This window comes from Panicum virgatum, chromosome 9K, assembly GCF_016808335.1.
Source record: "Panicum virgatum strain AP13 chromosome 9K, P.virgatum_v5, whole genome shotgun sequence".
Taxonomy (NCBI): domain Eukaryota; kingdom Viridiplantae; phylum Streptophyta; class Magnoliopsida; order Poales; family Poaceae; genus Panicum; species Panicum virgatum.
In genome coordinates this window covers 57,394,997-57,525,708 of record NC_053144.1, presented here as the reverse complement: position 1 = coordinate 57,525,708, position 130,712 = coordinate 57,394,997, and the positions used below count along the sequence as shown (strand labels likewise).

Here is a 130,712-nt window from a genome sequence, read left to right as displayed (position 1 = left end):
TTGCCTTGCCGCCGGCCCATGAAAGCTACGGGGAGCGCGGGGCACGCGGGCCCAGGCGTCAGCGGCTGGATTTTTTTTCCGTTGTCCTTGTGTAGCGACGTGTGGTAGCAAGCGCAGGCAGGAATCAAACGCCTGATAAAAGCAGAACAAATGGCAGATTCCATTGCCTGGAAATGGGTTTCACGACCATTTCCGAAGCTGGGTTTGGAGGATAATGCTACCGTGATTAGGATGCCAAAAACCAGGTGAATTTGGCAAGCTAGTGTTGCAGGTGTATTCAAATTTTTTTTAAAAAAAATACTCGGCGCCTCGGTTATGAAGGTATTTTTTTTAAAAAAAACTAGACTTGATCAAGTTCTCCTGAATGCGTCTGTTATCACAATCAAAGCTAAATAAACGGAGTACTGAGGATAGCGAAAATATGGTGTTGTGAACATTGTCTGCGTTACAACCATAGAAATGTTGCAAACCAGGACGGTGATCGAAACAGGGCTAAAGTAGTACGGTCACAGTACGGTGCAAATGCCAAGCATTCTTCAGTTCAGTGAACTACACGATCGTTGAATCTTCTTCACTTACTGGCTCCCGTGAATTAATTTTCTCTCGCCCAAAAAACTAAAAGTTTTTTTTTGAAACACCGCCACAAATTAAAAGTTGCAGTGCGCTGCAAGCCTATGGTCATAATGTTGCTTGCTACGAATCATCCTTTTTAGCATAGCATGATGCCTAAAAGCGCACCTGTCGCCATCCATTTTTGCTCTCAATTTCCGGCGTTAGGTGCGAATCATGGGGTCCCATTCCGTCCGAAACTCGGAGCATGTCATACGGCAATTGTACTCACCACGTCCCAAATTGCCGCCACAAAACGAATTAAAGAGTACCACGGCCGAATAATTAAATTTCACGATTTGTACTACAGTATTGCCCATTCAATTTTCGTTTGTTGCGGCCACTCCAAAAAAGATGAAGAGCCTCCGTCAGCTTCAGAAACGACGAAGATAGCTAGGTTTTCTTCTGTTTATACAAAAGAAAAATGGAGAAGGGGGACGGCCTGATCCTGCTCTTCAGATTTTTTTTAAAAAAAATCCTTTTTGTGAACATATTTGGATGGGATTGGAAAATCTGCCTGTCCAAAATTAGGGTAGCACGTAGGCTCCTAATCTCTGCCAATGACGTAGCTTCCACTGTAATGCACTGTTGCAGCATTTCTGAGCAAGCAATATGATGGGCGTTGGTTAGCGCACATACACACGCAAAAACTTGCCTTCATCTGATGAGAGCGATCGATGGCATAGATGGTAAACATTTATACGTGTCCTCTCTGCATGTATGCCTGACGAATGCGACGCCAAACAACTCGACGCATCCCCCCGTATCCACACACACGGCATGGCGATCGAGCCCTTTCGCCTTCTGAATTTCGCCGGTTTGCTTCACCTCGCCATTTCGCCAAAGTGTGGTCCAACGGTCGCCGGGCACTGCGAGGGCACCGTATCGGCGTCGCTCCAGAAAAAGGCGAGTCCGCACGGGGCCGGAGACCGGCGCGGAACCTGGCCGGCCGGGGAGTGCCGTTCCCCGCAACCGCAGAGCTGTTGCCCGCCGCCGCCGCCACGGGCGGCCGACGCGCGGTTGCGTGCGTCGGGGAAAAAGGCTTCGCGTTCGCGCTCGCGCATCCTGTGTCGCCGCGACGACGTCCACGCGGGGACGGTGGTTCAAGTGCTAAGCGTTCGCGCGATCGACCAACCACCACCGTAGTTAAAGCAAAGACAACCCCCATCTTTTCTCCCCTCGGCGACGCGCGGCCGCCCTAATGGCACGGTGGAGACGGGTCGATCGACCGAAGCTTGCCGAGCAAGTGATCCCTATTGGGAAGTTAGCTCGCTGGCCGGCCGGCCGTGGCGCCGGGCCGGAGCGGCGGTCGAGCTCGCTCTGACGCTCTCCGTCGTGGTCGGGGACTTGAGCGGGGCGTTTTGGTTGTTGCGGATTATGCAGCGCAGGCAGCAGAGATGATGATTGTTGCCGATAAGCAACGGTGCTGTCACTGTCGCACACCACCAAACTGAAAGGCGCTCGTAGTCGATAACGGATCGGGAGGTTGGTGGGTCGCGGGCGAAGCGATCGGTGGTAGGCTCGCGCGCCCTCCCTCTCGCCCGCATCGCATCGATCTTGCTTGCCAACAAAAAACAAGCACGCCCGACATGTCCATTGCCTATGTCGTCCTAGGCTGTACTGCCGCATGCGATATATGCAACTGCTTGCCATCGCAACGGCTGCAACATCGCGTCAGAGAAAATATGAAGTCCAACACTGCACATCCAATCCAAGAACATAGTACGTAGTTTCCTTCCGAGTCACTTCATCACCCCCAGGTGCTACAGCCACAGCTTCAGAGCAAAAGAGGTTTCTGACAGGACATGGCTTTACAGTTTGGCTAGAACCTCTAGCCAGGTCACACAGCTCTTCAGAGTTCAGAGGATCTCGGTACGAGAGACAAAGCGGACTCAACCCAGCTGCAACTGCAATCCAGCGTCGAAAGCCTACGCCAAGGCTCGCAGCACGGCTAGCTCTAGCTGCAACTGCAATCCTGCGTCAGGCCGAGGGTACGAATCATGCGGTGGCCGGAGACGCAATCATCGCCGGCGCTACGACCGAGTCGAACCCGACTGAATAATTGCCACGCTTGGTCCGCGCGCAACAGTCCAGAATAGAAATTTCTACTGCTCAGTGGATCCGCTCGCCACTGTTGATTAGTCAGGCTCGCTCTTCCTCCTCCCCTTGTGCGGGCCGGTACGGCCCTGCTCCTTTTTCCCTGCAGGCCAACTTGCAAATTTGATGCTGTGATCTGCCTCGCTAAAGAAAGACGTGGTCCTGCAGATTTGTGGTTGCTCTGCGCCTGCAATGGCGATCGCACTGGCTGACTGGCCTCTGCAGTGCGTTTCCTACTGACAGAACCGGCTGTGCTGTATCCATTCCAAGCTCGTTGCTTCAATTCTTGGGGATTTTCAGCAAGCCGGAGGAAGATGAGGTCTCGTTTTGTGCCCCCAAGTTTGTTGGTGAGGGGGTGATCGTCTGCGCATTGCCTGGTTGGCATCGTAACTAACTCTGAGTCTCTGACACTCGTTTGTCTCGTTGATTTCTCCCCATGTTTTTCATCATCAGAGGGAAAAAGAAACAGAAAAACCATGAAATCGAAAGGGGAAAAATGAGATGGTCCAAAGGTGCCTCCTTTTTGCTGTTAGTGGAGCTGGCTTCGTCTCAGAAGCACATGACGCAGGGCTCAAACAACACTGAAAAGGAACGAATGCCAATATCTTTGATCGCTTTCCCCTCCCCAATCTGACAGACTGACACGATGAGCGGCCGGGGGTCGGCCTCTCTAGCTGCCTTGTGCCCTGACCCATGGAACATTTCTGCCGTGCAATCAAGAGAGCCAGGTAGGCGCTGAGCCTTTGGGGGCACCATGCATGCCTGCCTCGCACCGTAAAGGAGGAGGAGGATGAGACTGTGGCAGCTCGGCATGTGATTATCCAATTGCATCGCAAAGCCGGACAACTCACGCACAGTTCACTGCAAAAGCGGCTCCAAAGACGCAGCAGCGATGTGCTGTCGCCGAGCGAGAATTTTACTAGTAATTCAGGGGGACTCTCTGGTACCACGACTTCAGAAATGGCTGTGGAACCATCAGCATGTTTTCGCCGACACTGCATTCTTGCGTCCGTAGAGGTTTGCCATTGTTTCAGCACCCCAAACCTTCCTCATGCCATCCCAGCCTCTGCGTAATTCATTGAGGAATCAGCCTCTGCGCTTGCCACTGCATGTGTTCTTTGATAAGTTAGAGATTCAAAATCTAGCTGAGTTCATGTATTCGGAAAAAAGGGCAAATGATTGACCGCTAAAGTCGCTCCCTTTTCATTTCTTTATAGATAGAAAAAAAATCTTTTCATTCAAGTATAAACATTTCGGGATAAACTATAATCATGCATGAATGCTGTATTGCCTACTAACTGATGCTAGGAGCATCTTTCCCCAAGACATAGTAACACAATGGAATCATTGCGGGAGCTGCCTGCGTCTCCTTTTCCGGTCTACTGATATGGTATATGCATCCCAAAAGCAGGGGAAACTAAATGAAATATGCAGCGCAAAGTGTTCTCCGATAGATTACTTCACTGATTGCTCCATGCTATGATGAACGGTGTTATCTTGCTAATGCAAAATTAAACATGACCATGCTACCTAATCCTCCATCGAGAGCTTCATTGCTCGATGCAAGAATCAGTGGACGACGCCATCATTGCGCAGGATGGCGGAAATGACGTCCAGCTCACTCTCGAAGCCTGGAAGCCTGAAGGCGAGGCTTTTTTCCGATTCAGCAATGAGTCGCTAGAGAAATACTCCACATGATTTTATTTTACACATGGTTTTTGGCGATATGATGGCCGTCCGATATTTGACTTTCCGAGGCGTGCTGTGCTTCTTGACATGGTAGTGGAGGAGGAGACATGATTGCGGCCGATGGATCAGATGCACGAATACGCTGGTGCTGAAGATTCTGAAAAAAAATCGGCCGTTGGCTTATTTCGCGACCGCCAAGCAAATGGCCGTGTTCGGCAATTTGGGCTGAAAGATGAGGTGGGCTGAAGAATTGTCAGAATCAGGTAAATGAGCCCCCCTTGATCACGGGCGGGCCTAAAGTTTGACCCAAATAATAGACTACCTTTTCTGCACAAACAGCCCATGGCTGTGTTTAGTTGCAAAAATGATGCGAAAAGTGTTTGCGAAAAGTATTGTAGTATTTTTTGTTTGTATGTGGTAAATATTGTCCTACCATATGCTAACTAGGCTTAAAAGATTTGTCTCGTAACGTACATCAAAACTATGCAATTAGTTTTTTTATTTACCTACATTTAGTACTTCATGCATGAGTCATTTGCTATATTTAATGTTTCGATGTGATTTCGATGTGATGGAAAATTTAAAAAATTTGGAGAAGTTGGGAGAACTAAACACAGCTGTTTCTCATTGATGTGCGCTCAGGAAGTGAAAAGTGCAGGCAGGTAGACGAGTAGTCCGGGCCTCCGGGGCACACATAGAGAAGCGTGCACACACGAGTCGTCTCGAAAGCGAAGGAGATCCTGAACTTTCGAGCGCGAGTGTTGCAGTTCGGTGCAATGAAACCACGCTGTCCTCTTGTTCTTCGATATGCCTGCCTCGTGCCCAATGCTTGGAAAAGATTGGAGGCCCTTACTCCATAGAACTCCAGCGAACTTCTGCTTGACGGCTCTGTTCGCTGTGCTGTCGTTGGTGGCCGGTGCTGATTTATTGTGAGAAAAAAATATTGTTGGCTGGCTGGTGGCTGCTAGTTGGTGCTAATTTAGTGTTAGAAAAAAATACTGTTGGCTGGTTGCAGCGAATAAGGTGTGAATGGACTCAGCATGCTCGGCCACGTCCGAGTGCTCCGGATCTATGGATTCTAGCAGCTCTTTGTGCCGCCACCCGCCAATTGACCTGGGAAGTGGGACCCCAAGCTCCGCCCCACGCTTGTGGTATCCCTTCGGTGGGGCGGTTGGGAGCTTGCTCGGGTACACAGCTCATGCCGCCGTCGAGACTCCAGGAGCCCGTTCGGATGAGATAAAAAAAACACTGGCCGGGCAGCCGTTCGGTTTGCCAGGTGGAGGTGGAGCCGAATGGCTGGGGGATAAGACGCTTGTCTTCAATTTTCCTTCCTCACCAGCACGAACAGTGAATATCAGCTGGTACTATTCATAGCAGCCACCAGACAAGCGATTCCCAGCCCAATCAGAGCTTTTCAGCTCATCCGAACAGGGCCCAGGGTCCAGCTCATGTTGTTTTGAAGCAGGTAGTACTTGAGTTCAAAAAAAAACCAAGAAGAAGCAGGTAAGTACTTGGGATACACCGTTCACCAGCTTAAATTGCAGGTGGTCCTAAAACTTTAGTCTCGTTTACTTGCGGGGTGTAAAATTTTTAAAATAAAATCTTTTCACATTTTAAGTACTAAATATAGACTAATTATAAAATTAATTACAGAACTCATTTTTAAACTACGAGACGAATTTAATGAGTTTAATTAATATGTAATTAGCGTATAGTTACTATAGCAATTAAGTGTCTAATTATGATTACGAATTTAATGAGTTTAATTAATATGTAATTAGCGTATAGTTACTATAGCAATTAAGTGTCTAATTATGATTTAATTAGGTTCATTAGATTCGTCTCTTAATTTACCAGCAAACTATACAATTAATTATTTATTTCGTCTAAATTTAATATTTTATGCATGTAAGATTCTCGTTTGATAAGATTCTCTCGTTTTTCTCCTCCTCATCACAGGTTCAAGCTTTTCCGCTGACATGTGGTCCCGCTCCGTCAGTCCAATGATTCGTCGTCGTCCTGCCCCGGTCAATCGATTCGAACCGGGACGAGATCCCCAATCCCCTCCACGACTCCCTCCCGTCCCGCACGCATCAAACACGCAATCCCGCCGCCAACTCTGTTGACGACCCCGCGCCGGCGTCGCCCCGCACCCACGCCACCGCTAACGTCCGGCCGCCGCCATGGCCTCATCCTCATCCTCCGAGTCCGAGTCCAGCAAGCCCGCGCCCGCGCCCGCGCGCCCTCCGTCCCGCGACTTCCTTGCCCACCTCGAGGCCTACCTCGCCCGCCGCGACGGCGTCGACAAGTTCCTCAAGATCTCCCGCTACTCCGCGCGCCTCGCGCTCGCCGCGGGCCCGCCGCTGCCGCCCGCCGCCGCCGCCCGCCTCAAGTCCTTCGAGTCCAGCGTTGGGCTCAGCCGCAAGGCCTTCCGCCTCGGCAAGTTCGTGCAGTCCCTCAACGCCCTCCGCGCCCACCCGTACCCGCCCCCGGCCCTCGCCATCCTCGCCTGCGGCGGCGAGGGCGTCTACTACTTCCTCGAGCAGTTCGTCTGGCTCGCCAAGGCTGGGCTCCTGCCCGCGCACCTCCTCCCGCGCCTCCAGCGCCTCAGCGCCTGGGCCGAGCTGCTGGGCTACGTCGGCTCCATCGCGATTAAGCTGGAAGAGGTGGCGAGGATCGAATCGTCCGTCAAGAAGCGCCTCGCCGACGGCTGCGGGGAGGAGAGCGAGGCCGTGAGGACGATGCGGGGTAAGCTGCTGCTGAAGCGGATGTCGGTGGTGCAGGACGTGGCGGACGCGGTCATGGCGCTCGGAGACGTCACCGACGGGAAGGGTTTGCTCGGGAGCTCCACGCTGATGGCATCCGCAGGCCTGCTCTCGGCGTTGATCAGCACGCACAAGAACTGGAATTCCTGTTGAGTCCTGAAGGTATATGTTATAGATAGCTCATTATATGATGATGAAATAAAGCTCTGATGAGGAGCGACCACTAAGGGCTGCTTTCCAGAATCTGGGTGCTCCCAAAACTGATATTGATGCTCTGTGCTCTGATGAATGAATGAAGTTCATGCCGGTTCATTTGGTTGGACCTCAGAATTTCAGTTTTTAAAGCCCGTGATCATTCAATTTCTGGCTTGTGCTTATTATATGTGTGGCTGCTGCCCATGAGTTATTTCAGATAAGGTGAGCTTTGCTTTTCTCCATCTGCAGATTACTAGCTTACAAGTTAGCTTCATAGTTCCCAAATCAGAAGCATTGAGGTTGAGGTGCAGCCGCGCTGCTGAAACCTTGAGCTGTCTGTCAGGGAAGAGATCTCAATGTCAGATTAACTTGCAGCACAAAGATTTATGTTTGTTCCCAACATATCGAATTAGCCATTGTAGTATGCCTTTCATGCGCAAAAGGGAAAAATGCACATATCAAAGACATGCATAGACTTTCCCTGAACCTTGAACTTATTTCTTTCGGGTTTCATCTTTAGCCTACCCCAACTTGCTTGGGAAAAAAGGCTATGTTGTTGTTGTTGTTGTTGTTGTTGTTGTTGTTGTGTGTGTGTGTGTGTGTGCGCGCGCGCGCGCGTTGTGTTACTAATACCAAAGCCCAAAACAACAGTGGCCAAATTGGATGCCAACACTCTGGAGCTAGTGTGAGAAGGCCTAACACACTGATTCTGAAACAGAATGCTCATGTTCCGAAGCATAAATGAGGTATAAAAGGGATGAAGGAATGTCGAATACTTAACCTATGACAGTACATCGAGATGTCATTCAGTTATTGGCTCTTATTTTGCAGGCAAACACAAATTATATTTCATTTATAATGCTCTACACGTTGGCCTAATTCAATCTACCTGGAAAGAAAGGTGAGTATCTGCATTTCTATATCTCAGAGCCAAATAGAACTTCCTGACTCCTGAGCTGTCTAATTGTAACAACTCAATGTACTGTAGAAAATTTTCATTGCCTCCAAAATGCAACGTGACTTTGTCTTTAATATTGATAAAGACAAAGGTTCAAGTAACAGATGCGCATAGCGTAATATCTCTCTTCTTATTCATTAACCATTGATTCATGTAATGCCATAAGTGCTGCGGTTGCCTCGCTGGCAATAGCATGACATGAGAATCTAATATTGTGCTGCACCATGGAATTCGCTCAATTTTGACTCTTCTGTTAAGATGATCTGCAGATAGGGACTTAAACAATGTTGCTGTGGTAGTGACTAGGGAGCCTTAAGTGCTTCAAGGTTCTGCCATACGGTAACAAGGTTTACCATGTTTAGTTAGGCAATGATGCAGCCACGTTTGATATGAAAAATCTATATCCTTATATGTGCATTCTTTTTGAGTAAGGTCAGCTAAGGATGTTTCCTTTCGAGCAAGCTAAGTTCAACTTAAGGCTATCCTTGGTTATGCTGTTACATTTTGGGTGTGATTTGTATTAACATATTGTTTAAGCCTTAATGCAAACCAAATAATCCTTTTTTACAACATCAAGCCAAATAATTAATAAATGAGACAAATAAAGAGGATTGCAGCAATTAAAAGCTTTAATTAGCAATGAACATATTACTATTTTTGTTGAATTTGATTTGTGTCTACTATTTTCCAAATAAGACAAGGATTTTTTTTGTATATCTGCTTTTATTGATGAGAGTGTAGGGGACTCATTATGGCTTCAATGTTCTGACGATTTAAACATGCCCATTACTACAGCTGCATAAGCTTGGAAACTTAATAATGCTTTGTATTTACTGTTTTGCCATATAACACATGAATTAATTATGTGCTGCTTATATAGATGAGCTATAGGAGGATTAATTTGCCTGTGCTGTTGTACCTATCTAGAGATGTCCAGGTGCATAATGATACATTTGACAAATCATTGCCGCAGTTATATGTCCTGGTCACAAGTTGGATTGCAGTTGGGATTGAGATTATGAGCTGCTGTATCAGTTTTAACTAGAGAAGGAACTCATTTACTCCTCATAGATACCATTTCTAAATGTTAGAGGAACTTATTTGTTCCTCTTATAGCACAGTTACATGCTACAAAAGATATCAGTTAGAGATCTTTTTTTTTTTTGGGGGGGGGGGGGCCGGGGGGGCTGCTGCTTGCCTGCCTGCCATATGGTGTTGACATGTGCTATTCTATGACCAAATATGCCCATTTTGTGGTACTGATAATCAAACGCTTCCATCTTTGTACAATTCCTTTTTCCTTGGACCCTTACCACAATCTTGGATTCTTGGAGCCCCTCAAATTAGTTGTTGACCTTTTAAGCTGAGATATGGGTCCCAACAAGTCGATCGGAGCTTCAAATGCTCTGTTGAACTGTCATAACTACTCATGGAAGACGGATGATATCATAAACATGTCATCTGCAGCTCACATGGCAGTGAAAAGCCTATAATCGTTTTGTTTTTCAGTCCTGGATCTGGTTGAGAGATCGAACGGGAATTATACTGAAACAGAGAGGCTATGCTCTGCTTGCTTGCTATCTGAACTTATCTGTGGCTCGCCCCATCGGAACATCAGTTGCTTTACGTTGGGTTAAAGCAGGGAGAACACAGGAAAGCTGCTCGGGGCCCAGGCCGGTGTGTGGTGTCCATTTCCGGCACGAGCGGCCGACTGGCCGACCCCCTGAAAAGAGCAAAACCCGGGTGCCGTCAAACAGCCTCCGCGGGCCACCGTGAGGAGACGGCAAATTCCCCTTTCCCTTCCCTCCACATCAAACCTCCCTCGAGTCACGGACACGTAAGCCACACCACCATGGCACGCCACTGGGCATCCGGGCCGACTGGTTCCGCCGCGCGGCCGAACTCACCCACCCCACCCAGGCACCCAGCGGCGCGCGCATTGGAATCGCCCAGTGGCCAAAAGCAAAAACAATATGCGAGAAACGGTTGGGAATACCACGGCGAGGCGGGCCGCGAGTCCAACTCCAAACGGTCCAACCCAACGGCCAGCTACCGCCACCGGCCACCCCCACGGCCCCACCGCGGTGACCGCACCGCACCCCCCACCCCCCACGCGAGTACTCCTACGCGCTTCGTCTCGTGAGGGAGGAGGGGAGGGCGAGGCGATAAAACCACCGCGTCCGCACCGCACCCGTACGCGACGCGGCGATGCTTCCCCTCCCCCCCAACCCCTCGTAGCCTCCACCCGGCCCCCATCCGCGGCCTGCCCTCCCTCCCTCCCCCCGTTCCCCCCTTCCGTTTCCCTTCCTCGCTCACTTCCCGATTCAGCTCGCTGCGCCGCTGCCTTCGCTGACCTCGCGCGGGCACGAGCCGATTCAAGCCCGCCGCTACAGAGATTTCGGGAGAATTTTGGGGGCTACCGGGGTGTGAACAGCGAGCGCCTGGTGCCCCCGCGGCTCCGCCTTTTGTCGCCCACTGTTTCGCGTCAATTCTCACGCGAAAAGGCAAGTTCCTGCTGATTTGGGCGAAATTCGGCGAGTCTCGGGTCGGGATCCGTCGATTTGGGTTTGGCTCGGGGGCGATTGAGTTCTGATTTACTGGATTTGGTGTGCAGGCATGGGGACGGGAGAGGGGCCGCCGCCGGCGAGGCGGGAGAACGGCGTTAGTCGGCGGCGCTGGCTGGACGGGGAGGGCGACGACGAGGAGGAGTATGTGTTGGAGGAGGAAGAGGATTACGCGGAAGAGCTCTCCGCCTCAAGCGCCGGGGAGGAGGGGGAGGGTTCTGACGCGGAATACCAGGAGGAGGAAGATGATGATGAGGAAGAGGAGATCGAGACGCCGCGGCCGAAGCGACCGGTGAAGGCCAGCGACCGCGGGCGGAAGGGGAAGGTGGATCCGGCTGCTGGGCGATCTCGGCGCCGGAAGTACGAGGAGGATGAGGACTACGAGGAGGAGATTGAGGAAGAAGAGGAAGTGGAGGAGTACCATGATGAGCTCGATGAGGAGGAAGAGGCGCCTCCGCGGCCAAAGAGCCTTGTAAAATGTGGCGGCCGAAACCGAAACGTGAAGCCGTCTACTGCAGCGAAGCGATCTCATCAGCGGAGGCCCTTGGACGATGAGGATATGGACTTTGACCCTGAGTTGGACGAGGAGGAGGAGGAGTTAGATGAGGACATCGATTTCGATCCTGAAGTGGATGATGACGATGAGGATGAATACCAAGATGAGGATGAAGAGGAACTGGCTGCTATCCGTGCCAGAAAGGTAACTGTTAAGAATCCGGCGGAGCGAAAGTCTGCTTCAAAGCGGCGAACGCTGAAGAAGAAGAAGAAGAAGAAGAAGAAGAAGAAGAAAACTAAGGGATCTAAGGTTTCTGGGGGGAAATCGGCTTCGGCTAAAGCGAAGAAGTCCGCGCCCGTTAGACGGAGGAGAAAGCGTTCAGTAATTGATGAATACGAGGACAATGACGAAGATGATGACGACTTCATTGTAGAGGATGAACACCCCAGGAAGAAGGCCAGGACAAGGAATGGGAGGGAGGCACAAGTGGACCCTGAAGTATCCCCGGTTGAGGAAGAGACATGGCCAAACCTTGAGTCAGACACGTCAGACTTCGAATTTGCAACATCTGATGAGGAGCCTAACATTGTTGAGACACAGGTGGTTGAGCAGATTTCAGTTAGAAAGGGAAGGAAGAAGAGGATATCTGGGTCTGAGTCATCCTCTGATTCTGAATTTGTTGTATCAGATAAGGAATTGGAGGATTTGAAGGAGCCTGAGCTTCCAAAGCCTGTGCCAATGCTCCCTGCTTCAATCAGAAGGATTTGTATTACAAGGCAAGGAGAAGGCAAGGGAAAGGAGAAACAGGAACCAGAGGAGGCTGGGAATCCAATATGCGGGATCTGCCTCTCAGAGGAGCAGAGAGCTACTGTGCAGGGCGTCCTCAATTGTTGTTCGCACTACTTTTGCTTTGCGTGCATCATGGAATGGTCCAGAGTTGAGTCAAGGTGCCCGTTGTGTAAGCAGCGGTTTACTACGATCACCAAGTCATCAAAGGTAGATCTTGGTCTTGGAGTGAGAAAGTCTGTAATCAAGGTTGAAGAGCGTGACCAGGTACGGTTTTGTTTACTTTTACATAATTTCAGATATGATAAGTTTTCTTACTTAATACTCTTACTCTTTTAGATGAATGATCAATTCAAAATAAAATTCATGAATATGTTTACTGCCTTTTGGGTTAGATATTTTTATTTAGAAGACCGTAACCAATTTATACTGCTTATTTCATTGGCAACTTGCATATGCATGTTGTATCTGTTCACCAGTAGTCCAGCACAATGTAAAGGAGATAAGTTTGACAAACAAAAGTCATTATTAAGAGTAGGCAATGTGTTCTACCTTGTATTAATTCCATACAATGCCAATAAAAGGATTTCGCAACTGTTGTGCTTATAATAAAGTATTTTTCAAAAAGAAAAACTCCAATCTAGAAGGAACTAAGGTTGTGAATATACATAAGGGTACATTTTTATAAGTAGTGCTGTAATTTTCTGTATTTCTATTGTAACATCTTGAGTTCTGACTAGTCATCTATTGTCAGTTGGTCCTCTGATTATCAAGTCTCAAACTTTGTATCTTTTTAGGGTTGTTATATGTTTATCTTCTTGCTTGTCACACAGGTTTATCAGCCCACTGAAGAAGAAATAAGGCGCTGGTTGGACCCATATGAGAACGTGGTGTGTATAGAGTGCAATCGAGGTGTCGATGATAGTCTCATGCTACTATGCGATATTTGTGATTCCTCAGCGCATACTTATTGTGTTGGCTTGGGAAGGGAAGTGCCTGAAGGAAATTGGTACTGTGGAGGATGTAGACTTGGTGACGAGGGACCGTCCTATACTGGAATTCAGCGCACAGTGGCTAATGAAAGACAAAATTACAGAACTCAGGTTGATAGTAGTTCTGTAAGTTTTGGACCGGCTGCACCAAGTGGCACATTCGAGAGATCGCCATCAATCAACCCTCGTCGTTCTTTTCAAGGGATTGATCTAAATCTATCCCCAAGAGATTTTCCTGGGGACACCCATCCTGCTGAATCACAAGTTTCAACTGATAGCGTATCAACTCCAACTGGAAGGCGTGCAACCCTTTCAGGAAGGCGTCAAATACATCGTTATATTCGGATTTTGCTAACTAGACCAAGACAGCCTAGCAGACAAGACACATACCATAATGTTGCACAGCACAGTGGTGGGGTACCAAGAACTGAACCAAATCGTCGTAACTTCCCTTCTTCATCAGAAGCAAACACATCACACAGTCTGCCTGATGGCATTCAGAACCATCACAATGGACTTCCATTTGTTCAAGCTCACAGCAATTTTGCTCCATGCATGTCCCTTGATGGGGATGATTTTCAGCAATTGGAAGGTGTCAAAAGCAACCTTAGGAATGTGTAGTAGAATCCCTTGTTAGGTAAAGTATTTTTTCCTTGGAAAATTGTGCTAGTTACACAAGTGGTATCTTTAGTTTAGTCTTCGGAAAAAGTCTTACTGGAACTGATATATACTTTTTTTTTCAGAAGCATTTCCGTCTGAAGCTTACTAAGGGAGCAACATGTGCCATTTTAATGGCTTGTGGAATTGAACATAGCAAGCGCGTACCCTGTTACCTCACATTAACACCCTCCCTGGATTTTCATTCATGCTGTCATTTGTGACAGGCATTTCCTCATTGAAAATGGCTGGTGAATGTGGTTCGGTTCATTTGTGGGAGATGTGGTCAATGACATAACATACATGCTTTTTCTCAAATCCTTTGTTTAAATTTAGGTATTTTTTGTTGTTATTGCCATTCTCATTCATTCGGGCATCAAACAAATCATTGAAAGATCACAGAGAAACAAAGGCATTTCTGAATGTCTGGATAACTTCATATTTATACACTGTAACATTGTGGGGACACAATTTTCATTAGGCTGATCATTCTTTCTCTGAGGAGATGTTCTTTTTGTCCATTAAAAAGGCTGCTAGCTGTGCCTCCCAGCCTTCCATCTTCCGTACTAATCATGTGAGACGTGGTGGTAAGCATTATTCAGAAATCTTTGCCTCTCCCAGGTACTAGCTTTCTGTTCTGTCAATGCTGGTTTATTTTGGCTCATTATTCTATCTGGAGGGCATGGTGGATCAACCGAGAAAAGCCATTAACAATTTTTGTCGGTATACGAGCTCTTGGCTTCTTGGCTTTTCCTTAAGTATCTCGCTGTCAAGCGTCAGTAAAATGTTTTGTGGACTTACGTAGGTGAGTGGTTGTTGTTTCATATTGGCTCAAGTTTGCTTTGCCCCTTCATTTGGCATTCGAGCATCAGCATTGACTCATACTTCACCTTCAGCATCTCCCGTCGGTCGTGTTTCTTTCTTCTATGTTTCTTTTTTTGTTCCTCGTGCACGGCCGCCATTTGTTTTGCTTGCCTAAAAGTAGTATGCCTCCGTATGCATGCTTATATGCTTTGTGGAGTTGTGTCTAGTTTATCTGGATGTGTGAATAGCTTCGTGGTCCAAATATTTTTGAAGCATAAGCAGCGGGAAGAGATCAGATGGAAGAGATCTATAGCCCCAGCTGGCAACTAAACTGTCATCAGTAAGGATGGTGAATTGGCGATTTGCTCATGGTAGAGTGGTAGTAGGTGTTTGAGGGCATGGCTGCCTCGTGGATCTGCAGTGCCCTTCACGGCTACTGCCAAATTAGGTACCTGAAGTTGAAGGCCCGCTTTGAGCATGTCCTGTCGCTCCAGCCTTTTTTGCTCCCGGCTGAAATTTCACCACGTAGACCGAAGCGACTGCCTTTTAATTTGATCTTGCGCCATGTGCTAGGCCAAAGGAGTACTCATTTCCACTCTGTTTGTTGTGCTGTGGCTGGTGGTTGGTGCTGATTTGTTGTGAGAGAAAAATGCTGGTGGCTGCTGGCTGATGCTAGTTTGGTGTGAGCGAAAAATACTGTTGGCTGGATGTAGCGAACAGAGTGGAGAATTGCCAATCGGATCGGCACAGATAATAATGCCCTTAACCTTAAGCAGTTTTGCAGCTTAATGAAACAGAGTTGATAGTAGTTACTAAGCTAGAGAGGTGTTTACTATCTTATGAACACCTTTATAAAAAAAAGATGGGAGGGATTCTTACGACGAACACGTTCAAAATCCGAATGGTGGTAGTCCCGGATGGCCGCGGTTACAACTGTGAGAGTCCGTCGTGACACAATTTGCCGGTGGGATTCGGACCCACATGCTCCTATCATCTCATCTCCATGTTTATCAGTATTCAGAAGTTCGCACGGCGGCCGGCGGGGACGCACATGTAAACACCGAGACAACGTGCGAACTCCGCGAGGACGGAACGGTATTCGGCCAGGTCACACCCTCCACAGCCACAAGGGCCGGGCACAGGGAAGGATCCCACCCTTCCCCTGCCTGATCTAGTACAGTACTGATACCAACCCCTCATTAACTGGTGATCGAGTCTCTCGAGGACCCGAGCCGGTGGATTTGGTGGCGATCGCCGATCTGGCTCTCCTGATGGTCAAAGTGGGGAGACCTGTTCCAACAAACCAGCCACACAGATTCCAGGCCTGACCTGATGTATACCAGTTAATCAGCTCCTTTCCTGTAACATATAGGAGTATTAGCATCACCTTCTTGCATCGTGCTAATGAAGGACATTCTCGGAGCACAGGAACCTCATCGAAGTCAGCTGACCTTTCGCAAAATCCTCCAATGTCAGTCCAGTTCGTGTAGGATTTCATGAAGGAAAATTCTCGTTCGAAGCATGCAGTACTTTTCTTGCGCGCGGCGAAACAGAAGACAATGGGAAAGGCCAGCCAGAAATGCGCATCCGGCGCTTCCGGCGACTGTTCACCATTGTTGACCGCTGAAGTGAATAGGTAGATAGCTGCACCCCTCTGTACTTGGCTCGCCTCGCCTCTAGTGCCAGACGTACGCAAAGCTGCGGAAAGCGGCACGCCGCCAAGGGCCAGGGACAGGTCCCGTCCGCTCTGCCCAGAGGCGAGAAAGGAAAAGAATACGATGCGCGTGCGCTGCTCAGCGAGGACAGAGAGCGCTTTCTCGTTCGCATTAGCGATCCGGCTAATTCCGTCACCGTAATGCACCGTCACCGTGCGACGGAAAGAGGAAGGAGCTGGATTTTGTCCTGGCGAAGCACTGGCGCGTGATTGCCTGCCGATGCTTGATGTTGATGCTGAGGCGGCGATAAATCAATGGCCGCCGCCGATGCTGCTTTCCATCATCCGCCCCCTAACCACGCCGTTGCTGCCTGGACGGGAGCTCGCGGTTAAGCTAGGTGGTAGAGGATTTTAAAAGGGGTCCGGGCTCAAAAGAACCAAGCTCTTATCTTATATAAAATTAAATTTAAAATATATAACGATTATGTTAAATTGTGAAGAGACCTTTATCTTATCACTCCGTTCATTCCGAAAAAAAGTGTTAAATTTAGTTTGGATAATCTAAGAATTGTATTTAAAAAGAACTGAACTTTTATTTGAAAGGTATGTTAGATTGTGAAAAGATCGCTGGAATCATCATCCGTTACCGTTCGAAAAAATGATTTGTTTCTTCAAAAAAAAATGCTTTGGTCTTGTGCTCCCTCGGCGGCGTTAAGTTTCCTGGGGCGATCCGTGGTCGGCAGGAGTAAGCCTCTGCTCCTGCTTTGCTTACAGCTTACCTCTGCTAATGGGTTGGAACCCGCACCATACTCAACCCCACCCAAAATTAACATATTTAGATATTCAACCCCACTCAACCCAATTAGTTAATTTCTCAACTCTAACCAACCCGCCCCATTATAAACAGGTAACCCATAAAAAACCATGGGTTCTACTATGCAGAGGAATTTAGTGGTTCTACACTTAATGTGGGGACCACATATATGTCTAGCTACACTACTTTGCACAGAGTATCTGTGAGTCATATTGACTCATCTCTAAAAATTTCAGTCAATTTCTATAAAATTTTATAGTGTGAACGCGAGATTTTAATTCAGTGTCCGGCTCTTGATGTGGAGCCCACGTGTAATTCTAGCCACGCTACTTTGCACAGAGTAGCTGCCAGTCGTACTGAGTCATCTCCAACAAATTTCAGTCAATTTCGATAAAATTTTATAGTGTGAACGCGAGATTTTAATTACAGGGTCCAGCTCTTCATGTGGGGCCCACAGGTAGTTCTAGCCACACTGCTTTGCACAAAATAGCTGCCAGTCGTACTGAGTCATCTCCAAAAAAATTCAGTCAATTTCGATAAAATTTTCTGATATAAACACGTGGTTTTAATTTCAGAGTCCAGCTCTCACATGGGACCCACATTTATATATAGTTATACTATTTTGTAAAAAGTATCCATTTCAACCCGCATTTATATAGAACCCGTCCCGACCCACCCCATTAACTAATACAATCAATTTTAACTCATCCAAGCACACTCCATTTCAAAACCCACCATATAAAACTCATTTCAACTCAACCCATTAGCAGGCCTAGCTTTGGTGTAGCCTGGTAGGCTTTATAGAGCGGGAGTGCGGGACACTGCTTTTTCCGGGGCTACGCTGGGTGGAGGCCGAGTCGTTAACCTCGGGCTTTCTTTTTCGAGTCACATCTTTGCTCGGTTAGCTGGTGGTCACTGCGCTCGGAAAGAGTCGTCGTCGTCTCGGCTCTTGGGGATACAGGGTCGGTGCACTCGTTCGGCGGAGGTTCGGTTTGGTGCATCCAAAGTAGGTTAAGGGCCCATTCGTTCCGATGAGGACATGATGCCACTTGCCTAGCCGTTGCAAGTCTCGACTCTCGCATGTGTTTGCGGCTTGCAGGCTTGGTGCGTGCGTTTACCTCGTGAGTTGGGCGAAAGACCGAAAGGGCCTCACTTAAGTTGTCTCGAGGAAGCGTTTTTTCACGTGCCTTTGGCTCTGCTTCCATGATCTGCCCTCACCAATTCACGATCTCTACTGGTTGGAATTTTGGTGAAAGGAGCGAACCCACCTTGCAGTGTAAGCTCGTTGCAGGTCTTATGCTAGTATGTCATAAACATGTTTCGACTTTGTTTTCTATAGTAATTATTCTTTGTACCAGCTCCGTTGCCCATAACGTCATAACAAAACTCGGTCCGGCAGAGTTTAAGATTTTCTCTACGATTTTCCTAGAATCCCCCAAAAGTGTTGAGATTAACATTACATCCCTAAAAGTGTCTACCTTGATCAGAACAGCGTTGGCGACTCTCAGCTACTAAAAACAGCATAAGTCGATTAAGTACACTAATATCTTTTGCAGCACAATCTGTAAGGCACAAACAAGGCGACACTCGCAACAAAATGGCTTACAAGGAACTCTTAAATCCTAAAAAAACATTTAGGATGGTTTTTGTAATCCCCCCTACGTCAATCTAATAAAGTTGTTAACTCTAAGATGGGTTAAAATCTTACTCCCTCTATTCACTTTTGATAGCTATATTTCAAAAACTTAAATGTTCAAAAATGATAGCTATATTTACTATTAGCATGGGTATTGGCAATAAATAGCACTAGTTACAAGGAGTTCCTAGTTAAAACATTGGAGGACCAACAAAAAAGTCTGTGACATTTATTAGATTGATAAGCACACTTGTGGTGTCCTTGGTCATTGTGTCATATGGAAATATATCTATCAAAACTGAATGGAGGGAGTACACTTTATCGCAGGCCAGGTTCACCATTACGGCATTACTCACCTGTCAAAACCTAGGACCGACACCATTCATTTAAGAGTGGCATTTGTTTAGCACGACCTCGCCATTACCTCGATCGAAACGTGACAGACGATTCGGAACCCCAGTTCAGACATCATTAGCTCCGACGGGTGTAAAAACACCTCAGCCCATTAATCAATCAAAGCTTAATAAACCCACACACACACACACAAAAATAAATTGGGAACTCGCCAGCCCAGCAGCCACTGCTACATCAGCAGCGCCGATGGAGAAAAAAACAAAACGGAAAACGGGCAGCGCCGTTTCTCTCCCTCCCTCTCTCTCTCCACCCCGCGAGCGTCACGCCGCGACGAGACTCCCACGCGGTCCGCCCCGCGTCGCCTCGCGATGGCCGCCGCCGACTACGACCGCGCGTACCGCCCCGACGCGGCCCCGGCCCCGGCCCCCGCCGCTGCCGGGGAGTTCGACCGCCCCTACCGCAACGAGGTGGTGCCGTACGGCGACCGCCGCCTCGACATCGTCGTCAAGCCGCCCGCCAGGTCGCCGCCGCCGCCGCTGCCGGCGTCCGCCAGGAGCGGCGGCGGGGCGGGGTCGGCGTGGTGCTTCAGCGACCCGGAGATGAAGAGGCGGCGGCGGGTGGCGAGCTACAAGGCCTACTCGGTGGAGGGCAAGGTCAAGGCATCGCTCCGCAGGGGGTTCCGCTGGATCAAGGCCAAGTGCTCCAAGCTCATCCAGGGCTGGTACGGATCGCGCCCTATTCTTCCTTCTCCTTTTCCCCGCTTCTCGGGGTCCTCCCGTCCGCTCTTCTCCTCAGTATTTTCAGACATGAAACGGCATTGCGTTGGTTGGGTCCGAATCACGGGACCTGCCCTTCCGCTGGGCAATGGATTCTGCTCATCGAGTTCAGTTCTTGCAGAAAGTTTTAATCCTCCGTTTTTTTCACTGTCTGTATGGACTGTTGGTACGATTGATTGCCATTGTCCTTGCGCCTCATCATACATCCTTGTTTCCTAAAGTGGTTGAGAGAACTCACTAGTACACAGGACAGATCTCTAGCAAATTTAGAAGCTCACAAGCACAACAAGTCACCCTTTCCCAGGGTCCCCTCTCTTTTAAGCAACCATATAGTACCAGATCATTCATCTGATGAAGTGATGGCCTGTGATGTTCTGTCTTCTTTTTCCAGAGCCCGGGATCTCGGTGGAATTCTATTGGGATGGTGGAAGATGCTGCAAAACGAAGTGCGAAGCATGGGGTGTTGGGGTGTATTTTGCTAATTCGCTCCCAAATGTCGAAGAAGATTTGTTCATGAGATTGTGTAGGGAATTTTTATGCTGCCCCTGGTTATATAGGAAGAAGAGTCCATATGAACTCTCCTGAGATTGCTTGTTACCGCCCTGCTAATTATCCCCTAATCTGTTGAAGAATGTTTGAAGAGGAACTGAATCATGAAAAGGGAAACCCTCTGCATGATACTAGTGCTACTCTCTAATAATTCTCTCCCTCATGCTCATGTGCAATTCGGTCGCCGGTCAGGAAAATACAGATCAGCAGCAAGCTGCAGCTGCTGCTTCCTTTATTCCTGATAGGCTTGTTCGTTCAAAAAAAATTCCTGATAGGCAGATACCATCCCAGGGACCTGCACTAGCAAGCTGCGCAGCCGGCCTTTTCAAGCATTTATCTGGATGAGGAAAGGCCCAGCTTTCTTCAGCACCCTACGATAGAGACATGGCCGCCAGGATCGTTGGAGGAAAAGAAACATTTCGCAAGCCCCCGGGTGGCTTTCTTTTCCGTGTTCTGAATGGAGACGACCCACCTACTGGCTCTGCTGGTGTTTGATTCGAGCCATAGGCTGCTGGATAATCATACGGACTCCAGCACAAGTGGAGTGGGCATGTTGCGGATTCGTCGGTGAACTCGTATGCTAATTTTCTTCTGTGAACTCCAGAGGTGACGCTCGATCATGTTACACCTTTCAAAGTTCTCCAGCTAAATCTCGCTAATCCATGTGTTTAAATTTAACCCGGTGTACCTGCCGAGACAAGAGACAACTATGTGGACGAAGGAACCCCCGCCGCACCTCCATCTGAAGTCAGTTGGGTGAGTACTGAGGACACACGCAAGGAACCCCCGCCGCACCACACCACGGCCTCCCCACATGGTTTCTAGCAGCAGGTGTTCGGGGTCGGTGCATGATGAGCGCGGCGCGAATTCAGCGTCCGGGTAGTCCTGAAACCCGCGTCCGGGCACGTCTCCAGTGAGCTGTCCGCCGGCCATTTTTCCCGGGGTCGTGCCGTGATGCGGGAAACCAGGACCTTTTTTTTTCTTTTTTCTTTTTGGTCTTCGCCGGATGAAGCTCACGAACTGTTGCGCGTTTGTCCATGTAAAGCTCACCATGTAATTCTGAATTTCTGATGCACGTGTGTGTGTCCATCAAATTGGAGCAATTACATAAAGTATCAAGTATGGATACAGTATTATGAAGGTACAATATGTGTTAGACCAGGCAGGCAAAAAGGAATATGGCCCAACATCACATATATTATTTTATTCAAAAGGTTTTGTAGGTATAGTATATAGTAGCATGTACAAAAAATCGAAAAAGAAAACACAACATAACAGGCCTCACAATCTCTCATTCAGCCCAAACAACATACTAGCCCACCTTCCCCTCCTTACCCGATAGCCCACATATGACATAAGGGCCCAATTTTGCCCCTCCAAGCCAGGACGCTCCTCTGCTTCCCCAAGTCGGCCCGGGAATCCTATATCTTTTGAAAGATTTTTCCTCCCCACTTTCCACTTTGAGATTCGTGCGACAGATATTCACCCTCCCCTGCGCCGCCTCCTCTGCCTACCCGCCGCCACCGCCCCTCCCCTGCGCCGCCGCTCCGCCTCCGCCTGCTCCCCTGTGCCGCGCGCCGCCGCCTGCCCCTGCTCCCCTGCGCCGCCGCGCCGCACGCCTCCGCCCTGCTCCCCTGCGCTGCCGCCTCCGCCTCCGCCTCCGCCCTGCTCCATCGCGCCGCACGCGCGCTGCCACCCCCGCGCGCGGGCTCGCTGGCGGCCGCCGGAGCCGGAGGAGGAGCCAAGACGAGGGTAGAGAAAAAAGGTGAGAAAGAAGAAGATAAGGTTTAGATGTGCCTTGATGGGCTGGAAGTTTTAACTCCTATCTATCTTCCGCGTGATAGATAGGAGCCCCCAAGTCGGCCACACTCTCCGACGCCCGGGCCCGACTCCCACTCCCTCTACTTCCTCGTTTCGAAGTCCGAACCCTAGGTGGCCGCCGGCGGCAAGCACGGCGGCGGAGCTTGCGGGGTAGCAGAGGGCGGCCCAGCGGCGCTCCACGGGGACAGCGTGTGCGCCCGCAGCTACGCAGGGCAGGGTTGCCGCGGTCTCCCCAGCGGCCGGCGGCGGCCGAACGCCAGCGCCGGAGGGGCTCCGCCGCCGGCGGGCATTGCGGCCTACGGCATCGACTCCATCCCTCTCCCCTCTGCGCATTCGCCCGTTCTCCCTTCTCTTCTCCGCCATAACCACAGGCGCACTGCGAGTTAGCAACTGAGTTACTGAGGTGAGCAGTTGTCAATGTTTTGTAAATTTGTGATTGCAATTTGCGAATGCTTGTGTATTTGTGACAATGTGGTAGTGACAGTGATGCAAATTAGGATCAATTTATGAATCTATAATTTAGGCTGTCAAAATTATCATTTCAAATTTTGAATACCCGTGCTCCAAATCCTGGGCCCGCCCTGCAGGCGCCCCTGAAGCCGAAACTCCTGCCGGCCCCTTCCCACAGGAGCCCCTGAAGCCTGCGCTCTCCCTTGCCGGCTTCCACAACCTCCGTTCAGCAGCCCTACAACAACTGCCTCCCTTTTCATCGCTGTCGAGGTGAGGTGCCTCACTCCCAGTCGACGCGCAAGGTGAGGAATCTTACCGCATCTCCTTCCTCATCTGTCGATCTGTTGACATGCTTGTGCTCTAATTTTGCAATGGATGTGCTCTGTTGATCTGTTGCCTTGCCTGCATTATGTTCATTTGTTGCCTTGTGGTCTCTAATCATATAATTTGGGTGTGTTTGTTACTATATAAAGTTGCTATAGATTGTCATCGTGTACGTACTTGTTTGTTGAACTTGTTGTGTTGAAGTGTCATGTAGTGCTTTCTTGATTCAGTTGAAAAATATGAATGGGATTTAGTGTCGTGATTGTACTGACAGCCAATGATTATCATGATTTTAAATAGAGAAAGTTTACGTCTTACAGTGAAATTGTTGACGCAGCGTAAGGTAGATTAGCAGAAAGTTCAGTTAGCCACACTTGCTTGCTGGTCAAAGGATAACAAACAAATGTCTTCAGTTCATTTGATTGATTATTATCTTTTTTTTTTGCTGATTATTATCTATTTTACTCATTGGGCTAATTGCTGATAATAATTAGGTTTACCTCATTGTTTGTGAGACAATAGATGGATGATGGTCTGGTCTATAAAGGCAATTGGGATACATTTCATAATAGGATGTTCTACGAGTTTTGCTCGCCTTATTTGGTATATATGTGGCCACCATGTGAACAGTGAAGCTATATTAAGTCAAATTATAAACCATCCAGGCACTATGAGATATGCGTAGTATTCATTTTGAAGTTGAACCAATATGTTTAAGATTACAATAAATACAATTCATTAGAAAAAAAAAGATGAACACGCGACCACGTTTAAATGTTTGACAATTGAAATAAAATTAAATGAGCACTAGAACAGAGGGATACTACAGATATTGCAGTGCAAAAGAACAATCAATCCTCCCACAATCTAGGATTCCAAGCAACCTCAACCTTTGCAAGCTGCTTTTTAAAATTTCAAGCTTAAACAAACATGGCCTTAGCCGCGTCATCCTTCCCCTCCCTCTACTAGCATTTGATTAGTGTGGACAGTGGCGATCCATCCAGACCTGGGATTGCACAATCTCTTTTGTTTGTAAGGAATCCTAGCTTTCTCGGGTAGATTTTCCCTCCATTTTAGAGTTATTCATGGAGACCTCTTACCTGCTGTGGGCAATGAAATCCCAGTTTCTGTCCCTCGGCATTTACTTGCTCATTTATTGATGCATGGTTCTGGTTTGGTCGTGTTGACAAGATCGGCCAATCTCAGGTCATGCCATACGACTTGGGATTAGAGGTGGGGATATAGTTCAATTGAACACCCATACCCAACGCTAAGTGCGTCCCTGCCATATCAATTGAACACCCACGGCTAACACCAGAAATGCTTGCAGCATGTTTCTTGATTTACACAAGTTCTGATTTGTGAGCCAATCACATGATTTCTGGTATAATGCCGCTGTAGCTTCCTACAGCAATTGCAAAATTAGAGTTAAAACAATGTGTGGTTAAAACTCTTTTCCCTTGTAGATTAACGAAATTCTCTTAGCATCATCATGCTCTGTTCGTTTATTGAGCTGTCACTATGCTTTGCTGGGATGGTTACCATTTTTTAAATGGTTAAAATAAAATGGTTCAATCGTCATATTTCAGTATTTAAATAATGAGGTAAACTTCTATGATTCTTTATTATGATTTCATTTAGAGGGTATTGATTATGTTTATTTGTTTATAAGACATAGAACAAAAGATTATATTTTGGCAACATAGATATCAAAGAATAAAAATCAATGCTTCGCTATTGATTATGCATTGGGTTGTATTTAGGATGTTGTGGACTTGCTTGATCCCTTTTCCATTCCAAATTTTTTGACATTTGAAAGGATTATTTTGGCCCCTAGATGACGTGAATATTTAGCTCCTTCTGTCCTTCCCTTAATACAAAAATGGAAATAGCTCATCTCTATTTTATCCTCAATCCTTCACTTGATAACATTTTGTAGTGTTCTTGCAAGAAGATAAATATTATAGAATGTCACAGATGTATAGAATTTCTTTTGCACTTCAGTCCTCAGGTAGGATCAAGACTTTGAAAGGTGTGAGTAGCATGTTTCCAACATGTTAAATGTTTGGCACCTAGAATTTAAAGATGACGGTGGAAGGTTTTCTTGAACATCCCTTGTACAGTTGGGCTCCGCTTTATTAGAAATTGGATATTAGCGTACCACTATTTGCTTTGAGTATTGTGGCCTTTTGTTTTTATATATCTTTTGAGGTGATAGGCACTGCAGTCTTATGCCTTGCTTGTTGCACACCAGGTACTGCAATGAAGGTTAAGATTCTTCAGTGGCATGCGGTAGCTTCTTGGACGTGGGATGCACAAGATGAAACATGTGGCATATGCAGGATGGCATTTGACGGCTGCTGCCCTGACTGTAAGTTCCCTGGTGATGATTGCCCGCTGATCTGGGGCGCCTGCAACCATGCTTATCATCTTCACTGCATACTGAAGTGGGTCAATTCTCAAACATCTACACCCCTTTGCCCCATGTGCCGTAGAGAGTGGCAGTTTAAGGGCTAAGGCACAATGACACATCTGGAGCTGTATTATCACCATGTGGCTTTCGTTTCTCATTGGACATTGCTGTATTGTTTGCTGAAAAAGTAGAAATCCTGATTGTCAGCACCTGCTTAAGTGACACTGTGTATGCTATGCTTCTGACTTTGTATTGAAGCAACTGAACCACAACTAGGCACCTGCTTAAGTGACAGTGTAATAGTATATGATCCCTGACTTTATCGTAAATTTGTCTGTTCTTATTGTTTGACTTCTGAAGGATTCCAAGTGTCAGCCATAGCTATGCAGTTGATTGAATTCTTGTTAGCTGAAAGTAAATGTATGATTTTTCTTTGCAGAATCTGCCCCAGAATTGTTTTCCTTTTCTAGAGTGAGCAAGCTGTCACACAGTTTAAGTTGATAGGGAAAATGCTATTTTAGGAACAATTTCTATCTGTCTATTTTGTCTTGAATATTAGTTCTCCCTTTTCAATATAGCCCAAAGTACTCAATACTTGTGGTATCCGCAAGCCTTGTGTTTGTGTGCCGATGATCTGGGGCATCCAGACTGGATCTTGACCTTTTCAAGGTCCTTCGAACTGAATCTGTTTCGTGTAGCTGCACTGCATCGTGTTGTGCTGTCCCAGTTTGTTTGGTTGGGTAGGGCAACCCCTCTTGCCATTTCGTGGCCGCTACTTCTTTGAATGCTAAGTGGCTGATGCTTTTCGGACTAGGGCTGCCTGTATTATTGCTCCTTTTGCGGACTCCCCCTTGTGACACTGCTCCAAAATTCAGGTCAGTTGCCTTCCAAAAAATATGTTCAGGTTAGTTGAGCGCTTGAGCCTTAGCACAAAAGCAACCTGGTGTTTGTGAATGTGCCAACAAGGTGTGTCTGGGAGGGAGCAGTTTGGTAGTATGTGAATGACAGCAATCTTTGGGTTGTGACTACTGTTTCCGTCTGTCAGCCTGGGGATACCATGTGAGTGCGTGGCCCCAGGGATCAGAGGCGTATATGATATATGTTCCTGCCTGGTGGTCATTGCTTGCATGAAGTTTCTTGGGAAGCTTCCTGCTATGCCTCTTTTTGTCATTATTTGCTAAACATGGTCATGTTGGTGATTTCATGCCACGCCGTCGACCATAATTTATCTTTGTAATTCTTATGCAGTGTCGTCTCCCTCAGTCCATTTCCATACGTCGCAAGATTATGCACCCTATAGCAGAATAAACTTCTTCGTACACTTATGCGCTCATTGGGATGCATTTTTTTTTAAAAAACTCATTGGAGTACATATATTTCACATGTACTGATACGGTTCAAATGAAACTCCAGGTTATTTTTTGCCACTAGATCTTGAGATATTGAATCATTGAAGCGTTGCACAACGCTGTTTCGGTTCTGCTCGGCACACTGGATTACTGGAGACTGCAACTTCTGGCATGCGCTTATTCATAGGTTGCTGCCTGCCGCTGCTCGGCACACGGGATTGCTGGAGACCGCAATGGTGTTGTTCTCGGGACCTCGTGGTCCTGGAACAGCTCTGCCCCCGCGGAAATTACGCTGGTAGTTGACATCGCAGGTCTTCAGACGCGGTTCACGTCTTAATAAAGAAAACCACGGAGGCGCCTAGTACTACTAGTCCCCACCGAAATGAGCAGCTAGCCACCAGCATGGGGGCCGGGGTTGCGAAAAACTAGAGAATTTTGTGAAAGGGGTATTGTAGCCATTTTATTATCCTACAAAATAAGGAATAACATGTCACGTTTGACGAGATCATGTGCGTGATCTCCCGCGCATACTGCAGCTCAAGAAAACCGCGAGATGGATAGACCGTCCGATCACGCAAGTCGTAACGCGCCGGTCGTCGCCTCCGCATCGCAGCTCAGGATCGGCCGTCTGCGAATTTACAGTGAAGCAGGCGCGAAGCAGCCCGGCAGGGGGTAAAATAGGGTAGGACCGTAGGAGCAATGCACTGGGCGTCCGAGCCAGCAGATGAGCAGATGTACGGCGCGGGCGAAACGAGACAAAACCAAGGATGAGATGACGGGCGGTCACAACTCACACCTGATCGGGCGAAAACCGTGTGGGGAAAACGACTGCGAGCTCAGGAAACCCAGGAAGGATGGGCGGCCGGTCAGGAATCCGCTCGCCGGATCCAGCGCGCGGCGGGCCGCCGACCCGCGGCCACGACGGGGACGCGCGCCCCACGTTCGCGGGCACGAGCCGCGCTCCCCTCCCCGTCCGTCGATCGAGCGGCGGCCACTCCGCAATCACGCGCGCCATCTCGTTCCGGCTTTCCGGCCGCCGCATCCCGAAGGTGTGAACCCGCGGGTCCCATGTCCGCCTCTGCCACCCCCGTCCCGGTGCCCGGGCCCCACACGCCACTCCGCGCCCAATCATGCTCGCTGCCTCCTCCAGCTTACGCCAACTGCCAAGCAGGCAGGCAGGCAGCTGCTCAACGCGTTCGCTTCCTGCTCCGTCCTCCCGCGCCCGCGCCTCTGCGGACGCAAGCAAAGCAACGCACCCCGAGCTGGCGAGCTCCCTCCCTCAGTCCCTCCTATTTAAGCTCGCCCCGTCTCTGCCCCACTCATCTCATTCTCCATCTCATCTCAGCGTATCGCCAGTCGCCATCGCTTCAAACCAACCAGAATCAACCTGAGCAAAGGCAACTCCGCAGGCAGCATTTGCCCGGTCGGCCTCTGAGATTTCCGGCAGCGAGCGCGCAATGGCGGCGGGGAAGGCGGCCGCGGTGAAGAAGCCGTCGTTCGGGACGCGGGCGTGGCGGCTGCTGCGCCTGGCGGTGCTCTGGGCCCGCCGGGGCGGCGTGGCGCACAGCCTGCGGCTGCTCCGCACGCTCCGGCGCCACGGGCACGGCCTCGGCGGCGGGGCGCGCGGCGACCGCCTCCGGTACGGCGAGCGCGAGTTCTCCATCGACGAGACGCCGGCGTTCCGGTTCCGCACCCCGTCCGCCCGCGTGCTCCGCCTCATCCCCTGCATCGCGCCCGCGGTGCCGGACACCCCGGGCCTCTACGGCGACGACCACCGCTACTTCTTCCGCGACGCCGCGGCGCGCGCGCTGGAGGAGGACGGCGCCGCGTACGGCTACGGCGCCCCGGAGAGCGAGCGGGGAGACGACGACGGCGAAGAGGAGGAGCTGAGCTGCTACTGCGACGGCGGCGACGAGGAGGAGGAGCTGCTGGAGCGCGCTGTCGCAGAGTCGTGCCGCGCCAGCACGGCCGCGGAGGGCGACGCCGGGGTGGACGTGAAGGCGGACGAGTTCATCGCCAGATTCTACGCGCAGATGAAGCTGCAGCGCCAGATCTCGTGGCTCCAGTACAACGAGATGATGCAGCGGAGCGTCAGCTAGATCGATTCCTCTGCTCATCGTGGATCACTAGCAGCAGCAGCAGCAGCAGCAGAGTTTGAGCATTTGTTCATCGAAAACAAACATATACACATGCACACAGCGCCTGTATACAGAATTCCAGAATTTTTTTACTACATACTATACAGAATACAATTTTTCCCCATTGAATCCGTGTCTGGGTCGGTTTATTTCGTTTGTTTTAGCTTTTTTTTAGGCATTGTGATTTGGCCGCCGCAAGATTGCTTGCTTGCTTGATTGATTCATTCCGTAGGTGATGATGGGACTCTGGTTGTGCTTGTGCAGGTGTTCATGATTTGCATAGCTGATGAATGACGCGTCCTCGGATTGTACTCTCAGTTTTGTCCGTTAGTGTAGGCATACTTAAAACTCTCCAAACGTACTGTAGTACACCTAAACCATGATTAGTTCTAATGACGATGGGGCTGTATTTTATGGCAGTAGGAGTACGTGTTGATGCAACAGCTTCTTTGCGATAAGCCGATAACCAATAAGCCGCGCGCCCGTGGCCCGTGCCTGCTTCCAGTATCTGTATGACTATACTACTGCAGGGATCTGCTTTTGTTATCTGCATTCGTCAAAAAGTTAACGGGGAGAAGCAGAAATAACAGAGACACGGAGCCCTTGCTGTCCGAATACTCATGGTTGCTGCCAGATTCAGTTCAGGTGCTTTTTTTTGAACGAACATTCAGTTCAGGTGCTGGCCCGTGGCTCCCGTGCCTACCGCTGTCCAGGTATCATGTCCGCCGCGTGAGTCGTGACAGAGTGGAATAGTGGATGCTAGCAAGTAGCAGCGCCCCACGCCCGACGTGCTGGCATGGCAGCAGCAGGGCGCAACAAAACGTGCAGGGTTCTCGGTGCGCGGAGTGGTAGATTGTGTTGTGGAAGGAGCGGCAAAAACCTACGCGGGCCTCTTGATCTGCACGGTCGAAGGAACCTGGCTATAATGGTATCGCAGACTGACATGGGCTGCCATTTCGTATCCGCGCAGTGTATCTTGTCCAAATGTTACATAGTTATATTTTTTAAAACTGTATATTCAAATTAAAATCTGACTGCATCACTGTATTTCTTGTGACAAAATTTTTTTAAAAATATCTTTATAATTTTTTCGTAACACTTTTAAGTGCGGAACAATTTTTTAGAGGTGGAACAATTGTTGTAGCAATATAAAAAATAATCCGTCTTATGTGTGTGACTACTTTTAAGACAGCCAGGCTTGTCTTCGGCGTCCTCTGGTGTAAAGTTGCAAAAGTTTTCACTTCTTTCGAACCGATACGGTGGTTGGGCTTTTCATGGGAAATGGGTTAAGCCTCTACCACTTTTCCAGCCTATATTCAGTCCATGGCCTTGTTGCGGTGCGCACGGACCGTGCCTGAGATCCTTGATTCTTCGGCTTCAAAACCCAAGCCCATTGCTAATGCTCATCATCATCATCACGATTCACGCCCGACCGAATCCAAGAAAAGTGCCCATACCCAACAATGCTAAGGGCTTGTGTGGAACAAAGGAATGCAAAACGGAGGAACGAGATAAAATATAGAAAAGGGATAGGAATGTAGTGTCAAAATAGAGGAATGGAAACGACGGAAACTCTGCAAATATGGGTGTTTGGAACGCTGGAATATGAGCATGAAGAATGTTTGGAAGTAAACATTATTTCTATGTGATTAGAACTCTGCAAACAATAGTAGAAGCAACCTGCATGGACGTGGCTGGCAGAGCATCAACGGTAATAATGCCTCAGGCGTACTGGGAACCGTCCGCTGAACAAGCAAATGATCCCTGTTCCGCAACTGCAAGCGGAGGTAGAGGACCTCCGCTATCGCCAGACGTGGCGTGTGCCTGCCTCCTGATGCATGCTCCGCGCCTCCTTGCGCCCGCCCGCGGCCACAAGTAGAGCCGCAGCCACTGCCCGCCATGGCTGCCGCCTGTCCCTGCACGCCACGCCCCCTCCTCCGGCCACCCTCAGCCTGAACCAAGCCCCCAAATCGCACCCTCTCGGCCCCCTGGTGCTCACCAGCCCAACCGCCGCCGCCCAGTTCACCGAACCGCCGCCGGACCTCAGATCGAGCCGAGCAGGAGCCAAGTAGAGCCGCCGTCGTTTGTCGATTCCGGCCTCCTCGGATTGCCCTTCCTCGATTCCTCCCGCAAATTTCTAATTGAACTGTTGACACCTTTTTTACCCCTGAGTATTCATATTTTCATAACAGGGAGTAAGACGGCGTATTCATCTTCTTCTGAAGTAAAGACTAGACCAGGAAATTTCTTGATGAATCCACCATCAGTTGACATTGAGAAATTTGCAAAAATAGGACCGCAAACATTGGCTTTTGCTATTTTGACTCAGATGGTCCCATAATATCATTCATTGGGAGTGTCAAAATCACGAGTGATCAATGTTTGCAGTCCTAGGCAAAGATAAGATTGCAGACTCAGCATCTTCCGCACCAGTAGATGCTTCAGATATCTCAGATGTCACCAAATGTTCAAAGCAATCAAGACACACAGAGCTGGAATATGTTGAAGATGTGCTAAGCAATGTAAACTTGACAACAGATTAACTAGGGTCACTCTGTCGGTACCTCTGAACTAGGGTACGCTCTCTTGCTGTGTCAAAACTCGTGTAGTTATCCGTAACTACGCCCAAAGTAGCTGAGCAGCTGGACCCCTAGGGCCCGACTCCATCTCACCGGACCAGCGGTCCCGGACCCGCATCCCGCTCGGCGACGGGTCCGGTGTCACCACGTGTCCCGGAGAAGGGAGCACTCAGCCAAAACAGCCGGGGGCCCCGGACCTCCCACGGGATCCCGGACCCCATATACTATCCGGACCCCTCAGCGGGGAGGGAACAGACACCCCGCCTGGGGGGTCCGGAGCCGCCACGTGTCCGTAGGCACAGGCACGCGCACGGCCGCGAAGCTTCCTCGGGAAGATTCGCCCACCTACCGCCTTCAATACGGGAGACGTTAAGTGCGCTCTGCCACAGCAGAGTCCGATGTGTCTTTTGCCAGGCTGTACTGTTGATCGCGCGTTACCAAGGCGCACAATGCGGACGCTGGCACCACCCACGACACGCGCGTCAGTCTGCTACGCCAGTTAAACATGGCAGCTCGGCGACGGAGTAACATAACGCATACGCGGTAGACCCAACAGTCTACGCCGCAACCTACACAGCCTCAACGGGCGACTTGTCGATGGGACAGGTGAAGACCCCCCTCGGCCAGAGAGTTTACAGGGTGATGAAGCATATCCGGCAAAAGATTCACAAAGCATTGTAAATGTCTTTCTCCGTAGTATACTACACATCCTCGTTGGGCCCACCTGTCGGGGTCCAACACCTGTGTACGCGCCTCTCTTGTGCTATAAAAGGGAGACGCCCGTTAGAGAAGACTCAAGTCCAAGAAGGGACTGAGAGGCGGAGGATAGACTCACCCAATTCAAGAGCAATACATCTCTCAGTAGACGTAGGGTATTACGCTCCGGCGGCCCGAACCACTCTAAACTCCCGGGTGTTCTTGTGTTCCTGCCCCATGAGTAGATCTGAGGGATAGCTTGCACTTCCCCGAGTAACCACCCTTTGGGATTAGACGGGTGCACTACGCCATCCGACTGTAGCAGTCTTTCTAGAGCTACAACAGGACGGAGCAGTTTTGGACCGTCGAGGCTACCGGCGGCTGTTGTTCGACTGCGTAAATGAGTGCCTGGAGGCAAGACGCAGCACCTTCTTCCGGGCAGGATATGCAGCATGGAGCAAAGGGGTTGCAGCGCTGAGCAGGGGCATCGAGACCGAAGTCTGCAACGATATCACCAGCTGGAAGAGCATGGGGGGATGGGTGGAGGATGAGCTTGTCGACAAGGACATGAGCAGCGGGCTGGGCTTGGGCACGTGGGTCGATTTCCGGGTGGAGGCGTTTGAGGCCGGCGAGGAGGTGGAGGGCGAGATTCTGAGCTCCCTGCTTAACGAGGTGATCGGCGACATGGTGGTGAGACGACGGCAGGAGTGTAAATTTGTAATTTGAGATGAACGCTGTAGCCTTTGCCTTGTAATTTTGTTTCCTTCAGTTGTTACATATCCCCCATTTGTTCTGTCAAATCAGTGGTAAATGTTATTATTTACCCTGTTGCATAGACAGACAGTTCATGGATCACATTCAGCTCGATTACTGAATGTGCTTGCCCTGCTTGGCATGGCTTCTGAAGATTTTACCTCTGTCATCCGCAACTCCGTGACCATTTCTACTGTGCTAGTTCAATGCGAAACTTGCCTGCGTATGCTGCAACCATTGCGGCCTCCCACGGTGTGCCGCATTGCGGTGGACCTGTAGGTGTCAGAATAATGCGGCCTGCATATACTCGGGCGTAGCATTATGGCGCGACGAGATCTTTGATGCGCTCGCCGACAGTTCAGGCTGGACGCGTCCGAGTGAGGCCGGGTCTACGGGGTCTGGAAGCCATCGTGTATCGCCCTGCATTATTTGCTCGTTCTTGACAAGTGATAGTACACTGTTACAGTAATACAGTGCGTGGTCTCTTACCTTGTTTCAAACGTCTCAAACAGTGGACACCTGTGGAGCTGCGTATACGGTCGACGTGTACCGTCCCAGGCAACGAGGACGTGCTTCTTACAGGCACCAGAGTAACTGTTCGCGAGTCAGAGTAGCGCGATGGAAACTGGAAACACGTTGGCTTCTCCGGTGAGCTGGCGTCGTGGTGCGTGTACAAAAGCTGGGTCGGCACCGGCATGATTGTTCAGCGTAACCAGGATCCCGGTTCTACGGGGGCGACACGATTCTGATTGGTCTGGCATACGATCGACACAACTTCTCGGTGCATTGCAGCTCAATGTCTGAATGCCATCAGCCCCGGCCTTCAGCGACACTGTGCTATCCCTGTCCTAATTGGTCTGCGCATGGCAACCCCGTTGCTACTCGTTCCTAGTTACTCGATCCGGCCGAGCATTTGCGCACCCTTCCAAAATTACAGGTTGATTGGTGTTGGGGAGATTTCAGACACCTCTTGAGGCATTTCAGACTCTTCCTACATGGCGAGCACTGACGAGCAAATTTCGTTGTGAAATGTCGCGCTAGTATTTCCGTGGCAACAGTAGCTCTCCTATAGCAAGGCACGCCGCCCAAGCAGACGTAACTCCCCTGCAGATTGCCGTCAACAAACCCAATCCGGCCAAACCGCTCGGCCGAGTCGCTGACCCCCGTGTCCCGTCGCCACGCCCAAAGCCATCGGTGTGCCGTGCGCCGGACAGTTACCGCCGCTGCACCGCCGGGCCCACTCCATTCTGCCCCGCCCTCCATTTATAACCTCTCCTCTCCCCTCCCCTGCCTTTCTCCAGCATTCTCCTTCCTCTTCCCAGTTCCCACCGCACCACCCCTCCAGGCCTCCACCGCCCCGCCACTTCACTGCAAGCAGGTCAACCCGGCGCGAGGAGCACGACGGGCCACGCAGCGTCCGCAGGCGCAGGCGCCATGGACGACGACATCGACAGCTCCTGCTCCACCCCGTTCGCCAGCGCGCCGTCCAGCCCCGGGCGTTCCCCTGCCTTCGTCGGCGGCGGATACTTCTTCAGCGCGCCGGCCAGCCCCATCCACCACCTCCTCTTCTCGACGTCGTCCTCGGCCTCCGCGGCCGCCGGCGCGGGCGGGCGCGGGGGCGCGGGCGACGCGGAGTTCGAGTTCGGCGGGCCCGGCGGGCCCATGATCTCCGCCGACGAGCTCTTCCACAACGGCCAGATCCGGCCGCTCACCCTGCCCCCGCTCCCGGATCTCGACCCCAGCAGCGACGAGGACGACGAGGGCGGCGGCGGGCGCGCCCCGGCGCGGGGCCGCGACCTCACGCCGCGGAGCGCGTCCGTGCACCGCCGCGCGCGGTCCATGTCCCCGCTCCGCGGCGCGTCCCCGCGGTTCAAGCTGATCAATGCGCTCGTCCCCGCGCCGGATCTCGGCCCCGCGCCAGGCGGCGCGGCGCGGGAGGAGGCCGCGCCGCCGGTCACCGCCTCGTCGCGCTCCTCCTCCACGTCCTCCTCCTCGTCGGCCTCGTCGTCGGCGCGCGGGTCCCGGCGGTGGGTGTTCATCAAGGACATGCTCCTCCACCGCAGCAGGAGCGAGCCCGGAAGCAGCAGCAGCAGCGCCCACGCGAACGACGCCCCCGCGGCGGGCGCATCCGCCGGTGCCAGCAAGCCCGAACGAGCGTGGGCGTTCTCTCCCTCCTGGGCGGCCCGGGAAAAGCTCGCCGCCAGGCTCCGCCCCTCGCGCCCGCCGCCCGCGACAGAGGCGGCTGGCGGCGAGGAGGCCCGCCCTCGAGGGCAGGGCAGGGGTCGCAGGCGGCGGTCCACGACGGTGGCGGCGGCGCACGAGCGGCTGTACGCGGCGCCGAACCGGGCACAGGCGGAGGATATGCGGCGGCGCACGTTCCTCCCGTACCGGCAGGGCCTCCTGGGCTGCCTGGGCTTCAGCTCCCGCGGCTACGGCGCGCTCCACGGGCTCACCAAAACCCTCAACCCCGTCTTCTCCCGGTGAAAAAGTTGCCGTGAGAAAGCAAGCCTCCCCGAGAGGCCGAGCAGGCGAAATGAAAAGAAAGGGAAATCTCAAGACCGCGAGAAAAGTTCTTGGCCGACTTGATTTGATCAGCCCCTGTGCTGTTCGTCATGTACGCGAGCAGTTTCATATGCCCTCTTTTTTCTTTGTTTCCTCTGCGTGCGCTCTGTGTATAGGCGGCGGTCTAGCAATGTCAGTGAGTTCACCTCCCTCGTTCGGAGAGGAAGGTAGTTTTGCCCATGGTCACATCGAACAGAGCATCGAGAGAGGGTCAGAGGGAAGGAGAGGGAGGAAGGGATGTATGTGGTCGAGCAATATGGCGCGAAAATAGAGTAGTCCGTGGCGCCTTCTGTGTGCAAGGTAGTGTACCAAAGTATAAAGCGTCTACTGCCGCGGCATCGTGAGAAAAGCAACGCCGCCGAAAATTCGTACTACTCTAAATACGTGTCACTCGGAGTCGAAGTCGCTTTACTGCATGCAGTACGTACGTAGAGTGCATCCAGCTGGAACTGCTGGTGCGATACTTCCGCCGTACAGTACGCGTATTCCTACGGGGCTGTATGCCTGTATCTGTATACATGGTGCTCTGGGTACGCGCTACGCAGGGACCTTTTACTGCTGGGCCCAGAGATTTCATTTGCCTGCAACCGCCTTTGCACTACCTTTACGCCGCCCCCGCTTTTCAGCTGCGGTACGAATCAGAAGAGGAGATCGGCACACGTAGGCGTTGTACGTCCTCCTCCTTTCCTTTCCTCCACAATAATCGCACTCACCACACCACGGCGGCTCGCGCGCCCATCGGCATCCACGGGAAGATCAGGCATGGCCGTCTCCCTCACTCCCGGCGCACGCACCATGTCCTTTCGCATCCATCCATGAAGATCCCGCCATCGCCGGGACGGATTGGACGTCTCGCCTCCCATCCCATGCGCTACGGTTACCGGCGCGGCCCCGCCGCCGGCCGGTGCGGGTGCGGCGAGCGGGGGCGGGGCATGGATGGCCCGTGCGTGAATAAATGCGGAGGCGGCACATGGGCGGGAGGCCGGAGGAGGGGTCTCGCGCGCGCACGTGCCGTGTCGGGGTCCTGGGCCGCCTCGCCCTCCGCCCGCTGCCGCCGCACATCATTGGGGGGCGTTTCGAGATCCGGGACGCGCGTGCGGACAAAACGAGCACGGCCCCACCTGAGTCCTGCGGGGGCTCGGCACCTCGCTGACGTGTGGGCACGCACGCCCCTAGCGTTATCCGGCCTCTCTCTCTCTCCAGTCGCGGCGTGTGTGTGGTGTGGACGTAGTAGTAGCTGTACGGCATCGGAGAGGCACCGATCGAGATCCGAGCGCTGAGCATGATTGCAGGTGTGCGCACTGGAGTAATACCGAATCATTTCCGCCTTTCTTATACAGTATGGAACACCTTTTTAGCATCGTCAGCGTACACTCCGCCTATTGGGCGAAAAATACAGTTTCAGATGACGGCATGCTGTGAATAGCTCGAACTCAGGAGATAGTTTTGTAGGTAACGCATAGAACATGGAATCACTATAAATCTTAAAAGGTTGGCTTCAATTAAACCAAAATTCAATTAAAGATCTCAGAATTTGTGTTTCTGTCCGTCTTCTGACCTTTTACTCTTTTTTCTTTAAGAAGTACACGTGTCCCAACTAACATCCATTCAACAGCCTAGCTCCATGTCAGTCTCTAGCCAACAGTTCGGTTTTTGTCTGCGCAACGGCCGCGTACAATGCACCGGCGAGTAGCAAACACCAAACCAAGCCGAAGCGCTAGTCCCCCTGGAACAGCATCTTGATGAGTTCGCCGCTATCCGCGTTGCGGTCGGTGGCAGCTGACAAATTTTCATCATGACATCCCACAGCCCCGGCCGGTGACCGATCCAATTCGATCGTCCGTCCGCATCATCAGATGGAAGCCCATAATTCCCGCTAAGCACGAACAAACCCCACTTAGCATTTGGCAAGCGACGTGACGACGAGCAGCCGCTGGTACATCGTCACACCGATCAATCATGGCCGTCCACGAAAGCATGCAGGCACCACGCAAACAGCAACCTCTTGGTGACTTGGTGAGACGTCATGGGTTGGGGGGGCGGGGGGGGGGGGGGGGGGGGGGGGTCATGTGGAGGCATGTGATCGTTGGCCGCAAGCTGACAAGCGTGCACTGGCGCTGCGGCAGCAGCGGCGATCGGTCCCGGCTCTCGTACGCTCGCCCAATTATTTGGCCATCTATCGGAGGGGGAAGATGCCATGCAACAGCCAGTACTTTCGTGCATCTTGGCGAGATCGATCGATGGCATAGAATAATTGCCGGAGGGGGTCTTCGGACACATGGACGGCGAGGAAAAGCAGCGGCAGGCAGCGAACCTTAGCCTGAGCGAAGCCGATCGTTTCTCCTTTCCGCACTTCAACTTTTGATCGAGCCGGTTCAGATTCAGACGCAGCTTCTGCTTTCTGAGCTAGGCAAGATCGAGAATGCACTGTTGCAAATGGACTGGTAGACGCTGATGTTGCGTGGAGCATGTTCTAGGGCGACGATGAGGACGCATGATGATGCATCCCTATGCTGAATTGCAGTGCGAGATAGTAAGAGCAACTCCAGCAAGACTATTAAATGGGTTTTCATCTCCATATTTGCTCGATGGATGCAAAAAATTGATCTCCAGCAGGCTTTCAAATTTCTCCCCCACCCCCTCAATTTGGTGGCCATCTATTTAGGCTGCTAACATAGAAGCCCAATTTACACGACCTGCTGGAGTGGAGACCCATATTTGAGTGAGTAAAATTTAGAAATGAGCTTCTAAATTTGGGTGGTCCTACCGGAATTGCTCTAACAACAGCGACAGATTGCCACCAGTTTATGACCTGAATCTGAGGATTGAGGAATCTGACGCTGGGATCGAACACCCTGACCAAGACGTTCCGATCGGGGAACCGTACCCGGAGGCCAGCCAGCCCACACAACAAGCCTCGATCAATCGCGCGATCGGCCTGTGCCCCCGGCCGTGCCGGGCACGCAGCCACTGCTGCCCTGCATGCCGCGGACGCGTTCGCTGCCCCGATGCCACAGCCGCCGCGGACACTGACCGGCCACCGAACGCCGGCTCACAAGCAACCAGCCGGGCTGGGATCGCCGGATCGGCACAGTACGCGGGCACTGGCGGTGTGCAGTGCCGAGCGAGACCTGACGGGACGGGCGAACGTGCTCCGCCGGAGCCGCCATGGTTTCGGGGAGATCCCGTGCCCCTGCTATCTGGGACGCCTGGTGCGCCTTCCCAGCTGCCCTTGTGTGTTCCGTGCTGCTGCTGCTGCTGGTGCAGTGGTGCTTCATCTTCAGGGCAGCGGAGTGGTGTGTCGCTCTGCTGGATCCGTGGTGGCAGTTGACTATTTTATGTGCTTGTTAATGGTCACCCACGTCGAGAACCACGAGCAGCGTTGTCGCCTGTCAGCCTGTGTGTATGACGATGCAGCGGAAGACCTATGCGCAATCTGTCAAGATAAACACAAGGATTTGATGCTGGGGGTGGGGGGGTGGGGGGGGGCAATGCTATGCGAGGAAGAAGATGCCGGCATTACAGGGCTGGAAACAATGCATGTTTCCAACATCCGATCTGACACCGGGATCTGACAGCGCTAAGGTTGTTTCAGAGCAAGTATACTGGTGCCATGCCAGATCGGCGAGCGAAATGTCCAGACACGTCAAACTCTGCTGACGTGGGAGAGAGAAATGAGAAGAGAAAGGGAAGCCGACAGGGGCGGAGGGAGGGGGGGCGGGCAGGGGCCTGGCCCCCCTATGATCCAAAAATTTACACTAGAAATTTAAATTTTGGTTAAATTTTTATATAAATTTGTATGGTTGGCCCCCCCTAACAATGGAAAAAATGACTTTCTGGCTCCGCCCCTGGAAGCCGACGACTCACACAATGCCGACTCAAAGCGGGCGCAAGCCGTTCTCTTGATTCTCATTCGCCCGCGCTGCACTACTTGAATACATAAAGCATTAGGATAGGGATAATAATTCAGCCCACCGGCCGGCTGCATGGTCTGCCATGCGCCAGCTTCGGCCCCGGTAGCAGGCTGCGAGCCGGCGGACGGATGCAGCCTGGCCCACCAACACAGGTCGGGACGCCTTTTTCAGCTGGCGGTTTGTAGCACGTCCATTTTTCTCTCTCTTCTTTTCTTTATCCTCCACATAAGATTTAGCCTATTTGCAGCCCACTATAATACCTGCTCTTAAAGAGCTGGAGTCCACAAGAACTACTTGAGTGACGGCACTTGGCAGCCGGCTGTGCCATTATCCGTGCACTCATTTGAGAGCGGGAGAATCTGACGACGAGGGATAAATCCGCTGAACTGATCCGGTAGCACTACGCGCGCGCACCGTACTAGACATGCTCCTTCGACCATGTGAGATCGATCCGTCCAGGGCCACAGCCACGGATCCGACTGTTCACTGCGGCCTGCACGCAATTAATGCCGCCATTTCTGCATGAAGGCAAAACCAGAGTGGATCACCTCCAATGGGTTACCAGGAAAGCACTGCTCGATCGCCATTTTGTTCTTAGATCGCCATATGGCCCAAGCGAATCCAGCAAAGATAAAAGTTCTCAAATGATTAGTTAACATAGAACCACCAGTGACACTAATGCCCATTAGGTCGCTGAGGTCAGTAGGACACCTTGCCCAACCAAAGGCATCCCTGAGGCAGCACCATGCAAACCTCGAAATCGAACACCCAAAGAAAACATGGTTAGTAGTCTCCACCTTGCCGCACAGGCAACAATAGACGCTTCCTTTCCGGCCTCTCCTTTTGAGCGAGGCAGCAACTTGCAGCTTATTGTGCTTTAGTTGCCACAGGAAGATTTTGATCTTTAGTGGTGCTGACTTAACTCATGCGCTACTGAATTTCTGACGAAGAAAGAGCTCCTATTGCAACTCGACTTTGCGAACCCTAAGATCCGATTCTGAATCGAGGCAACAAATAAAGAGAGAGAGAGAGTGTGTGTAACACCTCAGTGTTAATCGCGATGCTAACCATGTGCTTAACCCGCTAATGATGGACTTAAGTTCATCGTTAGCGTTAATCGAGATCGCGCGATAAGCATTGATTTAGCCGTGTTCGACGATGTTTTTCTCGTTGATCCGAGCTTCGAATCAACTTGCGCCCAAAACAAAAGTTGCAGACTTTTTATTCCTCTACGACTTCTATTTTGGCCAAAATTCGGGTTTCAATATGAAATTTGGAGTTTTGGGCAGTCAAACTTTGATCAAAATTATCTCAAACGAGTTCAACTCGGTACTGTGCCTCCCCGGTTGGTCGTGCCGCCGATCTCGACGTCCGCGTCGCCACGCGTCACGCCGGCGAGCACCTCACCGCTTAAGCGCCCTTGCTGCCGCGTCGATCGCCAAATCCATCTTCGCTTCTCCATTCCCCTTCCTTTTCTCGTGCGGAGCACACAGTGGAGCAGAGCAAGCCGCCGCTCGCCGCCGGCATTAGTGCCGGCCAAGCTCGCCGCCCCCTCTCGATTCCCCGCACCCCAACCCTCCTCGCTTCACCCCGCACCTCCAACGCCCTACCCCGAGCCCGAATTCGCAGTTCCTCGGCCGGAATCGCACCCGCAACGGCCGGCCGCCATTAACCCTAACCTTGGAGCTCCATCCCTCTCGTCGATGTCCACCCTCCGACTTCCCTCCGTCCGATTGAAGCTCATCGTGAGCTTCCCCATGCCTTACTCCTACTCCCCGTCCCTTTCCCCGCGCAAATCCCTCACCGTCGCCGGCGGAACGCCGCCGCGGGCGTCATGGCGCCGCTGCGCCCGCCGCGGGCCGCCTCTGCGCGGTCTCGCGCGGTGCCGCCGCGCGCCCCGGGGTCGCCTGGGCCCCTGGCCGCGGGCGCGCCCTACCCCCGCCGCCGGCTGGCCACGGCCGGGCCGGACCGCCGCTCCGCCGCTTGCGCGCCGCCGCCTATGCTGCTGTGGGCCGCCCCGGTGCGGCTCGCGCAGCGCCGCGCGCCCCCCTGCCTCTGCGCCGCCTCCATGCGCGCGCCCTGCTCCCCGGCTGCCCCTGCCGCGCTCCGACCGGGCCGTGCCGCCGCGAGCCTACCTGGTCGCGCGCCGGCCACGGCCACGGCGGGCCGAGCAGGCAAAACAGGGGAGGCGGGGGGGGGGGGGGGGTGGAACTGGGAGCGGGGCTCCCACTTACAAGTGGGGCCCGGCTGTCAGGCCCCCCTTAATGTTTTCTTTTTGTTTATTTGACTGAAATCTTCCAATATTCATAGAAATTCCTAGAAAAATCCTAAAAAGGCAAAACTAGTTGCATTAGCTTCGTAATTTCATGCTCTATCTGATAGAACCATGAAATGGAGAGTTTTGTTACTTTTGTTTGGTGGTTCTGCTTAGGTTTGTTTAATCGCCGCTGAGGTTTAGAACATTTTTTTTATCTACCTCAGAGTTGAGCTTGAATTGAGCAAGGGCAACTCCAGTCTTCTTTTAGGGAGACTCTTCAGGCTAAAAGAAATTAACAACTGAAACCCCATCTCAGCACTACACCATGCTTTTGGATCGTAGTTTTGAGAGTGTTGTTTATCGGTCATGCCTATGCTTCCAGTTGCGGGTGTTGCATTTCATTGCATCATTTCTTGAGTCTCATGCATGGCATATTCTTATTCGTATAGACGCTGGAACCGAAGTCGCCTGCGAGCTGATTGCTGAGCCGGTCCAGGAGCCTTCCGCAGAAGAATCGCAGCCAGGAGAAGTCGTTGATCAAGCTCCCGAAGAAGTCACTAACCCGGCTGACCTGCAAGGCAAGCCCCGATGCATAACCCTTAATTTCAATATTCAATAATTGTTATATAATTATTGTGCATTTAAGTTTCTAGGAGTTGATTGGAACCTTAGATGCATGATCCCTAGGTTTCCTCAGTCACTCTACTAGTATACATGTCATTAGTACTGCAATGCTTAATTAGGATTCGGTAGAAGACGAGTGATTCCTGTCACTCACGAGATATAGGTCTTGTTACTTATCAAAAGTTACTGGAGAATGAATCTTTGAGAAAAAGAAAGAAAAAATGGAGACCGGTCGGAGATGGATTGGTTATGGATATGGAAGTTATGGAAAGTAAGCCTCCGCCTGTGTCGATTGAGGACCGTACCGTTGTTGGCACTACTGATCGAGGATTGAACAGTACTAACCACATGCCGGAAGTAGGAGGTAGTCGAAACCGGTAAGCTCAGTATCATATGTGCACCGATAGCCGGACTTGATACTGTCTTCACCAGTGGAGCTAGTATACAAACTCATGGCTGACCCTTCGATGGTATCGGTGGGGCTAGCAGTCCCGGGTCGCAGGGCAGTTCGGTTATTCGGTGTGCATATGTGAAGGGTTGCCACGTAGGGTCCGACGGGGCCTATATGTGACGTGTGTGTTAGGTCCACCTTGCAAGGTTAAATCGAATCGATTCGCCGTGACTCGCGGATATGAGAGCCTTGATCTCTCTGTCACATCGTAGTAAAGAAGTGGAATGATTTTGAACTGAAAATGTTTGGCTGTGGTAATCTGAAAAGATAATGTGATCAACCATGCATGCTCTAGATGTTAGGCAAATCTAGTTGGTACCTGATAAACTTAAATTGAGCTAAAATATTGCAAGTAAGGATCCAGTATTAGTAGCTTTTCAGCAAAACAAACTCCAGAGCCAAAAAGCCTTTCATGTCTAGATAATGGGCTAAGTATACCCATGGACGGGTAAGTCTTGCTGATTATTAGAATACTCAGGCTTGTTGTTGCCGTATTTTTTTTTAGCAGGATGTGTTCCGGAGGACTCCGAGGAGATCTGCGCCTCGTGGATCGGTCAACCGCTTCCTCCGGGTTGGTCGGTCGAGTGGGTCCCGTCTTCTCCATGAAGTTCGGGCAGGTGAGCCTCACATCAGTGGGCAAGGTGTGAAGCTCGTCTTTGTCTGCGACGTTGGTTATCGTACTGTATTTTGAAGTTTGTTTTCAACTCTAAATTGCTTTATGCTGCATTTGAACTCTAAGGTTTGAATTGTAAAACTGACTTGTAAACACTTGTTGTAGTTTAAGTTGGTACTTCTGTTAAACTCGGGTTGTAAATGACTTTAAACGCTTTTGTTGCCGGTAATCATCTGTGCTCGTCTTTTGGCGAGAGTTCCTGTGTAATCGATCCTGGTTACAGCAGGCGGTCTGAGTGTACTGGTTGAGTGCAGTAATTCTGGTTTGAGTTTAAGTGTTAATTATTGCACTTGATTGGTATTATTTGGACTGTTCTGTGACAGAGAGAGAGAGAGAGAAATCACCTCAAAAGACGAAGATGGTCCGTCAGGAACATCCAACCGTATATGAGGAGCCGAGACGAGTCCAATGGGCCTTTTGGAAAAGTGGGTGCTTGGGCAAATTCTGGCCCACTAACGGGCATCGGTTCATGAAATTAACCTAACCAGAGGCTCACACCGTAATTCTTCAACCAATGAATAGTTTCCCGTGTACAAACACGAGTGCTCGCGTGGTGCTTGTTTGTCGGCTACCTCTTCTTGCTGAACCCAACGAGGTATGAGGTGATGAGAACATGACAAGTATGCATACAGCCAAATATGGTAAATGGCATGAAGATAAAGGAGACCAACAAAATTTTCCAAGTCGAGAAGAAGGCCCAAAACTTATCCGGTTTGAGTCCCCAAGGTGGAGGCCCAAAACAACTCAAGTTCGAGTCCACCTCGGAGTCCAGGAGCAGCCCGCACAAAAAATGACGCCCAGGTCGCATACGGAGTCCGTTTTGGATGTTCTACATATGGATGGAAAAATAATTTCAAGGAGCTTACAATGGCACCAGTTTCAGGCCCAAATTCATTAGGAGTCAGCAGGAATCATCAAACAATATGATGTCCAGAATCTGCCAGGGCGCTGCGCCGCCGTCTTTTGGGATGTTGTCCCATGTATTGTGTCGGGCCAAGTGGCCCAAGTGGTGGACGCCCCCTTTGGCCACCACCAGCAACCCTAGGACGTCCCTTAGGGTATAAACTCAGTAGTCACCGCCTAGAATGAGAGGGTTTTGTTTAGTCTTGTGTTTTCCTTCGAGAAACAGACATTGCATCATTGTATCTGTGGCGACAAGTCCTTATACATTGATCCAGGGCCCCATTCTTGACCTCCTCCACTGTGTCGATTAGTACTTTGGAATCGAGTTCTTGAACCCCTCTTGTGATTCGCTTCATTCATACTTGCAATTATCAGATTGCGTGTTTACCCTTTCTTGCTTGTGTTCTTCGATTCGCTTGCAGGAAAAGCTTTCTTGGCGAGATCAATCAAGTTGTGCTTGGTTGATAACCAATAGAGCAGTGGTGTAGCGATTGCAGGGTTCGAATCTTGCTGATTTGAAGCCGGATCGTCAACGTCGAGATCTCCACCAATCGAACGTACCCTTACCTCTCGGAAGATCGGGCCTAGTACTCACCAAGTGGTATTAGAGATTCCAGGTTGCCCGTGAGGTATTATCATATTTTTCCCTTTTAGATTCATTCGTGTTCAGCACCTATAGTCCAAAAAAAAAGCTCTAAAAAAATTTGTTTTCGTTGTCCTATAACCCCTTTGTGCCGCTGCAATTTTTCTTTTGGATTGCTTTTCTGAATTTTAGTCCCTCGTGTGTGTCTTTGTGTTGCTGTGTCTAGGTCATTTGATTCTAGTTTGAGTGAAGTCTTGATCCTTGTGTTGCGTCATAGCAGTTTGGTTCTTGTTTTGTGCAAGGAGGAAAACAAAAAAAAGAGAGACCATATTGGTTTTTGGTATGTGCGTATAAAAATATCTAGCACTCCATGTTGCTTGCTGTTTTCACTACGGTAAAGAATTAGTTGAGCGTGCTGATGAACCGTGAGATTTAAATTGCTCACGTGTGCAAATCTTTTGTTCGTAGCACTTGTCATTCATATTATCTTGCTGCAGTTCTGAATTTTAAAAAAAAGACAGAAGAGAAAAGGCAAAGAGGTGCTAAAAGCCGCATCAAAAAAACAAAAAAAAAGGAAAAGAAGAGAAATTTCAGAATTGCATTGCGTCCTTTGAGTCCTTGGTTTAGTCCTGTCATATTTGCTTGCTTGAACTAGGTTTCAAATGAGTTTAGGCCAGCGACATAGACTAGCTTGGGACTATTTTTTAGCCTTGCAATTCTGAATTGAAATATTGATATTTCTTACTACCATATTGTGCCTTCCCAAAACTCCTCATATTACTTCTGTCAGCACAGGTTCACCTTGCAACTATTACACCCAAGCTTGACACTTGATTGTGCCGCCTGTTGGCTTTGGTAAGAACACTTGCAAGACGGTGGTAAGCCGCTTGAGATATTGCATTCTACTTTCACCACCACTCACTAGTTGCTAGTTGATAGAGATAATATTTTTGTGTTGTCTTTTGCTTTCTTCTAACAATGACAGGTTGTTCATATCCACCGACCTATGATGGTATAGGTGCGGACGAGTACATGGAGTGGGAGCTTGCCATAGATAACATATTTACTACTCGCTTTATGTGTCCAAGGAGGAAGGTAAAAAAATGCATCCAGTGTTTTGAGACATTTTGCTTTATCTTGGTGGGAGAGTTTAAGTCCATTAGATAAACCTCAAACTTCGGATGACATGAAAATTCTTATGAGAGAAAATTTTGTTAATGCACATCTTTCTTTGAATTCATATGATGAGGTGACTCATTTAGAGGAAGAATCTATTATTATTTCTCTTGCTATGCCTAACCTTTTGTAGAATAATGTACATAAGCAAGAGGATGACATGGAAGATCATGAGGAGCTCACAACCTTGTGTGCAAATTCAGAATATTACAATGCACCTATTACTCCTGCTGAAAATAATGACATAGGTAATACCCATGATGCTACACTCACGAAAGGTGAGAGTTCTCTAGATGTGCTGAAATTTTCTACCAATCATGCTATGATAGAGCAACTATTAGTGGAACCATCGCTTGATTTATCTTTGTCACAAGATGATTTGCTTGATATTCTTTTTGATAGAGATGACTTACATGATCATGAACATGAGAGCACAGAACCACACACTTGTGCTGAATTGAAACATGTTAATCATATTGATAGTAGTATGAATGAGCTAAAACTATTATCTTCTTTAAAAATTTTGGGTTACATTGAATTTGATGTTTTGTGTAATCTTAGTGATTTAAAGAAGCAACTTTTTGAACATGCTAAATTGTCATGGTGCTCTAGACATACATATCATGCTATTGGAAAATATGACAACAATAGAAAATATTTGATACATCGGGTTTGCATTTGTGAAAATCTGAATTTTTCTTTTGTTGTGCAAGATTGTAATAAACTAAATGGATCCAATACTACTGATATTCATATGCCATCTATTCCTATGCTAGATTTTGTTAGTACTAATCTTTTGCAGGATAGAGTTGAAAAGGATTTTCTTGTCCAAGGTCATGTGCATTCCGATCAAGGAGCCTGCAGGACCAGCTTCGAGTCTAATTGGCGCCGAGGACGACTTTTCTTTCAAGAAGGGGAAGATGATGAGGACATGACAAGTATGCATACAGCCAAAACATGGTGAATGGTATGAAGATAAAGGAGACCAACAAGGTTTTCCAAGTCGAAAAGAAGGCCCAAAGCTTATCTGGTTCGATTCCCCAAGGTGGAGGCCCAAAACAACTCAAGTTCGAGTCCACCTTGGAGTCCAGGAGCAGCTCGCACAAAAAATGACGCCCAGATCGCATACGGAGTCCGTTTTGGACGTTCTATTTATGGATGGAAAGATAATTTCAAGGAGCTTCTAATGGCACCAGTTTCAGGCCCAAATTCGTTAGGAGTCAGCAGGAATCGTCAAAACAATATGACGTCCAGAATCTGCCGGGGCGCTGCGCCGCCGTCTTTTGGGCTGTTGTCCCATGTATCGTGTCGGGCCAAGTGGCCCAAGTGGTGGACGCCCCCTTGGCCACCACCAGCAACCCTAGGACGTCCTTTAGGGTATAAACTCAGTAGCCGCCGCCTAGAATGAGAGGGTTTTGTTTAGTCTTGTGTTTTTCTTTGAGAAACAGACATTGCATTGTTGTATCTGTGGCGACAAGTCCTTATACATTGATCCAGGGCCCCATTCTTGACCTCCTCCACTATGTCGATTAGTCCTTTGGAATCGAGTTCTTGAACCCCTCTTGTGATTCGCTTCATTCATACTTGCAATTATCAGATTACGTGTTTACGCTTTCTTGCTTGTTTTCTTTGATTCGCTTGTAGGAAAAGTCTTCTTGGGGAGATCAATCAAGTTGTGCTTGGTTGATGACCAACGGAGCAGTGGTGTAGCGGTTGCAGGGTTCGAATTTTGCTGATTTGAAATCGGATCATCAACGTCGAGATCTCCACCAATCGAACGTACCCTTACCTCTCGGAAAATCGAGCTTATTCCTCATCATGAGGTCACGGACTGCTTGTTGAAGTACGTACACTATAGAAGTTTAGAGCAGTGGGAGTTGCGTTCGTTCCGCAGCTGATTCGGCTTGAAACAGTTCAGAGATGGAAGATGCATATTCACTTTGTGAAAGAGTCTCTGTCACAGGTACTGCTTTCACATCAGAAGGATTGTTTTGCTCCCTGTTCACAAAGGCACAGGACTACATCCACCCGACTACTGCTTGGCTGAAGGTACCCTTAACACACCATGCATGTCGACATGCAAATATGCAATGCGATGCAAAACCCTCTAGCTAGGCTACAGTCTACAGGTTGACCTGAAGCAAGTCCATTCCATGCACGAAACAGCACCTAGCTACAACTACAAGCTAAACTTCACACGAGCAGTACCTAGCTGCCTGCCTGCCCTGGTCACATGAACTGATGAGCACCTGCTTGACCTGATGAGTTTGATGGTGGAACGAGCTCTCAGAACGAGTCCGACAGGAGCCAGGTCGCGAACGACTCCAGCTCGTGCTCCTGGTGGTTGTTGCAGCCCGCAGCAGCGGCCTGCGGCTCGTCGGGCTGGAGCAGCGTGCTCTGGTTGTCGCTCTGCTGCTGGTCGGCAGGCTGGCCCCAGAGATGGGCCGCAAAGCCGTCCCAGTCCATGTCGAGGAGGTCGTCCACCTGGGCCTCGCCCACCGCGTCGAACCCCATAAGCGGATCGTGGATATCGCTGCCGCTCGACAGCAGGGCCTCCATCTCGCTCTCGGCCTCCCAGAGGGTGCCCCCAAACTCCATCGCCGGGTCCAGCACCAGCGGCCCGGTGGCGTCCTCGCTCCAGGGCCCCTCGGGCGTGTTGGTGCCTCCGCCGCCGACGCTGCTGCCGGGCTGGTTCTGGTCCGGGTCCACCACGGCGCTCCGCGCCCCGTCGCTGTGCCGCGGGCTCGACGCCGCCGAGGCCGACGCCGCGGCGGCGGCCACCGGGCCGGAGGCGCCTTTCGCCTCGGCGGACCCCGCCGGTTCAGGCTGCTTGTCATCGGGGCCTGGCAGCTGCTGCTTGCTCCGAGCCTTGTTACCGCCGCCGGTGGCGGCGCTCTTTGGCGAGCGGCCCAGGGTCCGGCCCCCGCGGCGCTTCTCAGCGCTGTGCAGCTTGCTGATGTCGATGGCGATGGCGGCGTCCGGGCCGGCGGTGTAGGTCCGGCGGTACGTGTGGATCTGCCGGCTGAGGTGCGAGTTCCAGTAGTTCTTGATCTCGTTGTCTGTTCGCCCGGGCAGGTGGCTGGCGATCAGGGACCACCTGCGGGGACACGGAGCAAAAACCAAATCATGTTCCGGACAAATTTTTTTTTATTTACACGCCACGGCCAGGGCCTGAACAAGATAAAAAAAAAGAGGGGCGCCCAACAAAACCATCGCAACGCACGGGAACGGAACGCGACGTCTCACTGGCCCGCCCAAAGCAGCGTGACGCGCCGTAACAGTCATGCTCAATTGCTCATGCATGTGTCATGGGGGAACCGGTTCCTCTGCAGTACTGCAGAGGGACTCGGTGCCACTGACCTGCGGGCCCCATGATTCAGGGGGCCACAGGTCAGTGGGGGAGTCTCCCTGCAGTACTGCGGAGGAGACTCATCCGTGTCATGGGTGCGTCGTCTGGCACTCTGGCTACGGAGCTGGCCGATGCACATCGCTTGGACGCTTCACGTAGAAAGAAAGAGAGCGAGCGGGCAGTGCAGCAGGGGCCTATGGCCCGCTGCCTGGAACTGGAAGCGATCGAAAGCTCCGCCGTGCGTCCCCTCGCCAGTGCCGTCAACGTAAAGGCCGCAAATCATTAACGGCCTGGCCCGGGCCCGCTGCGTCATTAATCCCACGGGGGGCCCACGGACAGCGACTGGTACGGACGGACAGATGAAGGTAACGGCCAGCGGCCGAAGTGCGCTTTGCGCAGCACCCCTGACCCGGCCGCGCGGCGATGGAGACGGCGGCCGGAAAGGCCAAGTGGGCAGGCAGGCAGGGCAGCGCGCGCGTCCGCCCTCGAGAAGACCGTGACGGGTCGGCACGGCAGGTGTTGGCTCAGGGCATGGACCCGCGAGCGATCGCGCTGTTAGGACCTGACTTGGGGAGTTAAGAGGAGTGCCCGATCTGAATCGTCGTATCCAGTGGAGGAGGTAGGATGGGGGACAAGGAGGGCTGAATCAATGGAATTATTAATTTATATGCAGATTTAATATTTTTGTTACAGTATTTAAAATGTGATTAGTTGCTTTAGGGGGCTGCACAGCTCCCCTGTGCATCCGCGCTTTAGGGGGGCTGCAGCCCCCCAGCTCCCCTGTGCATCCGCCGCTGGTCGTATCTCGTGGTGGTCCTCCCGCTCGCCACCCGCCGCTAATCAAGCCTTCATTTCGCTAATCCAGGTGCTGGCTTGGCTCGTCGTCAGGGAAATGGCGTCGAAGCGTGTGCGTGGCGGCACGCGTCTCTTGCACCGAGTCCATCTGTTGGGTGGGGGGGGGGGGGGTGGGGGGGCTCCACGGCGTCGGCGATCGGTGCGCCGTTACAGTGCCATGACAGCAGCTCTCGCACAGCTCCGTACGCGTTCGGGGACGCCCGATCGACCGACGAATTCAATATTCGTGTACTTGAATCTACCGCGCACTTGCGAGGCAATCATGCGCAGAATCGTTCGTACATCCGAGCGGGGATTAATTATTCCGTTTCCTGTAGCGTGATAGTTTTTTTTCCGATCAACTGTAGCGTGATTGTTAATTAGCCGGGCGCGATTTTGATAGAGCTCGGTCGATATCGTACTTTCCACAGCGTTTTTTAGTTTTAATAAATACAGTTTTTCCGTCCTTTTGCGCGTCAGATCTTGTGCGCATGTATACAGTTAAAACTGCAAGTGCTTATATTTAATTTGACGCCGCCCTTCCCAAAAGAAACGCTGACCGGCCGGACCCGGTTGTGGTGGCGGGGTGACGTGCTTTGTCAATCTAGAGATCTGCTGGTCTAATCCCTCGTAGGTGCTTATATGCGTGAGCGTGTAGTTTGTGATTCTAATGTGCTTATAATTAACAAATGATGCTATCAAATCAAATACTATGACTTATTTGCCTTCTAATCTCCTTTAGCCTTTATTTGGACACGAGAAAGATCTATCATCCCGTTCCTTTTCAAAAGAAAAAAAAAGAAAAGAAAGATCACCCCGTAGATCGTGCTTTCCTCGTGCTGCTGCTTTTCTTTCCATATAGATTGATAGCTATGCGTGCAAGAACAAGATAGCCGCCGGTCGATCATACAAGTTAAAAGTTTGTGCGTGTTGGCGTGCAAGAACAAGATAGCCGCCGGTCGATCATACAAGTTAAAAGTTTGTGCGTGTTGGCCCTTGTTAAAACATCGCTACGAACGAACGAGCTCTCTGCTCTCTGGCGCGCGGCCGGGGCACTACTACGCCATGCATGCACGCATACGTGGCCTCGGGAATTCACATGCATCTGTCTGGCAAGGTAAACCGCACACGCAGCACGCCCTCCTGCCACACGTACTCTGTACACATGCCGTGACAAACCGACAAGGACCGAACCCAGACAAGCCGGAACTAAATGCACTGGCTCGGTAGACCGAGCGTGCGTAGAGCCCGCGTACACGCGACATGAACAGTGTTGTAAAACAAATGAACAGAGGGATGGTTGGTCGATCGTGATGTTTTCGGCCACGCAGTCTGTCCCAGCCTGCTGCTATAGTATAGTAGTACTCCAGCAGCGTGGGTGTGTCTGCTGTGTTGCCTGCTGCTACTAGCTACTGGTGTGTACATGTAGACGTGCAGTGTGTGACATGCAGTGTAGTGTCTCAACTTTGAACCGATCGGAGCAGTATGTCATCAAATGAACATTTTAAAGCACGTACGAACAATACGTTCGGTCTCCTAGACTCATAGTAGTTGCTACCTATATAGAGCACTCCATATAGGAGTAATATAGCTAATTATTAAGGCACTGTGAAGAGATTTCATTGGAGTAGCCTGTGTCGTTGACCCTTGTGCCTGCCAGGGACTTCTTTTTAGACAATAAAATTTGCCGGGGACTTTTTAACATATAATACCGTGCATTTTTTTTTTGGGTCGACTGGCTACGCTACGCTGTACTGGTGAACTTTATAGTCGGGTCGGGTGTACACTCACTCTCAGCGGGTCGTAGTAGTTTTGATTAGGGCGTTACCTGTTCCCAAGGGTGGCGTGGAGCTTGATGATGACGTCCTCTTCCTCCTTGGAGATGTTCCCCCTCTTCACGTCCGCCCGGAGGTAGTTGATCCACCGCAGCCGGCAGCTCTTGCCGCACCGGAGCAGCCCTGCAGCAGAGACATACACAAGAATACGAGACGAAATGAACAAGATGCTGGTTTGCTTTGTTATTAGTGGACATGATCTTGCCAGTAGATCATTATATACAGATTCAAAAGCTACATATCTATATATGAGGCATGCATATATATGTACGCAGACGGCAGAAGATCGAGAACATGTGAGGGAAGAAGAGTTAAAAAAGCATCTTATACGCCTAATCTTGCTCGGTTACCTGCATTCTTGGGCAGCGACCTCCAGGATCCCTCTCCGTGCTTGGCAATGTAGCTGGCGAGTATCTCGTCCTCCTCCGCCGTCCACCTCCCCCGTTTCAGCCCCACCTTCTCGCAGCACGGCGCCCTCCCCATCGCCGCTCGGTCTCGCCGTCGCCGGCTGGCTACCAAGCCGCTAGCTGCCGGCGGCCGACCGGCTCCGGACCAGAGCAGCGGCGCCCCGCGGTGCGTCGTCTCCCTCACACTGCGCTAGCTCAGTCTCCGCTCGCGTGCGTCCTAGGGAGTTGGTGCGCGTGCGGCCGGGTCGTCACTGGCCGCGGGGCTCTCGATCGATCAGCTCGCTCTCGTCTCTTGTGCGCCCGCAGCGAGGCCACGCCAGACAGCAGCGCGGGGGCGGCGCCATAATATAGCAGCGGCGCCCGGGGTGCAGGTACACCACTTACGCTGGCGACCGGCCGGCCCGTTACGTGGGGAACGGTAAGTGGGGGGCGGCTCTTGCGGGCCGTGTGGCTGGTGGCGCGGGCACGTGGGCGTGCGGGCGCCGTGGCGCCAGGCCGCACCACCGTCCCCTCGCGCGGCCGCGCGGGCGACCACGTTGTCGGCGGCGCCCGCCGCCGTCGTAGTATTTTCTAGCTACGGGGGGCCCGGCCGGGGAACGAACGTACGCGCGCGGTAAGTATGCTACTGTTCTACTATGCAGCAGCGACGTGTACTCGATCGCTGGTCGCTATTATGTACTGTACATGTGTAGCTAAAATCCCGATCGGTCGGTCGTTGATCCTCAATCGACCCGGGCGGGGCCCTGCCGGCCACAGTGGCTCGATCGATCACTAGCCTCAGCCAGTCTACGCGCAGCAGCTAGGAATTAGGATCATGCCGTGCCCCCCGATGACACTGGAATAATACTGATGTCTGAAAAACAGGCGAAGATGCACCAAGGTGGAGGTGGTGGTGCCGCTGTGATCGACAGCTACGACACTAAAAAATCAGAGAAATTCCGCTGGCGCGCCGCGCTCGTGACCCGGCCGAGAGGGGATGATTACGTTCAGCTTAAGATCGCTGTTGCACCGAGTAAACGATCCGCCCCCGCTACGTACGGCAGCCTGCAGGACGGCTGCTCTGACCTTTAGTAACTGGCACGTTTTTTTTTTACCACGTCCTGGCTTTGTGCTGCGTACGGCTCCGATCAGGTACACAGGGCAGGGCATGCTTGACCAGCTCCTCTCCCTTCCGCCGGCGCAGTTACGGCCGGCGGCCGATCGAGCTCCCGTACGTAGCGCTCGACCCAAACGGGCAGATGCACCCGTCGCCGTCCGATCGAGTAGGCAAGTACACTGTACAAGTCTACACGACGTACGACGACGGCAGTCACGTCGTCCGCCCCGTCTACAGGTGCTGTTCGCGCGCGTGTACCGCGCGCGCACAGTGTGATCGATCTCGACCAGTCACGTTGCTGCTAACCACCACGAATGCGGGTGCGTGATCGTAGCTCGCGCGCGCGGTACCACGCACGACGGCGCCTATCCGCCCGCCAACCGTCCAGCAGTGGATGGACCTTGCATTGCTTTATGTTAAGAGTAGGATTGAGGGAACGAACGATTGATTCTCATTGATGGATTATGGATTGATTACATATATATATATACAAGCCCAAAGGGCATGGTGTTCCTTGGAATTAGCCTCATCGAGTTGGCCCTTCCGTGAGTTGGCCCTTTCGAGAGATGGCCCTTTCGTGATGGCCCTTTTGTGAAAAGTAATCACCTAATTAATCTAATTAACTATTACAGAAATCAATCACGCACTAAACGCTAAATTTTTGTGGAGAATTTGCCTATGCCGTTAATTGTGAACCATATATTTACTCACTGGTTAAATGGGCTGAGAAAACAACGCAATCATCAGGCCTTAGTGAGAGCATGTGCCATCTTATGGGCGATTTGGCTAACTCGAAACGACATTACTTTTAACTGTGCGCGAGTTTCTTCGTCTCTACAGGTGCTGTTCAGAGGAACATATTGGATCCGGTTTTGGACACTGCTACAAAAAGAAGAGGAAAGACCAATGGTGTTAGAGGGGTGTCGCGCACTTGAGTGCCTTGCCATGAAAGTCTTTGCGTCAAATGGATGGCCATTTAGTAATCAGATTGCCTGTGTTTAAGCACGTTTTAGTCTCTCTTTTTTTGCTACTCGGTTTCGTTTCTTTCGGATGCGTTGTACGGTGTGGTTGTGTTTTCGAATAATTATATGTATCAATCGATACAGAGGCTGGAATATGATTAATATATTCCCTTATCTAAAAAAATCACGCACTAATTTTAATTGTTTCATAAAACTTTATTCCTGTTGTCTCCCCCCCCGTAACAGCGGGAGGGCACAAGCGCACATGCCAAATCGAGCGTTTGTCCATGAAGCACACGTACGGACTCAAATTTTAAGTTCCCAAAGCCATTTTTTTAGTATGCCAGGTCTAAAATTGCCCCTCCTTACATGCAAATTAAATATATGGCACTTAGATCTGCACGCAAGCTAAATAGTAAAGCCTTAATTATTTATCTTAACTATTGCATGGAGTAATTCAGTAAAGAAGGGTATTATAGACTTTTTACTTTTACTCTCCATCCTTAATCTATGAAAAACTCTTGCAGTATGTAGCTATATTATGGACAAAGGGGTCTTTCAAAAAAAATATTATGAAAAAAATATTTTTGGGTTAACGATGATTAATTAATGAATGGGTTGTGAAAAGCACTACTGCAGAATACATCATCGCAAACGCCCCATCACCGCCGGTTTGTTTCGAACCGGCGGTGATAGTCTATCACCGCCGGTTCGTAATACGACCCGGCGGTGATGCTCTCGAGAGCATCACCGCCGGGTCGTATTACGAACCGGTGGTGATATGTTAGCATCACCGCCGGGTTGTAATATGATCCGGCGGTGATGTGTTCTCCACCTATTTTTTTCATTCTCCCCTCCCCCTCTGGTGCACGGCTGCCTCCGCTGGCGTCGCCGGGGAGCCGGCCTTCCTCACCGGTGTGCGGTCGCCGGCAGCCAGTCACGTTCTGGTGCTCCGTCGGCCTTCCTTACCGGCAGTGCCCCGTCGGCTTCCTGGCTGCTCCCCTCCCCCTCTGGTGCACGGCTGCCTCCGCCCCATTTTAGTGGCGGCCTTGCTGGCCTCTTGGCCGGCCATGCTGCCACCGCCGGAGGGGGAAGCCGTTGCTCGAGCGCGGCCAGGCGAGCGGGCGGCCAGTCGCGGCGCCCAGCGCGGGGAACAGGCGCGCACGCTGCGTGCTCGCGGTTGAGCATGCAGCGCCGCAGCAGGCCAGGGCCAGCAACGGCACTCAGCCCAAGGCGGCCAGCAGCTTGGGGGTGCTGCGGCCAGGCCGGCGGTGCCGCAGTGCGAGCAGGAGCAAGTCGACAGCAGCAGCTGGGCCAATTCGGTTTGAATCCTCTCTTTGCACTTGCCATTTAATTCCTGCTCATTTATTTAAGCTAATTGACGGCCACAAGCTGCAAGGTCTGCGCAATTTGTGGTTTGGAAAGTTACAGGACATAGATGGGAGAGGGCTTATGAAGGTATGCATACATGTCTTTCTCACGCGCAGGACATGATGCAAGAGTATAGAATTGGTGCAAGAGTATTGAAATGATGCAGGACATGATCTCTAATCTTGTCGTTCTTTATGCTTAATGCTCACTTTTTAACGGGACATGATGCAAGAGTATAGAAATAGATCATGGGATGAAACCTGCAAATTAACGGCATATAACACATACTATCTGACATTGTTGACATCTTATCATATAACACATACTGCATCAAGGTATCAAGAGAGGGAAATGTGTGTCGGCACATGTTTGGTAGCATATTGACACGAGAAGGTACGCTCTGGTTGACAACTATCCTATCTGGTAAAACATTAGAAGTTGCTAGCTGAAATGCTCTTGCTGCGTTCAGGGCTACTTGAAAAATATTAGTGCTGATATTAGGGCAGTTTTGTGCAAAGAAATGCACAGGCTTTGTAATGCTTGGTCCCAGCCTTTTGGACGTGTGGAATTCAATGGGGTAGGCGTAAGTGTCTTCCATTCTTTTTTCATGCTACTCTTTTGCCCTCATGTTTCGGTTTGCAGACTAAATGACTCAACATCTTGAACAGGATGTCTGCGAATATGGATGCCTGCATTGCCGTAGAGAGCATATCAATTCTTGAGAAGCTCCATTCTAAAGGGTGAGCTGAAATTATCTATACTCAACCGAACATCCTTAATAGATATATTCTACTCCATGCCGTAGAGAGCATAGTGATTTCTGTTGAACATTTTCAGCGACATTTTCTGTTCAATTGCAATATGATCAGTTCATACGTTACGGTTTCTTAGATGGCCACTATGTCATGCGTGCTTGCTGATGGCTAAAAGGCTAATCCAATGTTTAATTTCAACCAGCTAATTGTAGTTCTCATGTAAGCTTCTCCGACTGAAGTTGCTCATTTTTTGTTAATCAGCGCAAAAGCACACATGATTAAGTTAAATTTAGGGGGTAGATGTTTGTTTTAGTTAAATTTAGGGGGTAGATGGCCACTATGATTGAGAATGGAGACCTTTTCATATGCGGCGCTTGGGTTCTTTTGAAACTTAATTGAAGTAGTTCTCTTGTGTTATACTGATAGGGCTTGAAGCTTATGATTTATCAAGGTCATGTAGCTTGTAGCATATGTGCGCCGTCTTAATTGCATGGAGATGCTGTGCTCATCCACTCACGTACCATATAAATTGTATCACCTCAAATGCACGGCAGCTGCAAATGCAATATTTGAATGATGGGGTGTGTGATTGTGTGTTGTATGGTTCCCCTTCTACTAATGAGCTATCACGTGTGGGATTGAGGGAGTCTATTTGTTTATCAGTATCTCTCTTAATTGTTTTCCTTGTGAACATCTGTGCTTGCAGTGAGGATGGAAGTTTCAATTGTGGGTATTCAAGCATTAGAGGTAGAAGAAGACCAGGCAGGGAAGACTTCTATGACATCGACTTCTATGACATCAAATCAAATCATCAACATTTTATGATAAACAAATAAACTTGTTTACATTTGAAATTTACCCGTTTGAAATTGTTTACATTTTAAATTTACCCTTGGCGTTAGCACGGGCATACTTACTAGTGAACTTAGTAGTCACATAGATTTGATTGTCATTTAAAAACATCCATTTGTAGCCTGTAAAATAGATTTGTGCTTTGTAGCCTGTAAAATAGATTTGTGCTTTGAACGGCCATTTGCTTCTTTTGTATTGCACATCAACATCATACAAATAATATGTTAGATACTTAGATATGATGTGCCTCATGCTGCAGTGAGCGATCCTTTTGCTTCATGCTACAAGACCCAATGCATATGTATGAATAGCTCTATTAATGGAGTAACTTTCTGTGTCACTTAAATATAATTATTTCTACTTAGGTTGAGAGAAGGCTAAGAGGTGATTGTATGGACTCTTTTGTTTAATCTCGATGTATGAGCTCATATGGTTGAATTCTGCTGCTATAATTATATATTATATATGTTGTACAAATGATGCAATATTATTATATGGAAATATTTTTTTTGATGGGAAAAAGGTCTTCACCGCCAGTTCGTGTCTTGAACCGGCGGTGTTGATGTCTCCATCACCAACGGTTCCAGATACGAACCGGCGGTGATGGGTGCATATCACCAACGGTTCTGGAACCGGCAGTGATGGCCCCGCTATCACCAACGACTTAAATCCAACGGTACCCAAAACCGTTGGTGATGTACTTTTAGAACCGGCGGTGATAGGGGTGGTTGTAGTAGTGAAGGTATGCATGCTTTCTCTCTATATATTTATATATGCAAAAGATCTATTTTTAGTACTTTCTTTTAGATTATTTTTTAATACACATATATAATGGGAACCTAGCACTTCACTTCATATCTCACTTTAGGAGTGCGTAGCATGGGCAACTTATCATATTTGTTAAGAAAAGGAGGGATTGAACTTTAGTACCCGTCATAGAACTTCCTTTTACTTTTTAGAAAATGAATGTTTACAAGTTAAAAATATTGGACTTAGGACAAATCTAAAATTCATTATATTCTAGGGTCAGAGCAAGTACTTGGTGGGATATGTTGTCTTCCGTCAAAAGTTAAAACAGTTAATAAAATCTATCAACCGCCGGCATAATAAAGAGCGTGTTCCATGATTAATTGTCCGTTTGTTTGTAAATAACGGATTATGATGCTTTAGGTGTCTCTATTTATGTATCTAGCTTATTAACCAGAACAACACATGATGTGTGCAATTCTATTAGGTATTCTAGTTTAGTAGTTATAGCCCACAAATATGATCTGTTTTGTTTAAAAACCATGGGGGTTAGATGGAGCCCCATAGTTCTGGCATGCATGCATTGTGATTATATTTCTATATGCATAATGCTGGTCTATGAATGTAATAACGCAAAATAGATTTCTTAGTTTAATCTCACATTTCATACGCAGAAAGACAATAAAAATAGGATGAAAGTGATACATAGCGCGTGTTCCATGATTAATTGTCCGTTTGTTTGTAAATAACAGATTATGATGCTTTAGGTGTCTCTATTTATGTATCTAGCTTATTAACCAGAACAACACATGATGTGTGCAATTCTATTAGGTATTCTAGTTTAGTAGTTATAGCCCACAAATATGGTATGTTTTGTTTAAAAATACTACTACAAATCGGGCCATTTGTCCCGGTTCCAAAGGGCCATTTGTCCCGGTTTTGGAACCGGGATTCGGCTGCCGGGACAAAAGCTCTGGAGGCTTTTGTCCCGGGTGGTAGAATCGGGACAAAATGTCCCTCACGCTAAATTTTTTTTGCGCCCTGCGGGATTCGAACCCAAGACATATTGCCTAGCGCATGGCTTCCTTGCCAACTCACTTAAGTAGTACATGTGACTCAGTAAAGAATAACTTCCTTTTGAACTATCACGTGGAGGGGCCTTTTGCCCGGGTTGGTAACACCAACCGGGACAAAAGGGTCCTTTAGTCCGGGTTGGTGCCACCAACCGGGACAAAAATATCACCCTTTAGTCCGGGTTGGTGTTACCAACCGGGACAAAAGGGTTGGGCCTTTTGTCCCGGTTGGTGCCTCCAACCGAGACAAAAGACCTATGTCCCCCCCGCTGGCCCGACTAGCCGTTGGACCCGGGACAAAAGCCACCTTTTGTCCCGGACCCAAAGGCAGCCGGGACAAATGGTTTGGAACAAAGGCATGTTCTGTAGTAGTGAAACCATGGGGGTTAGATGGAGCCCCATAGTTCTGGCATGCATGCATTGTGATTATATTTCTATATGCATAATGCTGGTCTATGAATGTAATAACGCAAAATAAATTTCTTAGTTTAATCTCACATTTCATACGCAAAAAGACAATAAAAATAGGAAGAAAAAATTTCCTAGCTTTTGGGAAACATGCTAGCTAGTACGTCTAGAATTTTTCATAGGTAAACTTACTTATTAATTACAGCCAGACTATATATGCAGCAACAAATCTACTGTTTATTTTTCCTCTCTATAGAGCCAGGTATATGATAATAAAGTCAGAAAGATAGAGAGATGTTTGGATGAAAGTTCTCCTAGTGTGGTGGTAATATAAGCCATGACTTTAAATTAAAAGCTATGTCAGCACATCCTCGCTGCACCATTTGAATTAAGTAATCTATGACCAGGGAAAATAAGATCCCGATATTTTTTTTTGAAACGAAAAAAAATATTGGGATCCTATAATAAATTCGGAGCCAAAATACAAATGGATATTATGTGCATTATATGAAATTAATCCCACCGAAGTTGGACTTTCCAAGCCTCGTAGGGCCTTATATGTCCAAGCAGCTAGCAGAAAACATTTTTTATCCAATTGCAACTCCAAATTTAACCAGCAAAATTCTTCTCAATTTTGCGTGCCTGATTGGGCTAGTAACGGCCGTGTCATTGTGCGTGTGCGTGTGAGAGAGAAAGAATAAGTGATCCATGCGCAATGGAAAAGTCATCTCTGAATAATGTGTGGACCCAATGAGTATATCCCGCCATATGCTTTTTCTGTAAACGGCATATTTCCCGTTCTCGCTGGCTCTCAATTGAACGCGGGACAGAGAGAGGCCTGCTGCAAATGCGACGTATTATATATATGGTCCAATGGTTTCTCATTATTATGATCTTTGGACAAGCAACGCAATTAAAACCGAGCACAACAACTTGCCACGAGACTTTAATATTTCCACAAGCATATATAGTCGGATGCGTGTGTGTGTCTATATATATATATATATATATATATATATATATTGCAGAAATACTCAGGCGTGGGATCGAAGAACGGGACTGCACTTCTCGCGTGTAGGTGGCTTCGCATGCAACAAGTAATCAAGTAGTAGATGTGTTAAATCTTGAACCGTGGGTTCTTCACCTAGCTATAGCTGGTGCTGTAGAATATTTTATACTCTCTCCGTTCCAAATTATAGGTCGTTTGATTTTTTTGACACAAAGTTTGACCACTCGTCTTATTCAAAAAATTTATGCAAACATAGTCAAATTTAAATAATTCTTCGAGAATTTGTATCAATAAAGCAAGCCACAACAAAAGAAGTGATGTTTTGCACAAATTTTTAAATAAGACGAGTGGTCAAACTTGAGGTTGAAAAAGTCAAACGACTTATAATTTAGAACGGAGGGAGTATTATTTATGTGTAATGACGAATAGTCTTTGGCAAACTGCCGGAGCTAGCGCGCTTTAATTCATTGCGCCCACCCTGTCGCTGGAGTCTCGACGGGGACGGCAACGGGGAATTCTCTAGCTTCGCATCGAGATGTCTCTCTAGGAAATTTATATTGTCTCACCACCTCGCCGGCGGCGAGATTACACGACGCCGAGGCGACCACGTAGGCGCCGCCGCTTGCCAGCAGCTTTATTTTTATACAAAGTTCCAGGGCTTTTCGTCGCGGAACTGGCCGGCCGGCGAGATCAACGCCCGCGACCTCGCCGCGACTGGCCAGAGGCATTGAAAAGGGCGGCGAGAGCTAGCTACTTTATTTTTCCGGAGATCTCCGGCCGTGATACGATCGACGACGACGGCGCTAGCTGAGGCGCGCGCGATGGGCCACCGTACCCGACCCTATCATTTAGTTCCGCCGCGCACACGTAAACTAACCAAGTGATCGGCCGCCGCGCGCGCACGCACCCTGCTTCGCCGCCATGGTTTTTTTTTTTTGAAAGTTGCCACGAGCACTGGCCCATCATATAAGACTCGTATAGGCATCTGTGCTGACCGCACGCTCACACACAGATGAGACTGTCCGAGAAGTCTCGGAACGTGTCTACCGCGGCACACACACGCACTCACGCAACCCCACACACACACTCTACCTACAGTGCCCGGTCCTCTCAGGGGAATTAATCCCCGGTGCGACACCGCACGTCGTCCCAGCCGGGGATCGAACGCGGGTGGGCAGGCTGGCCACTGCCAGCGCTACCACCGAGCTACACGCTCGTTCGCGCCGCCATGGTTTACATGGTTGGTGTTTTCACCACATGGGCCACCTCCGCGGCTACGTGTACCTCGGACGCGGGAATGATATGATTGGGTACGGTCCAGGCCTCCAGGGGAGGTGGTGATCCAAGTCAAGCGCCATTGTTCTCGAGCGAGCGTCAGCTGTGTCGTCGATCGCCGTAGTAGTCTAGTAGGTATGCGTCGCTGCCGTTGTTCTCGAGCGAGCGGGCGATGACTAGGGTTACCCATATCAGCGAACGGCTGCAACTTGCCTAGCTAGTGGTCTGCGACTGATGATGATGATGATGATGGAAAGTTGGAAACTGCATGCGCTCGAGACGGGAGCGGCCTGAATAATTTGGGGGGAGCGCACAGTTTTCTAGTACGTACATATGAACGACGGAACGAGGTAAATGGACTAACGGAACGGAGCCAGGGCACGAGCATGACAAAACGAGGAAGGACTCGGCCGCGTGCTGACACGGCGAAGACAGGGGCGTGGCGTGGACAGGTCACGGTCCCGGCGCGGCGGGAGGCAAGAAGATCCAGGGGGGACGGCGCAAGAAACAAAACAAGAACCAGCGCCCAGCCGAACCATCGTCAAACAAGAACCAGCGCTGAGAGACCTGCGATCAGACCCGCATGTCAACGAGAGCGAGTCCAGTTACCATTTCCGACTACTGGAAGAAGCTCGCTCTGGCTACCCTGACGCCGCGCGGTCTCTGGAATTCCCGTGCTCCAACCACTTGATCATCGCCTGACTGTCAACCGCGTGGCGTTTCGAGCAAATTTGTCTGCACCTGGAAAAGGACCTAACGTATGGGGGCATTAAAAAGTAATTAGATTAGATCACCAACTGTAGCCATGTAGCACATTCACTCTGACTAATCCCGATCGCCAGGTAGGCAGGCAGGGTGCCCCTCGCGCGTACGTGTTCCTACGGCGCCTGCAGAACCACCTGTGGGCGCAGGGGTGGCCAGGTGAATAGGTGATGGGCCCCGCCCCCGTCTCCGGCGATGTGGTGCCATGGAGCTCCCCATCTTCCCCGGGCGCCGACGAGTGGACCTCGCTTGTTGGTGAAGGGAAGAAGAGGCTGACTCACGGGCCAGGCCGGTCGCCGTCGCCGGAAAGCGCTCCGCGCGCGCCCTTTCTGAGACGGCACGATGTCCCACTGATCGCGAGGGGCCTTCATGCTAGCCGCCACAGTGGCTCGTCAGCGATTAAGGCGTGATGCTGCCGGTGGCCGGCCGCGCGCCGGCCGATGACACCTCGCAATTTGCCGGATACTTTGGCAGGTAGCTGGCGACCGCGTTAATATCCCTCCGCTGGGGCGATCCGTCCTCGGAGTCGGCACGGAACCTGCAGATCCCGTTTGCTTCCTTCCCTGTTGCCGTTTTTGCTTTCTCATCATGGTTTGGTGAGTACATCAGCCTTCAACTTTACGACGTTGTACGTTTTTAATTGGGATCGAAGTGGAATTTTCGGATTGGAGGAGTATTAGTAGCCGTCCACCAATCGCCACGTCCCGTCATATTTACGACCTTACGTGTCTCCCTCTCGCGCACATGCTTGGCCAGCATTGGCATCGGAGTACTTGCTACACCAAGTATTTTAGACCGTGATTCTCACAATACTTCAGCAGTTCAGATAGAGGGTTATGGGCCTATTTGGGTGGGCTAAAATGGACCTTGCAGAGTTTAGCACACTCCATTAGCAGTCCCATTTTTGGATGGCCTAGTGCTAAAATTTAGTATTTTCTCTATTACCACTTGGATCCAAATAGGGTATAAATCTAACAAAATTATTGGCATCAAAGTGTGATATCACTTCCTTGCAAACCAAAAAAAAATGAGGGAGTGCGAGACTGCATACGGTTTATATGGCATGCATTTTGGACAAAAGGCACTATAATAAGAAACTCCCTACGATCAAAAAAATGTGAAACTTTAACTAGTCTCTATAAATCAGAGAAAGAATATATGATTATATACAGGGTTTCACTATAATCCACAAAGAGTGGACCTCCAACATTTCAAGTCTCAGAGATCTGGTAACCTCCGATATTTTTGACAACACGGTTCGTCCTACAAATAATGCTTTTGTCGCATTTGGACAAGCCAGGCGAGACCTATGCAATCTAATCCAACAGTTTGCGTGGGAAATTTGAAGGATTAATTGGATGATAGTTCCTTAAAAAATGAAGATTAATCAACTGATTATTTTCTTTCCAACTTCATGAGTATATTTAGTGGACAAAGGAAACTCAAAAGACAAATGCCTGGAAAGCAATCCAAATAAATTACCTAGGGCACCCTATCCATTTCTTAAGACTACCGATCTTTCTGAGAATTCTTAGGATTGCATTATTTTACGGGATAGTGGTTTCATTTCTTTCTCTAGATGATTTCAATGTACACAAATTTATTGACGATCGAAGTTTGAATGTTCGATGCAAAATGCCACTCTTTTATGACTACATAGAGTGGAAAGTTCAAAATTCTACATCTAAAGTGAATAGTAATGAGTAGAGGTAATGATGAGAGATTTGTGACAAACATGATGCACCACAAATTGTCATGATGTCGACACTACGCACACAGTTTGAGCATAACGTCGACATCAAGATGAGTTATGGCGCAGAAAGAAGAGGCAAGATATCAACATGTGTTGCAATCGTGGTGAGCTGGTGACTACTATTTGAGGTTCGTCAAGAAAGTACCTCCCCCATGCTTTAGTTTGTACTTAGAGGACAACCATAATATGCCTAAAGTTAAATTCTATAAAATCTCATCGTTATTGCATACAGAACATATTAATTCTTATAAAATTATCCCAGACTGTTCCCTCAGATTCAAATATTATTGCTTTAGCCTTCTTTATAGGACCTTTAAAATACTTGTTGTTCGACAACTTCTTGACTACGTTGGTTACATTTTTTAGTCTCACCCATCTTTGATTGTTGTGTTAACTAGCTTGTTTACTCATGCTTGCACACTTTGTATAATATTAATTGAGGGCAAGATGTTTATTTTATCTACCACTTTAATTCTTATGCTCAATTGAAAAAATAAAATATTATGAATAGGCGGTAGCATATGGTCATCATATTAATTCGATATTATTCCATACTACCTACCATGACAATTATGTCATGTCACAAAGAAGAATGGTATGCTAGTGACTGCTTGTTTCGTCTGTTTTATTTACACGAGGCATAATCCATTAATTCATTAGACAAAAAAAGGTTACTCTATAAGTATTCTGTTTGTGATGAAATGTATACTTACAGAAAAATGTATATTTCAGTACAAATCTAGTAACACCAAAGATTTCTCTCAACGAGATGAAATAAATCTTATTGTAATTTTAAACTGCGAGAGTACTAAAGATGTCTCTGTAATGCCCTACAACATACTGGGTTTGACACCATTTAGCGAGCCATCAGATTTTCTTTTGCAGGGACCAGCTACGAACTAACCTGCTTCGTCTACCATTTTTCCATGTCGCCGCCGCATCAACCGGACCACGGGCCATATCAAGCCGTGGATTGAATGTTAACGTGGACGGCCGGGCCCAGACGACGATCCCGGCGAAAGCTACATGATCGGGCGAGCCGAACTCTGAACCTCTGATGATGAAGGCGCCCGCGCAGAGCCTGCATCTGCCTGCCCGAACCCGTTCCACCAGACGTGGAAGGCGAAATGGCGCATGCCTCCGCTCGCGACGCGCACCTGGAAGGATCGGGACGCGAAACCAAGGAGACTAGGAGAGGTAGCATTCCTTTCGAAAAAAAAATAGGAGAGGTAGCATCGTTAGCAATCAGAATGCACTGATGGGAAGCTATAGTAAGAGCTCGATGCTGATCCGAGCCTGCTGCTGTGCTGCTCTCGTCAGTAGCTAGCACGAGGAGCGACAAGAGAGGCTTCATGAGCCGCTCTTCCTCCCCCAACAGCCCATCAGTCACAGTCCTTTCTCCTCTCGTTTCCCCCGTGGTTTTGCAACAAGGCATCTGGTGACCCCTTCAATGCCATGCACATGCCAATCCTCGAATCGGAATACCCGTCGCTGACCGCCACCTCCTGCCGCCACTTTCTAGCCCCAGGATTCGGGGGTTGCCCGGTCCGGCGAGTCAGATCCCGTCCTCCCCCGGCGAGTCATTGAGGCGAAACCAGGCGCCGGGCACAGGGGCTAACCGAAACGTGCCGATTCTGTTTCTCCCTGACGATGGCACCCGTTCCCGGGGGGCTCCGGCCTTGTACCGCGCCCCTGTGCGGCGATCATGCGTGCTCCTTCCGCCCGCGCCTCGTCGTCTACTCCACTACTACCTAGGCTCCCTCCGGCCGACGGCGACCGGGACCCTGCTTGCTTGCCATCATGGTCGTGAGGAATCAGCATGCTTCCGGGACCATGCCCGGCAGGCTGTTTTCCGACGCGATATATGAGGAATCGTTCAGCTGGACGGAGACATGTGGACTGTGGAGGGATGGCGAGGCGCTGGTGTCAATGCGAAAGAGATGCCGCCGCTGACACTAGTACACAGACACTGCTGGAAGCGTGCGTGAATCGTTTCGGTCCCGGTACTCGAAGATTCGAATCCTTCAATCCCAGATTCTTTCTTGTCAAACCAATAGTTAGAATCATACTGTGCCCTGTACGTGTAACATGTAAGTCTATGTTCCCTGGATGCAGAGAGTATCTTCGCTAACTCGCGAGGCACACAACCGTTAAACACGCACATCGAAGTAATGGACACTACCAAATAAAGTAATGGGCACTAGAATTTGAACCATAATGCACATTAGGAATGTGTTTAAGGAACCTGAAAATAAAATCCTGTGTGCTGCACACTATTACTTTGTGTGAGTGCATGAAGTAATAAAATTTCATTTTTAAATGAAGTGAGAAATTAGAGGTGCATATACAATTATGAACCTAACAAACATCTAAGTCGGCTTGAATTTTAAAACTTCACCGCTGCACGACATGATTTTCCAGACAAGAAAGTTTATATCTGTTATGAACTTGTAAATTAAACCCTTCGTTTTCTGTTTTCTTTGGGCACACACTTATGATGCACATGTGGGTGCATCCTAGCACATATCTAACTAAACATGATTGGGGACACATCTGCACATGGAGAAGGTGTGCTTCGCGACCACTTAATAACACATAAATATCCAATCATAGAACAAAAACTAGTAAAACGTCTAAAACTTAACTCAGGTGAACATGTTCCGTCATCTTACTACTACTATTTGGAGGCTCCGTTGAAGCCTTAACATGAAGGCTCAAACATGAAGCCTCCACATGAAGCCACACTCTAAAAAATAGAGAAATTCTCGCAAAACTTAGAAATATCGGCTCATCAATCCGATAACTCTAATCATAATAGTCATTGGATCTGTATCTTTTTAATAATTTACCTACATCTGCTATTATGAAAATAGACTAAAGTAATCTCCTAAACATTTATCTAAATTACCTACCGTTGTCATTATAAAAAAACTAAAGTAACCTCAAATCTTTATGTAAATTACCCACCTATGATATTATAAAAATAATACAAATGACCCCCTAAATTTGCATATAAATTATCCAACTATATTATTATTAAAAGTTAAAATAACCCCTAAATCTAAATTAAAATTATATAATTATAACAAAATATTAATGTGCATCAATATATATCATTATTAATATATTATTTATGTTATTGTTTATATAAAAATACTATCCACGATTTGTGTCACCATGTATTCATGTATGATGAAAGAGATAAGAATACCATCAATTCACAAACAAAAGATTCAATTAAATATAGATCAAACACATACGGAGGTGTCATGCAAAATAAAATCTACTCAACTAGCTAGATAATGATGAATTATGTGTTAGAATGAAAGAGGGTGTGAGATAGATAAATATAATTATTAGCTATAAGCCACTGCGGGAGCACGGGTAGGTAGGCTATAAGAATCCTAACCCGAGTGTCCAAATCCAATTAAATCGAATACATTTTCATGAAAAAGATTTGGATGGCTCGGTTTTCTCCCCCGTGCATCTACAGCTACCCGGCCTGTAATAATCACACTCTCTTCTCTCACACACTAACCGCGAGCTGCACATGTGATGGCGGAAGATCGCATTGTTCTTCAGTCATCTACTTCACCGGAGACGACCGGAGTGATTCCAAGGAAAGAGGATCGCAATAAGAGCGGATAGGACCGGCCGCGGGTGGCATAGCATAGAGCTGCCTCCACCATTGTAGAGCGTACCAGCGCTGCACCTATCGCTAGCGCGATCGTGGGCCGGCGCCTCACGTGCTCAAACATGGGGATGGTATGAGACGACGGCGATGCATGGCAGCATGGGCCGGCGGGTGACTGGACCGACGGCGCGCTGTCAGGCTAGCCAGCCGCGCCGGCAGTGTGCGTTTTATTTGTAGAGGCAATAAGATCATCGGTCGACGCATCACGCGCGCACGTCCACAAGGGTGAATAGCAAGCCTTGTAGGCTTGTAACCCACACAAGTCGTCGTCGAATTGAAGGGATGACAGTTCAGCCCACCGGCCGTCGTCCTTATGAACATGCGTCGTCTCGCTTGTCGTCCTCTCTGCTCGATCTCACGCCCTCTCAGCAGGCTCTGACGATCGCGCCCGTCGTCCCGATCGACGACGACGTCAATGCCACGGTCGTACGCGTTGTCGTGGTCGAAGGGTGCCGATCGAACATATCGCGATCCACCATACAAGACCGTCCAGGCCAGCTACCGTCGATCTAATATAATGCATGTTGTCTCCCTCTTGGTGTGGCACGAAAGGGTGGTAAATAGCCCAAAATTTTGAACTAGAAAATCTAAAAGCTGGGCTCTAAAAGGGTTGGACTCTAATCTTATATAATTTTAAACTAAAAAATTTAAGGACATTGTTGGGCTGTGAAGAGGCCACTAGGGCCATGGTCCATTACCATCCCTAGACACGATCGAGCAGGCAATAATCTATTATATTAATAAGAGAGTGTTAAAAGAAGCCACCACGTTCACCGAGAGGATCTAGAAATTCCCACGTTCATCTAAAAAAGAGAAAGATTTGCACCGTTGGATTTTATGAAGGTCTAACGATCCAAACTAACTCAAGAGTCCATATAAATACGACTAATAAATAGCCATTTTCGGATTTTAAAAAATTAAGGAAGATTTGTACATGACCGACTAGTGCATGCCGAATATGATTACTAATTAGCTAAATTCAGAATTTAAAAAGTAGAACTTGACCAAAAAGTTCATGATGAATAGGAGTCCATATCGAATACGACTAATAAATTGATAAATTCAAAAAATCAAAAATAGTAGTTGATTTGTATTGTGATTGAGAAGCAAGATTTGGAATATCTTTCTTCAACACGTCGTTCCTCACCCCGCGAGCTGCCACCATGACATTTGTTACCAGGAAGGGATTTGGTGCGGCAAAGTTGCAGTGGGCGAATGCTTTGGAGCATCTTACTCTATTCGGCTGCAACCAGCCAATAATATTTTTCTCTCACACCAAATCAGCACCAGCCACTAGACACGGCCAGCCAGCATACTTTTTTCACACAATAAATCAGCACTAGCCCCCAGCCACATCCAGCCGAACAGAGTGAACTCTAAAGAGGAGATCAAGTGGGTCAAACACTTTTAGACTTGCATGTGGCTTGGCACCTTCTAGACTGCCGAGCAAGCGGAGCCAGAACATAGATATGGCACTTGAGGCCATCGCAAGGAAGATTTGCAGTAGGTCATGTATCTCCGTATCTTTGACATCTTCCTTGCCTTAATGGCACTAGCATCCAATTAAAGTGCTTAGCAGCTTGCTTGAGTTGGTTTGCATACATTGAGATGAGTGACAACAGTCACGTACAAACATCATGATATTATCTACTGTATTTGTTAAAGATATTTGTACATTGGGAACATTAATCAAATTAGATGCTACCCTTATTAGTTGTATATTATATTCCTCTGCATAAACCATGATGCATTTACCAAAGTGATATTTACTCTATGTATATTAATCACTATGCCACATGTAGGTCGAACTGTGGTTATAATGTGTTTGTTTGACTAGCTAGATTAATTATAAATAATGATGTATTCACAGATAACTTGATGGAAGTTGCGGGGATATTTGAAAATTTTAAAGATGAATATTATCACTGTTAAAGCATTTGGGTTGCAACTGTATAGGTCAATTACAAATAATAAATAACCAAATTCAAATTTAAAAAAATACAAGTTCACAAATGGTTGATAAATAGCTAACTCTAGAATTAAAATTAATACAATTAGTAGTTAATTTGTAGATGAATTATGAAAAAATAGCAAAATTAAAATATGTGTCAAATACAATTGAGAAAGAATTGAATTTTAAAACAAAATAAAATTTATTTAAGCTACATTTAGAAGTATAGTTTGAAATCAACATGCTAATAGTAAAATATACACATCATTAATTTTGTAATAATATGATGTTTTAGTTTAATCCAAATATTTCGTTGAATATGTTTAGCATATACTTTAACTTAACAATAAAATAATAAGAAAATATACTATTCTACATGAATTTGAAGGAAATAAAATAAAGGTCATGTAAATAATGAATAGATAAATAATAAATTACAAGGAAAACAATGAAAAATGGTATTCCAATCTCAATTGATATTTGGAAGCAAATTACATAAATAAAGAGCACATGTGGCTAAATTTTTTATGGTATTATCACTACTGGTACAACTTCTTTTGTTGCTTTTTCGATGAGTTAACTATTGCCTCGATTACACGGGTGTTTGGTTACTAGGGCTTATTTTAAGCCCTGTCATGTCAAATTTTTTTATGTCAATTAGAAAGATTAAATGTAAGCTAATTATAAAACTAACTGCATAAGCCTAGGGCTTATTCACGAGACGAATCTATTAAGCCTAATTAATCTATGATTAGCACATATTTAATGTAGCATCACATGGGCTAATTATGGACTAATTAGACTTAATAGATTCATCTCGTGAAAAAACCTATGGGTTATGGAATTTGTTTTGTCATTAGTCTATATTTAGTACTCCTAATTAACATACAAGCATCCGATGTGACGAAGCTTAAAATAAATTCCAGTGGAACCAAACACCCCCCTGTCTACGACTTGCTTGATCAGTTGTCTAGCATAATAGAGTACAACAACTATATCACGACAATTGCCACCATGTAACATTTAGTTTTAGTGTAGTATTGGTTTGGAAAATGTTAGAAAGATGCATGCTTCTACTTTCAGTCGAGAAACAAACAAATAATAAATATTAAAGGTTAGAAATCAATCATCATGAATTAGTAGCTAAGTAGTGGCATGACTATGGTATTTGTTGAGCCTTGATATGCTCTTCATCATATATTATCAATATATGAAACACTAGATAGCACCTTTGACAATACCATATTAAGCCCTGACAATTATTAAGGTGTGTTTGTTGGTGGCTTCTTCAATAATTTCTCCAACAGTTTTTGGTAAATATAGGTAAAAATAAAATGGCTTCACCCAAAATTATCATATTACAATTAAAAACTGATTTGCCAAATATTCTTTTGAAATAGTTTTGGCTCAGAAGCCCAAACTAAATCAATTTCAGAAAGAGACGAAGCCCTACCAAACTGGTCATATGTTGTTTAGGGAGCATGAGAACAACCCTAAAAAATTATCAAAATGGCTACGGAGAAGCACAATTTAATAGCATTAGTTTACAAGAAACAAATATAATTGAAAGAATAAAGAGAAAAATTAACACGAGTCATATTGATGATAAAGGAAAAGATTGTACCTTGCCAGCTAAAATAGAATATTTATAGACCTGTATATGGCACATAAAGGTGAAAGATCCATCTGCCGTAGTATAATATAGGTAGAGAATAAAGAAAAAAAAGCTAGCTACACGCGCTATTTGCGCGGGCCAACTTGCTAGTGTTGAATAATAGACGGTCACGATGCCTCGCACGCTGGCAGGCAGACTCTGCCTGAAGCTCTGATCTTATTAGATGGGCCTATAATGGTTTTGCTGTCACATATTGTATTTCAGTATTAGGACGGTGTTACGTCCTGATACAACATGTCTGCGCCCATGCACGCCGCGTGCGTTCCGTTTCACGTCCAGCTCGGCCGGTCTACTAACGGCCGCTACCGCTACCGCTACCGGTCACAACTCACGGTCGATCCACCCCCTCTAAAACTTATTACTTTTTTTTTCTCCACTCTCTTCTTCCCTTCTCTCCTTCCCCTCTCTCAGCTCCCTTTTCCCTTTCTCCTTTTTTCCCCATCCTCTCTCTCCGTGAGATCCTGGGCGGCGGAGCTGCGCGATCGAGGGCGGCAGAGCTCCGGCGACCTCCCCTGGGCGGCGGCTGTGGCGGAACCACCCAAAACTACTGGGCCCGGGTGCACTGATCTTTGTTGCTAAGCAACTCTGACCCAAATTGGCACTCACCGGTAGTTCCTCGAGTGAAGCCTCGATAAAAGCCACGCTCTTCCAGGATCAACCGACAACACTCACACGAAGGTGAGCCCAGAGATTACAACACAGAACATTTCATACATCTCAGAGTGATTGCAGCGGAAAGAAACTTTATTACAAACCAGGTTCAGAATAGTAAAGTACTACAGAGTTCCATCTACTCAATTTATTCAAGTCTCATTGTTCAGCGGAAGCATTAAAAGGTAACTAGCGAAATAACGTGACGCATCGATAAAGCCCATACGAAAGCGTCACTCAGCGGGAGGGTGGTCAGCACCAGCTGAAGGGCCATCCCACTCAACAGACCAGCCCGGAGGCAAGGTACACGACCAAGTAAGACTTGCAAACAGATCTTCGAAGTTAGTACCTGAAAAACAGTGCCACAAGCAAGACTGAGTATACTAATACTCAGCAAGACTGACCCGTCACCGGATATAACATAGTCCGATAACTAGACATGCAAGGCTTTTTGGTTGGTGGGGTTTGTTTTGCCAAAAACGCCACTAAATGTTGATCCTTATTGTCAGATTTTATTTAGCCATCTTCCAGTTGGATTAACCATTCTAAGTTTGCATCTAATTCTACTCAAACATGGTAGAGCAATCATTTATTCAACCAGCAGTATTATCCTCATCATGTTCCACTTGTTACTATGTGTGACCGAAAACAAAGCAATCTCATGCCGTGAGAGGCGGACGATTCTGAATCGAATTTCAACCTAGCCAGGGGAACCTAGACCACACGTATGGGACCAAGTCACCCACACAACATTTCCCCTTTCTTTCCAGTCCGTGGATCCGGAACACCCTCCCCGACTACAGAGCCCGACATCTCTGCACCCGTACGTCCGGACAAAAAAAATAAACCTACTTCTACCAGGAGGGTGCGAGATCGTTCCACTCGCTGGTCCAATCAGGTACTTCAGCTTACCGATTACCATATTTCTCGGTATGTGGCTAGTACTTTCAAACACTTAACGAAATGAGCCACACCCCGCGACCTTAGCCATTTTTGACTACACCAGCGGGGTATTACAACTACACAACCCCGCCCATTGTTCTTATATTTCAGCAGGAATTTAAAGTCAGTAAAATTCCTATTTGCTCGCGAGAGGCAGGAAACCCCTCGACTTCTACCGTACCTAATTAGCATGGCAACTAGCCGATAAAAAGATCCGGGTATCAAACATAGGTACCTAGGGATCATGCATCTAAGGTTTTCGATCAACGCCTAGAAAACGTAAATGCGCAATAAAAATTATTACAACATATACAAAAATAAGATGAATATAATGTGTAAAATAATGGGATTATGCACCGGGGCTTGCCTTCTTGGGCACTGTTCAAAAGTAGCCTTGGGCTCTTCCGAACATTGGTTCGGGTCTTGATTCAAGTCAGTATAAATAAGAGAGACACTCTTCGGAGTGGTAGTATTCGCGGGCACCAATTCGTAATCACCGTCGAGTAGATTTACCGTTTCTATATGCATGCAGAAATGATATTGTTACAACATGATATAAACATATTTCTTTCCTTCACTATAAAGTTGTAGTCCAGTATAGCATGTATTTGTTGTTGTGGTCTTAGTTAACTTTATTTTCTGGGCAATCGTTTATAGAGTAGTTCTTAAATTCACTTTACTTCATAAAAGAGCTGTGTGGTTTGGTTTTCATTTTTATCATTAAAACATAGCATGCTTTCACTATTTCATAGCAACCAATTTACTCATGAGCTAGTGATGAAAAACTAAAGTAACACAGATCCCAAACTTTAACATCTATGGTATAAAATTCAGCATCTAACCATAAAGCAATTTACCATAACTATTCATGTAAGTAGATTATTCTAGTTGCTTCACCTTTTTGCACAGAACGTTTGACATGGGTTCTGGTGCTACAAATTTTATGGGAGCATCTAAAAAGCATCTACTCAGCACTGAAATTTTTCCAGATTTTATTCACTTATACAGCAGAGGTGACAAAAAGAACAAATTTATCAAGCCATTAACTAAGATTAATTCCACAAAGAGTTATACTAGGGATATGGTTCTCAAATTTTTACCAGAGCCTAGTCATGGACTAAAAATGTTCCATAAAAATTATTAAACTTCATATCAACAAGATAAATTAGTTATGCATTTAACTTATCATGAGTTAGCATAATTTTTTCAAGGTTCATTTGATTAGTACTGCATGTGAACTTTTTATTACAGCGAGAATATACTCTAACTAAGAACATGTCCAAAGATGAAGACCAGATATGACAGATTTCTTCCAAAACTAAACATGATATCTCAAGCATGGATTATAACTGTAATAATATTCAGTAAATGGTGCTCAAACTTTGCAGACATGTTTATATGACTAAAATAGGGTTTCAGAAATAAACCTAGATTTTTCTAAGCACAGGAACTATATACCACAAATAAAGCCTACTTATCAAGCATTAACTCAAATATATATTTAATTAGTTCAATAATTTCTCAAACTTTCACCACAGTAATGATTTAGTAACATTCATACACAGAAAAAGTTTCATATACAGATCACAAACAGTTCTACCAGAATTAATACATGAGCAATACTAGTAGATTTAGGAATCTTGATCATTTGAGCAAGCAAACGATTTCAAACAGTGCTCATATTTTTACCAGGTTCTTCTAACAGTACTACGTTCAACATATCCAAAAATCAAGCATAGTTACTGAACCAAACTCCTAGAACATTTACGTGCCATTTAAACTAGTATTTTTCTTAGATTAAAATAAAAGTAAAATATGAACATGTGATTGTAACAAAAGTTGTAGTTCTTGTTCTAAGGATTCCATAACAGTTGAGTTTATATTTTTCTGATTTTTTTTACGATTTTATATGGAATTTACAAGTTTGCAGCTTTTGATTCTAGTGTTCATGTACGTTTTTCACTTAGGCCCTGGGTTTTTGTTTCTTCTCAGGGGAAGTCCCTGGCGGAAGTTCAGAACAGAGCAGGGAACGGGCGCGGCGTTTCCCGGCGAGGAGAGTCACCGGAGGCGAGGGGAAAGTGGGGGAAAATGAAGAGGGGCTCGAGAGCTACCTTTGGGTGGTCGTGGCTCGTCGGGAGAGGGTCTGAGGAGGCGGGTCCGCGGTGAGGGGCGGCCGGCGGTGGGTCTGAGCTGCGGTAGCGGCGCTCCGGCGGTGTTGGGGTGGGGCAGTCTGGCTGGGAAGCTCCGGTAGGATGTGAGGAAGGTTGTGGTGCACTTGATTTTGGCAATGTGGAAGCGGAGGGTGGAGTTCCACGGAGCAGCGGTGCTCGGCGGCGAGGTTGGCCGCCGGCGAGGGGGGTTCTGGTGGCTCAGGGTGGCGGTTCTTGGGTCCCTGAGCACCACCAGTCAACGAGGAGCACGATTACGGGGTCGGGGGAGGCAATGCGGGTCGGTGGAGGTGGCTCCACGGAGAGCTTGAGCTCGCCGGAGTTGGGAATGGCGGGGGCTTGCTGTCCGCGCGTGCAGGGGGAACCCTACCCCTTTTATAGGCGCAGGCAGAGGGAGGAGAGCGAACTGGGGAGAGCGAGCTGGGGCGCAGCGGCCTGGGGGAGGCCTGGCCAGGGAAGGCGATGGCCGTCGACGTCGTGGCGAGCAGGGGCGCGTGGGGGGTGCGTGGCAGCTCGACGCGGAGCCAGGGAGAAGCGGGCTAGGGGAGCTCGTGCTGGGGGAGGTGCGGAGCTAGCAGGGCGCACCGGCCAGGTGGCCGCGCCGGCGTACGGACGCCGTCGTAGGCGTGGTGCAGGGAGGCGAGAGGTGGAATAAGCTGGCAGGGGCAGTCTCGTAAATAAATCGAAGTTCCAAAATCAGTTTTGTAATTTCAAATTTTCTCCCTCTTTTTGGCCTCAAATGAAAAAGTGTTGAATACCACTTTTGTTCAGTTTTTCGAGATCTACAACTTTTGTGTTATGCACTTTTTCGTTCGAGCAATGGTTTGAGAGTTATTTAATTATTTCAAAAACTGCCATTTTAAGGTACTTATCATTTCATGTGAATTTTGGCACTTTTATTCCTAGGCTTCAACTAGGTTTTTGTTTAACATGACATGTTGAATATGTCTATTTATTTTCATATGCATGTTTGCATTGTTTTGCAAGTTAATTCAATTTCCTAACAACTAGAAATAGAACTCTTGTTGATTTAATTTGTTTGAATTAGTAGCTCTTCACAAATCAAAGAATGGTTCCAATAATCATTTCATGTGATGGTTTTCCAGTTTGAATTTGATTTGCATAGAAAGTTTATAGATCATTATGAAAGGTGTATTTTATTGCCTTATTACCACACATGCCAAGTCAAGTTTAAAAGGGTACCAATTATTGTTTTTCAAACACATTGCACTCAAACACATGCACACATATATTTACACACAAATTTGCAAGAACTAGACATAGGGTTCTTCTCTAAGCTTTCTTAGCTCATTTGTGTGTGAAGTTATGTTAATTGCCTGGCTTTGGTTAAACTGACACCAGAGGTGTTACAGCGTGGGCGAGGCATGCCGCCGCCGCCGGGATCCCGCGCTCCTTGGGCCGCCGCGCGCTCCCCGCCGCCGCGTGCCGCCGGATCCACCTCCTGGGTTCCCATGGTCGAGCTCTCCAGCACTGCTCCTGCCACCGCCTGCTCGATTCCGTTTCCATCAGTTTAATTTCGCCGTCATCCGAGCTCGACCATGGAGGCCCGCTTGCCTTCCCCGTGCTGCGCGCCAAGCTAGATCTTGGAGCCACGCAGGAACGTAGCCTGAGCTCCGGCATGGAGCCTAGCAGGCATGTCCCGTGGGCCGCCTGAGCTCGGCCATGGAGCATCAGGGGCCTCGCCCAGGCAGTGCGTCGAGCTCGGGCATGGAGCCCCTCGGCCCTTCCCCAGACCCCAAGCACCGGCCGAGCTCGGCGATGGTCCATGGAGGCTGGAGACAACAGATGAATCGGGAGGAGAGGGAGAGAGAGAGAGAGTACATCGGAGGAGGGAAAGAGACACGAGAGAGATCTTGACACCGCCACAACACTCTGAAGAAGGAAGTCGCTAGCTGCTTCTTGCTCGGAGCTGTGGGCCGGAGCCGCGGCCGTTGGATGCGCCGGGGCAAGAGGAGGCGGGGGAGGCGCAGCGGAGCTCCCCGGGTTTGATTTTTTTTTGTCAAAATTTTTTTTGCAAATTTTTCCACTGCAAATTTTTTTTTCTTGAAGGTTCCCTGTTTCCTAATTTTTTTTTCAAAAAATTTTCTGCTCTCCAATTTTTTTCTTTGATTTTCCATCTTAAATTTTTTTTCTCAAAATTTTCTCTCTAAAATTTTTCTCGTCAAAATTTTCTGTCTTTTTTTTCTCAAAATTTTTTTCTCTGAAAAGATTTCTTGAAACCAGAAAATGACAAAAAACTTACTAAAATAGGAAAAAATGAACGGTCGGAAAATCGACCGTACGGAGCTCCTCCGTACGGTTGACCGTAAAATAGCCACACCCGGTCGCTACTCGCTATACTAGCTTGTCTCATGCCGCCAGCGATGAATCCGGCGTGTTCCACGCGCGCGCGGTCTCGTTGCCTAACAGCTACAGTACTTAGTCCTATGTTGCCATCCGCTCTTAATCTTGCATGCGGCCATCACGGCCTCACCGGCCCGTGGAGAGGGCCAAGCCAGGTCCGTCCCCTCAGCGCACCGCCACTGGGCAATAGCTTGGGTGATCTGTGATCTGTGGAGGTGGTTTGTACCCTGATGTGTCATTCAAGATGCCGGTGGTTAACCATTGTCTGTATCCAAATTCATACCCATATTGTTTGGGGAGGGTATGGATTATCCATATATATATGGATATGGGTAGGGTATTAGAGGGTAATTATTTGCTTAACCATATATCCGTTTAGAACAATAAATCACCATGCACAGGTGCTACGAGGGGGCCTCTCGCTCGCGCGCAGCATGAAGGCCGGGGGCCACCTTCTCAGGGCAAGTACAACGGTGGAGACAATGTTTTTTTACACAAATAGACAACTTAAACAGACAGTTTGTACAATAAATTGTCTGTTTAGTTATCTACATGATGTTTAATGTATTCTTTATACACAAATCATGATGATCTAATACATACTTGATCTTTGTAGTCATTTTGTTGCATACATGGTATTATCTTTCTCCCTTTTCTTTTTTTTTTCCATCTCTTTTCTTTTTTTTTCACTTCCTTTTTCCTTTTTTTCTTTTTTCTCTATATTTCCTTGTATTCCACTGCCGCATCTCTCGATCTCTCTCGTAGTCTCCGTTGACTCGATCTCTCCCGGCTCCCTCGCTCCCTCCGCCAGGCGCGCGCACCGCTCCCTCCCGGCTCCCTCGCACGCACCGCCGCACACGCCTCCCCGCCGGTGCCTTCCTCTTCCTCCTCCCTCGCTCTCGCAGCACTGTCACACGCCGAGCATCCCTGGGGGATTCTGGCGCGAACCTTCCCGCGCGCGCAAGGGATCCCCGCCGCCGCCGTCTCCCCGCAGCGGCTGCTACAACGCGCGCCGAGTCGTCGCTCGGTCCTTGGTGCACGAGCTCCGCTCGTAGACGAGCGAGACGACGACCAGACCTCGGCGACGCGCGCGCAGGGGGGCTTCTGCAAAACTTCCTTGCATGGCGACGGCAACCGACGGCGCGTTGTACGTGCCCTCAGTTCTCACGCTTGCGCTGGTGACCAGCAAATGCCGCTGCATGCTCATTTTGTTATCGATTCTCGGGGAGGCAAAATCTCCGGTGCTCTATTTGATTCTCGATTCTTGTAGAGGCAAATCTAATATGTTTATCTATTAGTTATCCATACCCATCGGGTATTACCCTCATTATTTGGGGATGGATAATTTGGATGCGGATGATTACTGGGTATGGGTACGGGTAATCTCTAATCATAATAGTTATTGGATCTGTTATTTTTTTTAATAATTTATCTACATCTGCTATTATAAAAATAGACTAAAGTAATCTCCTAAACATTTATCTAAATTACCTACCGTTGTCATTATAAAAGAAACTAAAGTAACCTCTTATCTTTATGTAAATTACCCACCTATGATATTATAAAAATAATGCAAATGACCCCCTAAATTTGCATATAAATTATCCAACTATATCATTATTAAAAGTTAAAATAACCCCTAAATATAAATTAAAATTATATAATTATAACAAAATATTAATGTGCACCAATATATACCATTATTAATATATTATTTATGTTATTGTTTATATAAAAATACTATTCACGATTTGTGTCACCATGTATTCATGTATGATGAAAGAGATAAGAATACCATCAATTCACAAACAAAAGATTCAATTAAATATAGACCAAACACATACGGAGGTGTCATGCAAAATAAAATCTACTCAACTAGCTAGATAATGATGAATTATGTGTTAGAATGAAAGAGGGTGTGAGATAGATAAATATAATTATTAGCTATAAGCCACTGCAGGAGCACGGGTAGGTAGGCTAATAAGAATCCTAACCCGAGTGTCCAAATCCAATCAAATCGAATACATTTTCATGAAAAAGATTTGGATGGCTCGGTTTTCTCCCCCGTGCATCTACAGCTACCCGGCCTGTAATTATCACACTCTCTTCTCTCACACACTAACCGCGAGCTGCACATGTGATGGCGGAAGATCGCATTGTTCTTCATTCATCTACTTCACCGGAGACGACCGGAGTGATTCCAAGGAAAGAGGATCGCAATAAGAGCGGATAGGACCGGCCGCGGGTGGCATAGCATAGAGCTGCCTCCACCATTGTAGAGCGTACCAGCGCTGCACCTATCGCTAGCGCGATCGTGGGCCGGCGCCTCACGTGCTCAAACATGCATGGGGATGGTATGAGACGACGGCGATGCATGGCAGCATGGGCCGGCGGGTGGCTGGACCGACGGCGCGCTGTCAGGCTAGCCAGCCGCGCCGGCAGTGTGCGTTTCATTTGTAGAGGCAATAAGATCATCGGTCGACGCATCACGCGCGCACGTCCACAAGGGTGAACAGCAAGCCTTGTAGGCTTGTAACCCACACGTCGTCGTCGAATTGAAGGGATGCCAGTTCAGCCCACCGGCCGTCGTCCTTATGAACGTGCGTCGTCTCGCTTGTCGTCCTCTCTGCTCGATCTCACGCCCTCTCAGCAGGCTCTGACGATCGCGCCCGTCGTCCCGATCGACGACGACGTCAATGCCACGGTCGTACGCGTTGTCGTGGTCGAAGGGTGCCGATCGAACATATCGCGATCCACCATACAAGACCGTCCAGGCCAGCTACCGTCGATCTAATATAATGCATGTTGTCTCCCTCTCGGTGTGGCACGAAAGGGTGGTAAATAGCCCAAAATTTTGAACTAGAAAATCTAAAGGCTGGGCTCTAAAAGGGTTGGACTCTAATCTTATATAATTTTAAACTAAAAAATTTAAGGGCATTGTTGGGCTGTGAAGAGACCACTAGGGTCTTGGTCCATTACCATCCTTAGACACGATTGAGCAGGCAATAATCTATTATATTAACAAGAGAGTGTTAAAAGAAGCCATCACGTTCACCGAGAGGATCTAGAAATTCGCACGTTAATCTAAAAAATAGAAAGATTTGCACCGTTGGATTTTATGAAGATCTAACAATCCAAACTAACTCAAGAATCCATATCAAATACGACTAATAAATAGCTATTTTCGGATTTAAAAAAATTAAGGAAAATTTGTACATGACCGACTAGTCCATGCCGAATATGATTACTAATTAGCTAAATTCAGAATTTTAAAAAGTAGAACTTGACCAAAAAGTTCATGATGAATAGGAGCCCATATCGAATACGACTAATAAATTGATAAATTCAAAAAATAAAAAATAGTAGTTGATTTGTATAGTGATTAAGAAGCAAGATTTGGAATATCTTTGCTTCAACACGTCGTTCCTCACCCCGTGAGCTGCCACCATGACATTTGTTACCAGGAAGGGATTTGGTGCGGCAAAGTTGCAGTGGGCGAATGCTTTGGAGCATCTTACTCTATTCAGCTGCAACCAGCCAACAATATTTTTCTCTCACACCAAATCAGCACCAGTCACTAGGCACAGCCAGCCAGCATATTTTTTTCTCACAACAAATCAGCACCAGCCCCAGCCCCAGCCCCAGCCAGCCGAATATAGTGAACTCTAAAGAGGAGATCAAGTGGGTCGAACATTTTTAGACTTGCATGTGGCTTGGCACCTTCTAGACTACCGAGCAAGCGGAGGCAGAACATAGATATGGCACTTGAGGCCATCGCAAGGAAGATTTGCAGCAGGTCATGTACCTCCGTATCTTTGACATCTTCCTTGCCTTAATGGCACTAGCATCCAATTAAAGTGCTTAGCAGCTTGCTTGAGTTGGTTTGCATACATTGAGATAAGTGACAACAGTCACGTACAAACATCATGATATTATCTACTGTATTTGTTAAAGATATTTGTATATTGGGAACATTAATCAAATTAGATGCTACCCTTATTAGTTGTATATTATATTCCTCTGCATAAACCATGATACATTTACCAAAGTGATATTTACTCTATGTATATTAATCACTATGCCACATGTAGGTCGAACTGTGGTTATAATGTGTTTGTTTGACTAGCTAGATTAATTATAAATAATGATGTATTCACAGATAACTTGATGGAAGTTGCGGGGATATTTGAAAATTTTAAAGATGAATATTATCACTGTTAAAGCATTTGGGTTGCAACTGTATAGGTCAATTACAAATAATAAATAACCAAATTCAAATTAAAAAAAATATAAGTTCACAAATGGTTGATAAATAGCTAACTCTAGAATTAAAATTAATACAATTAGTAGTTAATTTGTAGATGAATTATGAAAAAATAGCAAAATTAAAATATGTGTCAAATACAATTGAGAAAGAATTGAATTTTAAAACAAAATAAAATTTATTTAAGCTACATTTAGAAGTATAGTTTGAAATCAACATGCTAATAGTAAAATATATTTGAACTACATTTCGTTGAATATGTTTAGCATATATTTTAACTTAACAATAAAATAATAAGAAAATATACTATTCTACATGAATTTGAAGGAAAAATAAATAAAGGTCATGTAAATAATGAATAGATAAATAATAAATTACAAGGAAAACAATGAAAAATGGTATTCCAATCTCAATTGATATTTGGAAGCAAATTACATAAATAAAGAGCACATGTGGCTAAATTTTTTATGGTATTATCACTACTGGTACAACTTCTTTTGTTGCTTTTTCGATGAGTTAACTATTGCCTCGATTACGCGGGTGTTTGGTTACTAGGGCTTATTTTAAGCCCTGTCACGTCAAATTTTTTATGCCAATTAGAAATATTAAATGTAAGCTAATTATAAAACTAACTGCATAAGCCTAGGTCTTATTCACGAGATGAATCTATTAAGTCTAATTAATCTATGATTAGCACATATTTAATGTAGCATCACATGGGCTAATTATAGACTAATTAGACTTAATAGATTCATCTCGCGAAAAAACCTATGGGTTATGGAATTTGTTTTGTCATTAGTCTATATTTAGTACTCCTAATTAACATACAAACATCCGATGTGACGAAGCTTAAAATAAATTCCAGGGGAACCAAACACCCCCCTTGTCTACGACTTGCTTGATCAGTTGTCTAGCATAATAGAGTACAACAACTATATCACGACAATTGCCACCATGTGACATTTAGTTTTAGTGTAGTATTGGTTTGGAAAATGTTAGAAAGATGCATGCTTCTACTTTCAGTCGAGAAACAAACAAATAATAAATATTAAATGTCAGAAATCAATCATCATGAATTAGTAGCTAAGTAGTGGCATGACTATGGTATTTGTTGAGCCTTGATATGCTCTTCATCATATATTATCAATATATGAAACACTAGATAGCACCTTTGACAATACCATATTAAGCCCTGACAATTATTAAGGTGTGTTTGTTGGTGGCTTCTTCAATAATTTCTCCAACAGTTTTTGGTAACTATAGGTAAAAATAAAATGGCTTCACCCAAAATTATCATATTACAATTAAAAAGCTGCTTTGCCAAATATTCTTTTGAAATAGTTTTGGCTCAGAAGCCCAAACTAAATCAATTTCAAAAAGAGACGAAGCCCTACCAAACTGGTCATATGTTGTTTAGGGAGCATGAGAACAACCCTAAAAAATTATCAAAATGGCTACGGAGAAGCACAATTTAATAGCATTAGTTTACAAGAAACAACTATAATTGAAAGAATAAAGAGAAAAAATTAGCACGAGTCATATTGATGATAAAGGAAAAAATTGTACCTTGCCAGCTAAAATAGAATATTTATAGACCTGTATATGGCACATAAAGGTGAAAGATCCATCTGCCGTAGTATAATATAGGTGGAGAATAAAGAGAAAAAAAAAGCTAGCTACACGCGCTATTTGCATGGGCCACCTTGCTAGTATTGAATAATAGACGGTCACGATGCCTCGCGCGCTGGCAGGCAGACTCTGCCTGAAGCTCTGATCTTATTAGATGGGCCTATAATGGTTTTGATGTCACATGTTGTATTACAGTATTAGGACGGTGTTACGTCCTGATACAACATGTCTGCGCCCATGCACGCCGCGTGCGTTCCGTTTCACGTCCAGCTCGGCCGGTCTACTAACGGTCGCTACTCGCTATACTAGCTACCTGCTTGTCTCATGCCGCCAGCGATGAATCCGGCGTGTTCCACGCGCGCGCGGTCTCGTTGCCTAACAGCTACAGTACTTAGTCCTATGTTCCCATCCGCTCTTAATCTTGCATGCGGCCATCACGGCCTCACCGGCCCGTGGAGAGCGCCAGGCCAGGTCCGTCCCCTCAGGCCTCAGCCAGGCCGCTCCGCCGGCGCACCGCCACTGGGCAATAGCTTGGGTGATCTGTGATCTGTGGAGGTGGTTTGTACCCTGATGTGTCATGGAGCACCAAGAATTCAGTTGTGTCATTTTTTATTGGATGTGGGACAACCCGATATGGTTAGAAGTGAAACTGACACGCTGGGCATTTGCAGTTTCAAGCTTCTGCTTCACTCACGGTCTCCGCATTTTTTACTTTTTAACCCTTCTCGTAAAAGATTTTAACAAATAGACCCTTAGCAAAATGAATTGTGTTTCTTAGACTCAGGAGGTCGGCACCAAGGCTCGTGGCGCCGAGATATTTGCCACTGCGCTGAGGTGGCGTCAATGTGGCAGCCACCTCGGCGCCTGCCTGGTTGCGCCGAGCTAGGCGCCATCTGCCATGGCGTCGAGGTAACTCTGTCAGCCTGTGACTGAATCCCTATTACGTGTTGAGGTTGTAATACCTCAGTAGTATTTGACAATCTTGGAACTGGTGCTTGTCCGTATAGCAAAATATACAAGATATTGCTGAAGGTACATTAATGCGCGTAACTTGTGCATCTGGGCTAACACTAGCACTACATCTCGACTGAATATTACAAGACTTCATAGATATCACATAAAAGAGTCCAGGCATGAGATCAGTTTTGCTGGAAGATAAAGTGCTCTGGTGACACAATAGAAATATCTATATCTATCTATCTATCAATCTATCTATCTATACTATAAAAAGTTGAAACAATTAAAATCCTTTCTCACCAAGATTAGGTCCACCATACCCCTCACGAAGGCCCCACTTGTCAGCTCAAAAGTTTGACTAAAAAGGTGTAGACCCACGAAAATAATAGAAGAAAATTATTTCCCCCGAAATCCTAATACTTTTTACACCAAGCACTTTTATCTACCCACTTTTATCATAATTATCTTAGGAAATGTACAATGGATCCAGGTTTGAGTATAGATACTAAATATTGCTTCCTTTTTTAGATTTTTAGATAGCAAATATAATTGGTTATTTCATCACGCAATAAATAAGATTTTTTAGTAGTGGTTCCATGCAATCCAATTAATTTTAAACAATTAGACTTAAATACATGCATGTGGCACGTACATCTCTACTAGTTTCTGAAAACAGAAGAAACATTAGTGTACCACAACTACAGTTCTGAACTGATAGGAGCTATCTCCCATGAAGTGCAATCTGATTATATCTTAAAATAGGTTCCCTTCATGATGGGTTGCTGAAACACATAAGAGATAAAGTGAGTAAATTTTCCAAGCATTCGTCTAGTCGCCTAGTGAACCACGGGAGTCCACGGGTCCACATGCAGACGGGCCCATGAACCAATGATCCAACGGCAGCGATAAGCCATGCGGCTCTGCTTTTTCGGGCCGCGAGAAGAGAGATGAAAAGAACGGCGCGGGCAGTCAGCAGAATACAGCAGGCCGCCTCCGCGCCGTAGGCTATGGCGCTGAGCTCGGCGCTGTAGGCTATGGCGCCGAGCTAATTGTCATGTCGGCGCCGGTAAATATCTCGACGCCAAGATTTATGACGCCAAGACGGGATATCTCGATGCCATGAGTCATAGCGCCGACCTCTCGGTCCAAAAACGAATTCATTTGGCTAGAGGTCTATTTGTGAAAATATTTCGGGAGAAGAGTTAAAAAATAAAAAATGTGGCACGGTCTCATGCTGTGAAAGGCTTAACACAATACTCTCTACATTACAAATTATAGGTCGTTTGACTTTTTGAACACCAAATTTGATCACTCATTTTATTTAAAAAATTTATATAAATATAGTTAAATTTAAATTATTTTTGAAGAACTTGTATTGATAAAGCAAGTTACAACAAAAGAAGTGATAATTTACACAAATTTTTGAATAAGACGAGCGGTCAAACTTGAGGTAAAAGAAGATAAAACGACCTATAATTTGGAACTGAGAGAGTACCGTTTTATCCTTGGCAGTCTGCTATTCGTCTCCAGAAGCATTTTTCCATATTCCCAGTTCACGGTGTGCTTGCACTTTGCACAATTGCATAGTTAATATTTTGTTGGAAATTTTTCCTTTCATCATTTTTTTTAACTCTGTCCCAATCGCTGTCTCTGCAGGACTTGGGTCTCAGACCGCTCTTGCTGAGGGCATTTCTGCAAAAAAATCATGGTCCCGTTTGGATTTTAGGGGTAAAGATTTGCCTCAAGGTAAATATTTTACACCTCACATTTGCCCCTAACTAATTTACTCCATGGAATGTTTGGATTTAGAGGTAAAATGGGGGTAAAAGTAGTTGGAAATAGCAATTAATGCCTCCTATTTACCCAGTTTTACTCCAATTTGACACCCTCCAAGGGGTAAAGGGATAAAGAGGGGGCAAATGGGATAAAGGGGCACATTTACCTACATGTTTGGATTTTTAGAGATAAATGTGTGGCAACTTTACCCCTTTTACTCCTTTATCCCACCATCCAAACAGAGCCCATGTCATCGATACCAAGTTTGAGAAGATAATTGGCCTCTGACCATGTCAGGAAGTCTGCTTAGACTGTCAGTTCGTAGTGAAGGTACTTCTTGTTCATATGAGATTCTTGTGGAACTTGGAAGCCTTGATCCTTGAACGAAGGTGATTATGGGGAAAAATGAACATCCAAGAAGATGTTTTTTCTTTGTCATTTCTTTACTATGCAAAACGTTAACTTGTAGAATGAATATAATGACACTCTTCGCTATAGAGTGGCGTAAACTAAAATTTGGTACTGCGTGGTATCAAACAACTCTTTTGCGTATGTTTACTTGAAAATGCTTTTATTGCATCTTCAGTGACCAAGGAGGAACAGCCAGGCACCGCCGAGAAACGCGAGCAGCTTCAAAGGAGCTTCAGCAACGACCTTGCTGCCACCGCTGCCTTCGTCGTCGCCGTAGATGTCCGGGTAGTCGCCCAGGTGCGGCTCCAAATCGTTGAAGTCGCCTCTCCTGACGGTGTGGCTGCAGCCCCGCCTGAGCGCGTAGCGGACGTCCTCCACGGAGGCCCCGTTGTAGAATGCGAAGCCGTCCAGCGCGCTGGCGACGCAGTTGAGCACGTCCTCCGTCTCCACCACGCACGCGCCGCCGCAGTAGCCGTCGACCGCCCCGGCGGGCACGGCGAGGATCCCCGACGGGTTCAGCCTGTACGCGCCCTCGCAGCAGCTGTACACCTGCCCGTCGTCGAAGCACCGCAGCGACCGCGCCGGCAGCAGCTGGCCCGGCAGGGGATCCACCGGGGCCTCATCATCTGCGGCCATGTAGCTACTAGGATTCGTTCGGACGACGTGCGCGTCGCGCTCCTTGTTTGGTGGGGATGCACTGGGATGGGGTGATGGATGGTGAGCGTGCCCCTGACCTGGCTTGCACAAGGTCGCGCAGAGGCAGAGGACGGCCGCGAGACGGCCGAACCACCAGGGGCGCCCGCGGCGAGCACGAGCAGAGAGGTCGCCCATCGGCGAACGGGCATTAACAGGCCGGGTTCTCATTCAGGCTTACTTCAAATTGTCAGTGATTTAAGATGTGGGAGAAGGAAGTAAGCCGACGATCGAGCTGAGTTCAAACCTACCCGAGCTGCCCTCTCCTTTCCACTCCCTTCTTTTCCCCGCGAGAGAGAGACCAAAGTTAGAGCAGGGTTGGACGATAGGGGAACGGGACAACGGGTACTGAATTGAGGTGCATGCTTCGGAACGGTTTTTTGAGTGGCAGTTTATACAAAGGGATGTGCCACAAATGCTAGACCTAATGTTCCCGTGTTACTGTTTGGAGTTTGGTGGGAAGCAGTAGACGAACGGGAGGGAGGGAGTCGATCTTGTGCTGCTTAACTCGACTTTGACGTGCCGCATCGTGCGCCCTCGTTTTCGCTGGATTTGGCCATACTATTATAGTTAGCAGAATAGCGGTTAGTAGGTTAGATTCGTGTCCCGTGCTGCTGTACAAGTTAACTGCATTGTTTTATACTTCTAGAAGATGTTCTTGTTTGCTTTCTTTTTTTTGAAGAAAAAAATTGCCACTTGTAAAAACAAAAACGAATCCGTACCTGTAAGGCCGTAAGCCTGTAACTATCTTACTCCTACTTGTTCTTTTGATACCTAATAGGCAGATACCAGATACTACCTCTGTGTACTCCCTCCCTGTCCGATGCAGTGCAGGCATGCAGCGTTTGCCAATACCTGACGCACTCGTCATTGGTGGCACTAGGCGCCCGCGCGGCGTGCCGCCGTGTCGGACTTGGGAGTGGGCAAATGGGCGGCCTGGCACGGGTCCATTCAAGCACGTCCCGTTTAGGCATGGTCTGTTAAGGAATGATTGCTAAACGGGCCGGGCCGTGCTTGTTCACGGCCTGAGGTGCCGGCTAGGCACGGCACGACCCGTATTTTGCACGCGGCCCGGAGGGCAGGGGAGTGGGAGGCCGAGTGGATCTTGCCGCGTCGCCGTCCTTGGGGGCGGGGGCGGCCACGCCGCCTCGACAAGCCTCTCGGAGATGGGGCGAGCACCGGCACTGGACGCAGGAAAAGGGAGGCACGACCTCTGGTACAACAGCAGGCTCTTCTTCGAGTCCGACTCTGTGAGCTCCGGACGCTGACGCACAGAAGGAGGTGCAGAGTGAGCCCGTGTTTAGTTTGATAGGGTGTAAACGAAAAAAAAATGTGTTTCGAATCTTCCCAATTTAAAGCACTAAATGAAGTCTATTTACAAAAAATTTTGCACAGATGAGTTGTAAATCGCGAGACGAATCTAATGATACTAATTAATTCATGATTAATTAATAATTAGCGGATGGGACTGTAGCATCACTATTGCAAATCATGGATTAAGTAGGCTCATTAAATTCGTCTCGCGATTTAGAGCCCATCCATGCAAAAAGTTTTATAAATAGACTTCATTTAGTACTTCAAATTAGCAAGATTTATTTTCACTTTAATGTGTTTACGGCTTTTTTGTATTTACGGGGTGTAACTAAACACACCATCTGCACCGTGTCGGGGGAGGGATGAAAAGGCGTGAGGGACCGGGCGCCGCTACCGTGGAAGAGCGAAGGAGAGGTGCATATGCTGCCACCATCGTAAGGGAGGTAAGGAGAGGCGCAAGGGGCCAGTCGCTGATGTCGCAGGACATGGGAAGAGGCGGTTTGGGAGATGGAAAATTAGGATTTGGGGATGAAGATGTGTGTACATATATGTGGGCCGGTGGGGATTTTATGATTCGATGGGCTGGAAATTATGGTTTGTGGGGTTGCTTAGTTTGATGGCTGGTTTTACCGAGCCAGGTCTGGTCGGCCCACATGTCGAGCTTTCGGCCCAGACACAGCACTGAGACCCACACTGAGCTAAAATGTCGTGTTGTGGGCCGACCCGTGGGCCTCGTGCCGTGCCGTAGGCCGGTTCGTTTGTCCTGTCCTAGGTGCGGAAATTCTATATATTTTTTCTTCCCCACCTTTTAATAATGTTTGAGATTCGTATAAATTATTCTATCAATTAGATTTTCTCAACTCTAACTTTCTTCTTCCTTCCCTTTCTCACCATGCACCGCCGCCCCGCCGGTCGGGAGCGCCGCGCTCGCGCCGTCCGCTGCCGCCCGCCGCCGCTGCTCCGCGCGACTGCCGCTGCCGCGCTGCACGGCTGTGCGGGCGCTGCTGCCCTGCGGCCGCTGCTGTCTACTGCTACCGCTGCTACGCGTTGCTACAGCTCTGCTGTGCCGCGCTTGCCGCCGAGAAGAAACACTTGCTCGCTGGAGAAGAAATCTTTCAATGTTTCTGTTTTATTATTTTTAACATTTTGTTTTTCAATTTCAACATTTTATTTTTACAGTTTCAATATTTTGAAAATCAAATGTTGAATATGTTTAATAAAATGTTGTGTTAGTTTTAATAAAATATTAACATATTTACAATACATAATTAGGTCAAAGTAGACTTTAAAAATAGATGCCTTATCTATCTATAACAAAATAGATAGGACCACTGCGCGGGGCAGTAAGCGGTGAAGCCTAAGCGCGCGCGCATGGGATCGGGGCGATTCGGCTAGCTGCCTGGGGTTCCTACCAGGTGTTCTGCAATCTGCAGTTGCCGTGGGACGGTGAACTCGCTGCTGGCTGCCGCAGAAACGGCACCGGACCGTAGCAAATAGGTGTTCCCTTGTGCATGTGGACAGGTCGTCCCAGGGGTCAGTGATAGGCTGTCAAGGTTGTACACTAGTACTGGAATTGCAAGACCCGAGTTCCCATACTGAACGCGCATCGTTGATCGTTACATGTTCGGCACAAAGAGTGATGGCAAGTACCACCGCTGTTTGCGCTCACTTCTCTATCGGAACAGCCCAACAGCTAGAGCATCAGCCCACCATACTGTGCCACCAGGATGATGATGCCCACCCATACGAGGTTGCCGACGCGACGAAGTCCGCCGGGCGCGCCGCCATTCGCCGCGGGAACTGCTGCGCCGGCAGCGGTAGTCGCGCCTGATCCAGACACATTCCGGGTCACCTCCTTGCCGGACGCGGCGGAGCGGCCGCCGCCGCCGCCCTTCAGAGCGCCTGCACGCCGCGAATTAAACGCAGAAGCGTCACGAGAAATAAATACTTGGTCACTTGGACGGCGTAGGCCTACAGCCTATCTCACCATGGGCGGCGGGAGTATCGTCGCCTGCGGCGCCGGTGCCGGCGCCGGCGCAGGACATCTGGAAGACGGCGCGGACGCCCTGCATCAGGCCGGCGCTGTAGCCCTGGAAGTTGGACAGGATGCCGTCCACGCAGTCCGCCACCAGCATCATGTTCCCGAAGCACGGAGCGCCGCACAGCGCCGCGCTCGCGTTCGGGCTTGTGGGGAGCTTGTCCAGTAGTGAGCCTGCGCTGCCGTGCGGGCCGGCGGCACCACCGTGCGCCGCTGGTGCGGCGGTGCCGGTGCCGATCCCCATTTGCTTCAGGCACCTGTTGATCACCTGCACAGTACGTGTTTGGGGGAAGACATTAACCAGCAGCAGACAGCAGATCATAGATCCCAGATTCCCAGTGGTCTTGCAGTTCGTCCGTCTGAGCACTTACCGTGTGGTTATCAAAGCACAGGGCTGCTCTTGCTACGATCTGGACTGCATCTTGTGCTGTTCGCGCCAAAAAAAAGAAAAAGAAAGAAACAACAGGTAAGCTTTTTGTAAATTGCAATGACTGAAAACACAATATATGCGACACGATGCGTGTAGTTCTTGGATTCTTTGGCGGGTGGGTTCGTTATTCATTGCGCTGTCACCTTTGCAGGAAGGCATGGCCAGGCACAAGATAACCACAGCCAGTGCAGTAGAAGCAGGTAGCAGCTTGGATGAAAGGCGAGCCATTAACAGAAGCAGCGAGAGACAAATTCCGTTTCTGCAGAAACGCGAAGCCGATTGCTCGCAGCTGCCTCTGTGGGCTGTGGCTGTGGCTGTGGCTGTTGTCCTAGGACTAGCACGCTGATCAATATATATAGACCTGGGCTCCTCTGTCGAAGCCGACATCGCACTCTAAACTGAAAGTGATGATCCTTCTTGTACATGCGCTTTTAGGAATCTAGTAATCTATACCAGCAGAAGCTACCTAACCGGCATTTCCTATTTGACCAAGTTGAAAAGTAGGTGCACGCAGCCGATCGATATCAACAACCTTTTTCTTGCCAATCCTAGCTAGTTTTTTTTTTTCATGTTAAAGTACAGCTGCCTCAGGCCTAAACAAAGTTCGTATATATGCTACCTAGACTGCAAAAGATTTACTAATGAAACCGGGTCCTTTGTGGATCTCCCTTGAACAGGCTTTTCTGTGGGCGTGGTCTGATACTCTGACGCAAACAGCCATTGATTTTAGCCATAAGAGCATATGGCATTTGGCAATTTCATGGATCCATTAGTAGCTGGGCAGTTGGTTGTCGTACCAGGCTACCAGCTAATACTAACTACGTGCTTGCTCAGCATCCATATTGACGCCGCCGACGAATGAAAGCTCTGCATTTTCTTTTCTTCGACAGGCATGAGGGGTTTCGGATCGGAGAACAGGAGATGCAGCAGATCATCTGAAGTTCTGAACTGACAGGTCGACTTCAGATAGGATGGCGTCATGGCGATCCATTGGTGTGACGACTGATGGCAACGTTCCAAGCAGCTAACGTCTAGGCTTGAGATTTGCTCAACCGCGTAAGGGCAGGTACATTGCTATACATCATCTGTCTCATAACTCGTCTCATGTAATGCCACATAGGATTTTTGGTGATATGGAGGAGAGAGAGCAATGTGGTGGTTGTCTAGCAAAACAACCGCCTCATAGACTAAAATTTAGGAGTATGAGACTACTTTCCATCATTATATGAGTTGTTGTTACCATGCAACTCAAAATATTTTTTATTTCATCCACAAATTAAGGGATGTGGTATAACTATGAGACAACTAAAAAGATAAGTTATTGTAGAAGTTCGTCTAGTACGTCGTCTCAAGATTATGTGTCACTGCATGAGACCGTTTTAAAAACGACACCAATATACTTGCTCTAAGAAAGGAGATCGAGGGAAGAGTAGGATGAACACTACATATTTGTCCGTTATTAAGATCAGAATGTCATTGTTCGGTAGCTTAATGTTTAAATGCAGTGGATGGCAAGCACTGAGCATGAGCATAGTTCAGAGTTCACTCGGCCGCAAAACGCTAATTCATCATAGGAAAAAGGAGCAGAATGAGCATAGTTCAGAGTTCACTCGGCCGCAAAACGCTAATTCATCATCAGGAAAAAGGAGCAGACGGGACAGAAAAAGGGTGGAGATGCGGGGTATCGATCCCCGTACCTCTCGCATGCTAAGCGAGCGCTCTACCATCTGAGCTACATCCCATTTATTCCTTTTTGAATTTTAAAATGTATATAACGGAGTAGAATATCTGAACCGACAAGGTAAGGGACATCGTATAGGTTAAACCAATACAAACCTCCAAGTTAACTGAGAAGTTATCGTATTATCAGGAAACATAGGAATTGGCATGGAGCGTGATCGAAACGTGGTGTACCAGCAGTATACCACAAATTAAGAACTAGTGGCAGCAAAATGTAGCAAAATAAGTGTGCGATTAGGAATTTGCTGCACTTTACTAAAACCAGATTACTACCGACACGAATTGCGACCTGAATGTGCTGCACTTCTGTACATATACAGTTATACACCACGTACAGTATGTATAGATATAACATAAGAAAGTAAAAGGACTAACAAATCCACGGGCCTAGTAGATACAAGGTTCAGACAAAAAGCCCAGTCCAGCCAGGTCCCTATGTTCGAGAAACCGTGTTTTTTTCATTTTAATATTTTCAAAATCGTTTTTTACATAAATATATTTTTGGTTTCACAATTTACAGGTTTGTACCCCTACCGCCCGGCAGGGGGGCGGCAGGCTCCCACCCCCAATATAAAAGCCGAGGTCCCCCCAGGTCCCCCCACACCTGCATTTGCAGCAAACAACATCCATAGAGGGAAAAATGAGAGACGTGGGGTTAGAGAGGGAGTTGCAACAGCAAAGCCCTGCCAGATTTTGGATCCGAACCGCAGATAACCAATATTTCTCAACTTTGTCATTCTAATTTTTTAGATTTTTAATTCTATAGTTAGTGTTTTTTTATAATTGTAACCGCTTAGTGTTCGTATCAGTAGTTATAATTGAAGTCGTACCATGGTTTTAGAAACTGGTTTAATTAAAATTAAGTCTTTGGATGGCCAGATATGTCGAGCAAGGTGGCGTTTCAAGTTCATTACGGTGATTTCTATAGAATTACTCGTGATTTCTATGGAGTAAATCTATCATCATTGGAACGAAGACAGTGCAGTCTAGATAAACCCCTAGAGAGGAGTTTTGGTTCCATACGCAAGTGGCTTCACGGGAAGTTCAATGTGAATCCAAAGACTCATTTGCTTACGGTTCATACCGTGACTTCCTGGGAAACAAATGGGGATTTCTGGGAGTTGACGCTTATAAGTAGTACGGAAGAATGAAAACATTACATGCAGGCAGCTCTTCAAAGAGGGTGGCCTCTCGCAATGGTAATTTAGATTCACCAGAAGGTCGGTGATTTAGGTGAAGGATCAACACACACAACATATGAGGTGAATGAAGAGTTAGAAGAGGATAAAGAAGAAGAGAACATACAAACTACAGAACCAGAACCACAAGGTTTAGCAGATGAAGGCGAGCGGATACCTGAAATTGTGGAGGACATGGAGAAAGAAGACCAAGACGCACAAATAATAGAGCAATGTGGGGACTCATCGGACGATGAGGACGATGAGCGCTTCCTAGTGCTAGGTGAATGGCGTGAAGAGGGTTTTGGGAATCCAGAGGTACAAGATATTAGATGTCCGGAGTTTGAATACAGAGTGAATGAGGTCATACAAGGGGCAAAGTATCGTACCATTGAATATGTGAAGGATGTTGTGAAGGTCTGGGCTATATCTCTGAGGAAGGAATTCAGAGTGTTGAAGTCTAGCAGCAAAGAATACGAGGTGAGGTGTGCAGATAGAGACTGTACATGGCGAGTGCATGCCTACAAGGGGAAGTTCAAAACACACTGGGAATGTTCAATTGTTACACCACATACTTGTAGATTGACAGGTGTTGTGGGACATCACCGTAATATCACATCTATCTTCGTGGCTAAAAAGATGTATGTGGTGATTCTTGACAAAATGGATTGCGAGCCTGCATTGATAATTAGGGACATTGAACAGAATTTCCAGTATGTGATCAGTTATGCAAAGGCTTGGCGTGCTAAACAAAAAGTGTTTTAGATGCGGTTTGGCACTTACGAGGCTTCATATGACAACCTACCTCGTATGCTTGAAGTAATTGTGCACAGAAATCCTGGAAAGTGCTTATGATACATACAGTGTACCGAGCTTGTCAGGGGGGCCAAGCATTTTGCTGCGAGTTTTCTTCTGCATTGGTGCATGTGTGAGGGCCTTTATTTACTCCCTTCCTGTTCTGTGTATTGACGGCACTTTTCTGACAGGAAAATATAAGGGAACAATATTGATGACGATCGGAATTGATTGCAACAAGCAGATAGTTCTCATCGCCTTTGTTTTTGTTGAGAATGAGAACACAGAAAGCTGGTACTGGTTTCTTGAACGTTTGAAGATTCACGTTGTTGCTTGAGGTGGTGCAGCATGACTTGACGAATCTCCGGTCATCTGTTCTTGCGGAGGCCAAAAACTATAACCCGAAGATTTTTTCCATCTCATTCGTCTAGTTTGCGGCATAACTCCACCGAAGATACATACCAATTTACGAAAATTTGGTATCGATTTGTTAATCAACTCCGTGTCCTCGCGGTAATCCTAGCATATAATTACACAATAATTTTACTATTTCGTAAATATGGATTACGAATGACGGGCGGGATTAGAACTGAATAAGAGTTATCTTAATGTGCATCTCATACACCTCTGACCGCATCCATATCTTACTAGTACTTTGTAAGAATCCAATAACATTAGGATGACTCGCTAGTTCACATACCCTCATATATATCTTCCGATGTTCTAGCAGGTGTTTCTTTACATCTTGCGTTGTAATATCTCGAAACAATGTGAAATCTTTAAACTGAACTAATTTTGACAACACCATCTCTATCGTACCATCCGCTAATACATCCAACTTCTTACTAATTACAAGATGTGTCATGATCTCAAGTATTATACTAGATTTTTCTTCGGTCCATGAAAATCCTCCAAAATTGGAGGCAGCCATTGCCTTATGCTGCAATTTTTAGAAATAAGTTTAATACTATATTTCACTATCCAAAACTTAATTCTATTTTAATTTATAATTTATTTAGAAAACAAGTCTGTAATACAATATTAATGGATTCATACGTAACTTACCTGCAGATTACAAGTGCGGAATCCAGCAATGTTTCGCTGTTGCAACTCTCTCCCTCACCCCACGTCTCTCCTTTTTCCCTCTATGGATGTTGTTTGCTGGAAATGCATGTGTGGGGGACCTCGGCTTTTATATTGGGAGTGGGAGCCTGCCGCCCCCCGCCGGGCGGTAGGGGACTCCATGCGATAAAACAGAAATTTTAATTACATATAGTCCTCTACCGGCCCCCTGCCAAGCGATAAGGGTACAAACCTGTAAATTGTGAAACCGAAAATATATTTCTGTAAAAAACAATTTTGAAAAATATAAAAATAAAAAAAAACGCTCGAGAAACCACACAAGCCCACACCCAGCTAAAACATAGAGAACGAAAACGAGGCCCAAAGACCTAAATACCTTGACGGCTTGAAGCCAAAAAAAAAAAAGTTTCGTTTCCCTCCCAAATCGAGATCCCAATTTGATTTCCCTCTTCCTGACCGGCTCTCGAATCTTCCCCTGTAAGCCGACGCACGCACAAGCTCGGGCGCGAAAAATCCCCAAACCCAAACCCTAACCCCCATTCGGTTCGCCGGCATGGCCTCGCCCGGCACGGACGACGACATCGGCGACCAACACCTGTTCGACGGCGTCCGCTTCTTCCTCGTTGGATTCGAGGGCGACGTCGCGTCCCAGGTGCGTCCGCGGCATCCCCACGCCTCGTCCTCGCATTTTGCTTTCGCTGCTTCAGTTTGTCTGCGGGTTTGCGACGATTGGCTTGATTCGTTCCACCGGCGGCTGATAAGTTCCGACGGCGTGCGCGTGCAGTACCGTTCGGAGATGGAGCGGCGCGGCGGCGCCGACGCCGGGCCGTCGGGCAACGGGTGCACGCACGTGGTCGTGTCGAACCTCTTCTACGTGAGTTGGATTTGCAAATTGGTTTCTACCTGTCTTGGCTGTTTGGCTGGCGGGTGGGCTCTGATTTGATTTTTTTTTTTGGCGCAGGATGACCCGACGTGCGTGGCCGCGCGAGCAGCGGGGAAGAAGGTCATCAGCGAGCAGTGGGTGGAGGACAGCTTGGATCGCGGGGCACTTGCTGATACTGAGAGGGTTGGTTTTTGCTGCTAACTGTTCGGGCGCATATGCTCCCATTTCTGCATCGGGGCCATGGTTTAGTTTTGTGACCTGGTAATGTTTAGCTTTTGCCAGGTTATCTATTGGCCGGTGAGACATTCGAAGGGAATACTGGGTGTGCAATCACTGCTTATTTGCTTGACGGGTTACCAAAGAAACTATCGCGAATACATAATGGTAACAACCTCCCAATTTTATCTAATTTGTAACAAATGGAATGATTTCACATAATGGGATACCCTGTTGCCATAGTTTAAACAGTCCGATGCACACAACTCAGAGTGACACATATTGGAACTAGATGAAGTAGATGCATAAATTTAGTTAAATTTGTTGTACATTCTGCATCCAACTAAGAAATTAATGTGTTGCATTCACACATAAGCTCCTGGGTACTGTATTTGCGCTTGTTATGTTAAATTATATTGAGGCGATAATCTTCTATTTCTTTTATGCAGAAAATGGTTTCTTTAATGGGAGCACGATTCTCCAAACCTTTGTTAGCAAATGCCGTCACTCACCTTATTTGCTATAAATTTGAAGGTGAGTTATTTCTTTTATTGGTAAATCCATGACATACATATAGATATTATGCTGAACTTTGTTACAATAAGCAATTTGTTCTGCTTCCTTTCGTTCCAAGGAACTTTATAAGTGTTGCCTTCTCCTTGTTTAACAAAGCTGTCCTTATATTGTTTACCATGTTCTTTGATGTGAGATGCAAGTTACTCTTTCTAATAAGTGATTCGAATGATCAATTAAGAATTTTATATCTAGTTCGAAATGGCAGCTGTGTTTCCAAGTTTGTTTGTAATGTACATTTGTAGCTCATCATCTGTTTTTTGGTTGTACAATGCGTTGATCCCATAACAGTTTGGGCCTTTCTTCTGTTTAATTTTTATGTGAACCATACAAAGGTTTAACCTCATCAACCATGTTTCCTTTTTTTTCTAGAAAACTGGAAAAAAATCATAACTTACAACTATAAATTATACATAAAGAATCAGGAAAGTAATCCATTGACATAAATCATGACATGCCTATGAGATGTATACACTTTTGGTCATTTCTTTTTTCTCCAGGCATACAGTGATACATTGATTCAGATAGTTCTGTAAAGTTCTGTTGAATTTGACACTTCTTTTTTTCATATAATGCTAGGTGAAAAGTATGAGGTTGCGAAAAAGGTGAACATCAAACTTGTTAATCACCGGTGGTTGGAAGACTGGTATTTCACAATCGCCTCTCCTGACTTAACTAGAAAACCAGTTTGTTAACAAGATTGCTTATGTTTTGACTCATCCTCTTCTTTATTTCAGCTTAAAGGCATGGGAAATTCTCCCAGTTGATGATTATAGTAAAAGGTAAGTAACATTGCATATTTGTTCTTTGAAGATTTCTTTTGAATTTCCTGATCACACAGATTTAGAATGCGCTGAAAATTAATTCTGGCTATTTTTGTTATTCAGCACTTGGGATCTAGAGTTAATGGACGCACAAGCCAATGACTCTGAACATGAAGGAGAAGCTGCAAGTCCAAGGCCATTGAACAGTAGGTCCAATGTCAAGTGCACCCCGAACTCAAAAAATTGTGAGGAAGCTTTTGTGAAGCCTGATGTCGATGTATCAAAGCAATCACCTATCACTCCCAGTGGCAATAGACAGGCGGTTGCGGGAAGGAATTTGAACAGCCCTGGTCATGTCATGAAGACAGAATATGCAGACAGCAAGACATATGCCGTCACAGGTCAAAGCAACGCTAACTCTACGATTGTAGTTTCTGCTAAGGTTGATGCCTTTGCACCCATTCAAAGCCCACCTGGTCATATCATGAGGACAGAAAATGAAAGCAGCAAGACACATGATGTCCTTGCACCCATTCAAACTTCACTTGGCCTCAGTCAAAAGAGAGATAACTCTGTAGAAAGAAACACAAATATCCTGAATGTGCAGAAAGCTGAAGAAAAATATGTTGGTGTAAAGACACAGGACCATGCAAGTGGTATTCTAGGCCCTAGAAGCTCCAGCAAAGTGACTGCTTTTAGTAATCATCATTTAAATACCTTAAATGGGACTCCAGGCATTCTAATTGGCCATACGGATAATGTTTCTGAAAAATCTTCTTCCAATCATGATCAGATTCATGTTAGTAACGTCCTATTCACCAGCCCTTCAAGAGGAAACCAATCTGTGAATGATCTCAATTCATCAAAAGTTAACAGATGGCAACATCAGGAGAAGGATGAACCTTCAGGTATTGATGTCACAGGTGCTGGTTGGTTAACTACTGATGACAAGGTCACCAATCATGAGTCCGATCCGAAATCAGGAGGTGATTCCAAATCCAACAGCATCAAGAACACAAGGAACTCTAAAAAGGCTTCTCAGAAGTCATTGTCACTGGAAGGGCGTTCAGTTAACCATATGACATCACCTAAGAAGGCTGAAGAAAGCACACCAAGAGTTGACTCCAATGTTTCTTCATTACAAATAGGACATCAAAAGGCTTTTGAGCATGCTGACGTTCAGAGCATGAAAGGCAATGAAAATATTAAGACTGTGGATGGACTAGATGGTGCATATGCTCAGAAAAGAAAAAGCTTAGTCTCCCCATCTAGCCTAAATTTGCAAAAGGAAGAATTAGTCTCCCCTGTTAGTTGGCTGAGTGATGCATCTGATGCTGAAGCTAATGCTGTTAGTTTCGGAAAGCAACGATTCAGCTTATCTACAAGCAGAAAAACAAGATCTAGGAAGACTTCTCTCAAGCATGGTGGTCCCATTAATGGAATCAAGCTTCCTGAATCTTCTTCAAGTGATAAGAATGTAAAATCTTTACCGATAGCAAGAATGTCACTCAAAGCAATGGCAGAAAACAAATGCACCGCGAGTCCTTCACCCACTGTTCCAGATGGAAGGACAAGGTCCAGTTTCTCCTTTCAAAATAAGGACCGGGAAGATACACAAGGTAGTGGTAATGCAGTGAATCAAGATTGCTTGCATGAGATAGGAAGTGCCCGCACAGAGGATCAGGCACATGACAAATCTGTACGCAGTTCAAGTAATTCACACGTCGTTTCCTCTTCTGGAAATGCTGGCACCAAGATAACGGATCCACTCAAAGTCAATGATAATGTAGTGGCAGTGGCATCAAATTCAGAACTTGAGAAGGTGGTGTCTGATGCCAATGTGAAAGAAGGCAAAAAACAATTTCAAGACACTTCAAGCAAAGCTCTTGGTGAAACCAGTAATTCAAAGCAAGTAGCAACTCATGTTGGAAGGAATGTAGGTGCCAAGAGGCCTCGAGGTGCTGGTATTGAGGCTGAAGGATCAGCTATTAACAGTGGTAAGAAAGTCGTTCCTGAGTCATGGCTTGCTATTCCTCATGAACATGTTGATCAAGCCTCTAAAAAAGGCTGCATCTCGGCAAGTGCAGCTGAACTCAAAACAAATCCTCCAAAGAAAACACTGATTTGTGGAATGACAGATATTGTAGCAAAGAGGACACGAAATGCTTGCGCCAAGATAAATGACGCACGGCTAGCTTCTAGATTGGAATTCGGTAAAGTGAATTCTCAAGAAAATATTGAGATAAACCCCAAAAAGATTTTTGACACTGAAAATGCTGATGAACATCAAAGAAGTTCGCCGAAGAAACTACCAAACACCAGAGTAAGGAATAGTGCGAAGAGGTCACGGAAATCTGACACCATCACGAGCAATGAAACATTGGTTGACAAAAGTGAGACTGGCGTCTGGTTCATTGTTTGATGACTTGTTTCCCTCAGACAATGTTGAGGAATGCCCTAAAAATCTTTCTAGTTGTGCAAGTGCTAGTGACTGTGGAACACTTACCCCCAAGACCATATCGAATGTCAGAATTAGAAATGCAGTTCCCAAGAGGAAAATAAAAACTGTAGAAGACAAGTCAGGCAGCAAATGTGGTAAAGTTGGTAGTACCGTTGCATCTGTAGCAAAAGCTGTCTCATCAAAGAGAGTCGAAGAGATTTCATGCAATATCAACAAAGTAACTGCTGATCAGGACTCTGAGGAATCCAATAAGGATATGATAAGAGATGTAGACAAGCAAGAAGGACCACACAGTTCTAAGTTGAGAAGCAGCAAAAGAAATAAAGTTCCGACTTCATATCATGAAAAGGAGAACAGACTACACTGTAGTAATCTCAACTCTAAATTAAATAGAACTGGCAGTTTGTGTTCCAAATCAGATGCAAAATCAATTGAGAAACACACACTAGTGCTCAGTGAGCTCCAAAGGGTAAAAGGAAATGAACCTGGAGCCTTGATCTTGAGTGAACCTTCCTTATTTATTTTAAGTGGAGATCGGGAGCAGAGAAGGGAGTATCGCTCAATTCTTAGACACCTGAAGGGACGAGTTTGTAGGGATTCACATCATTGGACATACGAAGCAACACATTTCATTGCCCCAGATCCTCTTAAGAGAACTGAGAAGTTCTTTGCAGCAGCTGCAGCAGGCAGGTTAGAGCTATCTAGGTTATTAAGATTCTGCATCTTAAAGTATTTGTTAACATTTATTGTATGGCTCTTTATCAGTGTGAGATATGTGTACAACTGTATGGATTGGCTTGACAACTGAACATTATTTGCTAGTTTATTATGTCAACATTTTATCATCATTTTAGGATTGTCTTGCAAATTTTTCACAAAATCTGAATGGTCTCAGCTTCTTTCTCCAATTAGGTGGATACTCAAGAGAGAGTACTTGACATCCTGCATTGAGGCAGGCAAGTTTCTGGATGAAGAACCATTTGAATGGTTTGGTACAGGCCTTAATGATGGAGAAACAATCAGTTTTGATGCACCCAGAAAATGGCGAAATATAAGGCAACAGATGGGACATGGTGCCTTCTATGGAATGCAGATTGTTGTCTATGGACAGCTCATATTACCAACGTTGGTAAGTGTTCTTTGCTTAATCAACTCATCTGACAATTTTGTTTTGTTCTGTCTAAAATTAGTGTTCCTCTTCTTGCCAGGATACAGTGAAGCGCGCCATAAAAGCTGGTGATGGCATCATATTGGCAACATCACCACCATACACTCGATTTCTAGACTCTGGAGTTGATTTCGCTGTGGTATCAGCGAGCATACCAAGAGCAGACGCATGGGTTCAGGAGTTCATCCGGCACGGTATCCCCTGTGTCAGTGCCGATTATCTGGTTGAGTACGTCTGCAAGCCTGGCCACCCCCTCGACCGACACGTTCTCTTCAAGACGAACAATCTGGCCAATAAGTCCCTCGAGAAACTCAAGAAGAAGCAGGACGAGATGGCCACCGAGGAGACGCAACAGTCGGAAGACGAAGACGATCCGGAGGACCTGAGTTGCTCGGCGTGCGGGCGCAAGGACCGGGGAGAAGTGATATGCTGATCTGTGGCGACGAGGACGGCGAAACAGGTTGTGGGATGGGTATGCACATCGACTGCTGCGAGCCTCCCCTGGACGCTGTCCCCGACGACGATTGGCTGTGCCCCAAGTGCGCCGTACCGAAAGCCAAGACAAAGCCTACTAGAGGCGCGGAGCGCAAGGCAAGGGGATCCAGGCGAAGGTGATACGGCCATGTTGTGTGCTACACACCCTTGTTTTATTGAACGGAATAATGTACAAATAATCGGAGTCATTGTGAAGTTATCGGAAATGCCGTCTCAGCATATCTTCGTTCATGTTGTCTGCTGTCATCATGCAAGGCTGGGATGTGGTAAATGGAGCAATGCTAGTCAGCTAGTGCGCTGCATGTCCGCTTCTTCATGAAGCCATCTCTCTTGTGCTGAACGGGTAGTTGCATGTCAGTTGGGCCGGGAGCATGCCAGCAGTCCCGATAGCCCAGTAGAGCTTCTGGGCCGGGCGCTAGGTTGGACCCACGACTCTTTTCCTTTTAAACTGAAGACGGTCGGGGAGCAGAGCACGCGGTCGGTCCCACGTGCCAACCGAAGAAGGCGGCGTTCCTGTACTGCACGCTGCCGAGCAGCGAGGCGCTGGTGTCAGTTTGTCCCGCGATCCCATGATTACCGTCCTCCTCGCTTTCACCACCCCTTGAGCTTACCATCCTCATCCGGGCGTGCCATCATGAGACCACACGAACCCTTCCCCGATCGAGCGGGGCAGAGCGGCTTGGCTCGGAAGCGAGCGGAAAGAACGGAGCAGCGAAACGTTCCCATCATCACCAAAGCAGGCCGCGCGCGCTCCCGACGAAAGAAGAAGCGGTCAGGTCAGGTCAGGTCAGGTCAGGCAGGTGCAGGTGGTTTGGCACCGAAGCGACCGGGGTTCCCCGTGCGCCGATCCGGCAATTGGGCACGGACCTTTCCTTCCAGGCGCCGCGAGCCATACCATCTGATCCACCGATCGAACCCATCCGCCCGTCGATCATCCTTTGGCTCCGGCCGCACTCAAAGCCACCGCGCGCTTTCGGAGGCTCTGCCCGGGAAAGCCGGCGCAGCCATCACACACACGCATGTTGGAAATAAATATTTCAGTTAAGATATTGTGATCTTCACTATTAAGGAAGCGTTTAAACCATATAACGTGATTAAGGAAACCTAATGATATAACCCTAATGGGCTGTGATCAGCAGGCCCATTAGGCCCGTTTCCAGAGGCTGGCCCCAGCCCCACAGTGCCTATAAATATAAGGTCGTGGTTAGCACCTTAATCAACCCATTCACGTCATTCTAAAACCCTAGCCACCGCTAGTCTGATCGCTAAGGGCACTGGAGGGGTTTGGAAGGCCAAACACTCCCGTTTGGCGCCCGGAGGACGCCGATTCGCTGCTGCGTCTTCTACACCGACAAGAACGCCTACTTCCTCTACGGATCAGGCGTAAATGGCTGCTGCAACTGCTAACGCTGGTATAATATTTACCAATTTATTCCGCATTAGATTGATTTGTCATGAACTAGGTTATGTTAAGATCTTGGGTTATTAGCCTCTAATGTTTAAGCCTGGCTAATTCTAACAATCGGTATCAAAGCCATCTTAACCTAGTCATGCACGGTCAATTTTTTGAGTATGTTTATGCCTCTGATTTTCGTCGGTTTAAGATGCAATTAGATCCTGCATAATGGTTTTTACGTGTTAATTATGCGTGATTAGATCTAAATCATGGTTAATTAAGTTTCTGATCACGAGATTAGATCTAATCTAATTCGGTTTAGGTCAAGTTTAAGATTAATCTTGATCTGTTAATGCTAAGTGTCTCGGATTAGATGCAATCATGCCTGACTAATGAATCAGTTTAAGTTAATGTCATGATTAAATCAAGTAATTAAGGTTAGGGTTTAAGTTTGCTGACTGTTTTTTCCCTAATTTATGCCTCTGTTAAGTTAACTTCCGCAAATTAGATCCAAACTCATGAGATTGATGCATCAGTAAGCATGTAGAAGAAAGAGGAAAAGCAATTTTTCAGATCGTATAAGAAATCCCCAAATCCCGTGATGAACCCTAACCCTAACCCTAAGATTGAAAGAGCACTTACCTGTGGCTATGAGTACACACGCTGCTGAGCACCACGGCAGGGCCTTCCCGACGGAGCCGCGCGCGGCTTGAGCGCACGCGGCGCCGGCGGAAGGGCCCGCGGTGGCGCCATGAGAAGGCCGGCTGGGCCAGAGCAGCCAGCACGCGCAGGCGGCACGCGTGGCCCAAGGCGGCGCCTTGAGGGCTGCAGCGCCCGCGTCAAGCTGCAGCGGCGGCCGGAGCTCACACCGCGGGGCCCGCTGGTGCGCGCCACACGCGCATAAGCTGGCGGCGGCTCCACGGCGCGGCGCGGGCCCACGCATGAGGCGCGCAGGCGGCGGCTAACGGCCCGCGCTCGGCGCACGCGAACGCGGCCGGCGGCCGCGGGCCCACGAGGCCGCGGCCTGAGCAAGAGCGCTGCTGCTGGCTGGGGCCTGCTGGTGCGCGCCACAGGCGCATGAGGCGGCGGCCGCACGGGGTTGCGGGGACGAGTTTCCCCACCAGCGCTGGGCGCGCGGCGCCCTTGGCACGCGTTCCGGCGCATGAGAGCCAGGCGGCGGCCGGCCCGAGCGCGTGAAGGGGCAGAGCTGCGGCGGCTCGTGACTGAGGAGAAAAGAGGAGTGAGGCTGTGTTAGGGTTTTCCGACCGGGACTCCATTTATATTAGTTGGCGTCAGTTTACAGCCGTCCGATCGGAACAAACGGTCCAGATCGCTTCACGTTAGGGTTTGTGGGCAGTTGGGCCAAATGGGCTGACTGGGCTTAACGGGCCGCGCGAATGGGATGTTTTGGGCTGTTTTCATGAGTTTTAGCCCATTTAATATTAAAGCCTTATTCTTTTACTGTTTCTTATGATTTAAGCTTAATTTTTAATTGCTGTTATGTTTAAAGGCTTTAATTATTTTTGTTGCACTTATTATTACCAGCATTATATTAATTAATTTCCATGAGTTATGTAAATGCTTTTAATTATGTTTTAATTGCATTTATTCACTGAAAATTATGTTCTTCCACCATAAGCAATTAAGATGCACTCTATTTAAATGGAACCATCGGGAAGTTTATTTAGAGCACTTGTAATTAATTCTGACCATCGTTGATTTAATTACGAGTTTTAATGATAAATTTCGTTTGTTTTCCCCATCGGTGATGCAAATTGAAATTTATGTATGATTTTAATCAGACCATCGTAGGGTTAATATCATACTTCTTATGCGCATCTTAATTGTGAGTTTAATTAAGTTATTATTCTCATGATTTTCAGTGAACACTGTGACGGGCTACCTGAAGTCCATTGAGCCCCTGAATGGCACCAACTATCCAAGCTGGTATAAAGATGTTCAGGTGGCCATTGCTGTGTGTGAGTATGATCTCGCCTTACGTCAAGACAAGCCAGCAGAGCCCGCTGATCCCAATGGTGATCGTACTGCCATTGAGAAGTGGGAGAGATCAGACAGGATGGCCAACATGATCATTAAGAACACGATCACACCGGCCATCTGTGGTGCTATTCCTGATAAGGACCAGGATGGTAATGAGCTGAGCGCCAAGGCATACCTTGCCAAGGTGGAGGAGAACTTTAAGAGTTCTTCCAAGACTTATGCTAGCACCCTGATCATGAAGATGCTGACTTCACAGTATGATGGGCAAAGTGGAATCAGGGAGCACATTATGAGCATGTGTGACATGGCAAATAAGCTGAAGACACTGGATATGGCTATCTCTGATGGTTTTCTGGTGCACTTCATCATGACTTCTCTGCCAGCACAGTACAGTCCCTTCAAAATAAGCTACAACACTCAGAAGGCGACTTGGAGCATGGCTGAGCTCATTAGCTACTGTGTTGAGGAAGAAGAAAGGCAGAAAGCTGAAAGGATGAAGGATGCTGTCAACATGGTCAGCGAGCGCTTTGGGCGTGTTAGCATGAGCAACACTCCTAAGCATCAGGCTGAGTCTGGCAGCAGCAGGCTGCATAAGAGAAAGTTTAAGGGCCATAAGAGCAAGGCCGTGTCACATAAGAAGACCTCTAATGAGAGGCTGTGCAAGTTCTGCAAGTCACCTAAACATGAGCAGAAGGATTGCCATGGATTTAAGGAGTGGCTTAAGAACAAAGGTACAATTACTGATTATGTATCTTTTATTGATGAATCATTCTTAGTGAATTTTTCTCCCAATACTTGGTGGGTTGACTCAGGTGCCACTGTGCACATTTCCAATTCACTGCAGGTATTCAGTTCGATCCGAACTATAAGAGAGGGGGAGCGAAGTCTAAGAGTGGCTGATGGCAATGAAGTGAAGGTTGAAGGCATTGGGAGCTTCAATTTGGAGTTACCATGCGGCTTCAACCTTAGTTTGCATGATGTTCTTTATGTTCCCAGTTTGAAGAGAAACCTTATTTCTGTTTCACGTTTAGATAAGTCGGGACATATTTGTGAGTTTGGCAACTCAGTGTGCAACATTAAATTTCATAATTTAAGTGTGGGCCTTGGTCATTTGCAAGGCGATCTCTATTTGCTCTCTCTTGATAAAGTTTATTCTGCAATGAATGTGGATGATGTATCGCATAAGCGTAAGCGTACTGATGAGACTTCTTCGAAATTGTGGCATTGTCGTTTGGGCCACATTTCGAGAGGGAGAATTGAGCGTCTCATAAGAGAAGAGATACTCCATTCATTAGATCTCTCAGACTTCGATCAACAATGTGTTGATTGTATTAAGGGGAAATTCGCTAAGACAATTAAGAAAGGAGCTACTCGGAGTACGGGCCTATTAGAAATAATTCATACTGATATTTGTGGCCTGTTCCCAGTAAAGTCTGTTGATGGTTTTGACTCGTTCATTACTTTCACAGATGACTTCTCTCGTTATGGTTATATTTACCCCATTCGTGATCGATCCGAGTCATTAGATAAATTCAAAATATTCAAGGCTGAAGTGGAAAATCAGCATAATGTCACTATTAAATTAGTGAGATCGGATCGAGGTGGTGAATATTATGGGAGACATGCTCCATTCGGCCAAGTATCTGGACCATTCGCTAAGTATCTTGAAGAGAATGGTATAAAGGCCCAGTACAGTATGCCGGGCGAACCACAGCAAAACGGAGTTGCTGAGCGTCGTAATCGTACACTAATGGACATGGTACGTAGCATGCTTAGTTATTCTACTTTGTCTGTGGAGCTGTGGATGGAAGCATTAAAAACAGCTGCGCACATACTTAATCGTGTTCCTTCCAAATCCGTGCCAAAAACACCTTATGAGTTGTGGTTTGGGAAGAAACCATCGCTTAATTATTTGCGTGTGTGGGGCTGTCCAGCCGAAGCTAAGTTATTTAATCCACAGCAAAAGAAATTAGATGATAAGACGGTGAGCTGCTATTTCATCGGATACCCTGATAAGTCTAAGGGATACCGATTCTACTGTCCTGATCGTTTCACTAAGTTCGTTGAGACCAGGCAGGCTGTATTCCTAGAGGATGCAGGAATCAGTGGGAGCTTTCCGAGGAGGGAAATAAATCTTGAAGAAATACGGGCTGAGCTTCCCATCCCGATGATTCAAGAAACAGTAACACCTCAGTTAGTGCCGCTGTTCGTTCCTTCCGTTCAGAGTACACCATCTGTTCAGATTACGCCTCCTGTTCAGAGTACTAGCGCTGCTCCGCCTGTTGAAGTAACTCCTGATCCTGCGAGCGAACAACAAGCTGAGCAAATGGTGCCTAATGCTGAAGTTGAGAACCCTGTCGAGGTGCCTCAGACTGCACCTCAACCAGCACCTCAGCCTATTGAACCATTAAGAAGATCACATCGGGCTAGGAAACAGACAGTTTTCCCTGATTGTGAAACATACTTAAGTGAAGACATGTATGATATTGGGAAAGCTGATGATCCTAACTCATTTAGAGAGGCAGTATCATGTGAGAACTCTGCCAAATGGGTTGAGGCCATGGAAGAAGAGCTTAAATCCATGAGTTCCAATGATGTTTGGGATCTGGTAGATATTCCTAATGGAGTCAAACCAGTAGGCTGTAAATGGGTCTACAAGACTAAATGTGATTCTAAAGGGAATGTCGAACGATTCAAAGCAAGGCTTGTAGCCAAAGGATTTACACAAAAGGAAGGGATTGATTATAATGAAACCTTCTCTCCTGTGTCTAAGAAAGATTCATTCAGAATCGTTATGGCGCTAGTGGCTCATTATGACTTAGAGCTACATCAGATGGATGTTAAAACTGCGTTCCTTAATGGTGACTTGGATGAGACCATCTTCATGGCACAACCGGAAGGTTTTGTTGTGAAGGGCAAGGAACATTTAGGATGCAGACTTAAGAAATCCATTTACGGGCTTAAGTAAGCGTCAAGACAGTGGAACCTTAAATTCGATCAAGTGATTAAGAAATTCGGATTTAAGGAGAATGACGTGGATAATTTTATCTACACTAAGATAAAGGGTGGTAAATTTATAATTCTAGTGCTTTATGTGGATGATATCCTATTAGCAAGGAGTGATAAGCGTATGCTGCATGAGACAAAGGGATTTCTTTCATCCAATTTTGATATGAAAGATCTTGGTGAAGCCTCTTATGTTCTGGGCATTGAGATACACCGAGATAGGACCAAAGGAGTACTAGGATTGTCTCAAAAGACATATATTGAGAAAATGCTTAAGAGATTTAATATGGATAAGAGTAAGGCCACACCTATTCCATTAGCGAAGGGCGATAAGTTTAGTGAAGCCCAATGTCCTAAGAACCAATTGGAATCAGATGAGATGAAGGACATACCTTATGCTTCAGCTGTCGGAAGTCTGATGTATGCACAAGTCTGTACGCGTCCTGACTTAGCATTTGCTACCGGAATGTTTGGAAGATATCAGAAAAATCCCGGAAAGGTCCACTGGGTTGGTGTCAAGAAGGCATTATGTTACTGCCAAGGCACTAAAGACTTCATGCTCACATACAGAAGATCAGATAATCTTGAAGTTGTGGGTTATACTGATGCTGACTTTGCTGGATGTGTGGATAGTAGGAAATCTACATCAGGATATATCTACATGTTAGCTGGTGGAGCTATATCATGGAAAAGCTCTAAACAAAGTTTAGTTGCAGCGTCGACGATGCAAGCTGAGTTTGTGGCATGCTATGAAGCAACTGGACAGGCTGTTTGGCTTAAGAATTTTATTCCGGGCCTCAAGGTAATTGACAGCATTACGGAACCTATAACGTTATACTGCGATAATCAGTCTGCAGTATTCTTTTCGAGTAACAACAAGTCAAGTGGTGCTTCCAAACACATTGACCTTAAATATCGTGTTGTGAAAGAAAGATGCCAGGATCGAACCATTAAGATTGAGCACATAAGAACTAATTCTATGTTAGCGGATCCGCTCACTAAAGGCTTACCACCGAACGTGTTTAAGTAGCACGTTACTAATATGGGTTTGGTGGATAGTCTTTAGGTCCTGGTTTAGGGCCATTATGACTCCCAACTAACGAATAAGCGTTCTACCGACGTGTTTCAGTGAGACTGTGGGTAATGGGGTCCCAGTAGTGCATCAAGCTACTGACGACGCATTGGTCCGGTACTTTCTGTTACTACTAAGGGTGAACATTAGTATGATACAAACATTAGCCTTAACCGTTCGATCAAGTGGGAGAATGTTGGAAATAAATATTTCAGTTAAGATATTGTGATCTTCACTATTAAGGAAGCGTTTAAACCATCTAAACGCGATTAAGGAAACCTAATGATATAACCCTAATGGGCTGTGATCAGCAGGCCCATTAGGCCCGTTTCCAGAGGCTGGCCCCCAGCCCCACAGTGCCTATAAATATAAGGTCGTGGTTAGCACCTTAATCAACCCATTCACGTCATTCTAAAACCCTAGCCACCGCTAGTCTGATCGCTAAGGGCACTGGAGGGGTTTGGAAGGCCAAACACTCCCGTTTGGCGCCCGGAGGACGCCGATTCGCTGCTGCGTCTTCTACACCGACAAGAACGCCTACTTCCTCTACGGATCATGCGTAAATGGCTGCTGCAACTGCTAACGCTGGTATAATGTTTACCAATTTATTCCGCATTAGATTGATTTGTCATGAACTAGGTTATGTTAAGATCTTGGGTTATTAGCCTCTAATGTTTAAGCCTGGCTAATTCTAACAATGCACTCTCTCCCTCTCTCTCCATGTGACGAGGACGACGACGCGAGCGCGACGGATGATGCCATCGTGATCCTTTCTCACCACCTGCACTCCACTCTCTGTCGTATCCTCTTGCGATCCCGGTATTGAAGAGGCGGCAAAGATGGTTCTGGACCGGAACGAGGCAGCAGGGTAGGCAAGGGCAGGGCGTGCCATGCGCGCCCGCTGGAAAAGGGCGGTCAATAATCCTGGCGCAAGTTGTGCTGCGCCCGAGGCCGGGCCTGGAACGGGAATCTCCGCCATCCGGCCTGTCGTTTTCGTTCCCGACTGGTTCGTTCCCTATCCATAACTCTGAACTCTCCTAGTCGTTTGCCTGCCCCGCCTCACAAGGGCCCCAGGCTATGGCGATCCATGATCCGCCGCCTGCCCGGCTGCCCTGCGTACGACAACCTCAGACCGAACCTGCGGCGGCCATGGCCACGTACCATTGCCTTTGGCTGTGATCTCTTTCGGCCCCATCGGTGACAGTTTTGCATGCAGTGCGATCCACGCACGGTCACGGTAAACACACGCATCCGCATCATGCAAACAAGACTGCTATGTTTGATATGGGCCATGCTAGCGAGTTGATCCGTTGTACTTATCAAGTTACCATTCATTGCTAATGAATGACCGATCACAAGACCACTTTCCATTTCAACTGACAAGAAAGAGTCTCCACCCGTGCCAGCCGCACCGCTGTCACGTGCGACTGACCTAAATGAGGGAGGACACCAAAGGAAAAACAAAACACACATGACACATGCACAAGCAAGTCTCCTCATCAGTAGCTTTCAAAAAAAAAAGAAGAAGAAGACTCATCATCAGCGGGACAGGCAACGGCATCGAGGCAAGTACAGGCTAAAAATCCCTTGCTTTCGTAGGTGTCCAGCGGGGGTTTGCTGCGCCGCAGGCCTAATAAGAGCAACGCTTATGGTTGCGCCTGCATCAGACGAAATGAAACACCAGCGTGGCTTCATTTATTGCGGCAACAGGCAGCAGCTGCAAGCGGTCAGTGCTGTGCAGCCAATGAGAGCGCACGCTGCGCGCATCCGCCGGCTCTCAGTTGGCGCGTCGCGAGACACCCGATCTCTTCTCTTTCTTCATTTCTCTCACCGCCACCTGGGATCTCGCCGATTCCTCGCCGACCGTAATACTTGCTCTAAGCCAGTAAGGTCAAGGCGCCCGGCAATGTGTGGCCCGCCCCCACTCGCACGTGCCGCCCAGCTCCTCCTCTCCTCTCCCGTCTCCACCCCCGCTGGAACGGGACGGAATGGAATCCGACGCCTGCGCCCGATCATAATCATAGTACTCCCATCCCATGCCATCCCATCAGATCGCCGTGATGGGCAAGCTCACTTTACGCTAACCCCCGTGGCCTTTAGCTGCAAAAACCCATCTCGATTCCATCCAAGCGAAGGGCAGGGGAGCAAGAGCGTGCCGGAAGGAATTTCGCCAGCCGGGAAAGGATGTGCCTGTGCTGTTCAGCGGCTCATTATTGGCCGGTCTCTCTGCAGCTCCGATGGGCCGGCGGGCGGGCGTACGGCCGTGATTGTTTTCTGATTATCGCTTGAGGATTAGATCGATGGGTTAGTTAAGAGTAAGTATCTTCAGCGCCAAGTACTATCCAGTCCGGTGATCGACCGTACCGCCATGCCCTTGTTACTAGAGTAGTGTTCAAAGTTGCCTTTTTCCTGCGCGATCACATCAGTTGAGTTGAGCGTAACTACTGCGCCAACCTAGTTCACGATCGAAAAAAAAGTGTCGTCCTTTTTATATAAAAAAAATTCTCTGTCTCCTTTCTTACTGTACGAACAATCCAATTTTAAGACGTGGTTTGCAACGGATCATATTTCTTCTTTTTCGCGCTACCTGAAAATGGAACATTTCATCGCTTTGACATCTCCGATTCAAAGACTTTGGAACATGTGGAAACGCGCTTCAAAATCGCCCAATTACCAGAGCTGGCATCTGCTATTCCAGGCGTGGTTTGGTTTCATTTTATGGCTACAACGACCCAAGGGCTCAAACTTGCATGCTCCATGGCATTGGCAGACTACAAGTTCCACGATACATGAATGATGCATCGCCTGCAAGCTAAAACGAAGAGGGGGTCATAGGCTGTCTGTGACGAGACAGCCAATGCATCATGCATCGTTCGGATCAGATGCCCGTTCACATGAGTTCCATCATGCCCATTGGCCACTACGACGCTCCTTCACATGACCCGGCTCCGCTCAAAGAAAACGCCTCACGGCTGTCCCGGCCCCTCCACTCTTTTTCTGCGCGACTGCGCCCATGCTTCCCTCCATCAATGCACGCTCTCCACAGATTCTTGCCCAACTCCCTCTTGCCCGTTACCAATAAGGCAATAAGTTTGGCAGTTTGGTACTTCAACTGAGTTGTGTTCGATCTGCAAAAAAAAAAAAAGGTGTACTAACATCTACCTGCATGCCTTGAATTTGCCATCGGTTTGATGCTGGTGCCTTTTTCCCTGTCACGTGTTGCTGCCTCACACACTCACACGCACTGTACTGTGCGTGTGTACATCCTTTTCGATCTTCAGGGGAACAAGTATGGATGGAGAAATAAACGCAGCTGCTTTACCTTTTTTCCCCTCTGAATCGAGGACGGCAGCGTGGTCCTTCAGAGATTTATGTGCCGTGCCCTTCTCTGTGCAGCTTGCGGTTATTGTTGTTGGGCAGCCTTTATTTCGCAGCAAGCGTGGTCGTTGTGTGTACCCTCTTTTCATGTGAAAAATCATAAACTTCAGCTGCGCGGCAACAAGCGTGATGGGACTTAGGAAATTCTTCCGATGCTATAGCTTATTAATTAGGATTTGACCTAAAAAAAATTACAGGGCCATATTATTAGGGTCGAAAGCTATAGCAAATGGGAACGCTTAAATTAGGGCAGTTTAATTTGAGTCCAGAACAGAAAATTAAGTGAGCAGGTCAAGTTCTGGTGGTACTGCATGCTGATTGACCACACTACCCGCCCACTACGGCTTGCTCTGGCAATTTTAATACTGTTACATCCGCTGGTGGTACGTGCATGGTTCTGGATCACACCCATCGGTGTGATACAGATATGGGCATCCTAGGCTGACAGTTCATCAAGTCCAACCCAATTAATAAAAAAGGCATTAGCAAGCGAGATACTGTAACTCCACTACCAAACTGTGTACTGTGATCCGTGTCAATCGGCATGAACCCAGCTACTGATCTGCAGTTCAATAGAACTAGAGTGTATACGCAGCTAGTGCTCCATGCTGACGCAGTAAAAAAAAGGAGTGGCCAATAGGAGGAGGACGAGGAGGTACGGTCTCTCTCTCTCTCTCTCTGCCCCCCCCCCCCCAGACCACTACGCGTGCATGACCCAGTAAAAGAAGTGATTGGGATAAGATAGTATACAGTACTGGCCCTGCAGTCCCTAATATTACCCTAATCTCCTTGTACCCAAACCGTGGATCGTTTTGGGCGACGACATTGAATATTACCCTGTCGCACAAGTTGGAGGCCGCTGATTTCTCCGTCTATATAGTACAACGCGCTAATTGAAGGAGGCCATCCCTGTGACGTATGCTCTGTATCAGTCGCTAATCTTCTTGCCTGGCAGCCATTAGAATTTACAATTACAAGTGCTTGCTCGATCGGCGCGGTGGGTTTTCTATGGCGCGGATCGCCGTGTTGGGTGTGGTAGTACCTGAAAGATTCTGCTGCGTGGTCGCGGCCCGCCGGTGCGCCGGTACCCAGATTACGGGGCCAAAAGAATTTCAGAGCGCAGGCAGGCAGCAGCATGCGTGGCCCATGCCCATGCGCCCTGCTGGCTGCTGCTATCCACTGGAAAAGTTTCAAGGGCTCGGCTGCACAGTGCGCGGACCTGCGCGCCCACTAAACTCGCGATAATTAGTCTGTCCGAGATGATGCGCGAAGGAACTGAAGTTGAACTCCGGCGGTTGTTGCAGTGGTTTAATGCAAAGCGTATCGTCCTTTGCAGGTAGCAGTGTCCACCGGCTGATCAGCCCGAGATGCGCTTGCAGGTAGCATATATGGACGCGTGACAAGATCTGCAAATTAAATTTGGCGTAGAGAAAAGGTCGACCGGCTGTTGATGAATCATCGTACGCGGTGCTGTCTTGCCGACAGACGGCCGAACTCTCGTATTTGCACCTAGTCATGATTCATCAGATCAGATTGGATCTAACTATCGAAGAGATTCAGTTTGTGCGTGCGTGCATGTTTGCGCTGCCGATATGTTCTTGTGACACTATGTATGGAAATGTACGAAATGTTATAAACGATGGGAAAGAAACGGCGAAGAACGACAAAATCAAAACCACAGGAGACACGAGAATTTAACGTGGAAAACTCTTCCAATGCGAAAGGAAAAAATCACGAGCACCTGTCAGTAAATCTTCACTATATCGGGTGTGTGTTTACAACGCCTAGCGGCGGCTTATAAGATGAATAATCGGATTGATGTTAATCTGGTGCAGCCTATGGATTAGATATATAGGAGAGTCACATGGTATCCTCAACTTTCACTAGCAATATGAGATTAAAAGTTTGCACCACATGGGTCTTTGGGATTTATTTGGAATAACTGAAATACTTAATGGGCCAAGCCCAAATTCTAACAATCTCCCACCAGATCTCAAATGCTCATTTAGAGAGTCTTTTCTTGTGTAATGAATTTGGACAACAATATAACATACTCCACCTTGAGACAAATTCTCTCTTGTAGCACAAATCGGACCATGACCTTTAATTTATCTTGTGAGATGACATCACGAACATAATGGTACTTGACATCAATATACTTTGTTCTCTCATGAAACATTTAATTTTTAGTGAGACAAATAGCACTCTGACTGTCACATAATAGGTCAATGCAAGAATCAACTCCACAAAGCTCAGCAAACAAACATTTCAGCCAAACTGACTCCTTACACACTTCAGCAATAGCCATATATTTTACTTCTGTGGTAGACATAGCAACAACAGGCTGCAAAGTAGCCTTCCAACTCACAGCACAACTGCCAACAGTGAACACATATTCTGTGAGTGACCTGCACATATCCAAATTAGCAGTATAATCTGAATCCACATAACCAATAAGTCCCTGATCAGTTCTCCCAAACTTCAAACAAGAATCTGCTATTCCTCTGAGGTACCTGAAAATTCACTGAACTGCCTTCCAGTATTCTTTACTAGAATTAGACATGTATCTACTGACCAAACTCATAGCATATGATAAATCTGGATGAGAGCAAACCATGGCATACATCAAAGAACCAACAGCACTAGAATAAGAAATTTTTGACATGTATTCAACATTCTCATCTGAACTAGGACACTGAGCGGTTGACAATTTAAAGTGAGGTGCAATAGGAGTACTAACTGGCTTTGAATCATGCATAATGAAACGATGAAGAACCTTTTTAATGTAATTATGCTGACTAAGAAACAATAAATCAGATTTTCTGTCTCTAGTAATCTCCATACCTAAAATTTTCTTAACAGCACCAAGATCCTTCAGATCAAACTCACTACTCAACAATTTCTTCAATGTAGTGATTTCTACTCTCCTCTTGGCAGCAATAAGCATGTCATCAATATATAACAGCAAGTATATAGGTCATCCATCAACAATATTAATATATACACAGCTATCATATTCAGATGTTTTAAAGCCATTTGACAACATAAATGAATCAAACCTTTTATACCATTGACGAGGGGACTGTTTCAAATCATACAAGGACTTTTTCAATTTGCAAACAAAGTTCTCCTTGTCTGGCACTACGAATCCTTCTGGCTGATCCATGTATATTTTCTCCTCAAGCTCTCCATGTAAAAATGCAGTCTTCACATCTAACTGCTCAAGCTCAAGATCATGCATAGCAACAATACTAAAGAAAGTACGAATTGAACTATGCTTGACAACTGAAGAGAACACATTATTATAATCAACACCAGGAATCTGACTGAACCCTTTTGCAACTAACCTTGCCTTAAATCTTGGAGGCTCACTAGGAGATAAACCCTCCTTTCTTTTGAAGACCAATTTGCAGCGGACAAAATTCTTTTGTTTAGGCATGTGCACAATCTCCCATGTGTCATTCTTCTCAAGGGACTGCATCTCCTCCTGCATAGCTGAGATCCACTTGTCCTTATCAACAGAATCAATGGCTTCAGTATAAGTTGCTGGCTCACTAGCATCCTCCACCTATTCAGCACAACTCAAAGCATAATAAGTCAAATTACACTCCTCAATTAAACAATTTGGAGGTCCACAACTCCTCTTTGACTTGCGAAGAGCAATTGGTACGTCTAGATCCTCCTCTTATTACAAAATAGACTGTGAAATTAGAGGTGATTGCTGAACAGTATCAGGAACATTGTCTGAAATATTATTACCAACAACTTCATTTTTCTGGTCATCCATAAGCTCCACCTGCACACTAACTTGTGGCTGCAATTTTTCAACTAAAGCATCATCTATGGTCAAGCTGTCAGTAAACATCACAGACTCATTGAAAACAACACTTCTGCTCATAAAAGTTTTTCTAGTTTCAGGATTCCACAATTTATATCCTTTGACTCCCGAACCATAACCAAGAAACAGACATTTAATAGCTCTAGGCTCTAATTTTCTATTATCAATATGAGCATAAGCAGTGTAGCCAAAAACTCTCAAGTGTGAATAATCTGCAGGTGTACCAGACCATACCTCAATAGGTGTCTTCTTGTTGAGTGGAATAGAAGGCGACCTGTTGATTAAATAGCATGCAGTGTTAGCAGCCTCCGCCCAAAAATGCTTGCTCATGCGGGCGTTGGACAGCATGCAACGAGCCTTCGAGATGATGGTTCTATTCATGCGCTGGGCCACACCATTCTGTTGTGGAGTGTATGGGATGGTGTGATGCCTAACAATGCCTTCCTTCTTGCAATAATCATCAAAAGCATCTGAACAGAATTTTCCACCATTATCAGTCCGAAGTACCTTGACTTTCTTTTCAGTTTGCCTTTCTATCTTGACTTTCCACTCTGTAAAAGCAGCAAATGTATCATCTTTGTTTTTCAGAAAATAAGGTCACACTCTTTTAGAGTAATCATCAATAATGGTAAGCATATAACGAGCATCACCAAACGAAGGTTTACGAGAAGGACCCCATAAATCAGCATGTACATAATCAAGTGTATCTTTTGTGATATGAACAGAGGTATTGAATTTTACCATCTTGTGCTTACCAAAGACACAATGCTTGCATAACTTCTTGCCACTCAAAATGCAGCCATCCAGAAGGTTTCTCTTCATCAATTCTGCCATGCCAAGCTCACTCATATGTCCAAGACGCATATGCCAAATGTCAGTCTTACTAGGTTCAGAATTATTAACAACAGCAGCAACAGCGGAAACAGAACCATGCGCAGTACTACCTCTGAGAACATATAAATTTGAAGCATTGAGATTACCCAGCAAACATACAAGAGAACCTTTTTGATACCTTTACAACTCTACCTGAACCAGTGTATTTGAGCCTTTCTTTGTCAAGTGTGCTCAACGAGATTAGATTTCTTTTCATCCATGGTATATGTCTCATATTCTTCAGTGTGCGAATCATGCCATCATGGGTCTTGATCTGAACAGAACCGATGCCCACAATCTCACACAGGTTATCATCTCCCATACGCACAAAACCTCCATTCTACAAAGGCTCATATGAACTGAACCAATCTCTGTTAGTGCACATATGAAATGAACATGCGGAATCAAATATCCATTCATCATGATTAGCAACACAACCAGCAAAGACAACCAGACAATCTGATTCAGAATTATCAGCAGTAGAAGCAACACTAGTCTTACCATCAGAATTATTTTTCCTCTTCTCCTTATTCTGCAATTTCCAACATTCTTCAATGTTGTGAGATTTCTTTTTGCAGTACTTACATAATTTTTTCTTGGGACCTTTGGACTGGGAGCGGCCTCTACTATCATTGCTCTTGAAACGATCGTTATTGTCGCTCGATGATCTATGCTCAGATCTGCCTCTAACATGCAAAGCGTTGCCCCTTGAGGACGATCCATCAACCTGCACCATGCCTTTCATCTTTTCCCTAGACTGGAGTGCCTCACAGCAAGGGTTAGTTCATCACGGCTTAATAATATGGTGTCACGGAAACTTGCATACGAACTGGACAAAGAGCATAACAAAAAAAGACCTAAGTCTTCATCATCATATTCGACCTCCATCGACACTAGGTCGGCAACGATTTCTTTGAAGACATATAGGTCACTCAGCATTGAGTCACCCTCCTGCATTTTAAGCGTGAACAGTTTCAACTTCATATGCATCTTACTGGTTAGATCCTTGGACATGCAGATCGATTCCAGTTTGAGCCAGAGTTCTGCAGCATGTTTTTCCTGTAGCACTTCTTGCAAAATATCATTAGACAAATGAAGCTAAATCAGAGATAGGGCCTTACGATCTCTCCGCTTTTCCTCAGCGGTCCACTCATCCTTCTTCTTCTTCCCGAAGCCTTCCAGCACCTCATCAGTCATCAAGATCCTGAGATTGCACCAGAACAGCACACATCTTGACTTGCCATAGCGAGAATCTCGTCTTGTAATCCAGCGGCGGTAGATCATACTTCGTCGATGCCATCGTGGAACCCTAGCCAAAGCTCTGGTACCACTTGTTATAAACGACGACAAAGAAACGGTGAAGAACAACAAGATCAAAACCACAGGAGACACGAGAATTTAACGTGGAAAACTCTTCCAATGCGAAAGGCAAAAACCACAGGCGTCAGCCAGCAAATCTTCACTATATCGGGTGTGTGTTTACAACGCCTAGCGGCGGCTTTCAAGAGGAATAATCGGATTGATGTTTTCTGGTGCAGCCTATGGGTTAGATATATAGGAGGGTCACATGGTATCCTCAACTTCTATTAGCAATGTGGGATTAAAAATTTGCACCACATGGGTCTTTGTGATTTATTTGGAATAACTGAAATATTTAATGGGCCAAGTCCAAATTCCAACAATCTCCCATCAGATCTCAAATGTCTATTTAGAGAGTCTTTTCTTGTATAATGAATTTGGATCACAATATAACACGAAATAGACAAAATGGCGCCAAATATACTTGGAATCTCGTGGGGTGGTTGTATATACTGTGTGGTTCTAGTGCATGCCTTGTAAGACATCATGGTGCAAAGTAACTAGTAAATCACACGGGCTGGTGCCATCGCTATTAGCTCTTTACACATCGAAGCACTACGCAAGGCAGTTCAGTACAGTACCAGCGCCGGAATGTGCTAGTAGTTCTCAACGACAGCTTATTTTCTCTCTTCTGCGAAACGACTCATGTTGGACAGTGAACACGCGACGGCCCGCGAGCATGTCAATGGAGCACCACGATCCGAACGAACTAGCTAGCCATGATAGCCTTTCTCCCTTGGTTCGTCAGCCAGAAGGCAACCCAATCGATGGCCTCACCAATTCCAGAGGCTGTAATGTTTGCAAAAGTGCTCCGAAATACATAATTGTCCCCCCTCCCCTTCGCCGGCCGGCCGGCGGTGGCGCGCGGGCGCCTCGAAGACAGCGGGAATAAGGGATGGTTTGGAAAGCCACGCGCCGACGCGCGGACCCAACGACCCCGCGGCTCTCCTCCCCGTGCGGGCATGTCGTTGACATGCGCGCGCGCGCGCGACCTGCTGCTGCCGCCCGGAACGAGAAGAACTCACCAACCCCCCACGCGGCGACGCGCGTGGCGAACCGTAAACTACTGCTCCTCCGCTGCAGCCTTGTTCGCCGGCGAGGGGCCAAAAAAAAAAGCTGGTGTCAGTGTAAAAACGGCTTTGCTGTGAGCTTCTGCATGATCGAGCGGATCAATGAATATGCATGCATCTGCGTCGTCCCGGCCGGCCAATCGTGGCCGGACAAGTGCTGCCCCCGTGGGACGGGGACGGGCGTCGAGGCCGCTGCCGGCCTCGGCGTACGGCGCCGCGGCCGCCGCCGGATCGAGAAGACGCGTGCGTACCACACGCCGCGGGCCAACGCGCGTTCCGGCCGGTCGGGCCAATGCGTGTTGGGTGCTCAACTCGCCCGTGCGCCGGTCTCGTGCAAGCGCAGAACACTGTTGGTTTCGTTCGCGGCGAGGCAGCTCCGGGTGATCCTGTCCGGCGTGGGGGCAGAACTAACACGCCCGTGCGCCCGTCCTGGCAAGGAACGCGACCAGATTGAATGCGCCCGGCTCGATCGGCGCCGTGGAACTGAAGGCGACGCGACTCGCCCAGTCCTCTGTACTTGCTACTACTACTAGTAGTAGTAGCCGGTAGCTAACTTTGATTCATCCAGATCTCAAGAGATCCACTCACGCTGCGAACGGGCTGGCGATTTACGCCAAAGTCCACAGGGACGCGCCGTGGCCCGTAGGGTACCCGTACGCGCAGCTGAGCTTTCTGAAGCGGCGTACCGTCCTACCGTTCGCTCGGACGCCTGCATTCCCCAGCAAGCCCATGTGGAAACCGTGCGAGGGCCGGGCGGATCGTGGGAGCCAGGGAGGCCGGGCAGGCGGATCTGTCACGGTGTGTCGTGCACGACAGGGGTGCCGCTGCCTGCCCCCCGGGAACTTAAACGGCCGGGATCCCCAGCGTGCGTGCGAGCCGCAACTTGCCGCCACAGTACCCTTCCTACCCAAGCTAAGCTGCTCGGCGGGGGAGCAGAGGATCCGGGCGACGATCAGCGACGGCGGCGGCGGCGATCTGCCGGACTAGCCCATCGTATTCGACAAACAGATCAGCAAGCCGTTGCCTCTTCTCACCGTCCGTTGCCGGTCGGGCGCGGCGCGGTGGAGCCCACACCACGCCCCTGCACACCTCTCCTGCTCTCCATAGACAGTGCGGCGCCATGCGCGCCTACTGGCCCTCGCCGGGCTCCCGTCATGTGCGGATGTGCCGGCGCGCGTGCCCAGCTGGCCGGGGGGGGGTACGGTATATGCCCCGGCCACGGCATTTTCGAACCGAACAAAAAAAATTTATACATAAATATTGTTGAAGCTAGTCGCGTTTCTTCATTTCTTGACCCTGGCCGGCGGGTTTTCAAACTTCGCTGCTCCGTCGTCCTGCGCGCCGCGGTCAAACAAGTGTTTTCCCTCCCGCGTGTCAGAGCCGCCGCCGGGGACAGCTCATCCCTCCCGCGTTTCTTTATGCCGTCGTCATCATCATCATCGCGCAATCATCAGTCCATCCGTCTTCGACGTCTCGTCACGCCACAACGCCGGGGGGCACGTCGCGTCGCGTCGGAGGCTCCCTCTGCCAACCTGTTGCCCTGCCACCGCCGTGCTCCTAGCTACCAGCACACCACGTCGTGATATTCTTTTCATTTCCTGACCGTTGCGTTATGAGCCCGGTCGATCGCAACGGCCACCACGTCGTGGCCTCGTGGTGGCTAGATATGTACAGTTGTAGCCTGACGGTTCTCGGCTATGCCCGCAGCGGCAGAAAATGGGTGGAGCGCTCTCGTGAGAGCCAAGTGGACACGGCCGATGGCCGGCGAGCGATCCGATCGGCGCGATGCCCGCCCCGGGGGAGCTAGATTTCGGCAGATCTTTCGCGCTTACTTTAACCCCGGACGGAGCCGGGGGCGTGGCCGGTGCGCCCGAGCTGTACGTATTCGCACGCGAGACCGCACAAGCGGACCAAACAAAAGTGGTCGGTGCAGCCTTAGGAGTGGTATAGTTTTGTGTTTGTTTAAAAAAATGCCACCGATCCGTTGCGCGGTGCCGTCACGCTGCATCATCAGGGCTTAACTTAATCCCCCTGCCTGCTGCTGCCAGGGCGTGAAAAGTAACCCGAGTACCTCTCCGTGGTACGAGCCATTGTTTAGCCAGGTCGGCACAGACCATCCCTCACCGGCAGCAGCAGCGAAGCCTGCAGAGGGGATCCAACCCTAGATCACGCAGGCTCCCCGGCCTCGACGCAGCCTACGGGGGCGCGACACTTGTGTGACACGGACGCTGTAAAAAAACAAACAAAAAACTAAAGGCGCGGTTTCTGGTTTGTTTACGTGCGGGTAAGTACGGGAGTACTACACTGATGGGTAGACAAAAAAAAAGCTAATCATGCCCTTCCTCGCTGTACTCAGCTCGTGGCTTAATCCGGGCCGACATGGATTAGTAAAAGTTATTAACCAATCGAGCTCCCCTCCTGCTCCGGCTAATCATTCAAAACGCGCCTCCCGAGGCGAGGGTGACGATCGCTGCCATGCGGCCATGCCTCGCTCGTGGATCAGGTCACGTGGCTCCGCACATGGTAGGTTTGGCTCGGGCTCGGGCTCGCAACCGTGCTCCGCTCGCAACCGTCAGTCTTATCACCTCGCCCTCCAATGGCGATCGATCCAGGGCTGAGCGCCCAGCTCAAAGCGGCATTAAGCAATGGACGCCGTGCGTCCCCACCACCATCACGACGGTCGACGGCGAGGCGCGGCCCCATCGAATCGGCGACGCCCAGCCCAGGGGCGGTCAGGGTTTACAAAACCGGTGGGAACCGATCCGGTTTGACCAGTTACCGGTCGAACCGGTCTGGTTTGGTTCCGGTTTGGGCCGGTACCAAACCGGCCCAAATTCAAAATTCAATTTGAATTCAAAAAAGATGAAAAATTCTCAAAAAATTCCTAAAAATACTTTAAGGTGCGACGAATCTAATGGTGTCAATTTTTCTCAAAAATTCGTTCGTTTATCATACTTTTCGGGCATTTAAAGTTAAACCAAAAAAGAAAAGGAAAAAATGAGACGGCCATTAAGACCCACTTGGTAAACCGGCCAGTAAACCGTTCCAAACCGGTTACACATGCGATTTTAAATTTCGATTTGAATTCAAACCGACCGGTAAACCGGTCTAACCGGTCGGTATACCGGTACGAACCGGTTAAACTGAGTTTTTTGAATTCAAATTTGAATTCGACCGGTTTCCGGCCAAACCGGACCGGTATACCGGTACCGGACCCCGGCGATTTGGCCGGTCCGGTCGGTAAATGAAACCCTGGGGCGGGGGCCCTCTCGCCCTTCCCTGCGACAACGAATCGGCTGGCGAATACGGCGCGGGCGCTACCGGCCACCACGCCACCAGGGCGCCCCCGCGTAATCCTGATGCAATCACAGGCAGGCTAGCGCCTCACCAGTTCACTTCACCCATCAGGTCAGCCGGTTAGTTTGGAGTAGGGGTGTAAATTGGTGACTTTTAGGTGCACTTCCAACCCTCTTTAGTTCAAAATTTTATATAGTTTTTCAAATTAAAATATGGTTTTGAAGAAATAATATAAAATTTTGAACTACAGAGGGTCGGAGGAACACCTAATGATTACCAATTGTCACCTAGTTTGGAGTCCACGGGTGGCGATTAGCCGGGCCGTGGACGGCGCGAGATCACGCCGGGATACCGCCCTTCTACGGCCCGGATCGGATCACGGGCGAGGTGGCTCCGCTAGCCGCCTAGATATTTTCCCGTGACGCCATCGAGCGGCTGCGGCGACGGGGAGTGAATTCTCGCCGCTTCCCTCGCGCCTGCACTGCAGTGCAGAGGCCATCACCATTCGCTTTCCGTGACCACACGGACGCGGTCGGGCGGGCGGGGAGCCGGGGGAAAGTGAAAAGCTTTGGGTCCCCGGCGGCAGGGATTTTATCCACGACGGGGGGGCGCCGGTGAAAACGCGATGGCTTTTCCGCTTGCTTGCAAAAGCGGGCGGCAGGCAGGCGCCGAGAACCGAGGGGCATCTAGTCTGCCACCGCGCTAGATCGCATCGGGCCGTTCCGGCCTCCCTCCCTCTCCCTCCTCTCCCTATCCACAAGACCACAACCGAATCGCAAGGCCGCTGAAAATGGCAGGGATGGCAGGGAGGACCGGGGCAGCAGTCCCCCGCGATCGGTCACTGCGCACCATTTACGTGCGGCCACGCCCCCATCCCCGCACTCTGAACAGACGCGTTGGCCGGATGCGAATGCGACCCGGGGAAGAGGATGGTGAAAACAGAGCAAGAAGCCACGGAGCAATGATGCTTAACGCAGCGCAGGCAGCAATGAGGGCAGTATGATCATGGGGCTGAGTGCAGATTCTGGACTCGGAGTAAAAACCATCAGCAAGGGAAAAGGACTGTACACGGCAGTAACCGGAGCAGGTCTCAGCGTAAAACCTGCCGCAGGAGATAAAGGGTAACAACTCGAATTCGGCTGGGTTTACATCCGTAAAATAGTGGTAAAAAAAGTCACATCGGACATTGTAATACTTTTCATTTATTTGTGATAATTGTTGTTCTATCATAAACTAACTAGGCTCAAAAGATTCGTCTCGTCGTGTAGATCAAAACTATACAATTAGTTTATTTATTTATCTACATTTAATACTCCATGCATGAGACAAGAGATTTAATGTAATAGGCGAATAGTAAAGTTTGGAGAGAGAAATTTTGGAACTAAACACAGCCTTCATGAAGATGCAGCCAAAATTTACAGTCAATAGCTCCCTTCATCCTGCATCCCAGCATTTTTTTTACTCTGGCCTCTTTTTTTTCCCCTTCCGCTTCCACTCCAATTCCACTTCCCCAACTGTACAACGAGCGAGTTGGACGACCAAACAATTCAAACCCATGTCCCCTTTCCCGCCACCTCGCTGGATCTCACGTTGCCCGTCCGTCTCCGTCTCCGTGCACGCCACGTCGCACATGTCATGTGTCTCCGTCCGCGGCCGGAGTGCCATCAGCAGCTCATCGCCTCGCACTTCACCGGGAGGGCGCGGTCGAACCCGCCGCCGCGGGACAGCAGGGTGCCCACCACCGCCATGTCGCGGCAGAACACCCCCTGGTACACCGGGGCCGTCGATGTCACGGCCGCCGGCGCCTTCGACATCGCTGGAACGGCCACCGCCGCCTTGGGCTTCGGTTTCGCCTTCGGCGCGCGGCCCGGCGGGCTCCTTGGACGGGCGGCCTCCGTGGTCTTGGGTTTTTCCGGCACGGGTTGTGCTAGTTCCTGCTTCGCGGCTTCCTGCTTGGCCGCCAGCGCGGCGGCCGCGGCCGCGGCGGCGTCCTTCGCCCTCTGCCTCTCGGCAGCCTCCTCGTCCAGCACGGCGGACATGACGAACGAGTAACCCTTCTGCAGCATCCGGTAGAGCAGCTGCGCCGACATCCGAGCCTGGTCGCGCACCGCCTCGAGGTCGCGGTGCTCGTCCACGAGCTCCAGGTGTTCCCCGAACACCACGGCGCGGTCCGGCTTCAGCTTCAGGGAGAGCAGCAGGTGCGCGCGTTCCAGCTCGGAGCGCGTGCAGCCGCGCCGCACGCCCAGCAGCAGGTAGTAATCGATGTTGCACGCCTCGCCGGCGGCGACGCGGGTGCGGAGCCCCTGAATGCGCGCGGTCAGTTTGCGGTGAGCACCGGCGATCTCGCGGTACCGGACGCCGCCCTGCGGCCGCCACCGAGGCCCAGGGAGCTTGCCGTCCCGGAGCGCGGCGTCGTAAAGGAGTTTCAGGTGGTCAAGGTCACGGAGGCAATCGGCAAGCGCGCCCACGGACTGGAGGAGGTCGGCGCGGGCACGGAGCGCCGGGATGTATGCCGGGTCCAGAGCGAGCGCGCGGTTGCAGTCCGCGATGGCGTCGGCGGGGCGGCCACCGGCCTGGAACGTGGCCGCACGGCCGACGAGGCACGCGGCGGCGAAGGGGTGCGGCAGCACGCCACGGCGTGCCTCGAGGATCTTGGAGAAATGGCGGACAGCCTCGGCCGGCAGTCCTGCGTCTAGCGCGGCCATGGCAGCTGCGCGGCGGCGAAGCAGGAGCTTGACGTGCGCCAGCAGCTGGGACACGGCCTCGGATTCCATGGCCGGGATAATGAACGCCGAACCGGACTTGGACGTCTTCCCCGACGGAACGGTGGCGACAGCCGCGGCGGCGGCGGACGACGAGAAGCTGTCGTCGGACCAGCACACGCTCTCCCGGCGGAACGCAGCTGACGCGAGGCGGCGGCCGGTTTGCAGCAGCACCATGGCGTCCTCTATGAGGCCGAGGTGGAAGCAAGCTTGACCCAGGACCAAGTACCTGTACGCGAGCATTAACCATCAGGAAACTTGTCAAATCAAGAAATCATCAGCGTCACAGAGTCGGAACTTAGCAAAAGTCCAAGGTTTCGTACCTCCATTGGGTGTCCGTGTTGGGGTTCTTGGAGAGGCCGGCAAGGACGCGGCGCTTGAGCTCGGAGATGTCGAAGCAGCGGAAGGAACGGACGGGCCGTGCGTCAGGTTCGGCGTCGTCGGAGCGGTGGCGGTCCGGCGAGAGGAGCTTGGCACGGGAGATCGTGCCGAGGTCACCGGAGCCGGAGGACAGCAGCGACGCCGCCGCCGATGACGAGGAGGACGAGGTGTCATCGCTGGAGCAGGCCTTACCGCAGCTGGGGATGTAGTCGCGGAGCATCTCGGCGACCTCCCGGTACCGGCGAAGCGCGAGGAGCGCGCGCGCCCGCAGCTCCAGGGCGGCCTCCATCCGCGGCGACAGCTCCAGCGCCGCGTCCACCAGGCCGAGCGCCGCCACCGCGTCTCCGCTGCCGGCCTCCGGCGCCGCCGCGAGAATCGATCTCGCCTCCCGCAGGTACTTGTCGATCACCTGGCCAAAATGGAAGAGGAACGGAAGCATTAGATTTCCGAACCAGAGGCTGTATTCTCCCCATGAACAGAGAAAGATTGACCAATCCAAGAGGACAAATCAAAGCAAACAAAACCAAAACAGGACAGGCGGGCAGAATGCGCTGGAATCCAGCTGTGCTTGAGCGAAACAAACAAAACGTGCACAGCGAGCTTCGAAGATCCAAACGGTTCTTCAGGGTCCCGGCATTTGGTTGGACGCCAAGGCCAGAAGTCAAAAGGCTCAACCTTGGCATTCGTGCACTACCAAGAAAGAGCAGTTCTTGGAATCCAAGAAACATTCAAGGTGGAAACGGAACCGGGAGAACGGAGGCAGCGCAGGAGGAAGACGGGAGCCGGGACTGACCTTCCTGTTGCTGAGCAGCCACTTCCTCTTCTTCTCCGGAGCAGAAGAAGGCGAGGACACCGCCATTGCCTCCCTCGCATCAATCGGCACAGCCCAGCCGAAGCTTAAATCGATCCCCGAGGGGAGGGCACCGGACACACCCCACACGCGGAGGGGGGGGGGGGCTAAGATTGAGGGGGAGCCGGAGCCCGGAGGGGGAGATGGAGGAGGAGGTTGGAAGGCCGGAAGGGCAATCGAGGCGAGGATGCGAGAGGAGAGAGGAGGCTATATATACGGGGGCCAATACTAGCTCCCAAATCTATCGCGAGCATTGTATTTCATAATCTTTTTCAGGGTTTGAATCGAGTGGGGAAGAAATGGGGGCGGGGAGGAATACATGCTGTGCCAGACGGAGAAATGCCAGCTTTGACTGCACTGCACCCCACTTCCTCTCCCTTGCTCCTGGCTGCTTTCCCTTTCAGAGAAAGCTTCGATCCCTCGCCATCCTAGCTGGCCAAGATGCCCATCCAGCGACACCTCCCATCCCCCTCCCTCAACGCTCCTCATCACAGACAGGACCAGCTCAGTAAATAGAAAAAAGAAAAAAAGAGCCTCAGAATTTCAAAAATAAAAAAGGTCTCGTGTAGGGTGGCGAAGCTTTTAAAAGGGCAGAAATCAGTCGTGCTGCCCCACTACCAGCAGTCCTCCTTCCTCCTCACACCAAACCATTTTAGTTTCTTTCCTCCTTTTCTTTTCTTTTCTTTTCCCCCTCCTTTCTTTTCCCGTGATTCGTTTATTCGCTTATTCTAGATTATCAAGTTTTAAAAGCTCGGACGGAGGATCACACTATCCATTTAATTAGAACCGAAAATCGCCGGCCCTCGAAGCTCTGTCAGCTCATCCCACATGTTACACACAAACTTCGTTTTATTTTTTAGCTGCGTTTGGTTGCGGCCAGTGCAAAGCTCGGAGAAGAGAAATTACGCGTGCTCAGTGCTCACCAACCAAACACAGCATAGTACAAGGCTACAAATTGAACACCCGAAGGCGCAAATACGAAGCCGCGGCACTCATAAATACGGGGTATCGCTACGAGCAGGCTGGCTCCCTTCATATCCGAGTCGGTGTACTTCCTGTCGAGTACAGGTACTCGGATGTGTTGTGTTATTGTGTATACTATGGGTGTGTGTGCAAAGGCGATAAATCCGTGTAAATACGAACAGCAGGTGGCCTTGCTTTCGGCAGAGACACGGCACGGGGGAGACGGAATCTGTTTTTTTTTTGTACGCTGAAAAAATACAGTACACGATAGCCGCAGAGCTACGCGTACAGTCTTACGTAGGAGAACCTGTGCATGCGTATAGTATACGTGTACCTTTTTGAGAGCTCCTGTATACGTGCGTGCAGGAGCGATTGGGTGAGCAAGGAACAGGAAACGGTGCTACTCCGCGAGGCGACAAGAAACGCTCGCCTCGACGGAACCGGAGGTGTGGTAAAACCGGCGTTCTTGCCGGCTTGGAATGGGTGCTGCAGCAAGCTCATGTCAGAGTCGAGAGCTTCCAGGAACGGATTAAACGAGAGAGCTTTTTGATCTAAAAAAACGAGAGAGCTCTTTTTTCTATCCACACCACAGTAGAGATTATAGTGGGGATTAAAATTGTTTAGCACTGTGAGAAGTCTGGCATTTTCACAGTCCGCCGCGCTTCCAGGCATCACTGCAGCGTTGAGCTAGGAATATGCAAGAATGGCCCTGTTGTTGTCGGATGCTGAACAGAGACGGTGACCGTGGCCATCTATTACTGTGGTGTAGTGCAGAAAAGGAAAATTGGCACGGCACTGCGATTAGAGTCGGAATCGACCTGAGGTAACTTCGATTTTTTTTAAAGGATTGAATTTTTTTTTGACTTGATGTAGCTACAGGGACGCAGATTCTGTCACGGTGCTTAGGCTGTCCACAGCGGGGGGAGCAAGAGCAAATTTGCTCCCTCCTCGTTTCCCACGCCATCTCTGTCTACAGTGTCAAACAGTGCATCTACAGTGTCAAACAGTGTATTTGCTCCTTCATTTGCTCCCTCCACTGTGGACGGTCTTAGTAATGGCAGCAACTAACTCGGAGGATATTTACGGTACTTCCTGCACGGAGTCTGGTAGTACTCCAGTATAGTATGTGCAAGTGCAACTGCGGTCTCCGCAAACTAGCATTTTGTTTTTTGAGGATCACGGCAGATCTTTTATCTTTAGCAGCTCGATCACGAGCGTGCATGACGTGCCCTATCCTACCCGATCAACAGCAAGAAGAAGGCGTAGGCGCTCCCGGGCGGGGCCGTACGTAGCGTATAGCCTTGGCGCGGCACCGCCGTAGCCGCAGGCCAATTTATTGCCCGCGATGGTTCGGCGGGGCTGCCGCCGACGATGGATCGGCGCGGACCGCGCCATGGAGTGCCGCAGAAGCAATCGGCCGCGGCGGCGAGGCAGCACTGTAGCCGGCTGCCGCCACGCCCAGCGGTTACTCCCACCAGCTGCAGTGCATGGTACGCTACACGGCGACGCGGGCGGCCCTGAATACCTCTCCTTTTCCCGTAGCCCCTACCGGCTTTACCCATCGCCATTGAATGCCCCGGTGGTCACATGTACGCCCTCCGGGC

At 48.2% G+C, this 130,712-nt stretch overlaps 10 protein-coding genes, 1 long non-coding RNA gene and 1 pseudogene across 13 annotated transcripts; 9 read left to right on the top strand and 3 right to left on the bottom strand.

The window, feature by feature from the left end:
- Window positions 1-6,428: 6,428 nt before the first annotated feature.
- LOC120652651 (peroxisomal membrane protein 11-3-like) lies at window positions 6,429-9,431 on the top strand. Its single transcript, XM_039930528.1, has 3 exons — window positions 6,429-7,322; window positions 7,605-8,101; window positions 8,187-9,431. The coding sequence occupies exon 1, from the start codon at window positions 6,579-6,581 to the stop codon at window positions 7,311-7,313; it is 735 nt and encodes a 244-aa protein (XP_039786462.1). The 5' UTR covers window positions 6,429-6,578; the 3' UTR covers window positions 7,314-7,322; window positions 7,605-8,101; window positions 8,187-9,431.
- Window positions 9,432-10,513: 1,082 nt separating this feature from the next.
- Window positions 10,514-14,312, top strand: LOC120652650. The gene is made up of 4 exons (XM_039930527.1): window positions 10,514-10,817; window positions 10,928-12,426; window positions 12,993-13,788; window positions 13,895-14,312. Exons 2-3 carry the CDS (start codon window positions 10,930-10,932, stop codon window positions 13,770-13,772), a joined length of 2,277 nt encoding a protein of 758 aa, XP_039786461.1. The 5' UTR covers window positions 10,514-10,817; window positions 10,928-10,929; the 3' UTR covers window positions 13,773-13,788; window positions 13,895-14,312.
- A 5,011-nt stretch (window positions 14,313-19,323) lies between these two features.
- Window positions 19,324-20,543, top strand: LOC120652647. The gene is made up of 2 exons (XM_039930525.1): window positions 19,324-19,791; window positions 20,238-20,543. Coding segments are annotated over exons 1-2 (354 nt in total). The 5' UTR covers window positions 19,324-19,438; the 3' UTR covers window positions 20,239-20,543.
- A 1,309-nt stretch (window positions 20,544-21,852) lies between these two features.
- On the top strand, window positions 21,853-25,791 carry LOC120652649 (anaphase-promoting complex subunit 11). Of its 2 annotated transcripts, none has more exons than XR_005666631.1 (4): window positions 21,853-22,160; window positions 22,240-22,619; window positions 22,804-22,968; window positions 25,245-25,791. XR_005666631.1 is itself a non-coding variant. In XM_039930526.1 (4 exons), exon 4 carries the CDS (start codon window positions 25,253-25,255, stop codon window positions 25,505-25,507), a length of 255 nt encoding a protein of 84 aa, XP_039786460.1. In that variant the 5' UTR covers window positions 22,016-22,160; window positions 22,240-22,619; window positions 22,804-22,936; window positions 25,245-25,252; the 3' UTR covers window positions 25,508-25,791. The 2 variants fall into 2 exon arrangements, 1 of the variants encoding a protein (XP_039786460.1); XM_039930526.1 differs by having other exon boundaries at window positions 22,016-22,160; window positions 22,804-22,936.
- Window positions 25,792-27,973: 2,182 nt separating this feature from the next.
- LOC120652646 lies at window positions 27,974-29,021 on the top strand. The gene has a single exon (XM_039930524.1). It carries the CDS (start codon window positions 28,210-28,212, stop codon window positions 28,849-28,851), a length of 642 nt encoding a protein of 213 aa, XP_039786458.1. The 5' UTR covers window positions 27,974-28,209; the 3' UTR covers window positions 28,852-29,021.
- A 5,177-nt stretch (window positions 29,022-34,198) lies between these two features.
- On the top strand, window positions 34,199-35,854 carry LOC120652645. Its single transcript, XM_039930523.1, has one exon. The coding sequence runs from the start codon at window positions 34,353-34,355 to the stop codon at window positions 35,400-35,402; it is 1,050 nt and encodes a 349-aa protein (XP_039786457.1). The 5' UTR covers window positions 34,199-34,352; the 3' UTR covers window positions 35,403-35,854.
- Window positions 35,855-47,959: 12,105 nt separating this feature from the next.
- On the bottom strand, window positions 47,960-52,810 carry LOC120652643 (myb-related protein P-like). Its single transcript, XM_039930522.1, has 3 exons — window positions 52,430-52,810; window positions 52,073-52,202; window positions 47,960-49,158 (listed from the first exon to the last, which is right to left on the bottom strand). The coding sequence occupies exons 1-3, from the start codon at window positions 52,560-52,562 to the stop codon at window positions 48,348-48,350; spliced, it is 1,074 nt and encodes a 357-aa protein (XP_039786456.1). The 5' UTR covers window positions 52,563-52,810; the 3' UTR covers window positions 47,960-48,347.
- Window positions 52,811-55,670: 2,860 nt separating this feature from the next.
- On the top strand, window positions 55,671-57,461 carry LOC120652642. 2 transcript variants are annotated; one of them, XR_005666630.1, is made up of 4 exons: window positions 55,671-56,308; window positions 56,385-56,498; window positions 56,584-56,655; window positions 57,377-57,461. It is a non-coding gene; the product is annotated as an uncharacterized LOC120652642 (long non-coding RNA). The 2 variants fall into 2 exon arrangements; XR_005666629.1 differs by having other exon boundaries at window positions 55,679-56,498.
- Window positions 57,462-87,032: 29,571 nt separating this feature from the next.
- On the bottom strand, window positions 87,033-88,056 carry LOC120648826. Its single transcript, XM_039925472.1, has one exon. It carries the CDS (start codon window positions 87,893-87,895, stop codon window positions 87,203-87,205), a length of 693 nt encoding a protein of 230 aa, XP_039781406.1. The 5' UTR covers window positions 87,896-88,056; the 3' UTR covers window positions 87,033-87,202.
- An 8,709-nt stretch (window positions 88,057-96,765) lies between these two features.
- On the top strand, window positions 96,766-103,093 carry LOC120652641 (annotated as a pseudogene).
- Window positions 103,094-104,124: 1,031 nt separating this feature from the next.
- Window positions 104,125-107,313, top strand: LOC120652640. The gene is made up of 3 exons (XM_039930521.1): window positions 104,125-104,274; window positions 106,142-106,990; window positions 107,104-107,313. The coding sequence occupies exons 1-3, from the start codon at window positions 104,250-104,252 to the stop codon at window positions 107,157-107,159; spliced, it is 930 nt and encodes a 309-aa protein (XP_039786455.1). The 5' UTR covers window positions 104,125-104,249; the 3' UTR covers window positions 107,160-107,313.
- Window positions 107,314-125,494: 18,181 nt separating this feature from the next.
- LOC120652639 lies at window positions 125,495-128,564 on the bottom strand. Its single transcript, XM_039930519.1, has 3 exons — window positions 128,089-128,564; window positions 127,238-127,704; window positions 125,495-127,143 (listed from the first exon to the last, which is right to left on the bottom strand). Exons 1-3 carry the CDS (start codon window positions 128,152-128,154, stop codon window positions 125,817-125,819), a joined length of 1,860 nt encoding a protein of 619 aa, XP_039786453.1. The 5' UTR covers window positions 128,155-128,564; the 3' UTR covers window positions 125,495-125,816.
- Window positions 128,565-130,712: the final 2,148 nt, after the last annotated feature.

Bases quoted from the DNA above. Each gene is read 5' to 3' on its own strand.
- LOC120652647 (XM_039930525.1), top strand. From the start codon at position 19,439: ATGGCCGCCGCCGACTACGACCGCGCGTACCGCCCCGACGCGGCCCCG.
- LOC120652639 (XM_039930519.1), bottom strand. From the start codon at position 128,154: ATGGCGGTGTCCTCGCCTTCTTCTGCTCCGGAGAAGAAGAGGAAGTGG. The intron at 127,705-128,088 runs GTCAGTCCCGGC...CATTTTGGCCAG, and splicing joins GGCTGCTCAGCAACAGGAAG to GTGATCGACAAGTACCTGCG. The intron at 127,144-127,237 runs GTACGAAACCTT...GCTCGCGTACAG, and splicing joins AACACGGACACCCAATGGAG to GTACTTGGTCCTGGGTCAAG.
- LOC120652645 (XM_039930523.1), top strand. From the start codon at position 34,353: ATGGACGACGACATCGACAGCTCCTGCTCCACCCCGTTCGCCAGCGCG.
- LOC120652651 (XM_039930528.1), top strand. From the start codon at position 6,579: ATGGCCTCATCCTCATCCTCCGAGTCCGAGTCCAGCAAGCCCGCGCCC.
- LOC120652643 (XM_039930522.1), bottom strand. From the start codon at position 52,562: ATGGGGAGGGCGCCGTGCTGCGAGAAGGTGGGGCTGAAACGGGGGAGG. The intron at 52,203-52,429 runs GTAACCGAGCAA...TCTCTGCTGCAG, and splicing joins GTCGCTGCCCAAGAATGCAG to GGCTGCTCCGGTGCGGCAAG. The intron at 49,159-52,072 runs GTAACGCCCTAA...GTGTCCCCGCAG, and splicing joins CACGCCACCCTTGGGAACAG to GTGGTCCCTGATCGCCAGCC.
- LOC120648826 (XM_039925472.1), bottom strand. From the start codon at position 87,895: ATGAGAACCCGGCCTGTTAATGCCCGTTCGCCGATGGGCGACCTCTCT.
- LOC120652640 (XM_039930521.1), top strand. From the start codon at position 104,250: ATGGCTGCTGCAACTGCTAACGCTG. The intron at 104,275-106,141 runs GTATAATATTTA...CATGATTTTCAG, and splicing joins TGCTGCAACTGCTAACGCTG to TGAACACTGTGACGGGCTAC. The intron at 106,991-107,103 runs GTACAATTACTG...AATTCACTGCAG, and splicing joins GGAGTGGCTTAAGAACAAAG to GTATTCAGTTCGATCCGAAC.
- LOC120652650 (XM_039930527.1), top strand. From the start codon at position 10,930: ATGGGGACGGGAGAGGGGCCGCCGCCGGCGAGGCGGGAGAACGGCGTT. The intron at 12,427-12,992 runs GTACGGTTTTGT...CTTGTCACACAG, and splicing joins AGGTTGAAGAGCGTGACCAG to GTTTATCAGCCCACTGAAGA.
- LOC120652649 (XM_039930526.1), top strand. From the start codon at position 25,253: ATGAAGGTTAAGATTCTTCAGTGGCATGCGGTAGCTTCTTGGACGTGG.
- LOC120652646 (XM_039930524.1), top strand. From the start codon at position 28,210: ATGGCGGCGGGGAAGGCGGCCGCGGTGAAGAAGCCGTCGTTCGGGACG.